At 39.5% G+C, this 111,260-nt stretch overlaps 1 protein-coding gene across 2 annotated transcripts; it reads left to right on the forward strand.

The window, feature by feature from the left end:
* The first annotated feature begins 21,675 nt into the window (after window positions 1-21,675).
* Window positions 21,676-108,108, forward strand: LOC124172870 (recombining binding protein suppressor of hairless-like). Of its 2 annotated transcripts, XM_046552369.1 has the most exons (13): window positions 21,676-21,918; window positions 25,769-25,932; window positions 40,719-40,797; window positions 46,191-46,307; window positions 52,193-52,454; window positions 56,423-56,718; window positions 67,671-67,971; window positions 75,949-76,123; window positions 79,366-79,503; window positions 82,265-82,518; window positions 88,360-88,515; window positions 90,669-90,854; window positions 107,686-108,108. In XM_046552369.1, the coding sequence occupies exons 2-13, from the start codon at window positions 25,818-25,820 to the stop codon at window positions 107,830-107,832; spliced, it is 2,226 nt and encodes a 741-aa protein (XP_046408325.1). In that variant the 5' UTR covers window positions 21,676-21,918; window positions 25,769-25,817; the 3' UTR covers window positions 107,833-108,108. The 2 variants fall into 2 exon arrangements, with proteins under 2 accessions (XP_046408325.1, XP_046408326.1); XM_046552370.1 differs by lacking the exon at window positions 25,769-25,932 and having other exon boundaries at window positions 21,905-21,918.
* The last annotated feature ends 3,152 nt before the right edge of the window (window positions 108,109-111,260 follow it).

A 111,260-nucleotide genomic window follows, 5' to 3' on the forward strand; every position in this document is an offset into this window, starting at 1 on the left:
CTGCGCCACGGCGAACTTTCCACTTTCAACATTACCATAAAAAGTGTTATTGGTTCTCTTGGATATCACACAATTACTAATAACACTTCTTTTTTTCAGAGCGCGAACTGGGACTGATTTATTGTTAAAGGTAAGGAACAGATGGACCAATTGGATAGATATTGTGGAGTGTATTAATTGAAAAACAGCGCTTGTAAGGGTTTATACGTGTTGCAGACAGGAATAAGTTTTGAAATCAGGAAGAAAGAACATTTAAGTGCTTACAAAAATAACAAAGATGAAAAAGGTAATTTTGCTAAACATTTAATTTGAAACTGCCATAGGAACGATTTCAATATGAATATTTTAAAATTTTGCAATGACCGCCGCAAATTGGACTCTACACAGAGTAGTTAGAAATATTAAAAATTATTGAAATTCAGGACAGTACTCTCATAAATGAATATAATTACCCATCCTTTTCCCCTAATCTGGCGTCCGTTATAAAATTGAACACGTAACTAGGTAACAAGAATAAGATAAACAAATCATAATTTGCGCCTGAAGATGATATGATAACTCATTGAAACCCGGGTCGCGCTCTGTAATATAGAAATTGTTTAATATCCAGGAAAACTTATAATGGAATAGCACAAAGTTAATCAAGAGTTAGAAAATTTGTTGAGTGTTAATGCACTAGTGGCCAAATATTAGCCTTTACTTTTAAATTCAGCACCTTTCCTAATAACACTAGTCAACAGCCATTCTGCATCTGGGATGTGATACATCAATTTGTATGTAATTTGGTGTGTAGAATCCGAATATGCCTTCCAAAATGTTCTAGCACGTACCATTTTTGAGTTTTTAAAGCTTTTTTTATTTTTCGTATTTAGTATTTCGCTTTTTTCTGGTCTTCTGTTTTAATGTCTAATTGTTTGTTGTTAATTGTTTTTATTTGCCGAGGAAAGCTGGAAGATCTACAAATCGTCAGTAAATGGTTGGTTTGGCAATCCAGTGTATTGAAAGAGATCGTCAGTGAGTTTTTCGTGTGAAAGATAGTGCACGTAGGACAACTGCGCGTCCTCCATACCACACGCTCAAGTCCTTTCTGACCGTAAGTTGTTAGTTTGAGGTTACTATAGCAATCTAATTAACCCCTTGCGCTGTAATGAAGAGTTTAGCTCGCCATCGAATTTTCGTAATTTTAGCACTATTTAGAGGAACAATATAATTATTTTTAAGCTTAAAAATTTTAAGACATACATCGTATGCATAAATAATTAGTAATTCATGAAAAATGATGCATTGGATTGGATTTAAATGATTTTATTCCACTAGCGATAGCAGAGTTCTTCATGTTCAACCCATTAATCCCCAGCGTTGCGTTAACGCAACATTATTGAATTCTAATTCTCAGAACAAGTTTCTACCTCAGAATAATTTTGTCTTCGATTTACTGACTTTTTTAAGCATCTCTAGTTTTAATTTCGTCATTTCCACCAACATTTTCATTCATACAACTATATTTTTACGATTGAAGGCGTTCGGCATAAAAATTGGTGCGCACATACGAGACACCCCAGGAAGAATGACACACGCCAGCATGTCCGTTGAAAGGCAGAATGGGGCATTTCCTCCAAAGGAATACTGATAACTCCCGGCGAAGATATCGAGTGTGCAAATCAAGACTAAGAATACAATATATAACCCTTAGTTTTTATAATTACTGCTTTTGAATTTATTTACCGGAGTTTTCCCAGCGTTGCATTTACGCAGTATTATGAATTTCATATAATACGATGAAAACGATTTTTTCCAAAAATTCATCTTGATTAGGACAAAATTAATCGGATAATGCAAAACAACCAAAGTTAAAAGCCCTGAATACGGTCTGGGGAATAATGGGTTAAAAAAGTACGATAATTGTAACAACTTAAGGGGATAGGATACTTCGGGAGAACTCCGTTGCAACGGTCGCTGGCATTTAGTTCCGAAAGCGACCGCTGCGTTTGAATTGGAGGGGAAGTTGACTGGGTGGAAGGGGGACTCGAGAGCGAAGAAAAATTCATGGTTGGGGAGAGGGACTGAACTCCCCTTCTGCGGTGTCAGATTTCGGTCCGCTGGCGGACGGGATCTCGGATAACCTATGCAGACCCCATGGAGTTGTTTGTGTTGCAAAAAAAACTCTTGAGGCCCAAAAAACTCTTTTTGTGTTTTTTGTGTTACTTTAGTTGATCAGCCCTTCCGTCGGTCTCTTTTTCTCTGGATAGTTCCCGCATTGAATTCCGCTCGCTTTCTTCACGGTGTCCCATTTCTATTCATCCAATACCTCAATGAATGCATCGTAAATAAGATTGCAGTTTATAATTTATAATATAAAAATAAAATAGACCGTATGACTTGACTTATTCCACGCCGGTAACCAATATTGCACAATATAATTAATCGAAACGAGAACACGAGAAATCGTGTATCACTTTCGTTAAATGCAGTTTCATTTTTCTCTCTACCGTTTGTTGTTGCAATCCTTCACAAAATCCACGTTTATATTACTTCAATACTCCGTTTTATTGCGCACTTCAATTATAATTTTTTCCTATGATGGCAACGACAGCATCATTTTTAGTACAGCTGGGAGGAATCCTAAATTACCTCTATTTCGAAAGCTTCAACTCCAAGAATGAAAGGTGAAAGTATGTCTTAAAATTCGAAAAATTTTACAAGTGGTCTATTTCATATGATACATATACGTGTTTATGATTACATTTATAAAAATTCATACACAGTTATTAAATCTCAACTCCCCTGGGATCATGCAAAATTAATTTTTTCTTAACTTTGAAGTCTGTAGCGCTGTAATCGGCACTGAAGCTGAGGAGTCATGATATCCTCATTTTTTTATCTTACTCGTTTGAAAATGCCCGGAGAAAATTAATGTCGCGCCGCAGCACGAAAAATTTCGACTCGGTTCACAATTGGTGAAGGGTATTCAGAGGTGGAATTAGTAACTTCATGTATTGCGATCTCATTACCCTGTAAGAATCCCATCTCTAAAAGCCGTTTTACACGGTACACGGAATTGCGCAATCTGACTTACGTGCGAAGGCGCAATCAAAATTGCGTCGTGTAAAGCGGTGAATTGCTAGAACACATGCGAGAATGCGTGAATGCGAGACGGCAAAATACCCACTGTTTTAATTTCGTTCATGCATTCGCGCAATTCCGCGCCATTTTAGAAATTAATGTAGCTCTAACCTGCGCAATTCCGTACCTCGTGTAAAACGGCCTTAAGGCTGAAGCCGGAAACTTTTGATGCGCGCGTGACTCGATAAACAATGCGGTTCGCGCGGCTGAAAGCTATTAATTATTTCGATGTATGTACAGCATATTGTAAGCACTAATGGAAGTCGCACTTAAATTTGTTACAATATTAATTAACTTATAAAATTGGCCGAGAAAAGAAAAATGCGTCTTACTCAGCCATGCCATAATATATATGCGATAATCCAGGAAAAACCAGTGGCCGGGGCAGAAGGCTGCTGTTGGCCGCACCGCGATATACAGGGATAAAATATTACCATATTTAGTCTCCATGAGGCCGGTGTGCAGAGAGAAATGAAGGGTAAAAAGTTGAGGGAAAGTATTGATAAAAAAACATCAGCTCCGGTACAATTATTTATTGTAACCAGGTGTATTATGGCATATTTTAGGCAACATAAAGTTCAGGTAAAACTCTTTTAATTTATCCACCATTGCTGTGGCCCAAAACTGCTTTCCCTTTGAATTCTGTCAATTATAATCCCATGAGGAGACCACACAATAAAATTGCAATTTTGTTTATCCCATATTTCCAGCTGTCCCTGTACTTGATAAAAATATCTGTTTCTCCTGCGTAACTTATATTTTCCTTCTTTCACTTCCATGAAGGTAGCTTTTTTATTTTTAACTCCTTCCTCAGGAGTAATATACTTACAATTATAGGGGCACTTGATTTCAACCAAGCCTTCACCACCAGATATTACCCCATCAGGACTAGCAGCCAAAAAAGGTAATTTTTTATCAACAAAGAGACCTGCGGGTAAAACTTTATATTTGATTGAAGACTCATATTCCCTGATGGCAGATTTTTCGTTAGCATTTCCCCAATCTGTAGCCTTGTTTCTTCTGAAGGAAGGAAACAAAATATCGTCTGCCACTTTCTCCCTAGATGTTGTGGGCCTTAAATTGCAAATACGGCCAAAGAAAGAGGCCGTCAACCTTTTCCACATTTCCGCCTGCCACGTCGTATTGAGCATTTGCTCTCGTGTTTCCCTCTCCAACTTTTCCCTTGAGGTTTTATCCATTTTTAGTGATGATAGGAAATTATTCATGGAATCTTGGCTGGCCAATGCGATGTCACTTTGTACATCAGGAACAAGCCCATAATGTTTGTCTGGTCCCTCAATTCGCAGACGTTTCTTTTTTGAAGTTTCAGAGAATTCCAGTCGTCGCTTTCTTATGTACTCCCTATTCCTTTTGGAGGAAACAGAATTTTTTTGGGCATTCTCCTGGGCTCTTGCTCGTCAGTCCTTTATGAATTATGCCATGCACATCATCTTTCACATTGAAGGCTACCGATGCAATGGCACACCTAGTTTCATAGGCCCCCCTTAAACATAAATTTAACCTTTTCCCTCCTACGTACTTAGCTACATAAGAGTTGTAGGACTCCGCAAGATTGTCACGTTATATATCAAACTAGCGGAGTGACGAGATAATATACTGTTGGCATAGGTGATATCCTCCCATATGCCGCAACTAATGAAATGAGGGACCAAGTTTTCCTCTCCTTCTTTGGGCCCTTTGCAATAATATTTGTCACATTTATTATGGTCACCAAAAACATGATTCGATCCTTGCTCTATGTCCTTCTGTAGGAGTTTGACCCTTTCCGACCCGACCATTTTCGCTCTGAAGGAGATTGCCCCACTCACAGCTACCCTCAATTTTGGCAAGTTATTGTTTATTGTTCTCCTGTACCCAACGGGCACTGCCCCTTTTGAATTTCTTGGCCGTCGTGCAATATCTTGCAGTCTACTGCTGTAATTTCTAAGTAGGTGGTTGACGCATTCTACTTTTTGCACTGGTAACTACTGCCCATATGGCATTTCCCTAGACAGCCTTTTCATTATGCTACTATCACCATCACCTGTAATAAAAAGGATTTCATTACTTGAGAGCGATGTTGTTTGATCGTGAATGATTTCATGATAAAAATATATTAAATATTCAAGTTTTAAAAAAACTTCCAACTAAAGTATTGAAAGAAAATGAATGCATATAGCTTCTAATGAACAAATATTTTATGCACATTAGCTACGTAAGAGTTGTATGAATCTACAGGATTGTTGGTGACATTATATATTAAACTAGGGGCGTACAAAATAGGAGACGGTAAACTACATTAAAATGCGTTTTTCAATTCTGTGAGTTTGCGTATTCAAAATTATGTTCCGAGTAATTCAACCTAACCGAATCAACAAATCCACCAATGTCTTATTGCAATTACCTATCCGTTTTTTCCAAATGACCCTCAACTCTGAGAAGGCAATCGTCTACGTCTGATTGCTCAGCTCGTCGATATTCATCCTGTTCCTTAGGGTCCATATCTCCACCATGCCAATTGCTGCATCCAGGCTAAGGTGATGATGTTCTTAGGGGAAAAAACGAATTTTGAGAAAACGAATTTGGTGACGGTGATGTAATTTACACGTTAATTATAATTAGCAATTAGCGCTCCATTGAATATTTCTGAACTATTGTCAACTAAATCGTAGGTATAATATTTAATGTAATTATTTTGCAGCAATATTAACCTTTCCACTACACCTGTTCCGGAACCCAATGGCGATGATTCTTCGGAATGAACGCTTCCGGTTTCAACTGCTACAAAAAAAATGTGTAATAAGGCTTCAGGCAAAGGAGGGAATTTTTATTCTCGTTATTTTTCTTGAAGCTTAAATAATTGGTACACTATCAATACAAGAGAGTCATTTTTTAAACGCAAAATGAATTGAATTTCATTGTGAAATTACCTGCTTCCTTAGGTTTTGGAGGGTGATATTTCCTCTTCTTTGGCTGATAACACTTACGATATCTCCACTTCAGGTAAGGAGTTGGTTTTTCCATAATCTGCTGTCCACAATCAATCTCGACACTGACCCGTCGAAAAACACAGGTGTATCTTGCTCTCGTAGCACGCTTGAACTCTCCAGCCTCCCGAAACAAAATATTTTTTTTCTCCGAATATGACGCCCGACGCAGTGGAGCAGTGTGAGGGGAAGAAAGGCAAGGGATTGGTAGTGGGGGAGAGAGAGGGGAAGGAGAGAGACCGCCAAAGAGAGGGGAAGTGGAGGTGGGGGGATCCTCCTCTGGAAGGCGACAGCGCCAGGTCCCCGCCAGCGCTGTGATAGACGTTGAGCCGTAGAAAGGCCAAAACATCCATCACGCTCAAGAACATAACGCGAATCTGGTTGCATGCACGCTCTACCGGTATATATATTTGAAATTATGAAAGACGCAGCCTTGACTCAAATGTTTGATCATCTCTGAGTCTCAATTTGGAGCGGAGTAATTCTCACGAGAAAAAGGCGATTTTTTTGGGAAGTTTACAATTTTTTTCTCCTAATAGGTTTTTACGTGTGCAACTGTGAAGACATACAAACCAAGGCTACATATATCCTATGTTTTTTAGTGGAAACAGTTCCTTGTTACATGCAAAAATGGCTCCCTAGCGACCTAAATGGTAGCTTGCTGCAACGGCACTTTTCTGGCGTGGTATCCAGTCCCCTTAAGTGATTTTGATATCAGTTTTTTGATCCTGTTTCAATTAACAATTTTTACTATGACGTTGGTTCGTATTGAGAATGCATAATATTAAATATAAGTTTAATAATAGTTGAGAAGTCAAAGAAACATTAAACTAAGCTTTAAAAACGACTTTGAAACGTTTAATGAATTTTTGTTTTATTGCAGTCTCCTATACCGCACGTCACTGGTAGTGTAACAAGTATTGCATGTCACTGGTTAAGGGTCAAGGATTTATGTGGGATTATAAACTTTTGTGCATTAAATGTGTTATTATTGACGGTGGAGCTTCTTTCAAAATTTAATAATTCTCACAGTAAAACGAGGAATTAATATCAAGGTCTGCAATTTTACTTAATAATAATAATCAATAATAATAATAATAATGGGAATAATGGGTTAATGATCACAATTTATTTCACGGTTTTACGTGAATTACAAATTACAAAGTATCATTTCATAGCCTACCATTTAAAAGAGAACCACAGAAAAAAATAAATAGAGAATAGCGGTACGATATTCGGAAAATAAATCGAATTGGTAATAAGTACACTGCCTCGATTGAATCTCCCGCCAAGAGTGCACTGCGGAGAGACAGACAGAAAACTCAGCAAATGCTTCAGCGCTGACTTACCTTGGCCTTTTTGCAATACTTTCCGTTTTTGATTTCTGCGGAAAGTCTTTTTAATTAATATCCTGTGCTAGGTTATCAGAGTCTGATACGGCCCTCGCTCGAAAATATCCCTCGGAAATCCGTAAAAATCGCCATTTTGAACCATCTTCTATATTATTTCTACTGTATAGATACCTATTCTTCAATTTATACGCAACCAAACTCTACAAATGAGGTACCAAAATGGACAGAATTTATCAGAGAACATGCGACGGCATATCCTACTTCCTAAATATTGATATTGTTTCCTAAAATTAGTTTTTAAATAATTTAAAAAAAAACAAAAAAACGGTAAATATTCCTAACGCTTACGGCGCACTAACTGATACATTTGTTCATATGCAACAATATCTCGCATTCTTTAAACAACTTTTATGAGCATGCGGCTGATTCCACATTCAAGTCTCCTGTTGATACGTAAGAGTGAGTCATCATGTGCGTTTAAAAGAGGATAGTGTAATTACTTCCAATGTTGTGTTTAAAGGGGCCCTCTGACCTCAATTTGTACATGAACATTCCAATTAAATTTGTGCATAAGACCCTGCCTTTTTATTTCTACATTTTAAAATTAGAAACGTGCCTATCCCTCTGTGGACCTGCAGTGAAAAGAGCGGGGGAAGACCGCTGGGAGCGGGCGCAGCACGCTCTTTTATTTTAAAATTCCGCAATTTATAAATGTAGCACCTACCGCTTATCCTGGTGGGCATACCATACCTCCACATACCCCGGTATTAGTTGCACCGTAACCCCACCCAGCCTTAATTCCTAGTTGCGCCCCTGTTCCGTACAGCTTAAGGTTGGAAGGCGATATTTGGTAGAACTTGTTCTCAGGAAACATAATGAAATACACTTTTGTATGTTCCACAAGAGTTTTTAATACCGACCCAGGTTTCGACTGTACACTACGTCATTATCAAGGTGAATATACAAACATTTTGCGAGCTTATATAGCTTAGGGAGAGGGGGGTTAAGGCAGGGAGGAGGTGGTGATGGTGGGAGGGGAAAAGCTAACGAGGAATAGTTTCCTCAAGGTCAGTGGGTTTACTTGCCGAGTCCAGCAGGACTGATAATAAAGGGGAGGAGTGGGAGGGGTACAAAAGGTCGTTAACCACCCTTACATTTTTGTTTCGACATGCTCTTAAAATTTCCAACTGCTCAAGAAAATCCATCTTTTTACCTTTACACACATTGTGGAGAACCTTGACATTGAAATCACTGCTATGGTTGCAGTCTAACAGATGTTTGGCAAAATTAGAGGTTGAATCGCCTCTTACCCAACACTTCATATGTTCATTTGTCCTAGTTTTTATGGCACGTCCGGTCTGACCAATATACACAGAATTGTATATTCACCTTGATAATGACAGTGTGTACTGCCGAAACCTGGGTCGGTATTAAAAACTCTTGTGGAACATACAAAAGTGTATTTCATTATGTTTCCTGTTCCGTACGACAAGAAAGAAGAGTCTATTGGGGCTCAGTAGGAACAGCAGTCGAAAACTCCGCCGTCTCGAAAGGGTTAAGCAGTTATTCTTATTATTTTGTTATATCATTTAATAACACCTGTGACTCAGTTATTACATACACAAAAGCCTGTTGTCAAAAAATATTCCTCGAATATCCCACAATGGTTCGCAATGTCACTGGGACGAAATAGGAATATGTGGGGATCAAAATGGGATATTCCTGGAATATCCTCTGCTGTGAGGGTCGGTGGAATATAGCGTGGGCAAAACCGATCTTCTTTGGGATGGACTTTCCGCCTGAATGCATGGATATACAACAAGGGGGAGATGTCTTCGGTCCTTAAAAATGGCCTTCAGCGATCGAGAAGGCGCACGTAGGGATGAAGAACTCCAGGAACCGGTGGCAAGAGCCGGAAAACCATACGCGTCCACGGTTTCCGGCAAAATCTCCAGAATTTAGAAAAGACACGGAATTGAATCCTTCTTCCAGCCCTGTAGCTGTTTATACCCATTGAACGGGTTTCCAGTATTAAGTACTTGGGGAGTAACAATTGACGATTCCTTAAATTGAAATCAACATATCAACAGTCTCATAAATGTTATGCGTCACACACTGGCAAATTTTTATTTCATTAGAAATAAATGTCCTTTCTAAAGATCTCTTTATAACGCCTTAGTAAATACCAGACTGAGCTATGGCCTTTTTTGTCGGGATGGCGCATATTTAAACTCCTTGAAACCCGCCGTTTTTACACGCTTTTATTTAACTCACTCTGTGTGTTTGTTTGTATGTTTAGTTCAAATCTTGCAATCGAAAATTCGACCACTTTCCGACTTCCAATCGATCTGAAACTTTACAGGAAATCGTATTCCCGGCGACAATACAACATTTTACCACTTTCGAACATCTAAAGTGTGTATTTTGATCATTATAAACATATTAATTTTAAATATGGAATTTTCAACATGGCGGATTTTTTCGAAAAAAATGTAGCATTACTGCTATAATTTGAAGAAATTATAGCAATAATGCTACATTTGGGTCTAAAAAGATGTTGATGCGTCATATAAGCAGCATTGCTACTCAAAGCCTCTCACATCACTTGCCAAACCTCACCTTCTCGCTGGTGGACCTGTTAATTGATAAATCAGTTACTAACGAGGGATTTTACAGTTAAACAAAACTTATGAAAGTGGTCAAGTATACGATTGCAAGATGTGAAGACTAAAAAGTAGAAAATAAATACTTCTTTTAAAAAAACTTAAAAAAAACACGCTTTTATTTCGCTTGGAACAAGTAATAAAAAAATATTTAAAAAATGGACTAAAAAGTAAAATTTAAATTTTTATATGAATAGTTCGAAGAACCTGGGTAATCCATAATATTTTCCCTAATAAATTTTTGAAATGATAATTCAAAGAACCTGGGTTATCTTTAATGTTTTCACTAAAAATAAAAGCGTGGGGGGGAGTAATATGTTATGGTGAGAATCTCTGAATCAAGCAATCAAGCACGTCTTTGAACTGTGTTTCTGCGATGAAAAGCAACGATTTTGTAAACTTTGCTAAAATGGCCGTTCTCCGGTGGTCCCCAGCCACGTTTTTATCAGAGTTAACCCCTCGAGTGCCTACCTATTTCCTAGGAACCACACCAAAAGTGCCGAGGCATTATTGCTGATTTTGCAGTAGGTTGTGAAAAAAGGAAGGTCTTAAAAACAACTAAAGGTATTCAAAAACTCTACGAAATATTTATTACATGTGCTTTCACCTTTTTCCAGCCTTTATATAAACTCACCAACCTGTCTGTTTGTCTGGTACAAATCTTGTAACTCAAATTTGACTCACTTCCTGTGAAGCAAAAACGCTGAAATTTTGCACACTTCTTCATTTCCGATGACAATACATGAAAATATAACTTTTTCTCTCTAACCCCCCTTTAACCACCCCCCAGTCAACCTATAGCCCCCCAAAACATGTTTTTGATCTAAGAAGTTCCAAATGGTCGATTTTCGTGTTTTGCGACCACAGTAAAAGTTATCCACTTTAGGCATATCCACATAGTAGGCATTTAAAAGCATAGGGGTGGCATTTTGAAACATAGGGGGCTTACCATTCACTGAAAATTTAATAAATATAGTGACTTTTTTAATACGTCACTTTTGGTTTTTCGGGGTCACTGAGTTTTTTTGCTTTGTGTCATATATAAACGTTGCTCATCCCCTGTAATCTAAATATAAAGGCTGGTTTTTTAAAAAAAAATTTTTATAAGAGCTTATTAATGTAGTATTTGACGAATTTTTTGGCAGTATGAGTTAATTTTTATAATTAACAAAATAGTTGCAGGAAGAGCGCGACGGCGCTCCCCGTCTTGAGGAAGTACCGCTATTTTTGTGATGAGTATTAAAAAGCAATATTAGTACTCTCCCGGTAGTACCGGCGAAAAAATTCCGGTGTAACGGTGCATTCATAATTGATAAAATATGTTAATAAGTCGAGATTTAACGCTTTTCTTACCCTAAATACCCGGTATTACGGCAAATTAGCGTAACTTAAAGAAAGAATGCACCGAAAAAATCATTAAATGGAACATTACGGAAATTTATTGGAAAAATTCATGTAGGCTAGATACTCTAAAGGCCGTTTTACACGGGGCACGGAATTGCGCAGGTTAGAGCTGCATTAATTTCTAAACTGGCGTGGAATAGGGTGGTTTCCTTCATCAAAGAAAACGAAAGGCATTGATTGCGATTCGTTACCCACCATTAGTGTATTCATAATACACAAATTATTTGGTTTTAGAAATACCGGGTTAGACGAATGGCAATGGTCCATTTTTATCCTCATTTTAAAAGGGCCAGATTGGCGCCCATGCGATTCCACTCCACGTGACGTCACAGGGACCTAGTTTCTATACGAGAAGATAGGAGTTATACGTCGTCTGAGGTTACCATTGCATGCATGAGGCGCAGAGCTCAGGGAAACATGTCTTAATAATCACCTATTAAAACTAGCTAAGGTCGGAAAGTTTTCTTCGTTTGATAAGGTATTAATAAACCTTGTTTAAGGCAAGCGCTACCAGCCAGCAAGGTACTCAGCTACCCGCTAGCATCCTGCGTCCTATCGGCGCTCAGAGCCTCGATCAAGGTCACCTCACAAGGCGGGAGGGGGAACCAGAAATGCGTCGCACGGACTTTTTCCCATCATTCCTACTTACGAGTCGCGTTTTCGCGCGCTTGAAATTTTTCACTTTTCATTTAATCGCGAAAAATAGGTATCGTCATTAATAAATCTACAAGCGTGAAATACGTACTGCAGGAGTAATAATCTTTCAATTTAGGCAATAAAAAAATAATAGGAAACCACCCTATTGCGCAGGTTGGAGCTGTATTAATTTCTAAACTGGCGTGGAATTGCGCGAATGCATGAACGAAATTAGAACAGGGGCTATTTTGCCGTCTCGCATCCACGCATTCTTGCATGTATTCTAGCAATCCACCGCTTTACACGACGTAATTTTAATTGCGCCTTCGCAAGTACGTCAGATTGCGCAGTTCCGTGTACCGTGTAAAAAGGCCTTAAGGGTCAACAAAATCCTACCAGGTAAGTTCACAGCAGTGAAAGGGCTAAGTTAAAGGGTGGTCCTATTTTGCACTTGTCCTGCTTCCGCACCTTGAATATGCAGCGAGCATATGGGATCAGGGAGCAGACAGTTTTTATCCGCGAACTGAATAAAAGTCAAAGAAAATATTCCAAAAACTGATTCGGGCGTACAAATTGCACATGGATTCACCGCGCCGAAGGCGCGAACTCTGCAGCTGTCATGGTGAGCGATTGCTCACCCTAACCAGCCAGTTGACATAGTAATAATCGTAATGGCGTGTGTGTATCGTTGTCTGTGTAGTGTTTTGTTCGCGAGAAAAAAGAAACTTAAATCTAACCTTATATTTAGAAATAAACTACAAACTAAACAGTAGACATGGCATAATTTTTAAATTTTTTGAAAATACAATAGAATGACTTTGAGAATTGGTGACATTGTTATTGCCACAACATGAATATTATAAAAATAGAGAAATACTAAAGCATAGTCTATGGAATATAGTATATATTTTTTTTTCTTTTTTTTCCCTTACAGTGGATTTTTTTTATAATAAAATATTTATATATATTTTTTTCAATTTTTTCAGTCTTTGTTTTGCGTTTTTTTTTTAATGTTCTTTTTTATAATTATTTTGTTATAATTTTTTATATATAATTTTTTCTTGTATATATATTTTTTTTTCTAACCACTGCTTGGATATTTTTTTTTTACAGTTTTTCAGACATATGCATACTAAATATAAGAGTTTTTTTTACAGAGAGCCAGTTGGGCTAATTGGCAACAAACAAAAGATCTTGTGAAGTAGTGAAATTATTCTTAATAGTTACGCACCGGGTGAATAAAATTGTGACTGAACTTAAACTAGAAGAATCGGAAGAAATAGGAAAGACTCATAGGAGAGAGTTTTGATGAGGCAGTGTATACTTTGTATGGATACTGGGATCGTAGTCCCATATGTCTGTAAGTAGTGTATTATTCGTGCTCTTCAGCCTGGACTTGAATTTAATGACTAGGGAGGAAATAAAGTCATTCATTTTGGGAATGTTATGGGCGGAGAGAACGTCGGACATACGGATAAGTTTGCTGATTTTTAAAAGGTGGCGGATAGACTTGTTTTGAAAAGATTCAAGTTTGTTACGGATCCCTCTGTTCTTAGCGTAGATCTCACACGCGTAAAGTACAACTGGTCGAATAATTGATTTGTAAAGTCGTGCTCTTGACTGGTGGGATAGAGGGGTGGAAGGGGTACAGAGACAAGAGATTGCCTGCCGGACTCCGGTGGCTTTAGCGGTGACGGATTTGAGGTGTAGGGTGAAGGTTAACTTGCCGTCTAGCAGAACGCCTAGAAATTTGTGCGTGGAAGCTCTTGGAATCGGTTTCTTGTTAATGTGTGGGACTGTTTGTGGAGAGTTTTTCTGTCGTCGTGAGAAGTGTAGGTGTGTGCTTTTTGTTGCGTTTATTTCAATTTTCCAAGATGTTGTCCATGAGTGAAGAAGATTTAAATGCCTGTTGAGTTTCCGAATGTTTGCGTCTCCTGTACGTGACGTGGCTGCGATTGCAGTGTCGTCAGCATACATGTGTAGAGTTGTGTTGTTTGTGCTTGGCATGTCATTGACGTATAGTGTGAATAGCAGCGGACTCAGCAATGAGCCCTGTGGAACACCTGCTTCCATAGGCCGAAGGGAAGAGATTACCATACTTTCGGCGACACAGAATTTCCTGTTTTGTAGGTAGTTGGCGAGGAGGAGAATGTCGGAGGGAGGGAATTGGAGTTGGTTTAGTTTGTAAAGGAGTCCCTTGTGCCAAACTCGGTCAAACGCGCGCGCAACGTCGAGAAAGACCGCGTCCGTTGTGAGTCCGCGATTGAACCCATGGCTGATTTTTTCAACTAATCTTAGGATCTGATGAGTTGCCGACATTCTGCGCCGAAAACCAAGCTGGTCTGGGCGAATTATTTTATTTTTCGTGGCAAATGCTTCAAGTCGTGTGAGGATAAGGGATTCGAAGACTTTAGATAGGTTTGATAGTAAAGATATCGGACGTGAGTTGCCCGGAATTTTGGGGTCTTTCCCTGGCTTAGGGATTAGGATAATTTTCGCGTGTTTCCATTTGGAGGGGAAGTGGGAAAGTGAATAGATGTTGTTGAACAGGTCGGCGAGGAGGGCATTGAAGTGATTGTATCGGCTTGCAAATCGCAACTGAAGGTTGTCAATTTGGTCAAGGCCAGGTGCTTTTTTGACGGGGAGGGCGGCTAGAATATTACGGACTGATGTTGGGGAAGTGAGCAAAGTGGAATTGTTGATGGGAGGGAGGCGGTCATAGAACCAATTGACTTTGAATTCGTGTGGGGAGCGGGAATGATCAAGGGAAGTGACTTTTTCCAAGTGGTCAGCCTGAATTTCAACTTTTAGAGTTGGATCAAAAATTAGTCCACGATCTGAGGAGATCGGGGCGTGAAGGATTTTTTGTTTATTTTTCAAACCTTTGATATAAGGGATTGAACGAACTACGGCCGTTAAACAGTTGAAAGAAAATTAATTTCCCAAGACCGTACTCTTTGATGGGCGGATGGGAGAGGTAATAATGCTAACACGGGGAGCGGTAGCGTGTTTTTCACAAACCCGAGTAAGTGAGTGCTTGTGCGTGTGTTAGTTTCAAGTTTGTATTTCCGTTAGTGTCTTTTTTTGTCCATCACTCCCCGTGTTAGCATTATTACCTCTCCCATCCGCCCATCAAAGAGTACGGTCTTGGGAAATTAATTTTCTTCAAACCTTTGATAGTTCTCCAAATAGGAAGAGAATCTTGAAGGGAGTTATCTGCGTTATCTGGTTTTTGAATGTCAAAAGTTAGTCTTTTGATGTGGTTTTTCCAGTGTTGCTGGCTTAGTTTGGAAATCGCCGATTTAACTGAATTAGCCAGTTTGTTGTATGTCGATTTGTCGGGTTTCAATCGGGATAATTGCCATCGACGACGAGCCGCATTGCGGCGCTTGATGAGCGACACAAGGTACTCAGGAAATTTACGGTCTTTGATTGCTCGGGCTGGAAATGATTTGGTGGCACGCAATTTGGCTGAGGAGAGAGCAGAAGTAATTATTTCAGTTTGTTTTTCGATTTGTTCGGGGGAGGGGACAGTGATTATTGTGTGCTGTGCCAGAGATTGATCTAGAATGGAGATGAATTTGTCCCAGTCGGTGACAGCAATAGAACGAGGCGGAGAATTTAATTTAGAAAGAGAAAGTGAAAATAATAGTGGCATGTGATCGGAAGTGAAAGAGTAGACTATTGACGGATGGAAAATAAATGGAAGATTGAGAGAAATACCGAAATCTATTACGTCGCACGAGCGTGGGGCGTAATGAGATGGCTGTAAAGGAGCGAGAATGGCTAAATCCTTTTTACGAATGAAAGAGTATAGAGTTTTACCGTTTGCGTTCGTTCTATTGCTGTTCCAACTGGGGTGTTTACAATTCCAGTCGCCGAAAAACAGCCCGTTTGGACTATTGGAGAACAGGCGTTCAAGAGACTCATTGCTTATTCTTTTGCTGAGTATGCGGTAGACTGAGTAGATGTTTAAGGGACCGGCTTTGGTGTTCATGGTGACTCCAAGAGCTTCGAAAAATTCGGGATCGGGAGAGTTTAGGAGGGAATGGGATAGGTTTTTTCTGACAAGTACTGACACTCCGCCGCCCCTGGTGATGCGGTCCAGTCTGTAGATGTGGTAGTGTGGGGAGTAAAAAGAATTGTGCGGATTCAAATGGGTTTCTTGCAACAGAATTATGTCGATGTTGTTGTCAACGGCATATTGAAAGAGTTCGAGTTTTTTATTCAATATGCCGTTACAGTTCCATGAGATGACTTTAAGCTCGTTAGTGTGCGTGATGTGTGTGTTCATGAGTTGGATTGGAGAAGCATCAGTTCTTTGAGAAGCAATATTTTTTTCTCGTTGTCAGAGGAGAAGGCGGAAAGGTTGGTAATGATCCCAGTGAACCATGAGAAGAGATCGCTGTTATCATGTACTGCGGGATTGGTGGAAGCGGAAGGTTGAGGCTGATCAGTGAGGGGAGGATACTCAGTTCTGGAATCGACAGTGGCGGCGAACGAACGCGTGAGAGGAGGAATGGAGTCTGGGTTTGTAGGAGGTTTGCGGCGTGCAAAAAGGGCAGCCTTGGCTTCCTTCTGCTTCACGCAGCCACGGTAGTTGGCAGTACTCGGGCCGTCACATAGAGCGCATTTTGCTGGTTCGGTAGTCGGCTTGACGCAGTCGCGCCAGAAATGGTTTTGTCCACATTTGTGGCATCTGAATGGCAGAGAGCAGTGGTTTTTAGTGTGCCCGAAACCCTGGCAACGATGGCATTGTAATGGTTGGGCAGGTTTTTTATAGTCACTGATGGTGACGCTGAGGCCGGTGACATATTTAATTTCCATGAACAAGGCAACATTAATTTTAGGATCAGCTGTTACGTGACAAACATTAGTTTTATAACGGGCCACGGTATTGTGACCATTTTGTCTTTGGGCAGGAGAAGGACGGGTGGAAGTGATGCGGGTAACGGAGAGGACGGGGAAACCTTGATTTTGGAGATCTTTTAGGATGCGTACGTCCGCCACGGAAGGGAAAACGCCACGCAAGGCAAATTCACGGCGCCTGTTTTCGGCAAGTTGGTATGTGGTGAAGGGAATTTGGAGCTCAGTCAAAGCAGACTTGGACTTGACGAAGTCGTCAATAGAATGACACTTGATGATGGCAGAATTGGTGCCTGACGCGTGTGAGATCGGCGGTGAGGAGCAGACAGAAATAATTTTTTTGTGAATTTCCGGCCATTTCGACGTATCCGCGACCTTTATTGGAGGAATTTTAGGAAGTCTTGGCGCAGTAGGTTGCTCAGAGGAAGCCTGTTCGGGGAGAACTTCATCAGAAGTTGGCGCAGAGGAAAGAATTTCGTAACGATTCGATATTGTGGTTGGATTGATCTCAGAGTTTTTTTTCCAGAATTTTTTTTGCTTCCCTGGAGCGATATTGGCGTAACAATGCGCGATTTATCATTATCTTGATCTGAAGGATCGGATGCTAGCAGTTGGTATTGATTTGATGGTTGAAATGTGGCTAGGGGAATAGTTTTCCCTTTAGAGCTGTTACGGCGCGGCGGCACAACGGAATAGTTGTCCAGGCTGTCACAATGGGCGTGCACATTTAAACCTTCGCTGGCTGGTTGCGTTTGGACGGTTTTGGTGGAGATTATTGGCGTAATTGATTTGATTTTTTTATTGTTCTGGCTTTTTCTAGGAATGATAGGAGAACTGGATTCAGAAATTGACGGAGAAAATTGAGTGGTGGTATGAGCATGGTCGAATTTTGGGCAGGGCGCCGGCGTCTTGGATGTACTCCTTGCCGGCGCCGATTCATCATCGGTTGGGGGCCGGCTGGCAGCTTTTCCGTCTTTGGCGGCAAGTTTCTTCATCCGCGGAATGGCCTTGTTCAAAACCTCGGCAGCCTTCGAAGATTTGGTTTGAAGTTTGGCCGAAAGTCGCTGAAGTTCGGCGTAGAGACTCGCCATGTCATCGTCATCCGGCGCCGCCGACTCCGGCAGGGAATCGGCGACGTCGGTGTTGGCCGCCATTGCGGCCTTGTCGTTGAAGGGAGGGCAGGGAGGGGCCTTATTCCCTAGCGTGGGGACCCGGCCGTTTCCCCCGGGCGGTGCTATGAGCGATACTAACGGCTCAGAATGCCCGGGGTAGCGGCCGAGAGCGACCGGGGATGGACACCTTGTGCAGCAGAGGGCGACACCCGGAGGTGATAACCGCAGTGGCCGAGCTTGAAAATTAGGGACAAACTCGGCCAACCGCGGCCCACCGGTTGGTCCCTGAAGGTGACGGAAGGGGAATGAAGAAGTCGCTGCTGTTTTTTTTTTCGAAGTCCGGAAATTGGCCCTCTTTAGGTCCGGCTATAGGCGTCAGTTGCCGTCTGCTTCCCTGTCGCCGTGGCTGAGCAACGCGCAGAGCGTGTCCAACTGCCTGCCGAAGTCCTGGGGGCGCCGGGTGCGGACTCAGTGGCCCGGGCGCGTCAGCGCCGGTTGACGCGGCTCCCGCGATGTCGTCCCTCGATGCGATGAATCCCTCGTTGGCGGCGTGCCGCGTCTAAATGCACCAAGGTGCGACCAAGCACTGGAGACTTAACCAATCAATTGGCAGCCCAACAAGTTAGCAAAGGAGAATCATTCAGAGAATGGTGGATGTTCGGGCGTACAAAGAGCGTTACTCAGATGTTAAGCAAATTTTGCTGGGAGCCGCTGGAGACTCGGAGGCTGCGCGCTAGGCTTAGATTGCTTGAACAATTGAGAATGCATATTTTTAAAAGCGACAAAGAGAACATAACATTGGAGCCACACTATATATCCAGGTCCGACAGAAGGGATAAATTAAGAAAAATGTTTTGCCGTTTTGCCGCTGGATATGGGAATTCGTTTTTCCCCCGAACCGTAAAGAACATTAATAAATGCTAATCGTAATTTTGTTTGAACATTTCCTTTTTATGTGTATACAGTTTGTGTCCTAACACCCCCTGCCACACGCTTTTTAGGCTGCTCGCGGGGTAGTAGGTAGATAAAGACAGTGGCGCAGCGAGGGGGGATAAAACCCACACCAGAGCTCATAGAATTTTTAAAAGTGTAATCCATTTTACTTAATTGGATTGATATTACTAATAGAATAGTGAAAGGATGAATAAAATATCCCTAAGAAAGCCGTAAAACTCACTATTTTGAACCATTCATCTTCAAAATTCCGCAATTTATTAATCTCGCACCTACTGTTTATCCTGGTGGGTATACCATACCCACACACACACTCCGCTATCAGTTGCACCTAACCCCCCCCCCCCAGCCTTAATTCCTAGCTGCGTCCCTGGATGTAGAGTTGTTTTCCGGACATTTGCCCCATTTATTCAACCGGGGAATGGAGCTTTTGTGCTCTAAGACTTCTTTTTGGAAACGATGCTTCTCCTACTCCATTGAAATCATACTGAGCTTTCATCCTCTTTCATTACCGCTGCTTGAGTGAAAAGCACAACTTCTATGAGTGGAAATCGAGAGGATTATTTATAATCCATATGCATAAAATTTCGAGATGTGGGCGTGGCGAAGAATGGAGAGGGTGAAGTGGACGGAGAGGAGGAGGAACGACGAAGTGCTGGGCATGGTGGGTGAGGATAGGCAGTTTTTAGATGAGATACGGAGGAGGCAGAAGGTATGGATGGAGCGAGTACTTAGCGGGGATGGGATGTTGAAACGGTGTTATGGAGGGTAGCATGTTAGGTAAACGAGGGAGGGGAAGGAAAAGAATAGGATTTTTAGATAGAATGAAAGGTAGTAGGTCTGTTATGAATGAAAGTGAAAAAACTTTGTGAATGTCCACAGTATTATACAGTACAGCACAGTAATACTGTGGACATTCACAAAGTTTTTTCACCTTCATTTATAACTGCAATATGTTCCACAACATCTCGCCAAACACCGTTGAATACATCGTAGCAGGTCTTATTGTGCACTTAAGAGGGAAGTGCATGACGTGAGGGGAGGCCCCCGGAATTCTTCTGAAACGCTCCATGGAAACCTACCTTAATCGGTAGAATACTTTTATAATAATAATGCATAAAAGAGTGTGTCTGTTTGTCTGTCCACCATCCGACAGAAACGATAAATTAAAATAGATATTTCGTCCATCCGATAGGTATTGGAATTCGCTTTCCCCCTGAGCCATCAAGGACTTTATTATATGCCTGCCTGTACTTGATTAGATCACTTCCTTTTTATTTGTCAACGATTGGGAATCCCTTACACTCCCTGCCACACCCCTTTAAGGCGGCTTAGAGTGTAGCATGTAGATGAAAACTTGCTATCTAGCTATTGCATCTACAGGATAATAAACGACCCTTTCCCCCATGACTCGGGTTCGAGCTGATCGTGGAAGTAGGTATATATATTAGGACTGTCGGAATCGGGACAAAAGTTTATGGCTAGCGCCAAAAATCTCAATTTGGATCACCGAAACAAGTTATAACACGTTATGTAGAAAAAACAGGGATTTTGTGTGATTTTCCTATAATTTCTTGGGTAACTCATCTTATTATGAACAAATTTCAATCAAAATTCAATTCAGTGTGATTTTTAAATGTTCTAGGCTATTTTTATCAAGGAAACCTCTCGTAACTATGTCTCCAAGATGAAATATATTTATCAAATTTGGTGCTCCTGATTTCCATTTTATCACATTGAATCTCAGAAACACCTCCAAAACCTTTTCAAACGTCGTTCTCCTTTACGTTTTTTCTGTTCGTCGTGGGCAATTATGTCATTATATTGTTTGCCTAATGCGTCGGTATGGATTTTATGTTGGAGCCAAAAAGCCTAGGAAGATGTAATTAATGAGCATAGTCTAGTTTACGTGAGTATTTCATGGGCAGTTTAGTAACATAGCAATTTATGTTTCATGAATTTATACCCCAATGAAAAAATTGTATAAACCTGTTTCAAAATTTTATACAATTTATACAATTGCCATGGCAATTGTATAAATTGTATAAAATTTTGAAACAGGTTTATACAATTTTTTCATAGGGGTAGGGTTATTGCCCTGCTCTTTAGTCCGCATACATATATTTTGATTGGATATTTACTTCTTAATTGTCAGTCATAAGCATTTTCTGGTGAAATTACAATGGCAGGGGAATCCTCTTATAACCTATACAAGAACTACTTTAGGTAACATTGATACCTAAAGTTTCCCTCAAACATTTAAACTAGGTATGGAATATGGAATGACGCCGTAAATAACAATATTTACTCGCTTTATAACTACACTTAGGAAAAGGTACATTCTATTCTCTTGAAGCGACAATTAGTGCTAGAATTAACATGACTTGGGAATGAGAAATGTAAAACTTCGCGCCAATTTGGCTTGTTTAGAGAGGATACTGAAGATGAGGCAACAGCGCTTAGTAGCGATAGCTCGCGTGTGTTCGACAACGTCCGGATAATTTCGACATAATCGTGTAGGAACGACTCGGTTGGACCGGACCAACTTGTTATTGGAATTGTTGAAACGATTTCTGTTGTGAAGCGTCCGAAAGTGTATGGGAAAGCAGATATTTTTTGTTATTCCCTAGCTCTTCTTATTAATTCAATATTCCTTTCTTTTCATTTGAACTTTAATTTAATGATTTAACTCTCCCTGTGCTCATCGTGGGATTCTTGGCTTATTTGTGTCAATTGAGTTTTTATTAAGTTGATGTATTTTGGCACGGTGTGCATAGTGTGAATTTTCTCGGCGAAAGATTTTGATCCCGTAGCGTTTTTGGTAAGTTGAGATATATGTGAAATATTTTCTTTTTAATAGTACACTTCTGCTTTTGACTTAACATATTGAATTTGGAACCGCGGATGCAAAACCTAACCAACCACTTGTGGCTTTTAGTGGTGATGCCCAAGTAGCAACTAGTCGGTGGCGTGGTTGTTGTTAGTTGATCATGAAACATCTTAATAAACCATGGGCTGTTCGTAATTAATTTATGAGAGAAATGCGCTTGTATCTTTAACGATACTTGCTATTCTACATGCTGATGCGCGGTGTTTTGTGATGGGGAGTATTTAAAAGTTTTTTTTTACAAAACAACTATTTCGATTTCTTGTTCTATCCATGATTACCTCATGCTAGTTTTACAATCAGTGAGGCTTGTGATAATTGGCATCGTTAAGGAAGTGTATTGCAATAGTGATTCATATTCGAGTTTCTGTTTAAGTCAAAACCGCAGGGATTCTGCTTTTTGCGTTTTTAATGCGTTTTTGCTATATTATACAGTGTAGTTTTCGAAAGAGAAACTTATCCTCAGATTTACAACTTAAGTCTTTACGTATTGGAAGGGAAAGTAATCCTCAGATTACCAACTTTCTTTTCACCGACCAGATTACCAACATCCTTTCATTTTTTTATATCTTATCATAAGTTATTAAGCAATTAAACTTATTGACGCTGTCTCTGTATGTTTATTAGGCATGATCCGGGTTTCATATCGTATAGTTCTACGGCTACTCAACCATTACCCCATAGGTATCAGATTTTGATGATTTTCTTGCTAGTATAGTATTTATCACCTTAGGTTCTAAAATATTGTAGTCCATATACCTATGCAGTGGCGTAGCCAGTCCGCCCCCCCCCCCACCGGCCCCCCATCATTTTACAAAAGATTGTGTAAAATGAATTTTTTTTAAATGAAAAGTGTTTAAAATTAGTTTAAAACCCTATATTACTGAGTAATCTTTTTTTTTCAAAAAATTTCTCCTTGTTTTGGACCCTCCCCAGCCCCAAACGAAATTCCTGGCTACGCCACTGTACCTATGATTTCTAAAGGCCTGGTTACACAGTACATTAACGCGTACAAGTTAATTTACGTTTGCGTGAATGATTTTGGTGGAACGGAACATGTACGAATGCATGAACCAAATTAGAACAGGTTCTATTTTCTGTTCATGCATTCGCACAAGTTGGGTGGTTACACGGTGCATTTTGGCGTTCATTCTAGCGTTCATACATGATTAGACATTAACCTGTATGTGTTAATGTATCATGTAACTAGGCCTTAAGATATTAGCATTTGTACGCACCACGTCACTGAAGAAAATTGTGCTAGTTGTTGGTCGGATTATCTACCAATGATCCAATTTTTCTTTGCTTTGAAAAAAATAGTAAGGAAGCTAAAGGAATGAGACTTTCAGATGTTTATTCAAGTAACTATTTTCAAAAACTATGCTGCAAATATTTTCAAATATAATGTTTATGTGTAATCCACATTCAAAGGGTGTTGTTTTGACAAATTACCTTGAAAAGTGACGTTTTCATGTTGGTAGAAGCCACGTTTAACACAGCAAAACTCTCAAAATTGTAAGCACTGTTTACCTTAATGTTGAATTTAATTTGGTGTATATTTTAAATGTATTTTTAAACTTAATTGTTGATTTTTTTGCACAAAATTTTTACATGACATGTGGTAATTATCTAATATTACCAAATTAAATCCCCATGTTACTACTGGGTCATTCCACGTCAAATCGCCCAGAAATTTTCAAAATGACACCCACCGACTCGGATTTTAATGAAATTTTTGTCACTAGCTACTATCACCTATCTTATGACCCATGTAAAATATTTCCTCTCTCACCCTCATAGTTTGCAAGATGTGGGGAGCCAAAGTTTGAGATGTTTGCTCAGAAGTGGCGCTAGTGGGAATCAAATTCCAGAGTGCAGGGCACAGGGTAAAAATTTATTAGAGGAAAGAGGAAATAGAGGAGAGAGGAAATATTTTACATGCGTCATAAGATAAAATAAGATAATAAAAGATAAGATAAAATTTTGTGCAAAAAAATCAACAATTAAGTTTAAAAATACATTTAAAATATACACCAAATTAATTCTACATCAAGGTCAACAGTGCTTACAATATTGAGATTTTTGCTGTGTTTAAAATCCGAGTCAGTGGGTGCCATGCCTGGGTAAACTGACATGGAATGACCCTACTGTGACATGAACATATACCTCAACAATTACATGCAGTATACGTTACCAAAATTAGCTCGCAGTAAAAGGTTAATCAGTTTGATACTCAATGACAAGATATTCTTAGAGTGCAAGCAATGCTTTTGTAAAAAAAACTTTAGATACTCATTTTAAGTCATTAATGTTGATAATGTTTTTTATTCCTGGAGGAAGAGCATCATATATATTAATAGAGCAATGATATGGGACTTCCTGGTAGAATAGTAACTCGTGGAAATTGACGTGAATGTCATCCATCCTTCTATAGTGTCATTTGGGTGAATGTAATAGGGTAGCTGCCTTCATCAAACAAAACGAGAGGCATTGATTGCGATTTGTTACCCACCTCTAGTGTATTAATAATATAAAAATTATTTGGTTTTAGAAATCCCAGTTTAGACGAATGTTAATGGTCAATTTTAACCTCATATAAAAAAGGCCAGATTGGCACCTGTGCGATGCCACTCCACATGACGTCAGAGGGACCTAGATAAATCTATAAGAGTAGTCAGGAGTTTTACATTGTCTGAGATTAGTAATGCATGCATGAGGCACAGAGCTCAGGGAAACATCTCATAATAATCACCTATTAAAACTGCCAATGGTCGGAAAGTTTCCTTCGTTAGATAGGGTATTAATAATAATCCTTATTAATACCATGCGCTACCGCCATGCTCGGCGGCACCATGCATATTCATAATCCTTATTTAAGCCAATCCTGCTATCATTTAAACATCTAAAAGCGTGAAATACGTTCTCCAGGAGTTATAATCTTTCGATGTAGGCAATGAAAAAATAATAGGAAACCACCCTATTGTTTTGCATATGTAATGGCATATTTTGTTTTGCAGTTATTACTGTTTGTAACAAATAGTAGATACAGTAGATTCCGGTTAATTGGGACATATCGGGACTAGTACACTTTGCCCCAATTAAGCGGCTGCCCCAATTAGGCGAACTATCCTGTATATGGGCATAAACAAACATTGAAATGATAGAAAGAAGACTAAAGAATGTTTATAATGCAACATAAGTTTATTAAACTATTAATTTTATTAATAAATCAGCGAGTTTAGTTAATTTTATTATCATTTTTAAGAATTATAACAATTTATTAAATATATATTTTTCACAGCGTCGGGCGATGCTGAATGAATGGCTTTTACTAAGTCCTATCAAAGAAAAGTCCTATCCTTTTGCGGATATTATTAGAACTAGAGCTTTCAAAATAGGGCAAGAATAGGAACATTTGTGAAAAATAAGAGTAAATAAAAGGAGGAAAGTATAAAAAAATAGTATTCTGAAAACAAAAAAATTTAATTTCGTCGCGAGTCTATGACGCCGACTCATGGCCCAATAAAGCGGCATGCTGTCCCAATTAAGCGGAGAATACTCTGGGATATTTCTCTATTGGTATCTGTTCTTCAAGATCTGCCCCAATTAAGCGGCTGCCCCAAGTAACCGGTGGACCCATTAAACGGAATCTACTGTATTTTACTTTTATGGAGAGCTACATATGTGAACACCATTATTAATATTAATCTCTAAGCTGCATGATCTTTTTTTTGTAATAAAATTATAATAACGTATCACCCGATTCTTTCAATTTGCTCTGTAGCCGGACTCCAACATGGGCTGTGCGTATTCGTGCAAAGTGATGTGTTGCAATGGACTCTGGTGTGTGGAAGTCGTGCAGGAAAGTTAGTTATCGCAAGGTGTACGGGAAGAAGACGATAAGGTACAACTTGCAGACTTTATCAGTCCGCTTTAATCGTGAAAAAGGTATGAATTTCCAAATATCACCTATCATTAGCCTATTCATAATGTAGAAAATATTTTGGTTTTAGAAATCCCAGTTTAGACGAATGTTAATGGTCAATGTTAACCTCATATGAAAAAGGCCAGATGGGCGCCTATGCGATGCCACTCCACATGACGTCAGAGGGACCTAGATGCTTTAAGAGTAGTCAGGAGTTTTAATTATTATTGTTAATTCTTCATCTAACGAAGGAAACTTTCCGACCATAGGCAGTTTTAATAGGTGATTATTAAGAGATGTTTCCCTGAGCTCTGTGCCTCATGCATGCATTGCCAATCTCAGACGATGTAAAACTCATGACTACTCTTATATAGCATCTAGGTCCCTCTGACGTCATGTGGAGTGGCATCGTGTAGGCGCCATAATTGTAGCGTGACTGATGTCACGATTGCAATCAATTCAAAAATGTCCAATCTAATACTGATAGTAGAGTCGGGCCAGCGAGAGTTGTCTGATGATAGTCCAAAAGGAGGGGCAGAGAACCCTCTGCCAGCAATGGTTTCCATCAATCACTGTTCCCCAAACGCACCTCACACCTTTTAATATAAGACACGGTCTCCATTGTTACTTTGTGGAACTGCTTCATCATAAAATAAAAATACAGTAAAACCTCTTTACATTGTAATGGAGGGGACCAAAATTTGGGCACTTTGATGTATGGAGGTTCACTACAGAGAGGTTTCAGTGATAGGCACAAAGGCCATTCTCTTTACAAAGGCCAAAGGTCTTTTAAACCATTATATGTAATTATGTGTTTAAACACAAATACATGCATCAGTGAACATATATTTGTTATTTAATAATTACAGAAAGCTAGCGCTATCGCATGATTTTTACCAAGATTGTGGAGAAAATGATGTGATCTCTCTAAATTCAACAGTCACTTAAAATGATTTGGATAGTTGGATATCTTTTTTCTTATTTACTGTAAGGTATGCTCTCATATTAAACAAAATGGCCACAACTAATGATTAACATGAAAATCACAGCATAATAAGGTACATTAATAAGAAAAAAAAGAGGGAAACGTTTATTGCTGAAAATGTCATTCCACGTACGTAATCGTGGCTGCATTAATGGTCTCTAGTTGTCTCGGTACAATTTACGGAGGTAGTTAGGCTGTCTCGGGGATGTCTCTTTGGTATGATAAATGGAGGTTTTACGATATAAAGAGGTTCACTATATAGAGGTTTGCCTATAAATTAACATGTAAATCAGACGGGACCATAGGGGTGGTATGATGTATGGAGGTTTATGATGTAAAGAGGTTCACTACAAAGAGGTTTTACTGTACTTTGTTCTATTCCACACTTCATTTTTAATAATACGACCCGGGTTTTTGCATATCATTTCCCTTTCTGACCTGATGATAGCATGATGTGCAGAAAAATTTGTGCAGGTCGTGCTATTTAAAATAAAGTCTGGAATAGATCAAAGTATTTTCATTTTATTAACACATTATGGTCCGCACACATCTTTTTACATGTTTCCGCCGCCAGCGCTTATGTGCCGATCACACGTTTTTACGTTTTCATGCAGTGTAGTCTCCTGCTGACCTCTACGGATTTATTTGGAACTATTTCGACCTAGTTCTGGTTTGTGCGTCTTCAGGTAGCTTTACTGTTTGTTTTTGTGAAAGTTTTTCTTATTGACGTCTTTTTTATCGACGTTATAATAGTTTGAACATATATTGAGGCCTATGGCATATAATATGACCGGCCCCAATGGCTAGTCTAGTTTAAAGGGTGCCGGACCAAGAGGTGTTAAGAGCACATCACACCCTCGCCTAGTCATACAACGTTGTCGCATGTGTATGAAGTACAGTGGAACCTCGTTAAAGCGAGTACGGGCTATAGCGACACCCCCGCTATTACGAGAAATAGCCGATGCACCGTCAATTGACCCTATAATAAGCGTGTTAAAAAATTCGTTTTTACGAGACCCTTTCGGCGTTGGCTCTCGCCATAGCGAGGGTTTCACCGCCGGAAGACTTTCATCAAGACTCCTTAATCTCTGTAACTGCTAGCGATCTCTTAGAAATGAAGTTAATGGAGTGCTCAGTCTGAAATTTATGTGGTAAACTGTCGTTCGATAAATATAATGATTGACGAAACAATGCTTTGAATGATTTTTATTCAGTGCGGCACTTATAAATTGTTTGAATAGTTAGTCGTTATTTGAGTAAGGAAATTTAGTGATGCAAAAAAACATCGCCTTTCGTCTGGATTTATGCTTACGTTTATCGGATAGATGCTTATCTGTCGCAGCACCACTCCTGTTCCTGTATATCTGTTCGCAACAGGTATATTGGCTATTATTTGCTCCAACTCCGGTAAAGCGACAATTCGCTATAGCGAGTGTTTATTAGTGCACCATGGGGTGTCGTTATATCGAGGTTGCACTGTAGTGAAATAAGCCTGAGCCACCAAAACAACCTCTTTCTTCGAATCACCAAAATAAAGAAATTGTCCTCTGTGTCCTTAACGCTCATCGTCCCTTGCGGCTCCTTTCTTCACAGTGCCCTTTTCTTTACATGTTAGGTGGGCGTTTCCCTTTCTTACCTGGAAACCTTGCCCCCTACCCCAAACTAATAATAATAATAATAAATTTATTTCACCATTGGCAAATTATACATCTGCAAGGCTAAAGTCAATATGAGATACCAGCATACATACATGATTGAATATGAGATACCAACATACATACATGATTGAAAATTTTCCAGGTTCTTGGGAATTCTCAAGATAATCATTTCACTATATGTACAAAACATTAGAAACAGAGCTGAGAGGGTTATAAACATACTAACAGAAAGTATGGAAAATTATAGGCATTCAAGTTGCCATCTAGAAAATTTCCTTTATAATGCATCCTCCAGGTATTCATTAATACTGTAATAGCATTTTTCAGCTAGGAGGCTTTTTAGTCTCCTTTTGAATTCGGAAGGTAATTTGCAATTTTTTATTTCATCGGGAACTTTATTGTATAGGATCGAGGCAGAGTGGTAGGGACCTTTTAGGCAGAGAGAGCTGGTATATTGGTTGGAATGGATGTTATTTCTAGAACTAGAAAAGACTAGACCCCTCTGCCTGTCTGATTTGTGAATGAAAAACTTTGCTGTTTCTACAAATTGTAGAAACAGCAAAGTTTTTCATTCACAAATCAGTAAGATGGATTTCTACAATGTGAAGGCCTCTACTATTCAGTGCACCTCTGCCTGACATCAGGCAATTCTCGGCTGCCGGACTATAACAGTGTTCCTACTCAACCGTGAAAACCTTAAAACCGTGAATGAGCCGTGAATTTCGTCTACCGTGAAAAAACCTGGAAAGAGCCGTGAATCTCGTCATAATACCTTAGAAATGTCTCAAACTTGATTGTAGAACAAAGATAGATGGATTAAAAGAAAGAAAACGAAATTTCAATCATTCACATGCAGGCAAAATCCATGCATATACCTGCACACGTGTATTCGAAAGCCCAACTATTAATTGGTCCAAGTGTGCGCCATGACAGCACATTGACCTTAAGCCTGCGATTGGAAGGCGTTGACCCTGGCAAAAAATCAGACACTTCTTCGCTTAACTGCCACCCTGCTCTCTCCATTTTCCCACTCACACCCTTTTAGCCGGACATGAATTTTGCTAACTACAGGTGACGTCATAAGAGGTAGCACTTTCATCGCTGCGTTTGCATTCAAGGCATCTGTTGCGTTTGTTACATTTTTAGTTAACGTGCGGCCGATGATTGTCACGTGATCAATATTTCTGCCTAAAATGCCTCATCTACAAACCGTGAAATCGATGACATTTAGACCGTGAAAACCTGGAGAAAACCTTGAATTTTATGATGAAGGTAGAGTGGGAACCCTGTATAAAGAAGGTTACAAGGCCGTAGCCAGGGGGGGTATCAAGGGGGATTGATCCCCCCCCGAAATGAAAAAAATTAAATAGATACTTCATGCTCGCTTGGTGCTCACATGACTACATTATATAGCGGCGCAGGGACATCTAGTAGTCCAATGCGACTCAAGTCAATAATTATCTAAGCGAATTTGTAGGTGCTGTGTGCGTAGTTGTAGTGCAGTGTGTGAAATAATAGTGCTGTGGATTAGTAGAGAGGTGAGTGACTTATGAGCCTCCTGAGGGACCGCAGAATTGGCATCGACCGAGGAGTTAATTCATTTGGTCGCTGTAAAAAAAAGCTAGAAGGCTAAATTCAATTTTATAATAATATTTTTATATTTTTCTGTAAGGGTTTATGATAAATATGTATATTTTACCATCAGGTAACTCTCGGCAGCCGCACTTTAATATCGTTTATTTTTTTGGGCTTTGAGGTAATTTGGCTTTAGCCAGAATCCAAAGGAAAGCTTCCAATGATAATTATAATGATTTATAATAACAGGGTAGTTTCCTTCATCAAAGAAAATGAAAGTCGTTGATTGCGATTCGTTACCAACCATTAGTGTATTCATAGTATACAAATTATTTCGTTTTAGAAATACCGGTTTGGACGAATGGCAATGGTCCATTTTTATCCTCATTTGAAAAGGGCCAGATTGGCGCCCATGCGATGCCACTCCACATGACGTCACAGGGACCTAGTTTCTATACGAGAAGATAGGAGTTATACATCATCTGAGATTACCAATGCATGCATGAGGCGCACAGCTCAGTGAAACATGTCTTAATAATCACTTATTAAAACTGGCTAAGGTCGGAAAGTTTTCTTCATTTGATAAGGTATTAATAATCCTTATTTAAGCCAAGCGCTACCAGCCAGCAGGGTACTCAGCTACCCGCTAGCAGCCTGCGTCGTATCAGCGCTCAACTCGCCTCAAGGTCACCTCACAAGGCGGCAGCGGGAACCAGAAATACGACGTACGGAGAGATTTCCCGACATTCATACTTACGCGTCGCGTTTTCGCGCGCTAGATAATTTTCACTTTTCATTTAATCGCGAAAAAAAGTCTTTAAAAAATCTAAAAGCGTGAAATACGTACTCCAGGAGTAATAATCTTTCAATTTAGTCAATAAAAAAAATAATAGGAAACCACCCTATTGCACTGTTATTTTTACCATTCGTTACAAGGTACGTCTCACGCATTTGCTCCAATGGCGGGCGGGCAAAATGTCCGTTTCCCTCGCGGTATCACATACAGTGATGGTTCGAGGGATGTAAATCTCATTCATTTTTCCATCACTCGGTACGTCCCTTATTCCATCACTAAAACCATTAAACTTGATTGATTCTGGCTTTACTTTGTGAAAATCCATTCTTAATAATAAAGCGTTATTGTACTTTTCCACACGATTTAATACAAATTAATGCAAATTGGTATTAATTAAATCGTGTGGAAAAGTACAATAACGCTTTATTACTAAAACCATTGCTGACGCCATCCTTCAGCGCAAGGGGACTGCAAAGAGAAGGCCCAAATACCGTATAAGCATGTGTAAGAGGCGCACCCCCCATCCTATCGTGCAGTGTTGCAGACGTAAGCCTGGAATTTCGACAGTCGACTGTCGAAATGTGTGCCTTTTTTTGATAACAGCGGTATAAGAGGGAGTAGAAAGAGTTCCGATCCTCTCTTCGCATACGCCGTTGCTCTATGTTGCTTGTCCTACTCACAAACAATTTTGTTTAAATCTCATTCATTTTTCCATCACTCGGCACGTCCCTTATTCCGTCACTAAAACCAGTGCTGACGCCATCCTTCAGCCCAAGGGGACTGCATAGAGTAGGCCCAAATAGCATATAAGCGTGTGTAAGAGGCGCACCCCTAATTTGAGCATCGAAGCTATGAAGAAAAAAAATTTTGTGGCATTTTTTTACACTATTGTGCGGTGTTGCAGACATATGCCTGGAATTTGTGTGAAAGTTGCAGACATATGCCTTTGAATGTGCGCCTTTTTTTATAACTACGGTGGTAATAGCAGCATAAGAGGGAGTAGAAAGAGTTCCGATTTTTTCTAACTGCGGCGGTAATAGTGGCATAAGAGGGAGTAGAAAGAGTTCCGATCCTCTCTTCGCATACGCCGTTGCTCTGCGATGCTAGTCCTACTCACAAACAATTTTGTTTAAATCTCATTCATTTTTCCATCACTCGGCACGTCCCTTATTCCGTCACTAAAACCATTGATGACGCCATCCTTCAGCCCGATGACTGCATAGAGTAGGCCCAAATACATCCCACACAAGGTTGATTTCTGTTGCCACTTTGGTCGCATTTTAATCGGTTCTCAAAAATGTGCACAGCAAGGTGATCCGGTGTAAAATCTCTTTGAATGTAAACTGTCACATTAGCTCGCTACAACTGTTTATATCCACGCCGTTTCACATACACACTCAGAAATGATGAAATACAGTAAAACCTCTGTACATCGCAATGGACGGGACCAAAATTTGGGCAATTTGGTGTATGGAGGTTCACTATGGAGAGGTTTTAGTGATGGGCACCATTTGTTCATATCCTTTGGAAAGGAAAGGCACTTCTGTCTTTTAAACCATTATATTCATGCCTTTAAAGAAGCATGCATGCATTAGTGAACATATATATATTATTTAATGATAACAGACAGCGAGTGCTATCGCGTGATTTTTACCATGATTCGAGAGAAAATGATGTAATCTCTCTCAATTCAACAGTCGCTTAAAATGATTTGGATAATTGGATACCTTTTTTTTATTCACTGTTAAATATACTCTCATGTTGAACAAAATGGCCACAACTAATGATTAACGTGAAAGTTACAGCATTTTAAAGGTAGATGTATAAGAAAAAAAAGAGTGAAACATTTATTACTGAAAATGTCATTCCATGTACGTAATCCCGGCTGATTTAATGATCTCTTGTTTTCTTGGAAGGATTTGCAGAGGTAGTTAGACCATTCAGGGTTATCTCCTTGGTATGATAAGTGGAGGTTTTACGAGATAAAGAGGTTCACTACAAAGAGGATTGCCTATAAATTTACATGTAAATCAGATGGGACCGTAGGGGTGGTATGAAATATGGAGGTTTATGATGTAAAGAGGTTCACTACATAGAGGTTTTACTGTATAATATATTAACCCTGCATACCTCAACAGCTTTGCTAACCGTCAGTTTCTCGTTCACTTTAGATTTCAGCACTGGAGGGCAGCACAGGTTTTGATCATCATCGTGTGCACGGGGACTGCCCAGAGGAGGCCTTATTCCCCCTCATTGAAGGCTTATTTCTCTAGCCATTTCGGTCGCATTTTAACCGGTTTTCAAAAATGTCCACGGCTCGGTGATGGGGCAATGTGATCTGCTTTTATCCAATATTTTGTGGCATAATGTTTGCATATGTGAGGAATAGCATTGAAAAGTTACGAGTTCCATAAATAACATCATCATGCAGGGATGCCAACTTACAAAAAATATCGGTGGGCCCATGAATAAAATACAAAGGAAGGCTGCGCGTTTCGTCAAAAACTGCTACGGGCATACAGACAGTGTTACGCAGATGTTAAGGGAATTAGGCTGGGAGCCATTGGAGACTCGGAGGCTGCGTGCTAGGCTTAGATTACTTGAAAATTTAAGAATGCATATCTTTAAGAGCGACACGGAGAACATAATATTAGAGCCACTCTATATTTCCAGGTCCGAAAGAAGCGATAAATTAAGAGAGATGTTTTTCCTAACGGATAGATATGGGAATTCTTTTTTTCCCCGAACCTAAAGGACGTTTAGCTAGTCCCAACCTTGTTAGAGCACTTTATTTTTTTTAAAGCTGTCAATGGCTGGTGTCCTAACACCCCCTGCCACCCACCTTTTAGGTGGCTTTGCAGGGTATTATGTAGATGTAGATGAAACCGTAGATCTCTCCCCGGGAAATTTTATAAGTGGTGAGTTTTAAGTTTTTCAAGCATTTTACAAGTGTCATGTGATCAACATTATAACCCTGATAACTCGAATCTTAATATCTGGACACTGCGGGGAAAATTGACAAGCCTGACACATTTTTTCCTCACACCCATAAGGAATTTTCGAGGGGGCTCGGGCCCCCTCAGGCTCAAATGAGTCGGCGTCACTGGTGAGTTACAAATGGTACAGCTGTAATACATGTGCAATACACCAAGTGTGCTGTCTGGAAAGTGAAACAAAAGGAAAATGTATTATTTCAACCCGGAGAGAAACGAAATCGAGAGGTCTAGGTTTAGTTTCGTTCTTGAACGAAATTAAAATCATCAAGGAGTTTAGTTTCAACCCAGGACTACACTTTACTCCCGAGAATGAAGATAAATTAATTGAAACTCCGCTGCTTATAGTTAAGTTTCGATCCCAGAAGTTGAGAGGAGGGGGATGAGAGGGAATAGTTTCGACCCATTACGTGTGACATACTTATAGAGAGGTTAAAATATTTAGCATCATGATCGAATGGCTGAATTGCGTTCACGATTCTCCTGTTGGTGGTAAAAATATGAGTGCCCCATGCATCTTATGGTGGTATGCCAAACCTTTACTTCATTGAGCCATACTTTGTACTCGGTGTGTGGGTCGAAGCTGAACCGTTCGAAGGCCCCTTGGAGTCGGTGCCACTGTCATCATGTGTATAAAGCTCGGTTGACAACCCTAATTATACCTTATTTCTCAGTAAAACTTGAATCAATTTGTCTCTCAGTGACGGGAGTTGTCTCCCGTTCCGTCCACAATTGGGCGGAATTCGAGTGAGCTACTGATAGGCGGGACATTTCATAATTATTACGGAAAGAAAAGTGGACTGTATGAAACAGAAAAACAGATAATGGGCCTGCAGGAGAGCACTGAGTGACTTACCCCAGGTCTCCAGGCTAGCGAGTGGTGGTGGAGTGGGCTAGGCGAGTCGATGGGCGCTTGAGTTCATAAAGCGGGTTTGGGAGTGATGTGGGAACATATTTGTGTCACGTGTGTTTGAGTATTGGGTCCATAAGTTCTTAAAAAGCGGAAAAAACCACTCAAAATGCCGTTGAAATGGGCGGAATGGACTAACAACATGCTCATTCGTCCTCAACAATCCTCAAGGTCGTCTTAGTAACCACGATGATATAGGCATTGAGAGAACGTTTTGAATTGTATGTGTACATAATGGAGATAAATATAAAATTAATCGCGGATGAATATGTGAAATATAGCCGATTTTTCATGTTTTAGCCCCTACTCTAGGATGTAGCTCCTCCCTTTCTGATTTTAAGGGTTTTAACCCAATAAACTTAAAAAAATTTTGAAAATAAATGGACTGAGACCAATTAATGCCAATACCCAGCCGCTTAAGTTAATTTCGAAGACATAATTCCAAAAAGAGAGGATCTAATATATGTTATCACATTTCAAGCGAGAGAAGGCGCCACCAACGCTCTGTACCCAAAATCCCTACATTCGAATTTTCCTTGAGGTATATTCATAAAAATTCAACAGTTAATACATGTGTCCATTCATAACTATAAGGCAAGAGATGGCTAGATGAACGCGGAATAACTATTCGAGACTCAAATGACCGATGGCGGCGCTGCTGTCAGTGACGTCAATTTCCAATATGGCCGCCAGAATGATGGTAAAATCAAAACAATCGTAAAGCATTGGCGTACGGAGAGAACATAAACCATAATATCAAGAGCTTATAAGATAGAAATATTCTTTTAAAACCTTCATATGGTGTATTTATCGGCTCCTTTCGTCCGTAAGAAGATCTAGAACTGAAGAAAACTGCTTGACGATGTAACTAAGGTGTTTATAATGTACCTAATCATTACCAGTCAGGTTTGATTCTCGACTTGCATCCATCCGACTCGTATTGCGTTTCTTCCTAGCCATTTCTTTCGAATACACTACAAAAGAACTTAATTGTATTTCATACACAATCTGCCGCTTCAATACATGGGACCATAATCCATTCCAGGCAGATTTCGTGTTGTATTTGGGCGCCGCAGCCGTCTGCTTCACTGATGTGGATTGCTGTGTTCACCTATATTATTATCATATTTCCGGATAATAAATGAACGAAATAGTTATTTGGTGTGATTTACCATTGGGAAATGATTTTGTTTGGTATAATTTAGAAATTTAAGGAAGACTTAAGGACTTTACCGTTGATTCACATCTTCGTTGACTACCAGTTCTTGGTAAAATCATGGAGACGATAGTTATTCGTTCTTTATCCCCATGTTGAAGTATGTAGTTACTGAACAGCAAGGTTTCAGATAAATAATGTCTACTGCTACTAATTTAGCTACATTTAATAATTTCATTAATAATTCCTCAGATGAAAATATACAAGTTGGTGTAATTAATAGGTAATTTGCAAAAGGCTCGCATGTATGTTAGGTTTTAAAAATTGTCTGCTTTGAGTTGCAAAAACACATTCATTTGCTCAAAGTGATTACAACTGAAAGGGTACAAAGCAAATTTTAAACTACTATGGTGGATTCAATACTAAACATATCCCATACAGAGAAACAATGCATATTTTGGATATCCAACCGCTGATGGTTAGAAGGAAACTGAATAGGCCTGATATTTTTACATGAATCATGTAATAGTATGATAAGTAGTACTTGTCTTAATAATATTAGTTTTAATCGTTCGGTTACCTCAGAAAGGAATTGCAATATTATCTTTGTAATATTCTGTAGAAACAATAGTATTTATAGCAATCTTATTAACACCAGGTTATGCTTATTCGACGGAGCATCACATGAAATTGGCTGGGTTTTGAATTTAAGTTGGGTATCACAGTTAAATAATAATCCGATGAATGAGTTATCGTAACTGTCTACGGGGAAAGGAATTTGGGGACTAAGTTTATTTGCCCACTATTACATTTCAAAGTCGAAATGAAACTTGGCATTGCCTTGAATAGGTGAAAGTCATCCATTTCTTGTCTGAAAGCAGTATGTTCTGTGACTATGTATGACTTCGAATTGTCTATACTGAATTGACACCTGGAATCAATCAAAATAAGCTAATAATGTTTACCATAATTAATATATTACTAATTTACATCGTGAGACGCTGTTAAAAATCGTTCTTTCAATGGTACAGTAGGTTCATCCTCCTTGCTATTGATACTTATACGTTATAACTTCAATGTTGAGTTACTATACTCAGCAACTTTAGGTAAATCGTTCAATAGCACATCGCGCACAGAAGAAAAAAAACACATTTATCAGACTAACACGGGTAATGGCAATGTAAATATTGAGTATGTTATAATGAAAATCTCGAAAACCGCGATCACGGATATCGGATACTTTGATGCATTGGATATAAGCTATTTTTCTACTTTTTTCTGCATAACCTGACACATGAACGATTTTCAATTGAAATAACACTATATTAATCCCAGACGGCACAGAACCCTCCGTATCTAATTCGTATGTACATAGTACCCATTGACTAAGGGGATACTATGCCGCTCCGTCGCTTTTCGTCAATGGATAATTTCCGTTCGCGGCCTGTCGACGAAGCGCGTACGCAGCATGTGAATGTCCGCTACTAAGCACGTACGATTGGATACGAAGCGCGCAGGAACACGGCACTCAGGCTAATCTCAATCGATTAGGTCGACATTAGATATATCGTAACTCGCACGATCGACAAAATGTACTATAATACTACACTAAAAAATAATACTATATCATGAATTCTAATTACCATGAAAGACTCACGACCGACAAAGTTTTGTCGGTTGTGAGTTTTTCATGGTAATTAGAATTCATGATATAGTATTATTTACCCATTGAGAACTTACAAAACTTACTCGGCCACTTAAATAACTCTGCGAAAAATGAGATTCTCATGGCTAATTCACGCACCCCCAGCATCCAGCATTGTTAAGTGGCTCGTACTTACTTGGAAACCTTGAGATGTTAATGAGAGTAAATTCTTATTAATTTTGACACTAAATAAGACATCACATAGCCCACGAGCATTAAAAAGCTTACCCTAAAGCCTGACGAAATAAAATTTTTAAATAAAAATTGCCGATGAAACAGGATTGCTGACACATCTGCTATTAGTATGATCGAATTCATCAAAATGCAAGCAAAAATTAACGTATAGTTCAGTCTCAGCTACTAAAACTTACCCATATCAGGCGCTAAAGTATTTGAAAAATTATTTGGGATGAGTAAAAGTCCCTAGGTCACTGCAGTAAATGTATCAACCTATTAAAAATATGAAAGTCCTGCCAAATCACCAGCATAAACACTTGTAAAATAAAACATGGCATCTCTTAGATCACACCTCCGATTTTATACTTACTTTGCATGAAGTCACCACCGCAAGAAATTTTAAAGAGGCAGGAAAGAAAAAACCCACAGAAATACAATACATATATTATGTATTTTCTATTGTCAACCACAATAATATTTCCAATTTTCTCTTCTATCCCACATCTAATTTAGCGAAACAATTACTCTTATTCTCTTTCGAATAGAAAATTATTTAAAAGAGGACTGGTCGATACATACAAACTATCGTCAATACTTTCTCCGATGAACGTCCACTATCACTGCACCAACTTGCACAAATCTAATCCACATCCACAAATATGTCACTTCTGCCACAATGTCCGTCTTCTTGGCGACAGGTAACAATGAAGCAAGCGTACCTTCCTCCAATCTGGGCACCTCCAAGTCAGCAAGAATTTTCTCCTCGTCTTCTCGTCCAAGGCCACAGATTATTTTCTGATATCACAAGGTGCGATGTGAAGCTCATGCACCTAAAATTAATAAATAATAAAATACCATGTAACTTATTAGGTCAAATCATTTCCAATTTTTGCTATTTCTGCATGAGAAATCAAATTACTAGGCTCGTAAATATAGTAAATACTTTTATGCCTGATATTTTTATTGTTTTAAACTATAGCATAAGATAATTTGAAATGATGAAAGCCGACGTGTAATACACCATAGGGCAAGCTAAGAAGCAATATTCGATCCTATAAACTTGGCAGCTTATTCCTATGTTTCTCCTTTAACCACACGTTTACCGAATGAATTAATACAAAAAAGACAACTAAAATGCAAGAATTTTCAAAATAATTGCTGCTACAATATTTTGAATCACCATTTTTAGTACTGAATAGTACTATAGTACTTCAGTACTGAATCGTTCGGGATGTTGATGCATCAACATCCTGAAGCATCAGCATCCCGAAGCCACTTCTAACTTAAAATTACATCCAAATAATTACAGCGAGAAAGAGTACATACCTCACAGTTTTTCGTAGGGGTGAAATTTTTTCTTCTTATCGCCCAAATGCACTTCTTCTTCAACTCAGGATCTTTTGGAAAGCTAAAAACTTGAGCCATGTTTCGGAGTTTCCATTACATCCCGACATTACACACACGGAAGGCATTTTTAACAAAAATATCTCACAAACACGTTTCTGAAGCCCAGAGAATGAAATTAAAGAATATAGGAAACTTCACCATTACCAGACACTCTATTTTTCACAAACTTAACCACAAAAATCCCTGAAATATGGTGACACGTGACGTAAACCATGCCATCTCCAACGGCTTGTGAAGGCATGTGATCTTTCTAGGAGGATATGGCACGATGGCACCAGATGGCACCACCCGCGAAAGAAAATAGTCCCAGACCGAATACAGTTTTATCGATGAGATACAATTTTATCGATGCATATGAATTTGCCAGTCCTCTTGCATCTTTTTTCGTCATTAAAGGAAATAAAGAAACAAAACCTTCTAAGTAACTTCCTAAGCGCGATTTTTGTATCTTGATTGTCCACCCTCGTATTTAGGTACGAAAACTTCCTGTGCCGTCTGGGATAGTTATAACATGTAAAACCAACGTATCTCCATTAAAATCGTCCTAAGCAAGAGCTTTCTGCTCCTACCTACGTGCAGGAACAACAGCCGTCGCCTCGCTTTGAAACAATTCCACTTCTGCTGCAGTTATTACAGGGTCGTAGAATTAAAGAATATTTAACCTCAAGTAACGGTAATAATTGCTTTGAAACCAAAAAGTAGGTATCCCCCCGTAACTAGTCAATAAAACAGTGTAAAGGTCTCATATACACTATTCCTCATAGCACTACCGCGTCATGACCATCGTTCCTCTGTTTCGAGCGTTCTCCGCCAGGTGGTGTCTCCGTTGGCTGGAATCGCGAATAATAAATCTCGAAAAAGTCGATTAGTTTTCGAGATATATCGACTTGAATTAACATGGGAGCCTTATGGGACTGAAACTTTTTTCCTTTTATTGCGTATATATGAATGTCTGAGGAACATGAGATTCCTCTGACGAAAACAAGATTTTTTGGCTGATTTTTTGATGTGGTTGTCATTGCAATATTTTGATATTTTGAATTCACACCTAAGTTCCACCGTCAGATGTCTGGATGATAATGGTGATACCTTTTCGATGGTTCGTCCGTGAGTGAGGCCGGGTTCGTCGCCTCATGGCCCCAGGAAAGCAATACATAACAACGAAATATTCCGACAGGTGTCGGGATAAGGGGCAAGTCCCTCACTGCCCTCTTTAGGCCAAAAAGTAAAGTAGACTTAGGGTGCATAAACCAAACAGGAGTGGTGATTTCTGTGAACCCTTTTAAATGCGCGGTGGTTGACTACACGTTTAGAGGCTGACTTGAGGATCCTCTATCGTAATACATATTTGTGGTCGTGTGAATGCACGATAGTTCCAACGATCACTGGGCCAATTGTAATCAGAACGAGGCATTTGTCCATGTTAATGATGTGCCTTTTATTGCAGGAAAACCTAAAGTGGATACCAAGCCAGAGAGAGTGGATGTTAGCGTGGGAACGGACGAGGAAAATGCCGAGAATGAAAGGTATGATGGGAATACTCTGTATCAATATACGTTGAGTCCACAATTTAGAAATGATTACTAGGTTTATTTCTAAACTCCTGAACTCTATATCTTTTATCCTGTTACATATCAGCAGTGAACAACCAACAACTCACAGAACAATAATGTACATAGATACTAAACATAAATATTAAACATAAACTTATGACTGTCACCACAACAACTATAGCAGTTAAAATATTGGCTATTACCTAAATTTACGTATTTCAACACACAATAGGGTGCCTCATTTTGCCACTTTTTTAAGGAATGAATCGTAATACCTGGCAAAAATTGCTTTCCTGGATGATAATACAAATATGATTTTTTTTCCAAATCGGTTTTTACGAGGGTGGTTTTTTTTTTTAAACTCCGATCATTCAGCAAAACCACCATACAAGCAACAGGTGGGTACTGCACAGAAAAGGCAACTGCTCGTCCTCCACACAACACGCTCATGTCATTTCTGACTGTAATACATTAGTCTAAGGGTAGTGGCAATCTAATTAGCTACACTGCCTCAATAAGGTAGTTTCCTTCATCAAAGAAAATGAAAGGCATTGATTGCGATTCCTTACCTACCATTAGTGTATTCATAATGTACAAATTATTTGATTTTAGAAATCCCAGTTTAGACAAATATGGTCAATTTTAAACTCATTTGAAAAAGGCCAGATTGGCGCCCATGCGATGCCACTCCATGTGATGTCATAGGGACCTAGTTTCTATGCGAGTAGATAGAGGAGATTTACATAATCTGAGATTACCAATGCATGCATGAGGCACAGAGCTCAGGGAAACATCTCATAATAATCACCGATTAAAATTACCTAAGTTCGGAAAGTTTCCTTTGTTTGATGGGGTATCAATATTCCTTATTTAAGCCAAGGGCTACCTGATAGCAAGGTACCCTACGCTACCGCCATGCTCGGCAGCAAGCAGCCTGTATCGTAGTGGTGTTCATAACCTCGCACCTAGATGGCCTCACACAGCAGCAGCGAGACGTCACACGGGCTTTTCCCAGCATTCATACTTAGCCGTCGCTTTTTCGCTCGCTTAAAAAATTTTACTCTTAATTTAATCACGAAAAATAGATATTATGTTAAGCATGTGCTATCTGCTAGCATGGTACACACTCAAGTCATATCTTGCCGTTGGTTGTTATTTTAAGGTTAGTAGCAATCTCATTAGCTATACTGCCTCGATTGATTCTCCTGCCAGTTGTTCACTGCGGAGCAACAGTCAGAAAACTCACCCAATAGCTTCAGCATTGATATATCTTGACCTTTCTGCCAATAAAAGAGAATTTTAACGTTAATGCAGCTGCTCAGTGTGAAACAATATGCCCATTCCCATTCAAAAGAGAAGGAGAGACATACTGACTTCTGGAAGTGTTCTGATCCATGACAATACCTGTCATCTCAGTGCAGATGCAGCCCAACTGCTCCTTCTGCAATTTCAATGGGACTTTTTCGATCACCCACCGTGCAATGTCGACCTAGTGCCGTGCGACTTCCATCTTCATGCTGAAATAAGGAAGTGGTTGGGAGGGAAGCATTTTCAAGTGGGCAATGAGCTTCAGAACAAAGAAAAAATTCATTTGAGGTTATTGGCAGCAACATCCTCTGAAGGAGGTATAGTAAAACTTGTCCACGAGCAATTCCAATTCCTCAATTGCTGTGGTCATTTTGTTGAAATTACACCACAAGTGTGCTCAATAATTGGCTGTGAAATAATTTTTAATCAATCATTTTGTCTTATGTAATTTGTAACTTCGATATTCATGTAATATTCTACACTTAGGAAAATGAAATTACCTTTCCGCCATTTAAAAAAATCAAATAATGGGTAAAATTTAATTTTAAAAAGCTATTTGTAATGAGAAGAAGTTTTTCCTTCTATAAAAATTACAGTGCAACCTCGATAAAACGACACCCCACGGTGCACCAATAAACACTCGTTATAGCGAATTGTCGCTTTATCGGAGGTGGAGCAAATAATAGCCAATATGTATACCTGTTGCGAACAGTTATACAGGAACAGAGTGGTGCGGTGACAGATAAATTTCTATCTGATAAACGTAAGCATAAATCCAGACGAAAGGTGATGTTTATTTGCATCACTAAATTTCCTTACTCAAACAACGACTAATTGTTTGGTGTTTTCTTGGCCTTGGTGTCTGCCATCAAATGCTTTCTATTCATGCAACTCATGGACGTGCGGGTATGCTGACGACTGCTTTCTGCCGCCCGAGGAACAAAAGAAGATCAAGCATTCGCGAATGCTAATGCCACAATATTTTCACCAAAATTAACTACTTATTTATCAAACGACAGTTTACCACATAAATTTGAGACTGAGCACTCCATTAACTTCATTTCTAACAGATCGCTAGCAATTACAGAGAATAAGGAGTCGTGATGTAAGTTTTTCCGGCGGTGAAACTCTCGCTAAGGCGAGAGCCAACACCAAAAGGGCTTCGTAAAAACGAATTTTTTAACACGCTTATTATAGGGTCAATTGACGGTGCATCGGCTATCTCTCGTAATAGCAGGGGTGTCGCTATAGCCCGTACTCCCTTTAACGAGGTTCTACTGTACAAAGAAATGTAATGATCAAATATTTTGCACATGCAGAGGTAAAGAAGAAGACTGTTTCACTTTTCATAGTTTTTCTCGTGTTCTCATTCAGTCTTTTGACTGTAGAAGATAAACATTTACATTTTAATACTGTCAAATGATTCATTGTTTGTAATCGAATAAAGAATGAGTAAAACAATATTCAACACGACCCTTCGGAGCCAAAGCAGAATTTCATACGAAAGCTTAAAGTTCGGCTTTCTACCTTTTTAAGTATAGTAGTTAGTTGACTTAGATAGTTAACTTTTACTTTTACTATAATTAAAAGTTTAATAATCAAGAAAACTTGTATTGGATTTGAACCTGGGACAATAGGGTGGTTTCCTATTTTTTTTAAATTCCTAAATCGAAAGATTATTACTCATGGAGTAAGTATTTCATGCTTTAAGATTTTTTAATGACGATATCTATTTTTCGCGATTAAATGAAAAGTGAAAATTTTCAAGCGCGCAAAAACACGACAGCTAAGTATGAATGCTGGGGAAAACCCGTGTGACGTCATTCTCGTTGCGGCTGCCACTTTGTGAGGCCACCTTAGTGCAAGGCTATGAGCAAACATTGAGATGCTGGCTGCTAGCAGGTAGCAGGGTACTCTGCTAGCAGGTAGTGCTTGGCTTAAATAAGGATTATTAATACCCTATAAAATGAAGGAAACTTTTCGACCTTTTAATAGGAAATTATTAAGAGACTGTTCCCTGAGCTCTGTGCCTCATGCATGCATTGGTAATCTCAGACGCTGTAAAACTCCTATCTACTCATATATAAACTAGGACCCTGTGACGTCACGTGGAGTGGCATCGCATGGGTTCCGATCTGGCCTTTTTCAAATGAGGTTAAAATTGACCGTTAACATTTGTCTAAACTGGAATTTCTAAAACCAAATAATGTAATTAAGGAAATAAAACTTAGTAAGGTTCACTGATTGTTTAATTAAGGGCACGACCCGGGTTTCGTAACTTAGTTACATCGTCAGGTGAAGTTACGTTAAACTAAGTTACGAAACCCGGGTCGTGCCCTTAATTAAACAATCGGTGAACCTTACAAAGTTTTATTTCCTTAATTCCAATATGGAGAGGTTTCACAAAGTAAAGCCTGAAGTTATTAGTTATACCAAATAATGTATTTCCATGAATATAGTCCCCCCCCGAATTTTGTGGCTTCAGTTTCGGGAAAAGGTAAATAAATGCGTTTGAATATATTCCCCCCCTTTATTTTTACCACAGGCATTTTTGGAAAAAAAGGGGGACTATATTCAGACGTGTACAGTAATTTGTATATTATGAATACAGTAATGGTGGATAACGAATCGCAATCAATGCCTTTCGTTTTCTTTCATGAAGGAAAGAACACTATTGGTGATCTGTTGCTCTTCATATAAGGTCACCACACTCTCCCAAATAATTAAGCCTTATCTTCTATATCATTTCTACTGCATAGATACCTTTTTCTCAACTTATACGCAACCAAACTCTACAAGTGAGGTACCAAAATGCACAGAATTTATCAGAGAACATGCATATCTTACTTCCTAAATATTGCTATTGTTTCCTAAAATTGGTTTTTAAATAATTAAAAAAAAGCAAAAACCGGTAAAAATTCCTGACATTAACGGCACACAAACTGATACATTTGTTCATTTGCAACAATATCTCGCATTCTTTAAATAACTTCTATCAAAATGCGGCCGATTCCACATTCAAGTCTCCTGTTGATACGTAAGTATGAGTCATCATGTGCGTTTAACAGAGGATAGTGTAATTACTTCCAATGTTGTGTTTAAAGAGGTCCTCTGACCTCAATTTGTACATGAACATTCCAATTAAATTTGTACATAAGACCCTGCCTTTTTTTTTTATCTAAATTTTAAAATTAGATATGCGCCTATCCCTCTGTGGACCTGCATTGAAAAGAGCGGGGGAAGCCCGCTGGGAGCAGGCGCATCATGCTCGTCAACATGTATTCTTCATACGTCTTATCTGTCATGGTTCTCAACAGTGGCGGATACAGGTGGGGGTTCAGGGGGGGCGCAATTTCCCCCCCTTGCGGGCCCGCCCATATTACCAGACATTTCAGAACCCCATTATAACTTTTGTATATCATGAGATGGCATTGTCTTGTATATGTGTGTTATAAATTTTTGTTAAAATTTTGATTACTTTTAATTACGATTTCAATCAAACTTGATAATTTTTTATTAGGATAAAAGTGTAGGTATCTCATGACTCTTTTGTGCCCCTCCCTCTCCCATTTTTTTCTGTATCCGCTACTGGTTCTCAATATGTACTGAAGTGAATTAACGGTCGAACATTTAAAAACGTTTTTCCAGAAGTCAGCTTACCAAACGTTTAAAAACGTTCCTGCAATCTAACAGTTAAATCCCTTTCTTCTAAAATTAATTGTTTGAGGCGTAACTTGATGAAAGCGATTCATAATTAAATTAAAAAAGAAGAACTTTGTGCTTTCATATTAATATTTATTTACACAACCATGGTTTCAACCATGGTGACGTCTAACGACCTGATGATACGTCTAACGTTGAAACCATGGTCGTGAATAAATATTAATGTGAAAGCACAAAGTTCTTCTTTTTTAATTTAATTCCCTTTCTTCTGTCGAGTATGAAAATTATATTAGGAACTATAATTTCGGTTAAGTTTTTTGTATCCTCTTTATACCCTAGGTACATGCCTGTACCTCCATGTTTTTAATACATTAATTACTTTTGTTTTCCCTCAGGTCGACCGCTTCCGAGGCAGGATGTAGTCTGAAATTGAAAAGAGGATTTGAGGCGCTAAGGTCCGAGTGCCGTTCGTCTCTGCAAGTGGAGGACGAAGACATTGAGAGCTACGTTAAGTACGTATCAAGAACACGGCTCAGTTGGAGTCGCGACGCCATTGCTAGCAGATGCATTCAAAGTCACAAAGCAGAATTTCAAATCACTTGTCTGCTGTCCAACCCTTTAACTGCTGTGAACGTACCTATACCATTTTTCCGAACTGACGGTGGCTGGGTGGAAAATAGAAACTAGCCAATGAGAAATGCTGCCCCTTCCACCTCTCCGTTCCCCTCCATCCCCTTCCCACTACCCCTCCATGCGGCCGAGTGGCGTTGCCAGCCTTGGGAATAACGGTACTTTCGGGGGCGGCAGAATGAGCGCTGTACGATCTCATAAGATTCGGCTTGGCAACACTGCTAGCTGGAGAGCGAAGTGGACGGAACGGAGTTCGGAGAGAGACTGCGGGCTCTTCCACTTCTTCTCCTGTCGCTCTCCTGTGATTGGCTAGAAGAGTGGGTGGGTCTCGAGCAAGTTCAAGGTCAGCTGCCGTCAGTTCAGAAAAATGGTATAATACCCTATGAGCCACCTCTAGGGTGTTTGGCAGGGGTTGACCAATCACCAACATGCAGCATTAAGAGGACCACCACATGCACACCGCGCGGTCATAGAAATAATAACCCTTAACCGGTGACGTGCGGTCTGAGAGACCGCTGCGTTTCAAAAGAATTATTAATATTTTCAAAATCAATATTTCAAAATATCTATAATTCTTGTTAGCTTCATATTTTTGCATAACAAGGGCATCCCACTCTTAAAAACTTTCTCCTGTTGCTCTCCTATGATTGGCTGGAAGAGTGGGAAGGGCGGGTCTCGAGCAAGCTCAAGGTCAGCCACCGTCAGTTCAGAAAAAGGGTATAGTACATCCGCACAGCAGACTGCTGTGGACGTACTTTTTCTTCCTTCCTACCATGCGGTCAGCACTTTCGCCGAAGCACTCCGAAAGGTTGCTAATCCGGCCAGCTCACCCACGCAGGACCGTCTCAGCGACCCTACCAGCAGGGGGCCTACCTCCAGGAAATCGACCGCTCTGACTGCAATTTGAAAATCAATCTATCAATCCCATCATCAAAATATAATTGTTTTCATCGCACTCCTACCAATCAAGTACGTCTTTGAACCGTGTTTTTGCGATGAAAAACAACGATTTTGTTAACTTTGCTAAAATGGCCATTTTCCGGTTGTCCGCTGCCACGTTTATAGCAAAGTTAACTATATCGTTATATTTCATCGTAGAAACACGGTTCAAAGACGTACTTGATTGCTTGATTGGCAGGAGTGCGATGAAAACAGTCATTTTTTGATGATCAGATTGATGGATTGATTGATTTTCAAATTGCAGTCAGAGCGGTCACTTTTGGGGAGGGAGGCCGCTGGTAGGGACAATGAGACGGTCCTGTGTGGGTGAGCTCGTCGCGGGTTGGTGACCCTTCGGAGGGTGTACCATGCCCATCCTGGAAGTACCTGTTCCATGGGCCCACGAACTGCATTTTAACCTTTTCGCCACATGTGAGGAGAAGGTTTTCGAAGATTGAACAGCAGCGAAAGGGCTAAACATGGAATATATTTTTCAAATTGCAATAAATCGTCTGGCCTGGTTACACGTGTGAGTCGTTGGTTGTAACAAATGGACCAAAGTTAACATTATATAAATGTTGCTTTCTCTCTATGGGGCTGAAGATATTCAATTAACTGCCCGCTAAAATTAAAAAGACACAAAATAGAATTTCAAATCACTCTAAGACTGCTGTCTCATCGGGTGGATTATGTTTTTCAAATAGCAATTTATTGTCTTAAGATCTGGTTACGTGCGTGAGTCATTCGTTGTAATAAACAGACCAAGATAAACATTATACAGGGTGTCCCATTTATCTTGACCACCCGAAATAACTTTTTGTCCAGATGCAAATTCAAAAATGTGTCAAGCAAATGTTCATTAGCTGTCAGGGGGACATTGATCAGCATGATTGCCTTCCTTGTAGCTTTGTTATTCACAAATATATGAACATCGGTATGTCTTTTTTAATACTTTGAGTGCCAGCTGCTTTTAAAGCCCTACTGAAAAATCCAGCCATTTTTTACAATGTTCGTAGATTTTTTAAAACATTAGCATCAAATATATATTTATATCGATGTGCATTTCAATAAAAATGGACTTCGCTCTTCTTTATGAATGAGTTGAATAACATTTATTGCTAATTTTTAAATATATAATTTAACAATGAAAGCCTACTGTTTTTGAAAAATAAAATAGTTGCAACAAATGCTGTACCGCCGTAACATGCATAATAATTTTTTTAATACGCTCAATTTGAAATATTCAAAGCATGGAAATCTTAAAAAAGCATTGTTCCAAGCAAAGCTTTATAAATCTTGGATGACAAAAAGGGTCAATGCACCCTCAACAAACGGTCCAAAGAATTTTCACACTAAGTGGCCCAAGATGAGGATGCCGGTAGATACAGAGGACTATTCGTCCTCAAGGCATAAAGTGAACTCTTTTTCCATCAAGCAGTTGATTTTTGAAAAAAACAGAACCCCTAAGCAGTAAACTGGAAAAGTACCACGGGCGAAATATTACGGCTTCACGCATACAAAGTCAATTAAATGGAATGACGTAATATTACGTCCATGGCAATACTCAGAAGGGGTAGCAGGAGGTAATATTACGTCCATGGCACGCAGAGTGTTAAATGGCACCCTAGACGTGGACGCAGTTGTTGTCCCGTGCTCAAAGTGACTTTTGTGTTGTTTTGACTTGCTTGTCATTTGTTTACTGCTAACTCCAGTAAGTGGACGAGTTTTTTATGTTTTCATAATGTTCTGTTTATGTTAATGGCCCTCAATGCTACATTTTTGAATAAGTCTTTCAGAGAGGAAATGAATTGCCGAATAAAAAATATAGGGTGCCATTTAAAAAAGACATACCGCTATTCATATCTTTGTAAATAACAAAGCTATAATGAAGGCAGTCATGCTGATTAATGTCCCCCTGACGGCTAATGGACATTTGGTTGACACATTTTTGAATTTGCATCTGGACAAAAAGTTATTTCGAGTGGTCAAGTTAAATGGGACACCCTGTATAAACGTTGCTTTCTCTCTATGGGGCCAAAGATAATTGACTTATTGCCTGCTGAAATTTTAAAAAAATTCTTAAGTTAAATGTTAACCCTTTTGCTACTAACGATGAAAATATGCAGCAGGACGTTTCTTAATCCAGGAGACAAAAGCCGCAAATTTTCGTCGGAGATTTTCCTACGCATGGGGAATGAATGCTGAAAATATACGTTTCCTTACTCTCCCCCTTTTGTGATGGTCGCAGGTCTTAGTTTTGGGACCCAACAAAGCAGGACTTATGCCGTACCCTCCAATTCCGGGAGCGGGCTAAATTTACTGCCACGCATGGGCATCCCACGGCATTTATACTGCAAGCAGTAATCGCTTATCAAACGTAGAGAAACGCATAGTTTTGAAGGACAATAACTGGCTAATAGTCAACATCTGTCTTGCCGAGAAATTTCCATTACGCTAAGGACTTGATTTTTCAAAAATCATCTTCAGATGCTATCATGAGAATTATTGCTACTGAATATTTAACAGTGGAACTTGGTTAGTAAGTTCCTCCTTAGTACGTTTTCCTCCTTAGTACGGCGATTTGTCTCGGTCCCGGCACCATCCGAACAAAATACAGGTAAAAGTATTTGGTTAGTATGTTTGAAAAAATTGCGCTTTCCTGGTTAGTACGCTCAATTACTTGCCATGACGCAACCCGCAATTCGTTCTCCAGTATCTTCTTAAGGGTCGTAAACCTCCAAATTCATGATTTAATTTATTATTATTAGCCATTAACATTCTTGCATTCATTCCACATATCTTTCTTCGACCGTGATTTATCCAAACGCATTTCTCAATTCTAGTGACATGATGAATAATAAAATGCGGCTATTTATCAGGAATGTCTGACTAACTAAACTGCAGCCAATAAGAAGCCCCAATTTTCCCCACCCCGAGCTCCTAACCTTCTATTGCCTCTGCAGTGCCCACTGCGCACAAATTTCGCGAGTGGGCAATTGTTGCTATTGCATGAGTTATCATGATGAAGAAATGAGTCTTATCCAATTCCCACTTTATCTAAAGCAGTACTGCACGTACTTCATAAACTCGACATCGAGGCTATGGAGTATGTGCGTACTTACTAGACTACTGCTGCGAGAGCAGACTATGCTCTGAATCTCCACACGAAGCTTAGCTTAAAAATACTTGATCTCGGCACAAAAGCAGACGACATTAGACAAATTTTTTAAAGTAAATTTCAACCATATAATATAAAATCTTCTTCTAATTATGTCGTAATCTAATAATCTTGCTTGTTATTAATCGATATATCAATCGATATAACAATCGATATAGTTTCATTCCAGAAGCGAATTTATACGGCTGTTGCCGTAATGGGGAACTTGCATGGGTCGTCGATTGCTCTAAAAACTATTTTGGATAAGTAAAATGGATATATTAGTAGGGGTGGAGTAATATGTTATGGTGAGGCCCCCCACGCTTTTATTTTTAGCGAAAACATTATAGATTACCCAGGTTCTTTGAATTATCATTTCAAAAATTTATTGGTGAAAATATTATGGATTGCCCAGGTTCTTTGAACTATTCATATAAAAATTTATTTTTTACTTTTTAGTCCATTTTTTTATATTTTTTTATTACTTGTTCCAAGCGAAATAAAAGCGTGTTTTTTAAAAAGTTTTTTTTTAAAGAAGTATTTATTTTCTACTTTTTAGTCTTCACATCTTGCAATCGTATACTTGAACACTTTCATAAGTTTTGTTTAACTGTAAAAGCCCACCTCGTTAGTTACTGATTTATCAGTTAACAGGTCCACCAGCGAGAAGGTGAGGTTTGGCACGTGATGTGAGAGGCTTTGAGCAGCAATGCTGCTTATATGACGCATCAAAATCTTTTTAGACCCAACTGTAGCATTATTGCTATAATTTCTTCAAATTATAGCAATAACGCTACATTTTTTTTTTTTAAATCCGCCATGTTGAAAATTCCATATTTAAAATTAATATGTTTATAATGATCAAAATACACACTTTAGATGTTCGAAAGTGGTAAAACATTGTATTGTCACCGGGAATACGACTTCCTGTAAAGTTTCAGATCGATTGGATGTCGGAAAGTGGTCGAATTTTCGATTGCAAGATTTGAACTAAACATACAAACAAACAGACAGAGTGAGTTAAATGAAAGCGTGTAAAAATGGGAGAAAGAAGAGATGCCTGAATATGCGAGATGCACCGCATTGGATGCGAGATGCATTCCGATGGATCAACCAATTTGCTCAAATTTTGGTCAGCTCCATTACGATGTAAAGAGGTTTTACTGCATAATATCTGGTGATTTTTCCGGGTATTCTTCCGCGTTTATCCATTTTGTAGGACAATATTTCGCCAACGTTCCAGTTGGCTTCCTCAGGTCCACTGAAGTGTTGATGCAGAAAATTGTTCATCTTATATACACCCCGTTTGCCGCCTTTTTTGTGGAGGTGTGCCCTGATTGGTCAGGATCATGGAAGACCCTTTTTCAGAGAACCTTTCAGAGACCCTTTCAGAGAAGAAGAAGAAGGGTCTTCCAAGATCCTGACCAATCAGGGCACACCTCCAAAAAAAAGGCGGCAAACGGCGGCGGGGTGTATATAAGATGAACAATTTTCTGCATCAAAACTTCAGTGGACCTGAGGAAGCCGACTGGAACGTTAGCGAAATATTGTCCTACAAAATGGATAAATGCAGAAGAATACCCGGAAAAATCACCAGATATCATCATAATCTCCGCGGAATCCTACTTGGAAAGTTTTACTGTATATTATAATTATTTCTGATTATTCCAGGAAGTTCCTGCAATCGCCTCGCAAGTCTGGCGAGCAGAGAGAGGGCTGTGTGTTCTACAACCACCTCTCGGAATCCCTGAGGGAGATTGAAAAATTTGAGCCGATAGTCGAGTGGTCGTCGTCGACAGAGGAGGAGGTGCTGGAGGAGAGGTGTCGGCTCATTCTGAGGACGTATCGTGTGGGCTGCCGGGAGTGTCGTGAGAAATTGGCGCTGTGTGTGGGAAACCCAAAGAATTTGCAGAGCAGCATTTTGAGCAAACTGGTGAGTTAATAATACAGTAGATTTCGTTTAATGGGTCCACCGGTTACTTGGGGCAGCCGCTTAATTGGGGCAGATCTTGAAGAACAGAACCCAATAGAGGAATATCCCAGAGTATTCTCCGCTTAATTGGGACAGCATGCCGCTTTATTGGGCCATGAGTCGGCGACATAGACTCTATACTGGTGACTAAATTAAAAATTTTTGTTTTCAGAATACTATTTTTTTTATTTTCCTCCTTTTATTTACTCTTATTTTTTACAAATGTTCCTATTGTTGCACTATTTTGAAAGCTCTTGTTGTTATAATGTCCGCAACAGGATAGGACTTTCTTTTTTAGGACTTAGTAAAAGACATTCATTCAGCGTCGCCCGACGCTGTGAAAAATATATTTTTAACAAAATTGTTATAATTCTTAAAAATGATAATAAATTAACTAAACCCACTGATTTATTAATCAAAGTAATAGTTTATTAAACTTATGTTGCATTATAAACTTTCTTTAGTCTTCTTTCATTATATCAACGTTTGTTTATGCCCATATACAAGAGAGTTCGCCTAATTGGGGCAGTCGCATAATTGGGGCAAAGTGCACAAGTCCCGATGTGTCCCAATTAACCGGAATCTACTGTAATAATAATAATGTATTTATTTGCCCAAAGACCATGTACATTTGAAATATACAAGATATGAGGGACGTCAAAATCATTAGTATGTACATATTCAATTCAAAGAGGATAATTATCTGTTATCAAAATCTACATACGAAGGTTTAAATGCCATTATTAAGGCAATCGTCAACAGAGTAATATATATTGTTCAGTAATAGCCTTTTTAATTTACATTAAAACAAATTGATGTTGTTCACATTTTTTCCTTCAAAAATTATGGACAGTCGTTGCGGTTGTGGAGAAAGCGCCTTTTCTGCTTGTTCGTGTTGCCGCAAATCACTTTGCTTTGCATGTCTTTATGATGAGTTCCATCCTGAAAATTGCAAATAAAGGATTAGCTGGAGTGGTGAGGCAGTGTACTGGCCTTCCACATCCAAATCTCGGTAAAGAATTCCTAAATTCAATCCCTGCGTGTAATGTGGATTACACTAGTTGTGCAGTACACCGGCCGTCGGATGGGACGTTAAGCCGTGGTCCCCTTGGCGCCTTTCGTTAAGAGCAGGCTAATGCCGACGCCGGGTTTCTATACACCCTTCATCCTCAGTTCCTAATCCCAAACTGATCCATTCCTGATTTAATAATTTAAAAAAATCTTTTAAAAACATATATTCCATAGTAGTAACGAAGATAAGAATACGAACTTTAAAAATTTAAACAATATGAACTATATTTAAACGATAAGAACTTTAAAAATTTGAACAATAAAAATCTTAAAAATTAACACAAAAAAAGTTCCGTGAGCGAGCATCGAACTCGCTACCTTCACTTCCACAGTCGGACGCCGTATCCACTGGGCTTCCGCCCACTTGGTTAACATTAGTGTTCAAAAAGGGTTAATTAGCTTAGCTTCATTTTTTACGATTTTTAATTGCTTTTTTCTTGGAATTTTACTAGAAGTGCGTTGTCTTGCTTCGGCATATTATATTTGTTCCCATAAAGTAGCAATTCAAAAAATTTGAGCTCGATCGGCGACGCGAAGGTCGTGTATTCCCCTTGTTAGTAAAAGACATTCATTCAGCATCGCATGAGGCTGTGAAAAATATTTTTAACTAAATTGTTATAATTTTTTAAAATCATCATAAATTAATTAAAGTCGCCGATTTATTGATCAAATTAATATTTTAATAAACTTATGTTGCATTATAAACATTCTTTAGTCTTCTTTCTATCATTTCAATGTTTGTTTATGCCCATATACAGGATAGTTCGCCTAATTGGGGCAGCTGCTTAATTGGGGCAAAGTGCACTAGTCCCGATACGTCCCAATTAACCGGAATCTACTGTATAAAGACTAATATCGATGGCTAAGTTCTAACAACGCGTATCTCAAAAATATCAGATTTTCAGGAAAGCAAAAAAACTATTGATCTCTGCGTTTCTTCTGAGTTATCTTCCGCGTCAGCTTGTTTGTAGACAACGGTTTCGCTGGCTATCCTGGATAATAAATACAGTGAGTCCTCGTTTAATGTCACTTACCGTTCCTGAAAAATGTGATGATAAACGAAATGACGTTAATCGAAACATAATATCCCATAAGAAACAATGTAAAAAGTGAATATCAGCTCCTAGACCTCACAATTCCTACGCGAAAAAATTTTAGCGTACCATATCTGGGGCATTTTTTACGATGGGAATGCCAAACTATGGCATAAATACGAGTTCCTGTCTTCATCGACGACAATTGCAGCACTGACGTAAATCCTTCTCCATTTTTGTATCTTCCCACATTTGCTCTTCGGCTTCGCTATGGTGGTCGCCCGGGCGAGCGTCGCCTGGGCATCACCCAAGGTTCTTAGAGTACAGTCTAAGAACCTTGGGCATCATCATCGCTGAAACATCGTCGCGGTTACAGGAACCAAAATTATTGTGAACTCGGCGAAAAAAGTGACGACAAAAACTCCGAGTTCTACACGGAAAAATGCCTTGAAATCACTTTTTAGGTTCCTGAAAAGCATTATGCCAAGTAAAACCTTGCGCACCTACGCAAGAATTCATTTTGCAGAAATTTTTGCTAAAACCGTAATCGCAATTATCAATAAACAACACTGTTTTACACTTTGTATAGACTGACTATATTACCGCCCACAAAACGAACAACCTGCAACGCCCGCCGCTTCGCCTTTTTTTCGCGCGAAATTTGAAAGACGTGACGTTATTGCGAAGCGTAGGTGCAATAAACGAATGACGGTACTAAAATTTTCGTGACGTTATTACGAAATGACGTTAAACGGGGTGACGTAGAACGAGGACTCACTGTATAAAGCCTCGAAAAAATAATTATTGTATGTCTGGTGTGGCTGAATCATTCAAAGCTGGGACAAGTTGGATTGGGGACGCTGGTTTACCCATTTACGGCCAACGTTGCGAAAATGCAACATTATTGAGAAATGCAAAAAAAAGTTTCAGTTGAATTTTATTCGTGTAGAATTCGCTTTTTTTGATAAAAATAAGTTTAAACTGATTGTTAGTGAGATTATAATGACATTTAATAAGTATTTCGATATTTATAAAAATACTCAAAATGTGTCAATTTTCGAGTCTCCCACTGAGCAAGATAAATAATTTTTCCTAAGAGTAACCATTCCCTTAATTATTAAGTTTTTTAATCGTCCATGTGGACATAGAAATTTCAATTGACAGATATTAAAGCTTATATTTCGTCAGGGAGTCAACATTAAGAGAAAATCAGATCCGGCAAATAATGTTGTGTTTACTGGATGTGCAGAAACCGGTTTCTACCAACGTTGCGAAAACACAACATTATTGAGAAATGCAAAAAAAAATGTTTCAGTTGAATTATATTCATGTAGAATTCGCTTTTTTTGATAAAAATAAGTTTAAACTGATATTTAGTGAGATTAAAATGACATTTAATAAGTATTTCGATATTTATAAATACACACAAAATGTGTCAATTTTCGAGTCTCCTATTAAGAAAGAATTTTTCCTAAGAGTAACCATTCCCTTAATTATTAAGTTTTTTAATCGTCCATGTGGACGTAGAAATTTCAATTAACAGATATTAAAGCTTATATTTCGTCAGGGAGTCAACATTAAGCGAAAATCAGATCCGGAAATTAATGTTGAGTTTACCGGATGTGCAGATACCGGATTCTGCCAACGTTACAAAAACGCAACATTTTTTTTTACCATAAGCAAATTTTTGTGAAGGCGCTTATTTTCAATTTACCTTATTTAGCATGTTATTAGGTAAAATGAAGAGGAAAAGTTATATATTTTCAAGTATTTCTTTACTCGGCCGGTAATGGTTTAATAATGAATTCACTCGCATCTGTTCAGCTGCCGAGTCCGCGGTCCGACATGCACATGATCCCAGATGCCCTGGGGGGCAGTGCGCACGACGTGGTCAACGGCGGAGACCACCAGGAGTCGCCGCAGAGGCACCCGTACAGCAACAACAGCAACGCAATGGTGGCGAGAGGGGCCCACCAGCATCAGCATCGTGGGCACATCTCGTTGGTGAGCAGCGGCTTCCTCATGTCGGGAGGGCCGTCGTCACAGCAGCAGATGTGTGGGGGACCCGTGCAGATGCCCCCGTCACCCGTCAGAACGCCATCCCCCAGCGAGCAGTTTGGGTGAGTGGACGCCGAAATTATTTGTTTATTTGCTGGAAAGTTTCTCGGGTTTTCCACCAGTTGATGTTGTCCATGTCTCCTGACGTTTCGATCCGCAACTTGCTGATCATCATCAGGGGATCTTCCGAATGCCGTTCTTTGAATACAGTGGAACCTGGTTAGTACGTTTCTGAAGGGACCACGAAAAATGAACGTACTAACCAGGAAAACGTACTAACGAGGAAAGTAAATAATAGCAGTCGGGGTTATTGCAATCAGTGAAAAAGTCGTCATAATTACAATTACTATCGGTAGTTCTCATAGGATCGCCTTCCTGAACTCTTTTCACATTTAAAATCAAGAAAATGAGCGCTACCATGAAAAACAATATCATGTGAATAAAAATCACAATTTTTCATGGACATCCCGGAGAGGATTTCATGATTACGGCGTCTATCTCCCGTGATTTATCCTATATCTATTTACAGAACGAGGACGAGTGAAGCTCAGACAAGCGAAGATAAGTCATTTTTCTTTCTCACAGCGTACTCGGAGAATATAACAACAACCCGGACATAAGTCAACTGGTTTTTTAAACATCATAAAAATTGGGCAAAATTATATTGACTTTCAAATTACGGCAACAGCCGTAGACATTCGCTTCTGGAATGATACCATTTCGATTGTAAAATCGATCGATATATCGACTGATGACACGCAAGATTATTAGATTACGACGTAATTACAAGAAAATTTTATATTAAACAGTTGAAATTTACTTTGAAAATTTGTCTAATGTCGTCTGCTTTCGTTCCGAGATCAATTATTTTTAAGCTAAGCTTCGCGTGGAGATCCTGAGGATCGTCTGCTCCCGCAACAGTAGTCAAGTAAATATGCACGACGTCGAGTTTATGGAACAGTACTGCTTTAGATAATGTGGAAATTGTCTGACTCATTTCTTCATCATGATAACTCGTGCAATAGCAACAATTGCCCACTCACGAACTTTGTGCGCAGCAGTGGGCACTCCCAAGCGCTCCAAAGGCAACAGAAGGTGAGGAGCTCGGGGTGGGGAAAATTGGGGCTTCTTATTGGTTGTAGTTTTTCATAGTCAGACATGCCCGAAAAAAGGCCGCATTTTATTTTTCATCACGTCACAAGAATTCAGAAATGCATTTGGATAAATTACGATAGAAGAAAGAGATGTGGAATGAATGGAAGAATGTTAATGACTAATGATAATAAATTAAATCATGAATTCAGACGTTTGCGACCCTTAAGAAGACACTAGAGAACGAATTGCGGGTTGCGTCACGGCAAGCAATTGAGCGTACTAACCCGGAAAGCGCAATTTTTTCAAACGTACTAACCAAATTCTTTTACCTGTATTTTGTTCGGATGGTACCGGGACCGAGGGAAATCGCCGTACTAAGGAGGAAAACGTACTAAGGAGGAACGTACTAACCAAGTTCCACTGTATTTTTTTCCAGAATATACCGTATAAGCGTGTGTAAGAGGCGCACACGTGTAAGAAGCGCACCCCTATTTTGAGCATCGGAGCTATGAAGAAAAAAATTTTGCGGCATTTTTTAAATACTATCACGCGGTGTTGCAGACGTACGCCTGGAATTTCGACAGTTATCGAACTTTTCTCTTTCAATATTAATTAGTGGTAATAGCGGCATAAGAGGGAGCAGAAAGAGTTCCGATCCTCTCTTCGCATACGCCGTTGCTCTACGATGCTTGTCCTATTCACGAACAATTTTGTTTAAATGCTCTCGCAGGAGTATTGCAATAGAATTGCAGCCGTGGAAATTTTTAAGGCAAAACACGACAGGCACATAGCATGAACCTTCCCAAGAGCTTGGACAACAATCGGGGCAGTCTCAGCACCGTAGGATAATAACCACGTCGTAGATTTAATGGAACCACACTCGGCCCTCCATCAGCCAATGCCTCTGCCGTTTTTTTTCCTTTCCGAGACCCCACAGGAAAATAGGAAATCATCAAGTTATAGGGGAACAATGGAAACGTGTTTCATCCCTACCCCGTCTCACCAACTGACCTTGATTGATCTCCCAGTTTATGGAGGCCAAATGCTAGGTGAGTCATCTACTGATGTGAGCCCGAAGATATCTCGATAGCTTTCAATAATTGTATGACACGCACGAAGTTCAAAAAAAGAAAGAGATCTAACGCGACGCATATCTGACAGAATTTAAGTTTTTAAGCTCTAATTGTTTGACACAAATATTTATGGTTAAAACAAGGCTACTAATATTCAAAATAATCCAAACAGGACAATTTTGGAAGAAAAAAGCGTAGCATAAGCGCATTCAAACAAGACGAGACGGACTGGAAGCTTAAGGCAACGCAAACTGCGTATATCACATTGCTGCGCCTTCGCCCCTTCGCTTTGGAGGCAACGACGTCACATGCAAGATCGGACGTGTTCTATACACCCCATCCGAGGTCAGGTCTTACCTGATTGGATCACTCGTGTGGTGGTTTTCCCGCCATTTTTGTTGTATATAAGGTGTAAGGGACTTCATTGTCGTGGATTGAAACGTCGGGAGACATGGACGACATCAACCGGTGGAAAACCTCAGAAACTTTTCTGCAACTGATACGCCGGGAAAAACTAACATCATTTAAGTATACCTGGACTAGCCACGGTGATAACTTTACGGGAGTCACCCACAATGCACAATTGTGCGAAAAATCCACAGAGAAAAAATCCGCAATCCACAAATCCACAATCCAAGTCCACAAATTCCCACAGGGAAGAATGACGCCTCAGTAGCTTAACTGGCTAAAGCACTCGCCCGGAAATCGAGGGATCCGGGTTCGAATCCCGGTCAAGGCGAATGATTTTTCCTCTGTGGATTTTTCGCACTATTTGTGCATTGCGGGTGACTCCCATAAAGTTATCACCGTGGCTAGTCCCGGTATACTTAAATTCCTCAAGAGAGAACACCTCTATGTGTTCAAAGTTCGGGCTTTACTCTCCGGCTGTGGCGCCATGCGCACGATTTGGACTGCTCGTCGCATAGTATGCTCGGCAGTCCATACCACCTTGTCCGGTATAGTCCACAGATTTCCACAGGGAAGAATGACGCCTCGGTAGCTTAACTGGCTAAAGCACTCGGCCAGAAATCGAGGGATCCGGGTTCGAATCCCGGTCAAGGCGAATGATTTTTTCTCTGTGGGGTTTTCGCACAACCTAAGATCATACAAATTGGACCTCCTTACTCCCATTAAGTATTATGGATCACGTTTTGGGGGAGAGTGGGGGTTACATGGTCTTGCGTAACGAGGGTCTGGAACCATATAACGTAATATCTTGTCCGTATTTTAACTTCTATAAAACTTAGATATGAAGATTAAGCATTCGCTCGCTACTTTCGTACATTTTGCAATCTCGCCCCTACCATAATGCTACTCTTCTGTTGCCTGGCTCAGGGGCGAAGCTATGAATAAAGGCTACGGGGGGTTTTAGGCGCAACTAATACTGGGGGGTCTGGGGGTATGGCATACCCACCAGGATAACCGGGAGGTACGGTGGCCCTCGGCCAGAAAATAATCAAGATAAATGGTTTAAAATGGTAATTTTTATGGCCATCTGAGGGATATTTTATTACCGTATATCTCCGAATAGTCCCCCCTTTTTTTCCAAAAATGGCCGCGGAAAAGTAAGGGGGGGGACTATAATCGAGTGTAATCCAATTTAGCATACTAAAGGTGACCATAAAGTAATAAATAACGGCATAATGGCTAATGTTCTCGTAGTCTTTCTATTTGAGTATATTTATGAGGATTATAATCGGAGATATTAGTAAATACTGCCACGTTTTACCGGAAATTAAGACAATTTTTACCACAAATGTTGTACAGATACGATTATTCCGATTCAAATAGCATATCAAATATGCGTTTTCACGGAATCCATCGGGTAGCCGCTAATTTTTCTTGGAAAAGTATTGTTAGAATAATTCAATCGACACTGATCACTTAATGACGCAAAACAGTAAATAATTAAAATGAAAACTAAACACACACTATCATTACATTAATCGAACACTAGAATTGAATCAATAGTATATGTACCCGTCGCTCATTTAATAACTACACGATTTAAATAATTGCGAAAAATAAACAGATAAAGTGAACCTTTCGTGACGATTTAGCATTTCATTGCGTCCGTAGCTACTATACGTCCATGTGCCCGTGCGGTTCGTGTTTACAACCACTGCCTTTACCGCCTTCGCAGGACAAGAATGCGCAATAGGTGATGCATTTGTTTCTGAAAAGGCGCAATAATCGACGACTTTAAACCAGAAGCGCCGGCATTACTGCATTTGATCGAAATACAGCGACTCAGCATCGAAAGTGTAATCAATTTATTGAGGAATATCTTCAATTCGTCAGGGTAAATAGGATCGATAAATTACGTCGCATAACGTTTCGCAATTATTTCCGCGATATTTTCTTTATTATAAATAATTTTACGTTCAACAGTGAGGTGATGGATCAAGTAGAAAGATGAGGATCAATCCTGCCGCAGAATAGAGGCCTTCAAAGACGGAGTTTCTATGCCAATTTAAAAATAGCCGTTGCAGAATACGCCGTAAATCATAGTATTTACAGCGCTAGCAAAGCGCTAATACATCGCGGAAGTCATTTCGGGGGTCTCGATGCGGCAGATTCAAAGAATTAGAGGAAAATATCGTCGAATTTGTGCGCAAATGCAGAGCAAAAGCTCTTTGTGTAACTTATGCAATGATTCGCGACGAGGCATTGAAAATTGATATAATTTTTTTTCAGTTTTAATGTTTGTTGGAAAAAGTTTATTTCTTAATTTTATTACTTTGATATTTGTAAGTCCTGTAGTTTAATTGTTTTGCTTAGCAGGCATTTGATAGCAATATTTTTATAATATTTATAATTTATTTAACACAATTTTATTTAGATTTCCTAAATTCTTCAGGTCACTTGGATTTGTGATGACTTGATGGGTGTGTTACACTGGATCTAAGGAAGTTTCAGGGCCAAATGCAATACTGTTTATGGGCTTTAAGTTAAAGCTTATATATTGACATTGTCTGTAGTCATTTGGAAAATCAAAAATATTAATAATTTGTGAAGGTTTAAAAAATACAATAGCCTTGGATACTTAAAAAAATTTCTCATTTCTTCATTACATCTGGTTAAGGAACTATAAATTACTGATACATGCAATGGATCACAACATGTTTTAGGTATAGTTATTTTGTTGTGATGGAAAATATGTGAACAGATTTGTTCTTAATCTTCACAGAAAATAATAGTTTTTATCGAATCTAGAATCTTAACCTGCTAACCACAGAAAAATTGCCTTCCTTTACATTTTAAAATTTTTCCCAAAACTGAGGTCTCAAAATTGGGGGGGGGGACAATATATTCGGGGGGGGGACTATATTCGGAGATATACGGTAATCCTCACACTATTCTCTAAGCAATATTAGTCCAATTAAGAAATAACATTCCAATAAATAAATATGCATATGTTCGCTGATGCATGCATGTTTGTTTAAACACATAAATATAATGGTTTAAAAGACAGTAGTGCCTTTCATTTCCAAAGGATATGTTAAAATGGTGCCTATCACTAAAACCTCTCTATAGTGAACCTCCATACATCAAATTGCCCAAATTTTGGTCCCCTCCATTACAATGTAAAGAGGTTATACTGTATAAAAATTATTTGGCTTTAGAAATCCCTGTTTAGACGAATGTTAATGCTCAAATTTATCCTCATTTGAAAAAGGCCAGATTGGCGCCCATGTGATTCCAATATAGTCTGAGGTTTCAGGCGAGATGGAGTGGAAACGTGACATAATGAAAATGAAAAAGCAGGAGCAATTTCCACAATTTTTACATTTATTAATACTACCGGTTTCGCTTTTCAGCATCATCAGGTACAAAAATATCAAGTGCGCTGTGCTTAAATAGGAAGGTAGTAGGTGGTTGTGGGCGGTAAGGCGGGGGAAGGGGATGGAGGGAGGGTGAACAGTCACGGGGTTTTGAGAAAAATGAGGATGAGGTTAGAGAGGAGTATGACAAATACACTAATTGTCCTTAATGTCTTCCTCCAAGGGGAAGGTGGGAAGGCCCCTGGTACCCTCTCCGCTGGGTTCCAACGCTCAAATCGCTCGGTCCGGTCCTCGACGGCCGACACCATGAGGCATCCAGGGGTAGCTGACCGGACCGAGCGATTTGAGCGTTGGAACCCAGCGGAGAGGGTACCAGGGGCCTTCCCACCTTCCCCTTGGAGGAAGACATTAAGGACAATTAGTGTATTTGTCATACTCCTCTCTAACCTCATCCTCATTTTTCCCAAAACCCCGTGACTGTTCACCCTCCCTCCATCCCCTTCCCCCGCCTTACCGCCCACCACCCCCTCCTACCTTCCTATTTAAGCACAGCGCACTTGATATTTTTGTACCTGATGATGCTGAAAAGCGAAACCGGTAGTATTAATAAATGTAAAAATTGTGGAAATTGCTCCTGCTTTTTCATTTTCATCATGTGATTCCACTCCACGTGACGTCACAGGGACCTAGTTTCTATATGAGTAGATGGGAGTTTTACATTGTCTGAGATCACCAATGCATGCATCGGGCACTGATTTCAGGGAAACATGTCTTAATAATCACCTATTAAAGCTGCCTATGGTCGGAAAGTTTCCTTCTTTCGATAGGGTATTAATAATAACCCTTAATAATCCAAAGCGCTACAGTCGGATCCGGATTTAACGTCTTCGCATTTAACGTTTTTCCGCATTTAGAGTTAATTTTTTACGGTCCCGATTCATTCCCTATTAGGACAATGTAAAAATTATCCCTATTCAGTGTTTCCGCATTTTGCGTTTTTCCGTATTTATGGTCGTAAAAATTTGTCCCGCTCAAGATTGTTTTGTTCGATTTAACGTTTTTTCATGACGGTTCATCCAAATCTTCGAATTTATGCTCATCAACATGAACAGTCTCATGAAAGTTTACCAAGAGTCAATAGAATCTACCGGGGAACGCTTCTTCAACTGCTTTCTTCCGCGAGCGCAGCGCTGCGACCTTCAACTCGCAAGCTGGGTGATTTATCTTCTCGTAATGTTTCGCTCCCCTTCTGATCCAAACACCAGGCACTTTTTGTATCAGATCCGGCCTAATGGAGCAAAGTCATCCCTTAAAAACCTCGAACTACCTTATCCTTCACTTCTTGAACTTGACTTCAATGATATGTGACGACTGATGACATGAGTTATCCTCCGAGGGCCGCTACAATAACTTTTTTAATTGATGGCTTATGCCCCTTCCAACTCTACTCCTTACGGGCAGTCCATTATTAGCCCAATATTTTTCCAGTCGGCTACTTTCTCTTTTCAAAAGAGGGGCCGTATTCTGTAACTCCAAACCGATCGGTGCGGCACCGATTCGTCGGGTGCGACGTCACACCGACTCCCGGTAAGAAGTCGTGCGATTCTGTACGAACCCGGTCGGTGCGGCACCGACGAGAGGACGGGAGATCGTCGGTAGCCGTACCGACAGCAAAGAGGTGTCGGTACGGCCACCGACAAGTGGGTTTCATCAACTCCCCGGTGCGCATTGTACGTTTTATTTTGTTTTTACCTCATCACCGAGTAAATAATGAGGTTTGCTGCAATGTTATCTTTTTCTGCCCCTTCGAATACGCCTCTATAATTCACTGTGTCATCATCTATATTAATTACCTTGACAGAAATATAAGATAATGGTTAATAAAAATGAGGTTTGCTAACATATAATGACTTTCTCTCATTTATGTTACCGCACTTTCACTCGCTTGTAATAGGCTTTATTTCTCTCTATCATCATTTATTTGCTCCTTTGACATAAAAAAGATATTTTTGATTAAATATGAGTTTTGCCGCAATGTTATCACTTTATATCACTCTGAATAGGCGACTGTTATTTCACTCAATCATCAATTTGGCGTTTCTCTCGGCATAGAAATAAGATCTTTTTATTTAAGTATGAAGTTTGCCACAACGGTATCAGTTTCTTTCATTTGTAACGGGCAACTATATTTCATTTCATCATCAGCCATTGATTCCCTTGACGATAAAAGAAGATATTTGTTAATAAGTATGAGGTTTACCGCAATATTATCATTTTCTCTCACTTGGAATGCGCAACTTATACATATGTATTTCACCCAATCACAATTTATTTACTTCCTCGTCATTACACTTCTTTTAATTGCACCCAGCTCCATATTTTTATAACAATTTCCTAACTTGTTCCTCTAATATTACATTTGCATTTTAATCCTACGTTCACGTTCCATGGTATGCTATTTTCGTCTGCTACGGTGCCAATGGCATAACCTTCCGTTGATAACATTTATACGGAACTTACTTAATGACAACTATATTACCAAATCATGAATAAATAGCATTATACGGAACCAATATTTAAAAAAAGAAACTACGATCTCAAGGATAGTTTCAATAATTCATTCCAGCAACAACAATCTCCATCACATACAAACTTTATTGTGATGTTGTAATATTGTTTCCTTCGATTCTGTAGGTACAGCATTACTACCACACATTATATAAGCATTGTTAACAACTTATCCAATATCGTTTATCTTAATCTAGCAATAAGTCGTAATTTCCGCAAATAAAAAGATTGAGAATGACGACAACAAACTGTGCCAATGAGTCTTCACTTGTTTTTACCCTTCTTTCATTGGTGGAGACACGTGAAACTTCGGATATATTCGGATTTTCCCTGTTTGGGAAGGAAGGGGAACCGTACCGACTGGTAGTAAACCGACGACCTTACAGAATCGCTGAAATTGTCGTCGTTGGTGCGGAATCCGTTGTCGGTACGGTTTGATGTCCAGTCGGTGGGCTTGAAAGGGAAACCGACCGGTGCGGCACCGACGAAATACAGAATACGGCCCGAGGAGGCCCAATATCAATTGCTCTCTATCAGTTCAGTCAGTTCACTAGAAGATTCTTTCTGTAATCCATTCCAAGGTCAGTTTCCACGGAGGAACAGCGAAAGAACAGAGGAAGTGTTTCCCCTGTCATGACCGTGAGTGAGAGCATTCTTTCCCTGCGGAACAACATTATTTTACATCGTAATTTAGATATCCTGGAGCCAATTTACCGACATGCGGCTGGTTGATATCGATGTCGATTCAAAAATATCTATCTGGTGCTAATTAATGTCAAAAGAGAATGACAATTGGAGTTTTGACAAACTATCACGGCCCATGACTCAAAATAAATCGCTCATGCTGGAGAAAAAATCACCGCATACTCACGGTAGAATAGATGAACGCGGAAAAATACGAAAATCCGGCAGGTATCCCTTGGTGGTTGACTTCGACATCATAACCCTGACGAAATTGCCAAACACCAGAGGCACTGACAATTGTTCTGATGAAATCCAGTTCTGTTGAAGATTAAACCTTTTCACTCAACTTAAAGTTTAGCTAATCGTTATTCAAGGTCCAACCAAATTTCATTAAAAGCTGCCGAGAAACATGGTGAGTCGGAGTCAAGGTGATCAGCGTGCCGCGTAAACAACTTCTCCCGGCTCCATTCGACCTGCATGAGGCCGTGGATATATGACAACGAATCTGGTGCCATCATCGAGTTGAATCACCATCGACTTGTACGCATACTAAAATAAGATTCTACTTTTTTGGATGACCTCGAAATCCAATATGTGCGCATAGAAGGCTTTTTAAAGGCTCATAAATCCCTCGTTTCGCCGAGGCAACAGAAACCGTTAAGTTGGTATAATTCCAGAAAACCTCCCTTTTACTAGATATTCGGTAGTTTAGATTTCGGGATTAGCGATCTTCTGCTGTCCCTTTATTTCACTCATCTTTATAGATGCAATGACGATTTTTCAAGTACCTACTTACACCTTTTCTTATTATATTAGAAATTCTATAGTCACCTACATGTCACTTTTACAGAAAAAAATTTAAAATTTCATCGAGACCACTGAAATATACGTAAAAATGGAATCACTAATTTCCATAATAATATTCCGTGTGGGAATGCTTTTCAGTTGATGCATATTAAAATTTTCTTAAAATATTTCTTTTAAACAATTGTCATCCTCTCATTACTTACTTTTACTACCCATTTTTTTTAGCTAATTCCTGAAAAGTATTATCCTACCTTCATAGGGCTGAAAACACTTAATCAATGAATTTTTTGCTGCATGCAGCACCTTTTAGTTATGTAAAATAATATTTTTTATTCATAAAAAGCCATTCCAATCATTACAAACCCTAAAACCTGAAAAAAATGGCAGGTCCTCAATTAGTGTTTTTCCGCATTTAGTGTTTTAAAGTTTGTCCCCCCTGAAAAACCTTAAATCAGGATTCTACTGTATCTGCTAGCAGGGTACTCTTTGCAAACGCCATGCTTGGCAGTAAGCAGCCTGTATCATAGTGGCGTTCATAGCCTCGTACCCAGGTGGCCGTGAGACGTCACACGGGTTTTTCCCAGAATTCATACCCAACCCTCATGATTTCATGTGCTTGAAATTTTTCACTTTCCATTGAATCGCAAAAAATAGATATTGCAGTTAAAAATGAAAAAGCTGTAACTTCGTACTCCAAGAGTAATAATCTTTCGATTTAGGCAATTAAAAAAATTGGAAATTACCCTATTGTGCACGTCGATCATTAGCGATTGATCACTGGAGTGATCACACAAAAATGACAAAAAAAAATGACTGTGTGATTTAGGCTTTCTGGAGCAGGCACTGCAAGGTGAGACAGCTATCATATAAGACACGGTATCAGTCGTTACTTTGTGGAATTGATTCATTGTAGAATAAAATAAAATAACTTTTATTCTATGAGACAGTTCTGAATTCGTTTATTCTTGCCTATGACGAGGTGTGCTTTTTCCCCCATTTCAGCTCTGCGCTGAGGCCAGGCAAGGACCAGAGGCTGACGAGGGAGGCGATGAAGCGGTATTTGCGCGAGAGGAGCGACATGGTGGTGATAATCCTGCACGCAAAGGTTGCGCAGAAGTCTTACGGCACGGAAAAGCGCTTCTTCTGCCCCCCTCCGTGCATCTACTTGTACGGGGAGGGGTGGAGGCAGAAACAGGAGGCGTTGGTGAAGGCGGGCGAGTCGGAGCAAGGCGCGCAACTGTGCGCGTTCATTGGGATAGGGAACTCGGACCAGGACATGCAGCAGCTGGACCTCAATGGCAAGGTAAAGTCAGATGGGTGAATGACATTCGTCTCAAATCCCTCAATCTACCTCAGGCTATTTCTATACTACAGTGGAACCTCGTTAAAGCGAGTACGGGCTATAGCGACACCCCCGCTATTACGAGAGATAGCCGATGCACCGTCAATTGACCCTATAATAAGCGTGTTAAAAAATTCGTTTTTACGAGACCCTTTCGGTGTTGGCTCTCGCCATAGCGAGGGTTTCACCGCCGGAAGAATTTCATCAAGACTCCTTAACCTCTGTAATTGCTAGCGATCTGTTAGAAATGAAGCTAATGGAGTGCTCAGTCTCAAATTTATGTGGTAAACTGTCGTTCGATAAATGTAATGATTGACGAAACAATGCTTTGCATGATTTTTATTCAGTGCGGCGCTTATAAATTGTTTGAATAGTTAGTCGTTATTTGAGTAAGGAAATTTAGTGATGCAAATAAACATCGCCTTTCGTCTGGATTTACGCTTACGTTTATCGGATAGATGTTTATCTGTCGCCGCACCACTCCTGTTCCTGTATTTCTGTTCGCAACAGGTATATTGGCTATTATTTGCTCCACCTCCGGTAAAGCGACAATTCGCTATAGCGAGTGTTTATTCGTGCACCGTGGGGTGTCGTTATATCGAGGTTTCACTGTATACAACTCTCACCCAGGAGGCCAGGATTCGGGGCTTCTTCATGGCAATATATTTTCTTGTCCTCATTTCCAGTTAAGAGAAAAAAGTCACTGTTATAGCCCCCCGTTAATCTTTCGGTATGTTTTTGAGAAGAGTAGCAAGTGGAGCCTTCACTTTCCGCGTTGGAAATGACACTGCTTAAATACCTAAACGCCATTATGATGATAAAAAAAAGTCTCATGTCTATGTTCGTCGCAATAAGTAATTAATGAAAAAGTTGAAGCCGTATGAGAACAATGAAGAAAACAAAATATATAGCCATGACAAAGCCCCGAACCCTGGTCCCCTGGCAGGTAGCCATAATCGCTACCACTACCCCACCTGACCCGTATGCTGAGTAGTGCGATATGATGGAACTATACGTGGCTTGTGAAAAGTACTCCTTGAAAATTAATGAAGTACAGCCAATCTAATACCCATTCAACAGAACCGCTACTAGTTCAGGGATGTGTTCACCATTCCGAAGGCTATAAAAAATACGGCATTGAAGAAGGCGGAGCAAGGTACGTGGTCTCCCCTTGTTAGATAAGTCGCCTTTGAGCATGCGATATGTTTGCGAATTTGACCCTAGGGAGCCGTGAATTATGAATGGATCGTATACGCATGTATATACCTGGAACTGGATGATCCTTTCCTGGGAGAGGCAGAGGTACATTCTCTCCATGTCCTTGAGGTAGAAGGCACACTTGTGCAGCTGCGAGACGGGATCGTACTGTACACTGTATTCAGTCACACCTACAGCAAATTTTTTCTCCAGGCTTCACCAGGATACCCGGTGCTCTCACAGACTTACACTTTTTTAGAGGTATGTTCCTCAGAAATTTCCTCACAGGACCTTTATGTATGGAAAAGGGGTGCAGCATATAAGCTGATAACACTCCTATTTCTTTAAGTAGCACTGAAGATGATGAGAGCACACAGTCAACAGTGATGAAATAGGAATATTGCACTGCAGGGCAGTTAATTCTCTGTCCACTTCGGGTAGTTCTTTGAAATAAAAAGTTTGGGCTATCTTTGTGTAGCTCTTTGTGTGAAATTCAGACTTGAGTTCTTTGCCAACACTGCACAATGCTATCTCTGACATGGAAAGACAAACGTCAATACGAATGAGATGTTAAAATGTAAGCCTAGCTATCAGTCACTCTAACATCAGTTACTTAGTCTGAAATTCAACCAGGATATCACTAAAGCAGCACCATATAAATGAGAAATTAATTAACTTCACTTCAACCGAAATTGGATAAAACTTTCTGATGGCTCTCTTCTGCCTTTACATTTTATACCATATTATTCATTTACCCATTACCCATGGAAGAGATAGCTTAGTAGGAATAGTCCTGAAAGCACAAAATTAGCAGTACGTTGGGAAGTACATTCACATGATTGCTTATGTGTTTCCTACTCTAATAGCCAGTAGCATACGCCATAATGAGATAATGCATGCTCCAATATTGTTTAATCATGAGTAAAAGCTTATATCTCCTCTAAATTGTGTAATATCTCTGTGCCTTGAAAAAGAGCCATTTTTTTCCCGTGACCATGAATGAGTATTTTTTTTTTTTTTTTTTACCAAAAGGAAAGTCGGACTCACGATTTTTTTCATCAGGATCTTTGCTCATACATTAATGATTACTTTAAACTGAACCATGATTCTGTATTAGCATGGCCTTTCCCCGTTGATGCTGACAACGAAAAATGGTACAAAGTGAATTTTTTTGTAAACTTTAGTTTTTTGCAGCTGAATTTCTTCATGCAGTGAATATTTAATGATAATCATGGGATCAAGATAGACCATTTAGCTTTATAAAAAAAATCATGGCTTTTCATCTCACAGGCATGGAGTTATGGAAAAAATCACCATGCGTTGCACGTTGCGGCACTTTAGGGGTCACGCCCAAATTTCAATTGCTCATATTTCATTAACAATTGACAATTGGAGGCTAAACTTGTACACAGTCTCTAGTTATACCAGGATGTATGAGCATGGCAAGTTTCATGAAAATCCGAGTCGGTGGGTGTCATTTGGTCAAAATACTGGTTAATTTGATACGGAATGACCCCTCACCAGTGAATTTATTCTAACCTATCACACAAACAGACTTCCAAGTCTCTTTTATTGTCTTTCAATACTATTACCAGTTCGTACTTGTGGATGGGAAAAAATATTCTGATTTACAAAAGAGATGCATCCATTTAACACTTTCGCTGCTGGCCATTTTGATGAAAAATATCTCTGTGAGCGGCAGTGGTTTTTCTGCATAACCAAGTAGGTATGTCTCTATGGATACCGTAAAAAATAATAATAAAAATCCTATGATTGTTTTAAACAAATAAAACGAAGGACGCACCGGTGCGTCTGCCGCTCACAGCATTGCCAAAGCTATGCAACCCGTGTCACATACGTTATGCAACCCGCTACACAAATAATTTTATCTCCCTTAATTCTCATCGAACGTTCTTATTATTCGACTGATTTTGCAAATAAATAGATGTTTTAAAAATTTGGAGTATTCGAAAATGATAATTTTTTAATGAAAATATAATTTTCTCGTAAAATAATTACAAACTCATAATTTACTCATGGTTTTGGGATAACTTTCAAGAATCATCCTGAAAAAAACACTAGAATGAAGAGTGCTATTTAAGTCAGCAATAAATATAAGATGTTAGAAAATATCCTAAAGCATAAAACCGTGTTTTTACGGGCAACCTGGATCGTAAGTGCTAACATATTTCCTCACTCTATTTTTGGCTCATACTCGGCACTTCTTTCTTCCTTTTCTTTTCATTTCCAAATTATGTGGTGAGTGACCATGTTTAGGGGAACTCATTGAAGGCATTACCTCAGGTTCAACATTTAGCAATGTTTATAGTATAGTTTATTAATTCATCGCGGTATTCTAACAAATTTACACGTTTCCCACTAAATCTTTGGTATAGAATGAAAGAATGAATCATTATTATCTGAATTAAGTATATTCTCAGCTTTAGGTACAAACGGCGAGTTTTTGTTTCGTAAAGATAATATGACAACAATTGATCGGTCTTGTCTTTGCCTCCAAAATGTTTATTGTAATCGTCCACCATACTGGGCTTAGTTGAAACCCTTCCCCGCCTGCCCGCAAAATCGTGTCCATACTCGGAGGAAATCATCTTCACATCTCTTCATTATCAGAATGGCTGTACAGTATGTTTTCTCTGTACAGCATGTTTTTGCAGACAATGGAAAAGGTTCACGCTGTCGTAAAAGTTATCCCTGTACACAGCGTGCCCCTTATTTTTTAAATTTGCCAACAATTTATAAGTGACTTTCTCTGCGTTCCATGCTCCCCCCACTTTTTTACCCTCGGTGCCACAATACATCAAGCAATCCAAATCCAAACCGCGTGGTTCAGTGATCATGTACAATTTTATTTCATATTTGTGACGTTTGTAAGGAATGACTTGTTTTAATAGTAACTGTGGATAACGTCAACTCCATAGAACCATGGATTCGTCTAGACTCACAGCCCTTTCCACTTAGTACAATTCACTCATACTTGCATAGAATGTATCATGCAAGGGTCGTATATTGTAAAATGGATCACTGGGTAAGTGTTCGCATTCAACCACATTTCTATCTTAGTGCATAGCGCGCAATATTTTCAAAAGCTATCTCGAGACATGTATATGGAAAAAACAGGGAGATAATGTATTTCAGATTTTTTCCAATAATATTATAATCTACTAAGAGAAATAAAACCCATCGGAAAAGGAAGGTCAAAAAAGTTTCCAATTATCTTCGACTCAAGACTTATTCCAAACCGATATTCGAATTTGGAGAAGTATTATTTCGAACCACATATTCAGCATTGATATTCGTTTCTGTTGCAACTCAAAAAACATCATTGGCAATGAGTCGTAAGTCGTAAGGATTCCCGCTGGGAACATTTAATTTTTGTCCTGAGGTGCCAGTTAAAGGGATATCTGTTACTTGGAGTTCATCTTTGTACCATAAATCGAAGTTATTTGAGTGCTTTCGGAACAGTTTTGATGAAGAAGCATGGGCGTTTTCTTCCTGACTCTCTTTGGACGACTCCTCTGGAATTCCTTCCTGGGATGCATTATCTTCCTTGCTGTCCATCTCCTCATCAAACTGCATAAGGATATCCATAAACTCTTAATTAGTCTTTTTCTTCAAAATTCTCTAAGGATATTCATCTCTTTTTTCATCGCGTTCCCGCTGAACCAGACGTTGATGCCACTGGCTCCTCAGCCATCTAATGTAATGGGAAAAAAATCAAGATATTCAGGTAACCGGTGACACCTCCGATGATACTTCAGAGGATAGATATCTCCGAAAATCGAGCATATCAATCTATTCCGAAGGCCCCGAGCACCTAGTACTTTCCTGTGGCAGCGTCGTACTTGCAATGATATTTCGGCCAGAGGGCGTGGAGGGATGAGAGTGAAAGGAATGCCTCGACGACTTTGTTTTTATAGGCCATACGAAACGATATCCACATGAAATGAGACGAAATATTACCCTTTTATTTCACACATTATCGTGATCGTCTTGGAATTCCCGGTGTTACATTTCCGTCATACCGGCATTGAATTTCATTCTCAAGGTCAATGCTAATGGATCCTGTGTAAAATATTTTATCTTGAAATGGTGGTCGATTTCAGTTCCGTGTGTAATGTATACGCAGAGTGGTAATTATATACCTATCTGTCAGTTTAACAAAGTACATAGCCTTTGCGATTGAACCGTAATATAACGAGACACTTGTTTATAATATTGTGTTTCGGGGTTTTGTGGAGCAAGTGATTGAATGTTCAACAAAAGTTTTCATTATATTTCAGCATAATTCGGCAACATTACGGCATGTTTACATAATCAATAGGCTATATGGAAGAATAAAACAAGAGTGCAATGGATTATAATTCATTATTATCGAATGGTATTACATAATGTCCCTCGATATGCCTTATGGTGATAATTTCTTAGAGCTAACTTTTTCCACGTTATGCACGATAAAGGGACATGTATAGAAAACTCTGGCATCGAACCTGGCTCAATCACGCGTATTACTTTTTCAAAGGATTTATTATAGCTAAACGTAATATCTTTTATGTACAAAAGAAGCAGCCATGACAATTGTCCAAACCAATGTGTTCACATATTTTTGCAATCTTCGGATATATCGACACATTTCCACATATTCGGATAAACTGAATATAAAACTTTATTTGATATAAATAATATTTAGAAGAGTTTATAATGCATACGAGACCCATTTATCTCCGGTTCCGAGACAATTTAGGTCAGAAAAATTAAAATATCATAAAAATTACGAAAAAATAGAAAAAAGATGAAAAGGTATTTACCTAAATAATGAAAGGTGATTCCTAGAAACGACGGCCAATACTGAATAGTACGGAATGTAATAGAGCAGCGAGAGGTAATTTGGAGCGCCCAAGACGTTCTCGGCTGATTCTATGGGCATTTGAAAACGGGTCGAAGCAGGACGCACGGGTGCGTCCTCCGCTCAGCATAATAGTTTGCGCAGGACGCACCGGTGCGTCCGCCGCAGCGAAAGTGTTAATTAGAATAACTGCGAAAGATCCACAGAGAAAAAAATCATTCGCCTTGACCGGGATTCGAACCCGGATCCCCCGATTTCCGGTCGAGTGCTTTAGCCAGTTAAGCTACCGAGGCATCATTCTTCCCTGTGGATATTTTCGGACACTACCGGACAAGATGTTGCTGGACTGCAGGGCATATGATGCTACAAGCAGTCCAAATCGTGCGCACAGCGCCACAGCCGGAGAGCAGGCCCGGACATAGAACACAAAAGAGGTGTTCGCTCTAGACTAGTTTAAAGTATACAGGGACTATCCGCAGTGATAACTTTTACGGGAGTCACCCGCAGTGCACAATCGTGCGAAAGATCCACAGAGAAAAAATCATTCGCCTTGACCGGGATTCGACAGGAAATCGGGGGATCCGGGTTCGAATCCCGGTCAAGGCGAATGATTTTTTCTCTGTGGATTTTTCGCACGATTGTGCACTGCGGGTGACTCCCGTAAAAGTTATCACCGCGGCTAGTCCCGGCATACTTTGAACTAATTACAATAAGCAGTTCAAGAGAATCATTCTGGCCCTTACTCAAAAAATTGATAATACAGTAAAACCTCTATGTAGTGTACCTCTTTACATCATAAACCTCCATACTTCATACCACCCTTACGGTCCCGTCAGATTTACATGTAAATTTATGGGGAAACCTCTATGTGGTGAACCTCTTTATCTCGTAAAACCTCCACTTATCATTCCAAAGAGATACCCCTGAGACGGCTTAACTACTTCCACAAATTGCACCAAGACAACTAGGGACCATTAATGCAGTAGCGATTACATACATGGAATGACATTTTCAGCGATAAATGTTTCGCATTTTTGTAACAGACTTCCAAGTCTCTTTTTTGTCTTTCAGTACTATTCCCATTTCATAGGATCCCCAATCTCCTTATGTATTTCTACTGTATAGATACCTTTTTCTCAACTTATACGCAACCAAACTCTACAAATGAGGTACCAAAATGCACAGAATTTATCAGAGAACATGCGACGGCATATCTTACTTCCTAAATATTGCTATTGTTTCCTAAAATTGGTTTTAAAAAAATGGCCCTTGATATTTCTTAGGGGATGCGGCGATCCGCCATCTTGACGTCACGCACTTGCTCCATGGTGCAGAGCAAACCTTTATTTCGGGATATTTAATTGATACCGATTTAGTTTCAGATACATATTATCATATTTTTTGCAATATGATGCGCTTTCAACATATTATTTCAAGTTAACACAAAAAGGTCTTGGACTCAACACGTACTCAGTCTATGGCGAACCATTTTCTGTCTCTCTTTCTCTGGCCTTAATATTTTTGTAAATTTAGTGCTGTCCTTAATATTTTTGTAAATATTAAGGAAAAGGCTAAAAAAGTATTAACAGAGGATAGTGTAATTACTTCCAATGTTGTGTTTAAAGAGGTCCTCTGACCTCAATTTGTACATGAACATTCCAATTAAATTTGTACATAAGACCCTGCCTTTTTTTTCTACATTTTAAAATTAGAAACGCACCTATCCCTCTGTGGACCTGCATTGAAAAGAGCAGGGGAAGCCCGCACTGTGAGCGGGCTCATCACGCTCGTTATAAATAAAAATAACCACACATAGGCTAACAAGTTATCTATTTGAAAATATAATTCTGATGCATTGGATTTTTGTTTCTTTCCAGCAATACTGTGCTGCCAAGACGCTCTACATATCCGACTCAGATAAGAGAAAGCATTTCATGCTGTCTGTCAAGATGTTCTATGGCAACGGACATGACATTGGCATCTTCTACAGCAAACGGATCAAGGTGATATCAAAGCCTTCGAAGAAAAAGCAGTCGCTCAAGAATGCAGATTGTAAGTTGCTCTCTATGACGTATGATAGAATACTTTAGATCTTTGCTAGGTTTGAAGAAAACCAGGGAATCTCGCTGTAGTAAGATAATGGCATTGTCAAAAGTAACTACTTCCAATATATTTAAAGTTTGTCTATTGCACCTACTCAAAGCATGTGTAGATAAATTTTTATCATCTCGTGATGTTAGATTCAGGATTTAACTTGACCATTAGTCCTGTAGTAATCAGTAATAAGGTGGTTTGCTATAATTTTTTTATTGCCTAAATCGACATATTACAGTAGAATCCTGATTTAAGGTTTTTCAGGGGGGACAAACTTTAAAACACTAAATGCGGAAAAACACTAAATGAGGACCTGCCTTTTTTTTTAAGGTTTTAGGGTCTGTAATGATTGAAATGGCTTTTTATGAATAAAAAAATATTATTTTACGTAACTAAAAGGTGTTGCATGCAGCAAAAAATTCATTGATTAAGTGTTTTCAGCCCTATGAAAGTTGGATAATACTTTTCAGGAATCAGCTAAAAAAAATGGGTAGTAAAAATAAGTAATGAGAGGATGACAGTTGTTTTAAAGAAATATTTTATGAAAATTTTAATATGCATCAACTGAAAAGCATTTCCACACGGAATATTATTATGGAAATTAGTGATTCCATTTTTACGAACATTTCAGTGGTCTCGATGAAATTTTAAATTTTTTCTGGAAAAGCGACATGTAGGTGACTATAGTATTTCTAATATAATAAGAAAAGGTGTATGTAAGTCCTCGAAAAATCGTCATTGCATCTATAAAGATGAGTGAAATAAAGGGACAGCAGAAGATCGCTAATCCCGAAATCTAAACTACCGAATATCTAGTAAAAGGGAGGTTTTCTGGAATTATACCAACTTAAAGTTTTCTGTTGCCTTGGCGAAACGAGGGATTTATGAGCCTTTAAAAAGCCTCCCGTGCGCACATTTTGGATTTCGAGGTCATCCAAAAAAGGAGAATCTTATTTCTAGTGTGCGTACAAGTTGATGGTGATTCAACTCGATGATGGCACCAGATTCGTTGTCATATATCCGCGGCCTCATGCAGGTCGAATGGAACCGGGAGAAGTTGTTTACGCGGCGCGCTGATCACCTTGACTCCGACTCACCTTGTTTCTCGGCAGCTTTTAATGAAATTTGGTTGGACCTTGATTAACGATTAGCTAAACTTAAAGTTAAGTGAAAAGGTATAATCTTCAACAAAACTGGATTTCATCAGAAAAATTGTCAGTGCCTCTGGAGTTTGGCAATTTCGTCAGGGTTATGATGTCGAAGTCAACCACCAATGGATACCTGCCGGATTTTCGTATTTTTCCGCGCTCATCTATTCTACCGTGAGTATGCGGTGATATTTTTTCCAGTATGAGCGATTTATTTTGAGTCATGGACCGTGATAGTTCGTCAAAACTCCGATTGTCATTCTCTTTTGACATTAATTAGCACCAGATAGATATTTTTGAATCGACATCGATATCAACCAGCCGCATGTCAGCAAATTGGCTCCGGGATACCTAAATTACGATGTAAAATAATGTTGTTCCGCAGGGAAAGAATGCTCTCACTCACGGTCATGACAGGGGAAACGCTTCCTCGGTTCTTTCTCTGTTCCTCCGTGGAAACAGAAATCTATAGAAAGAATCACCTGGTGAACTGCGCAAATGATATTGTGTCTCCTCTTTTGAAAAGAGAAAGTAGATGACTGTAAAAATATTGGGCTAAAAATGGACTGCCCGTAGAGAGTAGAATTGAAAGGGGCATAAGCCATCAAGTGAAAACATTAAGAGAAAACCGTCATTGACATTACGAGCCATCAATTGAAAACATTACGAGAAAACCGCCATTGTAGCGGCCCTCGGAGAAAAACTCGTGTGATCAGTCGCCACGTATCATCGAAGTCAAGTTCAAGAAGTGAAGGATAAGGTAGTTCGAGGTTATTAAGGGATGACTTTGCTCCATTAGATCGGATCTGATACAAAAAGTGCCTGGTGTTTGGATCAGAAGGGGAGCGAAACATTACGAGAAGACAAATCACCCAGCTTGCGAGTTGAAGGTCGCAGCGCTGCGCTCGCGGAAGAAAGCAGTTGAAGAAGCGTTTCCCGGTAGATTCTATCGACTCCAGGTAAACTTTCATGACACTGTTCTTGTTGATGAGCATAAATTCGAAGATTTGGATGAACCGTCATGAAAAAATGTTAAATCGAGCAAAAAAATCTTGAGCGGGACAAATTTTTACGACCATAAATGCGGAAAAACGCAAAATGCGGAAACACTAAATACGGATAATTTTTACAATGTCCTAATAGGGAATGAATCGGGACCCAAAAAAATAAACGCTAAATGCGGAAAAACGTTAAATGCGAAGACGTTAAATCCGGATCCGACTGTATTACTCCTGGAGTACGTATTTCACGATGTTAGATTTTTAAATGACAGTGTATCTCTTTATTGCGATTAAATGAAATTTGAACATTTTCAATCATGTGAAAACATGACGACTAAGTATGAATGCTGGGAAAAGCATGTGTGACATCATTCTGGTTTCAGCTACCGCTGTGTGAGGTCACCTTGGTGTGAGGCTGTGAGCGCTGCTACAATGCGAGCTGCTAGCAGGTAGCAGAGTACCCTGCTAGCAGGTAGCAGGGTACCCTGCTAGCTGATAGGGCTTGGCTTAAATAAAGATTATTAATACCCTATCAAACGAAGGAAACCTTCCGAGCATAGGCAATTTTAATAGGTGATTATTAAGGGATGTTTCCCAGAGCTTTGTGCCTCATGCATGCATTGGTAATCTCAGATGATGTAAAACTCCTATCTACTCGTATAGAAACTAGGTCCCTGTGACGTCACGTGGAGTGGCATCACATGGGTGCCAATCTGGCCTGTTTCAAATAAAGTTAAAATTGACCATTAACATTCGTCTAAACTGGGATTTCTTAAATCAAATAATTTGTATATTATGAATTCACTAATGTTGAGTAAGGAATTGCAACAAATGCCTTTCGTTTACTTTGATGAAGGAAACTACCCTATTTTGACTGCATGAGAAATATTCACCTCCATAAGATTATATTCATGACTTATTGGCACCTTGGATATATTTAACGATGCATTTCTGCTTGGGAAGTAAGAAATCTCAAAGTGGAATTTTTAATTGACAAGTGTGTGCTAGTGCAAGCCTCGGTCTCTCACTTTTGCTTCATCTCGTTTCCCAGTGTGCATTGCAAGCGGAACCAAAGTGGCCTTATTCAACCGTCTGCGCTCGCAAACGGTGAGCACGAGATATCTGCACGTGGAGAATGGGAACTTCCACGCAAGCTCCACGCAATGGGGAGCCTTCACCATACATTTGCGTGAGTACATTCATAGAGTTAAATCTTTTGTGGTCGGTAATAAATTTGAAATAAGATCTGATGATTTCCCATTGTATGCTTGCGTATTGCACGTTTGATATGATATTAATATTAATAATAATAATAATAATAATAAATTTTATTGGTCCTGAGACTGGTTTGTTACAACTATAAGACAAGTCAAATATAAATCTTAAATCATTTGTTACAATACACATACATATATCGCAACATAGAACAATATTATACATCAGAAACCCGTCTAGCACATATGAATTTATCTTACAGTAATCAGTTTCCTAGGAATTCATTTATATCTTAATGACACTCGTTTATCAATAATGAATTGACTCTTTTTTTAAATTTTTCCCATTTCTCTATTGATTTTATTTTTTCGGGTAGTTTATTGTAGCATTTCAGTGCCACTTTATATGGGCCCTCAAGGTGTATGAATATTTGTTTTACACCTTGTGTTGTAACTGTGTATATCGCAGTTCTTACAGAAAATATGATTGTGTTTTTTACAAATACAACAAGTTGGAGTATATATAAACATGGCAGTGGAAAGATTCCTAACTTTTTAAAAAGTGGCCTGCAGTGATCCCTACTCTTGATATGGGAGGAAGACGGAGGGAATTCTTCTCCTTGTATATCTCCTTATATATATTGTAGCAGGAGATGACGGTGATGTGAAAGTGATGAATAACTTTCCTCCTTGGTTGATTAGATAATTATTTTTTTTACTTATCTTGACCTTTTTCAAATCATGTTAGAGTAGTTCTTGGAGTGTAGGTCAATGTATGTGATGCAAAAACGTTTTAGCCAACGATTGTGAATATTTTAAACTATCATCAGGGCTTCAATATGTTCTAAGGTTTCTCTTGTATTTCTTCTTAAATTTTCCACTCTCAAAGTCCAAAAATTGGGTTAATGTTTGATGGTGTTATACAGGTACTTCTTCAGATTCTTCTCCTTGTAATTATATATTGTAGTATGAGATGACGGTGATGTGAAAGTGATGAATAACTTTCCTCCTTGGTTGATTAGATAATTAATTTTTTTCCTTCTTATCTAGACCTTGTTTAATTCATGGTAAAATATTTCTTGGAGTGTAGGTCAATATATGTTATGCAAAAAAGTTTTAGCCAACGTTTGTGTTTATTTTAAACTATCATCAGGGCTTCAATATGTATAATATGTAATATGGTGATTGTTTTCCGGGTTCATTCCGTGTTGACTCATATTTTATGGACGACAGTGTCGGGCCCATTCCAGCTCCCGTCTTCGGGTCCAAATGATAAAAAACGGAGCTGGAACGTGCCCGAAACTGTCGTCCACAAAATATGAGTCAACGCGGAATGAACCCGGAAAACAATCACCAAAACTCACCACGGAAGCCTCCGTAATAATATGTAATATGCTTTTGCTGAGGGTTTCAGAAAATAACGTCCGTATCCAGATCCCGAACATCACTTTGGCGATGTCTCCTTGTAAGCTGTGGGGGGGATTTATCCCCCAAAACCCCCCCTCGATGCACCACTGGGGCTGATGACGTATCCAGGGTCGGTTTTAAAATGGTTTGAGTGAGCTCATCTCCCTTAACCCTCAACCAGTGACGTGCAATTCTTGTTACACTACCAGTGACGTGCGGTCTGGGAGACCGCAATAAATCAAAAATTCATAAAATATTGCTACGCCATTTTTATTGTTTTGTTTAATTTTTCTTTGAATGCTTAACTATTTTAAAACTTATATTATAATTTTTACACTCCCAATACGAACCAATTTGTCATAAGAAATTGTGATTTGAAGCAGGATCAAAAAACTGATGCCAAAAACACTTGAGTTACAATTATTATATTTATCTATCAATATTTCGCCAGATTCAAAAAAGGCCTTAAATGTTAAAGTAGGAAGGCCAAGTAGTAAGTAGCCATGAAATTTATCCCGCTTATTCCTTTTCTTGATGCATTCTTAGTAAGTGACGTGCGGTCTCACAGACCGCTAATCAAGTTCAATTGCCAATTTACAGAAATTAATAAAAGGAACGTTAAATTTTAAGAGTGGAATGTCCTTGTCATGCAAAAATATGAAGCAAACGAGAATTATGGATATTTTGAAATATTAATTTTGAAAATATTCATAATTTTAGAAATGCAGCAGTCTCTCAGACCGCACGTCACCGGTTAAGGGTTAATATCCATTGTAACATAGATTCTTTAATGGAAGTGATCAGCAGACGATATTTGGCCACCATGTTTTTGTAGGGTGTGGGGCTGGTTAGGGTACCCTGCATCAAGTAGGGCCCGTTTAGTTCCAAAAACGGCCATTTGTAGGGCTTGGTGTGGCGTATGTAGGGGGAGATCGTTTTATGTAGGGGCCGATCAGGGGTCAGCCAGGAATTAAGACAAGGGGGGGGGGGGTTAGTTGCAACTAATATTGGGAGTCCTGGGGGTATGGAATACCCACCTGGGTAAGCAAGAGATTAAGGGGCCCTTCCCCAGAAAAAGTTCAGGATAAATGGTTCAAAATGGTGAGTTTTACGGCTTTCTGAGGGATATTTTATTTATTCTTACACTTGTCTATAAGTAATATTAATCCAATAAGTAGAATAGATCAAACTTAAAACTTTCTCTGAGCTCTGGGGGGGATTTATCCCAGAAAAGCCCCCCTCGATGCGCTACTGGGGCAGATGACGTATCTAGGGTCGGTTGGCCCCACTAAAAATACGGGCCTTAGTGTTGTATTTCTCTTTGTCTAGTTGACGACAATGAGTCCGAGTCGGAGGAGTTTGCTGTGCGCGACGGGTACATCCACTACGGGAGCACAATCAAGTTGGTCTGCAGCGTGACGGGAATGGCTCTCCCTCGGCTAGTGATCCGCAAAGTGGACAAGCAGATGGCGCTGTTGGATGCGGACGATCCCGTCTCGCAGCTGCACAAGTGTGCCTTCTACCTCAAGGACATGGAGAGAATGTACCTCTGCCTCTCCCAGGAAAGGATCATCCAGTTCCAGGTATATACATGCGTATACGATCCATTCATAATTCACCGCTCACTAGGGTCAAATTCGCAAACATATCGCATGCTCAAAGGCAACTTATCTAACAAGGGGAGACCACGTACCTTGCTCCGCCTTCTTCAATGCCGTATTTTTTATGGCCTTCGGAATGGTGAACACATCCCTGAACTAGTAGCGGTTCTGTTGAATGGGCATTAGATTGGCTGTACTTCATTAATTTTCAAGGAGTACTTTTCACAAGCCACGTATAGTTCCATCATATCGCACTACTCAGCATACGGGTCAGGTGGGGTAGTGGTAGCGATTATGGCTACCTGCCAGGGGACCAGGGTTCGGGGCTTTGTCATGGCTATATATTTTGTTGTCTTCATTGTTCTCATACGGCTTCAACTTTTTCATTAATTACTTATTGCGACGAACATAGACATGAGACTTTTTTTTATCATCATAATGGCGTTTAGGTATTTAAGCAGTGTCATTTCCAACGCGGAAAGTGAAGGCTCCACTTGCTACTCTTCTCAAAAACATACCGAAAGATTAACGGGGGGCTATAACAGTGACTTTTTTCTCTTAACTGGAAATGAGGACAAGAAAATATATTGCCATGAAGAAGCCCCGAATCCTGGCCTCCTGGGTGAGAGTTGTATATGTTACCACTATCCCATCGAACCCATCTGTATAAAGGAGCGATATTTTGAAATTATATACGGCAAAAGTACCGCGTGAAAATTAATTAATTATAGCCAAACTAAGGCCCATTCAACGGAACCACTACTAGTTCAGGGATGTGTTCACCATTCCGAAGGCCATAAAAAATACGGCATTGAAAAAGGAGGAGCAAGGTTCGTGGTCTCCCCTTGTCAATGGTACACCCTTAAAGTTTAAAGCACCATTATTAGTGCAGTTGAACACTTAAATGATGTCTATCTTGCTATGCATATCAATGGCTTACTTCCTACTTGCATCTCAAAATTCGGCCGGTTTGAGACGGCTATCTAAAAAAAGTGTAATGACCTTTAAAAAATAAAATTCAAGCAAAAAACAAAAATCTTTGTTTGCAAATGTATGCCTCTTTTTCAGTTTTATGAATTTTTGGTGCTTAATTTTAGCCTACGATCAAAAATGTAAATGCAGCTGGCTCCCGATAATCCGGCTGCAGTTTATGCTGGATGCGTATTATCCTTGCGTGATTTTCACTCTCGCTCAATTTTTTCCTCGAGGCACGTGGTCACACCTTGTCAGTTATACAGCGGACTCCCGATTATCCATCTGCGTTACATTCATGTTGCGGATTATCCATCAGGGATATCCGTTGCGGATTATCGTATACCGCTTTGCGCGGCTTTAGCGCAGGTTTGAGGCTCTCAACCGGTTGTGGCTTCTTGGAAGTCCTTTCTCCCTCGCGTTGCCATCCTTGATGGACCGCGAGGGCCTAACACCTAGTACCATGAGCCTCGGTATAATTGCCATGAGAATTAAAGAACCTGGATAGCGTAGTGGTCTGCGCAGTGGCCCGGAAAGCCAAAGGTCCGTGGTTCGATTCCCGGTCCAGGGGAATTTTTTCTCATGGCAATTCTTGTATATTTCACCGCCGTTCACGCGGCAGGTTTAGAAATATTTCACAGTGGACGGATCGAGTTAGGAAAGAGCAAATGTTGAGGCCGTTTTACATGGGACACGAAATAGGGTGGTTTCCTGTTGTTTTTTTATTGCCTAAATCAAAAGATCATTACTCCCGCAGTACGTATATTGCACTTATAGATTTTTAAATGACGATATCTATTTTTCGCGATTGAATGAAAAGTGAAAATTTACAAGCGCAACGGGTAACTCTGGATGCCGGGAAAACTCCCGTGTGACGTCGTTCTCGTTCCCGCTGCCACAAGTGAGGTGACCTTGGGGCAAGGCTCTGAGCGCTGATACGACGCAGGATGCTAGCAGGTAGCAGAGCACCATGCTAGCTGGTAGCGATTAGCTTAATTAAGGATTATTAAGACCTTATCAAACGAAGAAAACTTTCCGACCGTAGCCAGTTTTAATAGGTGATTATTAAGAGATGTTTCCCTGAGCTCTGTGCCTCATGCACGCATTGGTAATCTCAGACGATGTGAAACTCCTGACTACTCGTATAGAAACTAGGTCCCTGTGACGTCACGTGGAGTGGCATCGCATGGGCGCCAATCTGGCCTTTTTAAAATGAGGATAAATATTGACCATTGCTATTCATCTGAACTGGGATTCTAAAACCAAACAATTTGTATATTATGAATACACTAATGCTGGGTAACGAATCGCAATCAATGCCTTTTGTTTTCTTTGATGAAGGAAACTACCCTATTATTGGTCAGCGTGCCATGATGACACATTGACCTTAACACTGTTAGTGCGGCACGCCGATATATCGGCTTTTACGTTATTGTTGTTACATTTGAGGACATTGAAATTAAAAAACTTATATAACAGTAAATGTATAAAAATGTTGTAATTATTATTGCCCAATTTAATCTCATTAATTAAAAAAAATGCTTAAAAATATCTGAAAAATTAACTATATAATGTTTATTTTTCCTGTTTGCTACATTTTATTAAAATACCCTCCGCATTTTTCGACTGTACCCCCGGGCAGAAGGATAGCACTATAAGGTTTAAAGTATACCGGGACTAGCCGCTGTGATAACTTTTTACGGAGTCACCTGCAATGCACGATCGTGCGAAAGATCCACAGAGAAAAAATCATTCCCCTTGACGGGGATTCGAACCCGGATCCCCCGATTTCCGGTCGAGTGCTTTAGCCAGTTAAGCTACCGAGGCATCATTCTTCCCTGTGGATATTTGCGGACACTACCGGACAAGATGTTGCTGGACTGCTGAGATTCATCGATTTTTTTACATTCAAAATGAATTTTGTGTTTTTTTCTGAGCGTGCAGAAATTTTAAACGAAGTTCAAACGTTGATATAGATGGATTTAGTATATTTACTAGTTATTTTATAACTCCGTTGATATTAATGTTAGAATTTTGTCTGAAATTTCCATGTGGTCAGCAAAAAAAGATGAATTCATTTCTAGCATTGGATTTCTAAAGTGAGGAACAAATATTTTTCTTGGAAAACACACTGCAAGTAACAGTAGTTGACCGCGTGGAGAGGATAGGAAAGGGTCGATCTGAGTGGCCGAAGATGGGACTGGGCTCGCTCTAAGGCGGATCACGGGGGGCGACCGCTTCCGTGGGTCTATTGTGCCCACCACGGTCACTTTTTTCGACCTGTGCCGCACCGGCGCGGCATTCTTTGTCACTGGCACGCCGCACAGGTGTGGCATTCGTTGTTTATGGAAGAAAATCCTTGCCGCACAGGTGTGGCATTCGGCGCGACAGGGTTAAAATCAGCATTTCACCTCCTATGCGGGAGACCTCATCAGTGCTAATGACTGTGTCACCTTGACATGACGTATGACGGCAAAATAGCCCATAATAATTCCATTCAGGCAAATTTCCTGCTGTGAAGGCTAGTTTTACATGGGGTACATCATTGTGCAATCTGCCGTATGTTCGAAGGCACAATCAAAATTGCATCGTGTGTAGCGGTGAATTGTTAGTATGCATGCGATAATGCTTGGATGCACGACGGCATAGCAGTCCCTGCTCAAATTCAGAGCTCGCTTTCTTGCAATTTTAATATCTTTTCAGTGCCAACCGACGCAATGACATGCTCCATGTAAAACGGCGTTAGTGAGAAATCAATGCAATTCTAACCTGCAAAATTTCGTGCGGTGTGTATAACGGCCTCCGACCATCAATAGTTCCTGTATCCTAGAGTATATGCAACTCGCGTGTCCCCTGTGTATATTGTGGAGCATGTATTCCGGGGGTTTGATCTGGTTGAGTAAAGTGATACCATATTTGAACAGTGCCCGAAATTCTCTAGTAGAACATGCATGTCATGTTTTGTGTATGTAATGCAGCAGATTCCGTTTAATAGGTCCACTGGTTACTTGGGGCAGATCTTGAAGAACAGTTAACCCAATAGAGGAATATCCCAGAGTATTCTTCGCTTAATTGGGACAGCATGCCGCTTTATTGGGCCATGAGTCGGCGACATAGACTCTTTACTCGTGACGAAATTAAAATTTTTTGTTTTCTGAATACTGTTTTTTTATATTTTCCTCTTTTGATATACTCTTTATTTTTCACTAATGTACCTATTCTTGCCCTATTTTGAAAGCTCTTGTTATAGTATCTGCGAGAGGATAGGACTTTTCTTTAAAAGGACTTAGTAAAAGACATTCAACAATGTCACCCGAGGCTGTTAAAAATATTTTTAACTAAATTGAAGTAATTCTTAAAAACCACAATAAATTAACTAAACTCGCTGATTTATTAATCAAATCGAAGTTAAATAAACTTTTGTTGCATTATAAACATTCTTCAGTCTTCTTTCTACCATTTCAATGTTTGTTTATACCCATATACAGGATAGTTCGCCTAATTGGGGCAAAGTGCACAAGTCCTGATATGTCCCAATTAACCGAAATCTACTGTATTTTTGAAATCATTTGATGCACTGTACACATAAAGGTAATTGGGTACTCATTTTGTGTACAATATATGCATATTTTGAATGCATTTATTTATTAATCTTCAAGATTTACGAATATGAATCTTCACACTCACATTTACAAGCCTCTCAAATTTATATTACAGATGTTCAATATGTCCTCCATCGGTGATACGACCAATACCATGTTGATACTCAAATTCCTCCCATACTATGGCAAGCATGTCCTTGTCACCGATAAAGTTAAACGAAGATATCGTGTTTGTAGGTTGAAGCTTTTGCTGCTCATTGTGATTAAAAGAGAAAGAGACATAAAGGTGTATTCTGCATGACGTAGTGGAGATTGCCCTGACGTTTCGTGACCCACAGCTGGTCACTTCTTCAAGGGAGTGATGCTGGGATTTGGTTTTTCCTGCCTTTTTTTATTTCGGGTGGGCAGAGGGGGTGAAGAGTGAGGACTGGAGGGGGAAGGTGACGAAATGTTGCGGATGAGTGGGTTCCATGTACTGATGTGCATTATTGCACACTGAATTGAAGGGTATTGCTAATTTTTTCCACAGGACAGTAAAACCTCTATGTAGTGAACCTCTGTACATCATAAACCTCCATACATCATACCACCCTTACAGTCCCGTCTGATTTACATGTAAATTTATAGGAAAACCTCTTTGTAGTGAACCTCTTTATATCATAAAACCTCCACTTATCATACCAAGGAGATACCCCCGAGACAGCCTAACTACCTCCGCAAATTGTACCGAGACAACAAGAGACCATTAATGCAGCCGTGATTACGTGCATGGAATGATATTTTCAGCGATAAATGTTTCACCCTTTTTTTTTCTTATATACCTTATTATGCTGTAATTTTCACGTTAATCATTAGTTATGGCCATTTTGTTCCATATGAGAGCATACCTAACAGTAAATAAGAAAAAAGGTATCCAACTATCCTAAGTGAGAAATTAAAGCATTTTAAGTGACTGTTGAATTGAGAGAGATCACATCGTTTTCTCTCGAATCATGGTAAAAATCATGCGATAGCACTCGCGCTCTGTAATTATTAAATAATAAATACATGTGGGTTTAAACATATAAATATAATGGTTTTAAAGATAGTAGTGCCTTTCAAATCCGAAGGATATGAAAAAATGGTGCCTATCATTAAAACCTCTCTATAGTGAACCTCAATACATCAAATTGCCCAAATTTTGGTCCCCTCCATTATGATGCAAAGAGGTTTTACTGTATCATGCCTTGCTGGTTTGCTTGCTTTTCAGGCGACGCCTTGCCCCAAGGATCCGAACCGCGAGATGATAAACGACGGTGCGTCGTGGACGATCATCAGCACAGACAAGGCCGAGTACCAGTTCTACGAGGGAATGGGGCCAATTGGGACCACCATCACCCCTGTGCCCATCGTACATAGCCTACACGTGAGCGAGATCTTTCAAACATTCTCATCTTATTATAACAATAATTATACATAGGTCGATTGCTATCTTTTTTTATATTTTACTGATTTAATATTGAAATGAAATTAAATTTATTCAATTTTTGGGTGTTGGAATGTATAAATTTAGGTAACAGCCAATATTTTAACTACTGTAGTTGTTGTGGCGACAGTCAAAAGTTTATGTTTAATATTTATGTTTAGTATCTATGTATTGTATCTATGTACATTATTGTTGTGTGAGTTCTTGGTTGTTCACTGCTGATATGCAACAGGATAAAAGATATAGAGTTCAGGAGTTTAGAAATAAACCTAGTAATCATTTCTAAATAGGGTACATATCACAATTTACAACACGATTAAGTGAAAATTACCTCGTGAAAAAGTGCACGAATTTTTGGAGGGTGCCGTTGACAAGAGGAAAGCTTGTAACCAGAACCGATGCAAATTGTAGATGGCTGAAAAACTACTGCCGACGTTTGTGAAGATCCAAGATCGCTAAGTTTTCAATATGTTTTGCAAAATATTGTCCCAGAACTGCAAAGTAATTCAGTTGACAATTCAAAGTAATTCATCGTATGGTGAAATCAATCTTCACTTCAAAAGTAGAAAACAGTTGGCATAATGAATATCACCCAAAGTTTATATATTTTCAGAGCTCAATCATAAAATCTTCTGTACATAAGTCATGGTTTACGCCATCTTTGGCACAGCAAGGGGGGATAAACCCCCCCCCCCCCCTCCCAGAGCTCAGAGAAATCTTTAAGTTTAACCCGTTTTACTTAAATGGATTGATATTTGTAATGTAATGGTGTAAGGTTTAATAAAATATCCCTCAGAAAGCCGTAAAACTCACCATTTTGAACCATTGACCTGAAAATTCTGCAATTTATTCAAAATTATGTCAAACTATGTCAAACTAAACTTAGTCTTAAGACTTTGTTCGTAAGTTGATAAACCTATGCTAGTTGATTAAGTCCGTATTGGAACGCATCTTGCTCGTATGTTGAAGAATTACCCCGAGAGCAATACCGAGCTCACACGAGACGGCAAGCGACACCCTTAAAAAAAGTGATCTTAACACCGGGAAAATCTGAATTTACGAATATCCCGGGTCCTATGTGCTCCGTATTATCTATGGTGTGCTACTTGGAGGGAGGTAACCGAAAGCTGTGGTCATTAGCGCCATGAAGTAAAGGTAGGGGGGATAGGAACCCTATGTTGGCATTAGCCAGGCTGTAATGATAGGCTCCTAAGGGACCAGGACTTAACGTCCCATCTGCTGGACAGAGTGGTGCACTGTAAGTGCCCTCCACATTACACTCAAGTTGGGATAGGGCCATCTCTGATAAGTTCCTGCTACTGCCAAGACTTGAACCCAGGCCCACAGGGTGTAAAGCCTTTGTGATGTATTAGCGAAATTTTGCTCCCTGCTGATGGGGTTAATTTGTATGACTATCCTCAGGTATCTCATTTCTTCAATCTCCAATCTTTGTTTGTCGGCAGGTGGTTAAACGAATTCCCTGAAAACTGCTTTTCATGAGAATATTTTCAAAAATTAGCTTCTCTGCGAGCATTTAGTATCACCATTACGAAATTTCTCTTGGGTAACAGCAGTAATCTTAGTGCCAGAAATGCTAGCAATTCAACCATGTTGTTCAACCATGGGAAACATTGTTCAGGAATGCAACGTTGTTTCTCTTAAGGTAACACATCATCTGTGGTGTCGCTTGTGAGTAAATAAGATTATTAGGCTTCATTTCATTACCTCCAAATGAGTAATTGAATCCAGGAAACATATAACTGATGCGATTGAAAAGGATTTCATGCTCTTTTACCGTAAAGCCTCACATATGAGACTTTTTCTGGATCTGGTTCTGGCTCAAATGAGAACTATTCAAAAGTGTATGACTAAGCGTTCTAAAAATAATGAGCAAGTGTTATCCTGAAAACTATACTCCTCCTCAATACCAGCTCTTGATTTTTACTCAGTACCCATATTTCGGTCCCTCCAACTGCGCAAAATCAAAGTTTTACTGTATATAGTGAACCTCCATGCATCAAATTGTCCAAATTTTGGTCCCCTCCATTATGATGTAAAGAGGTTTGACTGTATATAGATTTCTTCTCTTGCAGCTGAACGGCGGTGGGGACATAGCAATGCTGGAGCTCACGGGCGAGAACTTCAGCCCCAATCTGAAGGTGTGGTTTGACGACGTGGAAGCCGAGACCATGTACCGATGCCAGGAGAGCATGCTGTGTGTCGTGCCAGAAATCTCTGCCTTTTGCGGCAACTGGCTGTGGGTGCCGCAAGCCACTCAGGTGAATCATCGATAATCACTCGAATAAAATTTTATTGGCCCTCAGGGTTGATTGATTTAAATCACTTTGATTTAAATAATGATTTAAATCACGATTTAAATCACTTGATTCTTATTTTTAAAAATCAGGTGATTTAAATCATAATGTGATCTATACACCCATGTCTCGTATAGCGCAAGGGATGCGTTCCTTGGGGTCTTTGCGCTATACGAATTTGCGTTATACGAGAGCGTTTTAACATAGGGAAGATAGGGATGCGTTCCTGGTAGCATAGGTCTTTGGTATTGAATTTCCTCTAAAACATCTATATTCCCATAAAAAGCCTTAGAAAACATTATTTCTATAAATATTTATAGTTTAAAACATCTTTAAAGATAGTATTCACGCATTCCAAGACTTTTATTCACGTTAAAAAAAATTCTTATGTGCTTTCGAAATTCCGTCCTGTCGTGCGGGTGGGCTAACATCTGCTATCTCAGGGGATCATAATGCGTTGCCGGCAGTTGATGATTTTTCAAACTAGTCTAAAAACAACTATTGTGTCACCCAGGCCCTTTTGTCGCTCATCGAAATGACAGGAAAATGATACTTTAAATGCCATTTCATAGCTAGCGGAGTTTATGAATGATAAATCATTTTAATTTGAAGTCCTCCGAGTCATTAGCAGCTACGTGAAACAGTCTTTAAATGCCTTGAAACCTGACCCAGGTTTTCCTTCCCTGAAAATGAATGAACGAGAATGCATTCTTTTCCAAAAGAATATCGTCTCATCAACACTAAAAACTAGTTGAGGGGGAAAGGAGCCACTTTCAATAACAGCTTGGAGTTCATCAGAAAATGTTGTGGTGGCTGCGCTATCAACACTTGCAGATTCACCTGATATCGCCGCACTGAAAATACCTGCTTGCCGTTTAAATTCTGGAACCAACCGGAGCTTTCACTTAATGTCTCGGAGCGATTACCACTCTCGTCTTTTTGTACTGATTCACCATGAACTTTCCGCATGTGTAGACCGCTTGGTTGAAGTTGGTGCGGCTGAGGTCGCTGATATTTTAGCTTCGTCTTTATTCAGAATAAGGCATCGTGAGTTTAACCTTCCGCGCAATATCGCTTTGACGCTCTCCATTTTCAAAGCAATTGACCTCTCTCAAGTCCTCTTCTAGGTTAATGGTTTTTCTTGATAAATTCTTGATTTTTCTACACGCATTCCTATTTTTTGCCATATTCTCTTGGTTTTTACCCTGTATGGCTCTATCTAAATCACCTTCTTCTGCTGAACTGTATTCCTGAGACGCAGAAGGGCTATGACTGCGGGGAGGGAACGAAGCCATTGTGTTTAAGACTCTATAGCGGACCCTTTTATGTGTTGATGCTATTCATGCGCAACTCAGTCACCGCTCCATTTCTTCCCCGTGAATACCGATGACCTTGAAGTTTTTAGCGTAGACACTCTACCTGGAAGGCAATCGCCCGGTAACCTACGACGGCAAAAATACGTCTCAAACCGTATTGCTGAAAAAAAAATCATTTCCACTAGCCCCACGCTTAATTAACGATCTAAATTATTTATTATCATTCTGTTAAGGAGACGAGATAAATCCGAATATAGTCCCCCTCTGAATATAGTCCCCCCCCCAATTTTGAGACCTCAGTTTAGGGAAAAATTTTAAAATGCAAAGGAAGGCAATTTTTCTGTGGTTAGCAAGTTAAGATTCTAGAGTCGATAAAAACTATTATTTTCTGTGAAGATTAAGAACAAATCTGTTCACATATTTTCCATCACAACAAAATAACTATACCTAAAACATGTTGTGATCCATTGCATGTATCAGTAATTTATAGTTCCTTAACCAGATATAATGAAGAAATGAGAAAATTTTTTAAGTATCCAAGGCTATTGTATTTTTTAAACATTTTCAAATTATTAATATTTTTGATTTCCAAATGACTACAGACAATGTCAATATATAAGCTTTAACTTAAAGCCCATAAACAGTATTGCATTTGGCCCTGAAACTTCCTTAGATCCAGTGTAACACACCCATCAAGTCATCACAAATTCAAGTGACCAGAAGAATTTAGGAAATCTAAATAAAATTGTGTTAACTAAATTATAAATATTATAAAAATATTGCCATCAAATGCCTGCTAAGCAAAATAATTAAACTAAAGGACTTACAAATATCAAAGTAATAAAATTAAGAAATAAACTTTTTCCAACAAACATTAAAACTGAAAAAAATACGATATCAATTTTCAATGCCTCGTCGCGAATCATTGCATAAGTTACACAAAGAGCTTCTGCTCTGCATTTGCGCACAAATTCGACAATATTTTCCTCTAATTCTTCGAATCTGCCGCATAGAGCCCCGAAATGGCTTCCGCGATGTATTAGCGCTTTGCAAGCGCTATGAATACTATGATTTACGGCGTATTCTGCAACTGCTATTTTTAAATTGGCATCGAAACTCCGTCTTTGATGGCCTCTAATCTGCCGCAGAATTGATCCTCATCTTTCTACTTGACCCATCACCTCACTGTTGAACGTAAAATTATTTTTAATAAAGAAAATATCGCGGAAATAATTGCGAAACGTTATGTGACGTAATTTATCGATCCTACTTACCCTGGCTAATTGAATATATGTAATCCTCAATAAATTGATCATACTTTCGATGCTGAGTCGCTGGATTTCGATCAAATGCAGTAATGCCGGCGCTTCTGGTTTAAAGCTGTCGATTATTGCGCCTTTTAAGAAACAAATGCATCACCTATTGCGCATTCTTGTTCTGTGAAGGCGGTGAAGGCAGTGGTTGTAAACACGAACCGCACGGGCACATGGAGATATAGTAGCTACGGACGCAATGAAATGCTAAGTCGTCACGAAAGGTTCACTTTATCTGTTTATTTTTCGCAATTATTTAAATCGTGTAACTATTAAATGAGCGACGGGTAAATATACTATTGATTCAATTCTAGTGTTCGATTAATGTAATGATAGTGTGTGTTTAGTTTTCATTTTAATTATTTACTGTTTTGCGTCATTAAGTGATCAGTGTTGATTGAATTATTCTAACAATACTTTTCCAAGAAAAATTAACGGCTACCCGATGGATTCCGTGAAAACGCATATTCAATATGCTATTTGAATCGGAAGAATCGTATCTTTACAACATTTGTGGTAAAAATTGTCTTAATTTCCGGTAAAACGTGGCAGTATTTACTAATATCTCCGATTATAATCCTCATAAATATACTCATAAAGAAAGACTACGAGAACATTAGCCATTATGCCGTTATTTATAACTTGATGGTCACCTTTAGTATGCTAAACTGGATTACACTCGATTATAGTCCCCCCCCCTTACTTTTCCGCGGCCATTTTTGGAAAAAAAGGGGGGACTATATTCGGAGATATACGGTACTTCTTAATTAATACAATGAATCAACAGTTGTCAGCACAATGGTGGCTCTTAAATAGAAATGATACCGTAGGAATGCATGTAACATGAAAATTTAAAAAAATGGCTTTGGTTAGAATACTAGTGTATCCGTTGAAAAAAATTTGTTTTCTGATTTAACTTCTAAGCGTAGGTACCACACAAAGTTGCAATTACAGAATTGTTCTAAACTTCATATGCTTTAGAACCGCATAATATTCCACATTTGATGCTTCCAATGGCAATTTTATATTATGCTGGTGTAATTTTTAATTTGATACCATTGGCATCTCCATAGTTCTCTCCCCTGATTGACTTAATGTTGTATTAAGCTTAGAGTATGTTGCCTCTTATTGTCTCTGCAAACGATCATTTTCCAATATGCTGCCCAAATAGTTAGTTTTGCAAATAACTGAATTTTTGATGAATGGAGAATCATAAAAATCTCATTTAAATCAATAAAATCCAATTTAAATTAAAAAAATCAACAAAAATGATTTTTTTTTTTAATCATGATTTTTATGAACCTGTTGGCCCTGCATATCTGCATAAAGACATGAGGCAAGTCAAGTTTGTGAAACACGATGGAGGTTTTTTTTTCAACCGGCAATAGTTCAGCAAAAACACCGTACAAGCAACAGGCGGGTACTGAGCAGATAGGGCAACTAGACACTGTAGGCCGGCCCTTATTTTTCAGAATTGCGAAAAGTAATGTTTTCCTAGTCTCAAAATGATCCAAATAAGGTTTATATTAACATGTTAAAATTTGGTTACTTTAAAATAACGGCAACCCGTGCCCCAAGAGCCCTAAGTACTGAGGACCCTCGATTGAGTTTTTTGGAGCAGAAAAAGTGCTATTTCTATGTAAAATGTAAAAGGGCCCGGGTCTTTAGGGCCGATTTTCTGTTTGTTTTGACCTATCTCAAAGCTTTTAAGAGATATCGTCTGTCATAATGCAATCCACCCCCCAAGGCGCCACTTCGCACCGTGGCGCCACTGTAGTACAGCCCGCACCAATTACTAGACACTTCCCCTCCACCCCCTCCCCTTCCTCGACAAAGTCTTTACTCCCACTGTTAAGATCTAGCCTCTGAAGAAATGTGCTTACGTTAGAAAGAATTTAATTCCCATGACAATATTTCCAATCCAATTGATCATTTTAGTTTCACGCTGTACATGAATTTCAGTAGATATCAACCAAAATAAAATACATTTTCAGAGTAACTTTTCGCAATTCTGAAAAGTAAGGGCCGGCCTACTGCACATCCTCCGCACCACATGCTCAAGTCATTTGTCATCGTAAGTTGTTAGTTTAAGGTTAGTGGAAATTTCGTTAACTACACTGCCTCAATGGATTCTCTCACCAAGATTGAACTGCGGAGAGACAGCCAGAAAACTCGCCGAATGGCTTCAGCATTGACATGTCTTCATTTCAATTCATTTTCTTCGGCCGTACATCAAACAATACTTCAAAGCCTGAGTTCAAAATACTCTTTTATATTTGAGCACATTAAGTATAACATATAGGGCAGTAAAAATTACATTTGCAAGAATTTTGATCAAGTATTAAATATATCGTTCATACAAAGGGGATTTCTTTTCAAACTCTGATTGCTTTGCAAAAACATCATACACGCCACAGGCCGGTACTGCGCAGATATGGCAACTGCGCATCCTCCGTATCACACGCTCAAGTCATTTCTGACCGTAAGTTGTTATTTTAAGGTTAGTAGCTATCTCATTAACTACACTGCCTCAATTGATTCTCCCACTAAGTGTGCACTGCGGAGAGACTGACAGAAAACTCGCCGAATGACTTAAGCATTGAAATGTCTTGATCTTTAACACGTTGCGAATGAATGGTGAGAATTCTCATCATTTTTTTCCCGAACGTTCCGAATGGATGACAAAGATTCTCGTCATTTAGGGGCGTCAACCTAAACAATTTCAAAGCGTACAGTACGTATTCGTTAGTACATTTTCAGTTGTTGTTCGTTATTCATAATGAATTGATGCATCATAACGTTTGATTGGGTAAAGTTATACTATAAACATTAGCTTTTTAACCATGTTTAAACCAAAGGCATTACGCCCGAATAGGCACATAATTCCAAATCGGCGTTCCTAGGAATTTAAATACCCCGGTACACAACGTGTTAAGTCGATAAAAAAGATTTTTTAAAAATGCACTGTGGCTGAAGATGTGGAGCATTACATCCATTCCCATTCAAAACAAAATAAGAGACGTGCTGACTTGTGGAAGTGTAAAAAGGGATGAAATAGGCAGAGAGTAAGCTCTTTCGCCCTCAACAATGCTTAACGTCGTCTTGTAACCACGATGATAGCATTGAGAGAACGTTTTGATCCGTGATAACGCTTGTCATCTCAGCGATAATGCAGCCCAACTGCTCCTTGAGCAATTTCAATGCAACTTTTTCGATGACCCTTCGTGCAATGCTGAACTAGTGCTGTGTGGCTTCCATCTTTACGCTGAAATGAAGATGTGGCAAGGAGGAATGCATTTTCAAGCAGGCGATGATCTTAGAAGAAAGGGCAAAATTCTTTGGAAGTCATTTGGTGCAACATTCTGTGGAGAATTCTATGAAGTGAAGCTTGTGCTCAGGCGTTGAATCAAGCGTTATGATGCATCAATTCATGATATGAATAACGAATAACAACTGAAAACGTAGTAACAAATACGTATGGTACGCTCTTAAATTGTTTAGGTTGACGTGCCTAAATGACGAGAATCTTCATCATCCGTCCGGAACGTTCGGGAAAAAAATGTCGAGAATAGTCGCCATCCGTATACGCAACGTGTTAAGGATAAAGACATTTCAATGCTTAAGTCATTTGAAGAGTTTTCCGGCTGTCGCTCCGCAGTGCAGACTCGGCGGGAGAATCAATTGAGGCAGTGTAGTTCATGAGATTGCTACTAACCTTAAAATAACAAGTTACGGTCAGAAATGACTTGAGCATGTGATACGGAGGATACGCAGTTGCCCTATCTGCGCAGTACCGGCCTTGACTTGTATGGTGTTTTTGCAATGCAATCAGAGTTTGAAAAGAAATCCCCTTTGTATCAAAGATATATTTAATACTTGATCAAAATTCTTGCAAATGTAATTTTTACGGCCCTATATGTTATACTAACTGTGCTCAAATATAAAAGAGTATTTCATATTTGAGTAGAGTAGAGAAAATGCGACGGATAAGTAGGAATGATGGGAAAAAGTCTGTGCGACGCATTTCTGGTTCCCCCTCCCACCTTGTGAGGTGACCTTGATCGAGGCTCTGAGCGCTGATAGGATGCAGGATGCTAGCGGGTAGCTGAGTACCTTGTTAGCTGGTAGCGCTTGGCTTAAATAAGGATTATTAATACCTTATCAAATGAAGAAAACTTTCCAACCTTAGCCAGTTTTAATAAGTGATTATTAAGGCATGTTTCCCTGAGCTCTGCGCCTCATGCATGCATTAGTAATCTCAGACGATGTATAACTCCTATCTATTCGTATAGAAACTAGGTCCCTGTGACGTCACGTGGAGTGGTATCGCGTGGGCGCCAATCTGGCCTTTTTCAAATGAGGATAAAAATGGACCATTGCCATTCGTCCAAACCGGTATTTCTAAAACGAAATAATTTGTATATTATGAATATACTAATGGTGGGTAACGAATCGCAATCAATGCCTTTCGTTTTCTTTGATGAAGGAAACCACCCTATTCTTCAATTGCCCTAGGCAATTACAGATGACTCACGATTATCCGGCTGCAGTTTATCTGGGTTGCAGATTATCCGTGCCTGATTTTCACGCTCGCTCAATTTTTTGCACGATCTTAATAAAAAAATATAATTGGACGCACCATCATCAAAATTACTGCGTTGATGCTAGGATACACCGGGCTTATTATTTCCCTTAGAATCCCTTTCGTGAAACGTAAGCGATCACTCGCTAGGTGCATTCACGGGAGCACCGTGTTCCCATTCTCCAAGCCTCGCTCCTTGATCACGGATACACCTCGCACAGCAGTTGCAACCCTGGCAACTTGTGCGACACGCGACTATGTGGCGTGGTGCGTGACAGTGTAGTTTATGATGTCGAGCAGTGGTTTTGAAGCATTCTTGCAATCCACTTTTCTGTATCTGTGATCACAAAGCCATGGATGTATGGTTTTCGATACCATGTCGTCGTCGATACCATGTCGGTTTATCCTGTTTGCAGATCATCCGTGCATGATTTTTACTCTCGCACAATATTTTCTGCGGTCTTTATAAAATAAATAAAGTTGAACGCAGAATCATCGGAATTACTACATTAATGCTTAGGATAAACCAGACTTACTATTTCTGCTAGAATCCCCTTCGTAAAATGGAAGCAATCGCATGCTGGCTGCATTCACGGGACCCCCGTGCTACCGTTTTCAAAGCATCGCTGTGTGCGACCGCGCTCCATGATCACGGTCACACGTCCCGCAGCAGTTGTGACCCGGGCAACTTGCACGAGATGCAACTACGTGGCGTGGTGCCTGAAAGTGTAGTTTCCGACGTCGAGCAGTGGTTTTGAAGCATTCTTGCTTACCAATTTTCTGCATCTGTGATCACACAGCCATGGATGTATGGTTTTTGAAACCAGGCCTTCCATGGAGCATTAATAATACGAGTACAACCATGTTATCGCCGCTAAAAAGATAGCGAACTGGCGTAGAAAGCTCTCGTTGAGTCTGGGAAGCCCTCTAAAATAACGGAATAACTGCATAAATAATAACATATTGTTTATTTTACGTAATTTATGAACATTGCAAGGGATTTAAGTGCAAGTTTGGGTTATCCGTGTTTTTCCAATTATTCGTGCCGTCTCTCCCCATCATCAGCCCGAGTAATCAGGAGTGTGCTGTATTTTGATTTTAGAAATGGAACAAAGTTTTGGAAAAGAAATGGAAGTTTTGTTGGTGCCTTTGGTTAAATTGTGGAACATAAAAATTTATTTTGTGCAGGATAGCTATGTTTCTTCCCTACTTTATTGTTTCACATAAAAACTTTTCCTCATGCCCTTACTTGTTGAGGAAAGGGACGCAAGTCCATAAAAGTTTAGCAGATTCTTATCCATGGCAGAAAGCGTAGTAGTACGGGGAGGGGTCCCAAAAATAACTGGAATTTTGCAATAATATATTTATTAATCAATACTTTCCCACCAAATTTTTATCGCCTTCAAAGTAATCCTCATCGACTGCAACACATTCATCTAATCGTTTCCTCGACTGTTCATAACAATTCTTTGATTCGCTTAAGTCAGTGTTCTTTTGGCCTTCTGGCGATTTTTGTTTTACCCCATCTGCAGTCACAAAACGTTTTCCTTTCATATACCTTTTCAGTCTAGGAAATTAAAGAGAGCCACTGGTAGCAATTTCTGGTGAATATTGTAGATATTTTGCAGAGGTTAAGGGAAAATATCCGGAAGAAAAGGGTGGATCTCTGGTGCACAGGTGATTGGTTCATACACTACGACAATGCACCAGCCCACACCGCACTGTCCACGAAGCGGTTTTTGACAAAAAAGGCATGACGCCAATTGTTCACCAGTCATTGTTCTTTAGGCCTCAAGGGTCCCAAAAATAATGGGAATTACGCAATAACTTTTTATCAATGAATATTTTCCCACCAAATTTTTATTGCCTCATTGACTGCAACACATTTATCTAATCGTACTGTTGATTATTCGTGCTTCTCCCCATCATTAGCCCGGATAATCGGGACTGTGCTGTAATTTATTTTAGCATGTGAATTCTATAAAATCAATGTTTTTTGTTTTGCTAACCTAAGCAGCTAATAATGGTTTTATTTTGCTTTCTTTTGCCATTTTTTTGTTTAATTATTCTGGATAATCCGGCACTGCTCTGTCGGAATGAATGATAAATGTTGTCGTAGTGCATGTCAAAGCAAACAGCTACTGTAAGTGCCAAGGTCTATGCTGTCTTGTGGCGTGGAGAAATGAAAAAACACTCACACTGAACGGAAGGATAATACAGTGAGTCCTCATTCTACGTCACCCCGTTTAACGTCATTTCGCAATAACGTCACGAAATCTTTTTCCGTCATTCGTTTATCGCGCCTACGCTTCGCAATAACGTCAAGTCTTTTCAATTTCGCTCGAAAAAAAGGCGAAGCGGCGGGCGTTGCAGGTTGTTCGTTTTGTGGGCGGTAATACAGTCAGTCTAAGCAAAGTGTAAAACGGTGTGTTTATTCTTAATTGCGATTACGGTTTTAGCAAAAATTTCTGCAAAATGAATTCTTGCGTAGGTGCGCAAGGTTTTACTTGACATAATGGTTTTCAGGAATCTAAAAAGTGATTTCAAGGAATTTTTCCATGTAAAACTCGGAGTTTTTGTCGTCACTTTTTTTGCCGAGTTCACAATAATTTTGGTTCCTGTAACTGCGACGATGTTTCAGCGATGATGATGCCCAGGCGACGCTCGCCCGGGCGACCACCATAGCGAAGTCGAAAAGCAAATGCTGGAAGATACAAAAATGGAGAAGGATTTACGTGACTGCTGCTATTGTCGTCGATGAAGACAGGAACTCGTATTTATGCAATAGTTTGGCATTCCCACCGTAAAAAATGCCCCAGATGGAATACGCTAACATTTTTTTTGCATAGGAATTGTGAGGTCTAGGAGCCGATATTCACTTTTTACATTGTTTCTTATGGGATATTATTCTTCGAATAACGTCATTTCGTTTATCGTCACATTTTTCAGGAACGGTAAGTGACGTTAAACGAGGACTCACTGTAATCTAGGATAATGTGCGTGAATAATAATAGATTGTTTGACTTGCGTAAATTTTGAGAATTACCAGAAATTGATGGAAAAGTTTGGGTTATCTGTGTTTTCCTATAATTCGTGCCGTCTCTCCCCTATCCTAAATACAGTGGAACTTGGTTAGTACGTTCCTCCTTAGTACGGCGATTTCCCTCGGTCCCGGTACCATCCGAACAAAATACAGGTAAAAGAATTTGGTTAGTACGTTTGAAAAAATTGCGCTTTCCTGGTTAGTACGCTCAATTGCTTGCCGTGACGCAACCCGCAATTCGTTCTCTATTGTCTTCTTAAGGGTCGCAAACGTCTGAATTCATGATTTAATTTATTATCATTAGTCATTTACATTCTTCCATTCATTCCACATCTCTTTCTTCTACCGTAATTTATCCAAATGCATTTCTGAATACTTGTGACGTGATGAAAAATAAAATGCGGCCATTTTTCGGGAATGTCTGACTATGAAAAACTGCAACCAATAAGAAGCCCCAATTTTCCCCATCCCGAGCTCCTCACCTTCTGTTGCCTTTGGAGCGCTTGGGAGTGCCCACTACTGCGCACAAAGTTCGTGAGTGGGCAATTGTTGCTATTGCACGAGTTATCATGATGAAGAAATGAGTCAGACAATTTCCACATTATCTAAAGCAGTACTGTTCCATAAACTCGACGTCGTGCGTATTTACTTGACTACTGTTGCAGGAGCAGACGATCCTCAGGATCTCCACGCGAAGCTTAGCTTAAAAATAATTGATCTCGGAACGAAAGCAGACGACATTAGACAAATTTTGAAAGTAAATTTCAACTGTTTAATATAAAATTTTCTTGTAATTACAGTGGAAGCCCCTTATAACGACAGCTGTTGGGAACAGAGAAATCTGTCGCTATAGTGAGTTGTCGTTGTTACCGAATGCAATTACATCGTCACAAAAAAATCACTCATCAGGCGTCACCACGGCTGTTTCTGCCGAGAGGCGAAAATTGCAGCATGATAGCCGTTTTAAATCATTCTTTTGAATATTTAATTCACTAATGATCATATTCACTTGCAATCTATGATCAAATCATATGTAATTATGCAGGATGCTATATGCCGAGGCATTAAGAAGTCGATTTTAAAAGTCCCAGCATCAGACTCACTCGTACTGAACTGTGCATTATGAGCTGTTATTATCCTTATTTCTTGGATGCTCCAAATATGTCATAACTACCAGTTATGGCTATGCATCAGACTATTAAATGCTAAAACTTCGGAATCTGTTCAAAAATTCATACCTTCTATCTTTCCGAGTAGTAATGAAAATGATGGGTGGCTGCTGCAATTGGGTGACGAAAGGAGCGTGATAAAATTTTAGGGTTCCACATGAGCATTGCAATTCTATCTTTTTCAGGTTAACGGCGGAATAAAGGTGGAAGTAATCTTCTTATGCTTCAAGTCTGCCGGTATGAATGGTTTACTATCGTGTTTCAAAACTGCCGACTCAAATGCTATCGGAATCATGAAACCGAATAACACCAGCATTACGGCATCTAAAAGCATATCAGTCATATCAATTATCTTCGGCGGAAAGGGTGAAAAACTGTTTCAAATAAATAGAAGGACAAATGATAAATAAAGTCCACTCTTTGTCTGTTAGAGCAATGTTTATGTTTCGTAGAGATTCACGCAATCAGACGCGATATCAGCGGACGTAGAGACCTCTAGCGGCAGTAGCGCACACTTTTTGATAGGAATGCTGACTGGAACTGACTTGGATACCTGCGGCAGGATGAACACGATTTTAGTCACTGGCATTCATGCAAAATAACACGTTTATACAATTTATTGGGCGTCTAAATCAATCATCTCGGATTTTGTCATTATATTTTAATCTCGGAAACAATAAAAATAGCATCTGATAGGACATTAAAAACATTTGTCATTTGCATCCACAAAACTTCATGTACTGAAGTACACAGTACAACGTATAAAAGCGATAATAAAATAAATATTCTTCTCCAACTACTTGTTGGGACTTAAATAAAACATGAAAATAAAATAAATAAACCGCGGCAGCTTTGAAAAATGACTAGGTTACTTCCGTAGATAAATGGTCAATAAGGTTCCTCTAATGACTCTAAAAACAACTGCCTTGATAAACATAAAAATATTCTAGAACATCATTGCCTTCTAACACAGAAAAATTTTCAATCGCAGATTCATTTGCTGACAAAAAATGAATCAAGTTTTGTCTGCTTCAGACTCCTGGTCGCACTTGCTTTGAGCAGAAATCTTTCTACTCCATTTAGTTTATTAAAATCGTCCGGTGAAGCATCACTAGCCCGGTAAACGTCAGTTATTATTTTAATGGCATGTCGCACCTCATCCACTGAAGGCATAGACACCATTTCATCCTCAGATTCGGAACTACTTTCAGCAATGACATCGTCCTCCGCAGCCGCAATCAACTCCTCCTCCGTTAACATTTGACGAACAGGCGCACATTCATCAACGGCTACGTACTCATCAAAGTCACAAGAGCCAAAATGTTCCTGAATTTCTACCCAACCATCAGGTTCATCATTTTCCCTTTGCGTTTCCTCCATAATCTCTATGGCCTCGTCGTTCTGCTCTCGAATAAATCCAGCATGCCGGAAACATGCTGATATGTGCGCTGGAGGTATTTTTTCCCAGCTTATTGATAATGCCCGCATGGCATCCAAAACATTCCACTTCAATTCTTTTAAATTTCGTCCAGGTACTCGAGCGACCAAGTAATTCACCAGTAAACTTCGGAAATTGTGTTTGAAAAGCTTAATTACTCCCTGGTCTAGTGGTTGAAGAACGCTCGTAGTGTTAGGCGGCAATAACACAATTTTGACGTTTCTTAGTTCTATTGGTGGATGGGCTGGGCAATTGTCAATGAATAATAGTACTTTTTTATTCCTTCCACCAATCCTGGCATCAAACGCTCGTAACCACTGTGTGAAGATAGCAGCCGTCATCCAAGCATTTTTATTTGCTTCGTAAGTGCAAGGGAGAGTTTTAACTCCCTTAAAACATCGGGGATGGGCGGATTTCCCCACCACGAACGGTTTTAGCTTATCTGAACCATCCATATTGGTGCATAAAAGGACAGTTACTCGGTCTTTACTTTTCTTCCCTCCTTTGCAGGGGTCCGTTCGAGTGGCGAGAGTTTTGTCCGGGAGAAGGTTAAAATATACGCCCGTCTCATCCGCGTTGTAAATATCGCAGGGGCTGTAATTATCCAAATAGTCTTTAAGGACCGGAGCCCAGCCTTCCACAGCATTAACGTCGACACTTGATGATTCACCGGATAGTTTGTGAAGGGATATCCCCTTCCTATTCTTAAATCGTGCAAACCATCCATCCGAGCACTTAAAATTGTCTTCACCAAGTCTCTCACACAAATACTCAGCTTTAGCCTTCATCATTGGGCCGGTGATAGGAATCCCCGCAGCTCTTTGCTGGCAAAACCACGAAAAAAGAGCAGTTTCTAGCTGCGGATGCTCTCCGGGCCGCAGGTGTTTTTGAGTGCTTGGACGCCCTTCCTGAAGCACTGCCGCACCAATTTGTTCTTTTTTCTTTAAAATAGTGAACAATGTCGATGTATTAATTCCAAATCGCCTCGCTATTTCACTCTTTGAACACTCTCCACTTTCACAATCTGCAATAATTCTCATTTTGGTTTTTAAATCCAAGGACTTGCGTTTACCAGCCATGGTGCTAGCAGACGGGCGGAATAATTTTTAACCTCACTGCGGAGGCGCGGGAGGGAGATGACAAAAGAGCAATGAAATGTGTACTCGAGAAATTTATTAAGGAAAGAAGAATAGGAGAATACGGAACAAGTAGACGTCGACGTTGGCGGAAAAAATGCCGTTTTAAAAGCATTGAATTCCAGAGATGTGGCACGTGGTCAAAAAGTCAACCTGTCGTAATTACGAATGGCGCTAGAGAGGAATCGAGTCATTATCGCTAATACGAATTTATTTTACATTTAAATCATAGGGTTTAAAATGGTTCCTTGGGTAGCTGTCGCTAATTCGAGCTTGTCGCTATATCCCGTACTCGTTATAAGGGGCTTCCACTGTACGTCGTAATCTAATAATCTTGCGTGTCATCAGTCGATATATCGATCGATTTTACAATCGAAATGGTATCATTCCAGAAGCGAATGTCTACGGCTGTTGCCGTAATTTGAAAGTCATAATATAATTTTGCCCAATTTTTATGATGTTTAAAAAACCAGTTGACTTACTCCGGGTTGTTGTTATATTCTCCGAGTACGCTGTGAGAAAGAAAAATGACTTGTCTTCGCTTGTCTGAGCTTCACTCGTCCTCGTTCTGTAAATATATATAGGATAAATCACGGGAGATAGACGCCGTAATCATGGAATCGTCTTCGGAAATCTATGAAAAATTGCGATTTTTATTCACATGGTATTGTTTTTCAATGTAGCGCTCATTTTCTTGATTTTAAATGTGAAAAGAGTTCAGGAAGGCGATCCTATGAGAACTACCGATAGTAATTGTAATTATGACGACTTTTTCACTGATTGCAATAACCCCGACTGCTATTATTTACTTTCCTCGTTAGTACGTTTTCCTGGTTAGTACGTTCATTTTTCGTGGTCCCTTCAGAAACGTACTAACCAAGTTCCACTGTATATTAAATTAATCTGCTGTATTTTCGAAATTAAAGAACAGCAAACTCCTGATTATCCGGCTGCGGTTTATCCAGGGTGCGGGTTATCCATGCATGATTATCACTCTCGCACAATATTTTCCATATTCTTTATAAAAAAATAAAATCGGGCCCAAAAGCACTATTTGCATTTGCGCCTGATCACCCGATGTGATTGTCGAAGCAAATATCAAGTCGAATGTCACTTGAAATCGTCAAGTGGCTAATTATGGGTAAGGAGACATATTTGTGTCACGTGTGTTCGAGTATTGGGTCCATAAGTTGCTTAAAATGCAAAAGAAAACATGATGTAATTTAAATGGATAAAGTAAACGGAGAGTACGCTCTTTCGCCCTCAACAACACTTAACGTCATCTTAGTAACCACGATGATATAATCGTTGAGAGAACGTTTTGAATTGAATATTAACGCAACTGAGAGAAATATAAAATTAATGATGGATGAACTTGTGAAATATAGCCAATGTTTGGCTTCAACAATCACATCCCACCTTAGCAACCACATCGATATTTGCATTTCAATGCAAGGCTACACCAGGCTTATTAGATCCAATAGATTCTACAACCGCTGCTGCGTGATGGCGTGATCGCATGCCCGTTGCATTCATACGAGACTAAATCAGCCAATTGACCTTGGAATCGTAATGAGATAGAGCAAATGAACGTAGGCAGCGTTAAACAATTAAGGCTTAGGCTTAAATAGATTATGACTCATTAGATGTGATTATTTTTGCTAATCCACCTAAAATCGCAGAAAAAGCGAAATTTCGTTTTTTTTCCACCGATTTCATGTTATTTCGCGATATCGTGTCTCGCAAAATTCACGGACCTCTACTGATAAGCACACCCATTACCCTATCTACTCTACTACTAGTCTACTTAGTACCTTGTTTTTTTTTTTTTTTAATTTTCTCCCCTGGTTTTGGACCCCCCTCCCCACCCCCCGAACGAAATTCCTGATAAGCACACCCATTACCCACTGATTAGGTGTTGTGAAGATATCTAAGAGATGTTGTATGTATTTCAAAATAATACTTACTTGAAAAACTCCCCTCGTGCATTCTGATGTACTAATCTTACTTATCTGTTTTATATCTTGTCTAAGGGATATGAGTACAATAAACGTTATCAATGCTAAAAAGATCATGAACGGGGAAAGAAAGCTCTTGATAATTCAGGAAAGGAACCTAAAATAACAGACAATGTGCATAAATGATAATATTTTTTTATTTTTATTTTATTTATTTATTTGCCCAGAGATTGATAACAGCATTGTGCATCAATATAAGGCACGTCAATGAATTACACAAAGTGCATGTACAAGATAATATAAAATACATGGTACATATATGGTAAAATATATTTTTTTTTCAAGGTATATATAACTAAAATTAATCACTCATTCCACTCCTTTAAAAATTTGAATCAAAAAATTCTTTTAAAGAGTAAAACATTTTGGAGCGGAAAAAGTTCAACGCTTTTTTCCTAAATACTGCAGTACCTATCTTAATATTGAGGTGCTGGGGTAAATGATTGTAAATATTTAACCCCATGGACATTGGTCCATGCTTTGCAATAGTAGTCCTAACAAAATTTGGGTGAAAATCCTTATGCTTTCTGGTATTATAGTTATGAATCCTATCATTTGTCACATAGTCCACTAGATTTTTTTGGACAGATTGTTTAATAAATTGTTTGTTTTACATAAATTATAAGCCTTACAAGACATTTAAGTGGAATTTTGGGTTATCCATGTTTTTTGGATTATTTGTGCCGTATCTCCCCATCATTAGATAATCGCAAGTGTACTGTACTTAAAAAAACTCCCCTCGTGCATTCTGATGTACTAATCTTACTTATCTGTTTTCAGGTTCCTGTGTCGCTAGTCCGCAATGATGGCATCATCTACGCCACAGGGCTCACCTTCACGTACACTCCTGAACCAGGGCCGCGTCCCCACTGTCCTTCAACAGACCAGATTATGCGCAGCGGTAGCCGAAACTCCCACCCCAGTTGACAGGGCATCGGCGAAGACGTGAAGGAGTCAGCATAACGTGTGTGGCGTGCCAATTCATACTTTGCGTTGCCATCGGGAAAATCCCCTAGTTCCTGCATCGATACGTCCCTCTGGTGGACAGTCAGGGAACTCAGTTCTGTGCAGGAAGTCGTGCAAGAATTTCAGGGAGGACAATGAATGAATCAGGGAAAATCATCTTTGCGACATAGTGAAGTTGTGATTATTCCATTTACACTTAGCTGTGTATTCGAGATATATATATTTGTGCATCCCATCGTCAATTTTTCATTCACACAATGGTCCATAGCTGTTTTTATTCATATGATTTCATAAATTAATACAATTGCTTCATTAAGGTTAGTATTATACATCACCTGTGATCGGTGCAGTCGAATACGGCATTATATTTGCACTGCCATGGGAAAATCTATCTTCTGCATTGAGGTGCTCATTAAATGCAAAGTTAGATGAATCAGTTCTGTGCCAAAAGCCGACAAATTTCAGGTGAGGTGACGAATAAGTGGGGAAAAATCGTGCCTGCTATAATAGTCAAGTTGTGATTTTTTTCCATTTACTTTTAGAGCACTGCAGGAACAAGTGACCAGGGTTCCCACTCAACTGTGAATAAGCCGTGAATTTCGTCTCCCGTGAAAAAACCTGGAAATAGCCGTGAATTTTGCCATAAAACCTTAGAAATCTCTCAAACTTGATTGTAGGACTACGATGGACTGAATTCAAGAAAAATTGATCATGTTTCAAGGCCGAGTCACGTGCAGATGCTGTACACGCATTTATCTGCGCACGTGTGTTCGAAGCGCTATTATTAATTGGTCCGTGTGCCATGACAGCACATATTCCCACTCAACCGTGAAAATCTGAAAACCGTGGATAGTAACCGTGAATTTAGTCCACCGTGAAAAAACCTGGAAATAGCCGTGAATTTTGCCATAAAACCTTAGAAATCTCTCAAACTTGATTGTAGGACTACGATGGACTGAATTCAAGAAAAATTGGTCATGTTTCAAGGCCGAGTCACGTGCAGATGCTGTACACGCATTTATCTGCGCACGTGTGTTCGAAGCGCTATTATTAATTGGTCCGTGTGCCATGACAGCACATATTCCCACTCAACCGTGAAAATCTGAAAACCGTGGATAGTAACCGTGAATTTAGTCCACCGTGAAAAAACCTGGAAATAGCCGTGAATTTTGCCATAAAACCTTAGAAATCTCTCAAACTTGATTGTAGGACTACGATGGACTGAATTCAAGAAAAATTGATCATGTTTCAAGGCCGAGTCACGTGCAGATGCTGTACACGCATTTATCTGCGCACGTGTGTTCGAAGCGCTATTATTAATTGGTCCGTGTGCCATGACAGCACATATTCCCACTCAACCGTGAAAATCTGAAAACCGTGGATAGTAACCGTGAATTTAGTCCACCGTGAAAAAACCTGGAAATAGCCGTGAATTTTGCCATAAAACCTTAGAAATCTCTCAAACTTGATTGTAGGACTACGATGGACTGAATTCAAGAAAAATTGGTCATGTTTCAAGGCCGAGTCACGTGCAGATACTGTCCACGCATTTACCTGCGCACGTGTGTTTGAAGCGCTATTATTAATTGGTCCGTGTGCCATGACGGAACATATTCCCACTCAACCGTGAAAATCTGAAAACCGTGGATAGTAACCGTGAATTTAGTCCACCGTGAAAAAACCTGGAAATAGCCGTGAATTTTGCCATAAAACCTTAGAAATCTCTCTAACTTGATTGTAGAACTACGGTAGATGGATTAAAAGAAAAAAAAAACGGTATTTCCGGCATGTTTCAAGGCCGAGTCACGTGCAGATACTGTCCACGCATTTACCTGCTCACGTGCATTCGAAAGCGCAACTATTAATTGGTCCATGTACCATGACAGCGCATTGACCTTAAGCCTGCGATTGGAAGACATTAACTCTGTCAAGAAAATCAGGCACTTCTTCACTTCCCTGCTCTCTCCATTTTCCCACTCACCCTTTAGCAGGACCTGAATTTTGCTAACGATAGGTGATGTCATAAGAGATAGCAGTGTCATTGCTGCATTTGCTTTCAAGGCATCTGTTGCGTTTGTTACATTTTTAGTTAACGTGCGGCTGATGAAAGTTACGTGATCAATATTTCTGCCTAAAATGCCCTATCTACAAACCGTGAATTTTATGACATTTATACCGTGAAAACTGGAAAAAACCGTGAATTCTATAATGTAGTTAGAGTGGGAACCCTGGTGACTTTGTATGCAGTCACGCGCACGTGCCAAGTTAAATACACCAACGGATGGAGTTCGCCATGAAAAATTATTTGACTTAGCCTGGATTCGAACCCGGACCTCCGATTGCCGCTCAGGTGTGTTAACCAGTTAAACCACCAAGCCATTTTCTCAGGGAGAACTTCGGGATGGGTTTTTCTGTGGCACATGTGGCGAGGGTCGTGCTTACTAAGCCACTGTTAAAGTGAAAAACCCCTTATTTTGTCGCTGGTCTACGATGACGAATTTCAAAACACTGCAGGAAGGAGTGACTTTGTATGAAGTCACGCACATGGGTGCAAAGTTAAATACACCAACAGATGTTGATGTCACATGTGCCACAATGTGGACTTGTGACGTCAACATCTTGTTCGGTAAATCCCATCCCAAAGTTTGCTCTGAGAAAATGGCTTGGTGCAGTAACTGGCTAACACAGCTGAGTGGCAATCGGGAGTTCCCGTGTTCGAATCCTGGCTAAGTCTAATAATTTTTCATGGCGAACTCCATCCGTTGGTGTATTTAGTTTTACTTTTAGCTTTATATCTGATGTACAGTATACTTCGGATTATCCGGCAGCGGTTTATCCGTGTTGCTGCAGATTATCTGTGCATGGTTTTCACTCTCGCTCAATATTTTCCGTGATCTTTATAAAAAAAAAAATCAGACTCAAAATCATCAGAATTACTGCATTAATGCTGGGATGAACCGGACTTATTATTTCTGCTAGAATCCCCTTCGAAAAATGGAAGCAATCGCATGCTGGCTGCATTCACGAGACCCCTGTGTTATCGTTTTCCAAGCATCGCAGTGCGCGACCGCGCTCCATGATCACGGACACACGTCCCGCAGCAGTTGTGACCCGGGCAACTTGCGCAAGATGCAACTATGTGGCGTGGTGCCTGAAAGTGTAGTTTCCGACGTCGAGCAGTGGTTTTGAAGCATTCATGCAGACCACTTTTCTGTATCCATGATCACACAGCCGTGGATATATGGTTTTCAAAACCAGGCCATACATGGAGCATTAATAAAATGAATACAACCATGTTATCGCCGCTAAAAAGATAGCATACTGGTGAAGAAAGCTCTCAATGAGTCTGGGAAGCTCTCTAAAATAACAGAATAACTGCATAAATAATA

Source organism: Ischnura elegans (genome assembly GCF_921293095.1).
Source record: "Ischnura elegans chromosome 13 unlocalized genomic scaffold, ioIscEleg1.1 SUPER_13_unloc_3, whole genome shotgun sequence".
NCBI classification, from domain to species: Eukaryota; Metazoa; Arthropoda; class Insecta; order Odonata; family Coenagrionidae; genus Ischnura; species Ischnura elegans.

Coding starts and splice junctions, on each gene's coding strand:
- LOC124172870 (XM_046552369.1), top strand. CDS start 25,818: ATGGACTCTGGTGTGTGGAAGTCGTGCAGGAAAGTTAGTTATCGCAAG. Junction 46,308..52,192: donor GACATTGAGAGCTACGTTAA/GTACGTATCAAG, acceptor TGATTATTCCAG/GAAGTTCCTGCAATCGCCTC. Junction 52,455..56,422: donor GCAGCATTTTGAGCAAACTG/GTGAGTTAATAA, acceptor GCATCTGTTCAG/CTGCCGAGTCCGCGGTCCGA.